Source organism: Onychomys torridus, chromosome 5 (genome assembly GCF_903995425.1).
Source record: "Onychomys torridus chromosome 5, mOncTor1.1, whole genome shotgun sequence".
Taxonomy (NCBI): domain Eukaryota; kingdom Metazoa; phylum Chordata; class Mammalia; order Rodentia; family Cricetidae; genus Onychomys; species Onychomys torridus.
The window spans coordinates 116,801,263-116,945,441 of NC_050447.1; the positions used below are offsets into that span (position 1 = coordinate 116,801,263).

A 144,179-nucleotide genomic window follows, 5' to 3' on the forward strand; every position below is an offset into this window, starting at 1 on the left:
TGGATGGCAAGGTGTAGTGGGAAACACTACCATGTGTCTTTTTCCTCTGACATGTGGCATACTTTGTGCATGAAGAACCTGTCTGGTCACAACACCCTCGGCTTGCTTTTGATGGTCTAGAATGTTCAGATGGTGTATACCATTCAGAAGATCTGGTCACCAAGAAGGCCTTTGAAATGTTTTTACTATTATAATGATGCATATAACACACGGTTCCCCTTTGATACTTGCTCTAGCCTCTTACCCCAATGGTGTTATGACATTAGAGCCTCATGGGATCTCTCTGATCAATGTTTTATGAAAGTGTACTGGCCTCAACACCCTCATTTAATAGACAAGGGAATAAGCCGTTCTAATCGTGCTAAAGACTAATTTGTGACTGTATGAGGGGTCAATAAGGGAATGTCTTCGATAGACAGTATTAGAAGTGGTTCACGTTCTGATGTATTCTTGCCAGAGGATGAGGCAGGCTGTGAAGGTGGGAATGGTGGATGCTGTATCAGTTACTCTTCTCTTGCTGTGACCAGAAACAACTTTAAGAAAGAAGGACTTATTCTGTTCATGGTTTCAGAGATTTTAGCCCATGGTGGCTATGCCCCCCTGAGCTGGAATGGAACATCTGCTATTCAAAGTCTGAGAGGCTCAGAGAGGTCCCGAGAAGAGATGTGGGCTTCACCACTGAAGAGGAGGAAACAAAATATTCTTTAAACAGCATTTCCCAACCAAATCTACTTGAACCAGATTAAAGTCCACCGAAAATTTTGCCTTAATGTGATCTGCTCAATGTCAAATGAATAATTTGGCTAAATAACCATGTTGAGTCTTGCCGTGGGGAACTCTTGCCAGAGAATTACAAATTATTTACTTATTTTTTAACTTTTTGTTTCCATGTGGTTCTCATTGGCAAGTAATATGTCTATATTTTTAAGTGGACTGAATAATAAATACAGGGGGCTAGTGAAGGATGAGTAAGACCATCTTTCTTAGTCTGATTTAATTTTTTTTGTTTGTTTGTTTGGTTTTTTAGATTGGGTTTCTCTGTGTGGCCCTAGCTGTTCTGGAACTTGCCCTGTAGACCAGGCTGGCCTCGAACTCACAGAGATCCGCCTGCCCCTGCCTCCCGAGTGCTGGGATTACAGGTGTGTGCCACCACTGCCGACGCCCGGCTTGTCTGGTTTACTTCTATTTCAAGTCTCCAGAGTTATGAGGGGCAGTGTTCCTCCTGTTAGCAGCAACTTTTCTCACAAGGCTACTGATAGGCCAGACAGCTCAGCGTTTGTGTTTGGCCAGGATTGATTATTGTTCATATTTTTCATCATACCTGCTTTAGCAGAAGAGATATTTCAGAGCCTATCTACATCTTTGTAGTGTGGGTTTTGAGACTGAGCATTGATGAAAAGGCTGGATGTCCTTAAATTTCTCTCTCTCTTTCTCCCCTCCCCCTCCACAAACCCCCCACCCCCCACCCCACACACTCACTCACCCTTGCTTGCTAGCTCTGCATAGGGCACTTGCCTGTGCATATGTATGTAGAGGCCGGGGGTTAACATTGAGTGCTTTCTTTATCATCCTCCACCTTATTTTTCGAGACAGGTTCGTTCTCGCACAGAACCTGGCATTAACCACTCTGATCAGGCTGGTGGGCCAGTGCAGCCCCCGGATCCACCTGTCTCTGACCCCTCCACCCACCCAGCCCTGGAATATGCTGCCATCCCCCGCTTCTACATGGGTGCTGGAGATTTGAACTCAGACCCTCACGCTTACTGAGGACTTTACCCAGGGAGCCACTGTCTAGCCTCTAAATTCTTTATTGCTAAAGCCACAAGGGTATGCCAGAGTCTTTTGGAAGCCAATGTACCGTACATAGAACTCATATCAACTCAGGTTTATTTCTTGGAAGATCAGTGAGATGAAGGCACTGAGAATGTTAATAGGGTACCTCTTTGCAGCATTTGAAACAAATTTGACTTGAACTGCTCTCTGGGGTTTCAAGTTGAGGCCAATAAACCAACAGGCCCCTTTGCATGAGGATGCCCACACCATTGGGGGACAGTGGTGAAAGTGTGGCTCCCCTCCACTTGCCAGGATACGAGAGTTAATATTTGCTCTTTAGAGCATATACCCTCGGTACCTTAGGGCAGCCAGAGAGGAATTTCTGAGTTCTGAATTTCCAGCCTTTTAACCGTTCCAAATGCTGCCCTCCCCTCCCCCACCTCTCAGATGAATTTTAAAAATTCCAGAAGAAAGGAAACTTGAAGCCATAAATGAATATTTTAAGCTAAAATTTAAGACAAAAACAAGTGTGTTTTACAAGTGTTTTGAATGTGTTCACATCACCTCATTAAACAGTGTCAGAACATGGCTGGAAGGCAGGGGTCCAAAGAGCTGCTTCCTAACTGAGGTTGTAATGAGGGAGCGTTGCCGAGTCTGTGTTTTTCTCTGCCTCATCCAAAATTTAGAGCTTAATGAACCACATTTGGACTCAGGCTTTCGAATAATTTAAAGATTTTTTAAAAGGATAGTTGTTTTTCTTTTAGTTTTTAAAAAATTCAGTTACATATAAATTTGTGTACAGTGTGTGTGTACGTGTGTGCGCACGTGTGCATGTGCCCGCCTCTCTGTGTGTACAGGTGTCACAACATGCATGTGAAGGTTAGAAGACAGATTGTGGGAGTCTGTTCTATGTGGGTTCCAGGGATCTGACTCAGGCCGACAGGCTCTGCCATCTGAGCCTTCTTGCAAACCTTTCTTTTAGCGTTTGGTCATGTCAGGAAGTAAAAATGAACACGTGTTCTGTTCCCTTTTGTAAAATCTGTAGTGTGAAGTGTTTTAGAGTCTAGCAAGTTCACTGTGTGGACATTGTGACCTTGGACACTCTGTACAATAAATATGAGTTATCATTTGAAGGACAGAATCGAAATTATAGAACAGGAAAATTCTTATAAAAATGCTTCAGTAGGGAGGTGTCATTTACTTTGCATGATGGAATTTTTTATTAGAATACATTGTTTGCAAACCACTTGAGGGTGTTTGCTGTGTTTTGTAAATCTGGAAAGGTTAATATTTATCAAGATGGAATTACAATGAATGTTTTTCTGGTAACTCAAATACCTGTTTTATTTTTGACAACTTTATACCTGGTTGATGGGGGAAAGAGTTCAACTCTGATAACTTGGTTTAACTCTTTTCTGAGCATCTAGAGCAATGGTTCTCAACCCGTGGGTCACAACTCCCTTGCCAAACCTCTAGCTCTAAAATTGTTTACATTGTGATAGATAACAGTAGTAAAATTACAGTTAAGAAGTAGCAATGATGGAACTGTATGGTTGGGGGTCACCACACACGAGGAACTGTATTCCAGGGTTGGAACATTAGGAAGGTTGAGAAGCACATGAGCTAGAGATGCTAGCCTGAACTGAAGGTAGACGAAATTAGTGAGAGCTGTAACGAAGAATAATAATTAAAACACAGAAACAGAAATTATTCAGCCTCAGAGATTATACTCAGGGCCCCATCTATCTCACTGTGAGTCCCCCTTCACAGGTGACAGATTCAGGGTGAACAGTCTCACATTAGTGTCTTGGCTGAAATGTTTCTAAAATCTACATGCATGAGCAAAATCTTGTTTTTCCCTCAGCATTGTTGAGTTTATTTTATTCTTACTTTTTTCATGCCTCTCTTTTGTATTCATTTTACATACCAACCACAGATCCCCCTCTCTTCCCTCTTCCCACCCCCCAACCAGCCCCACCCCAATCCATTTTCCATTCCCTCCTGCAATAAGGTAAGGCCTCCTATGGGGAGTTAGCTGAACCTGGTACATTCAGTTGGGGCAGGACCAACTCCCTCCCCCTGCACCAAGGTAGTTGGCTTCAAAAAACTAGCTCATGCACCAGGGATAGATCCTGATCCTTCCAGGGGTCCCCTTATGCAGAAGACCTAGTCCAGTCCCAAGGAAGCTACATAGCTGTTGGTCTAAAGTTCATGAGTTCCCACTAGCTTGGTTTGGTTGTCTCTGTAGGTTTTCCCATCATGATCTTGATGCCCACTTGCTCATAGAATCCCTCTTCTCTCTCTTTGACTCGACTCCTGGAGCTCTGCCTGGTGCTTGGCTGTGGATCTCTGCATCTGCTTTAATCATTTAGTGGATGAAGGCTCTACGATGACAGTGCGGGTATTCACCAATCTGATTACTGGAGTAGGCCAGTTCAGGCACCCTCTCCACTATTGCTATTAGTCTAAGCTGGGGTCGTCCTTGCGGATTTCTGGGAACTTCCCTAGCACCCAGTTTCTCCCTATCCCTACAATGTCTCCCTCTATTATGGTATCTCTTTCATTGGTATGAGCAAAATCTTATGATAGCTTTCTATAAAGAGAAAGTATTTGCTAGTAATTACCCTTTACATATTGATGAGCATTAATGAGGTAATTTTATTTTATTTATTTGAATTTTTAAATTTCTTGGTCTCACATCTCACCCTGTGTGCAGCCCATAAACATCAACTTTTAAATGGTGTCCAATATGGCACATAGGTAAATTTTAACAATGTCTAGTTATTGTGTTTGAAAGTGAAAAGACATAGGTGTTATAATTTTAATAATATATTCTATTTAATCCAATATATCTAAAGTATTATTTCAATATGTAATCCATATCAACATTATTAATGATGTAGTACTTACTTACTTAAAAATCTTACTGTTCTAAGTCTCAAAGATTTGGCCCTTTTCACTTTGTTTGCATGTCAGATTGGATTAGCTAATGGCTAACTCACATGCGGCTAGTGGCTGCTGTATTGGACTGTTTTGCTTCAGAGAATCACTTTAGGAAAGTGAATTTCTTAATTAATCTCATTAAAAAAATCATGAGAATATAAAAGACCAGTTGTAATGGTTGTACTAGTCTAAAGGAACAGAACTGATAGAATGAATATGCACATATTAAAATATAATATATATACTAAAAGGAGATTTATTAGAGTGGCTTACAGGATGTGGTCTTCACAGTCTAATGATGACCGGCTCGCACTGGAGAGGATGAGGCTCCTGCAGCTGTCCATCCCATGAGGCTGGATGTCTCAGCAGTTCTAACTGGTGCTGAAGGCCTGGAGGATTCCTGGAGAGCTGCTGCTTTAGTCTGTGTTGGAAGTCGGTTCTGATACCGGCAAAGGGGACAGAGGAACTTGACAGTGAGAACCAGGGCAAGCAGGCAAAAGGCGAGTCTCCCTTCTTCCTTTTGTCTCTGCTGTCACCGGAAGGTACGGCCACATTTAGGGTGGGTCTTCCTGCTTCTGACAATCAAAGCAAGAGACTCCCTCACAGGAGTCACAGCTGCTTGTGTGTCAGTTGCTCCAGATGCAGTCAAGTTGACAACCAGCATTAGCCATCACAACGGTCAGAGACATATCATGTAATTTTAATGATTTATTTTCATGTGTGTATATGCATAAGTGTTAGGAATGCTGTGTGTGTATGCCCATGGAGGTCAGAAGAGTGTCAGGTCTCCTGGAGCTGCAAGTGGTTGTGAGCCACCAGATGTGGGTGGTGGGGACTGAACTCAGGTCCTCTGGAAGAGCAGCAAGTGCTCTTAACTGCTTCGCGGTATCTCCAATCCCACACAATGATTTTAATATCCTATTACAGTCCCTTCATTTTTAGGTTAGATAGCTGGCTTAAAGCTACCTCTTTAATCTGTTCCTGTGATCCACCCGGCAGGAAAGAGGGCACAGTGGGAATGATAATTTGCTCACAACTTTTTAATTCTGCCAAAGAGGTGGTATGGAAGCAGAGCTTAGGCTAAAGCTAAGCCTCCCAGATAAATGTGAATGTCTAGACCAAAGGTCCTTAAACTGTGTGATGTGATTTTGTAACTGAAGGTGAGGGTCACAGTTAAAGGGTTTGGAATGCTAATGACCAAAAATTAATCCAAAATGTAGTGATAAATGAGTGCAAGGAGCTGCTGGCTGTGTGAGCCCACGCTGCATCCCAAGAAGTCCCTGCAGCCTTGGTTCTGAACACACAGCACATGCACTTTGTACTGTGCATGTCTCCATGCACACACCACCAACAAACACTACCCGGTTTTAAAACTATGGCATGCTGTGAATAATGTTCTCTGCCCCACTAGAAATACAATGACTTCATCATTACCGAAGACACAGACTTCAGATATTTTCCTGATGCCATTTCTCAGCATGTAAAGATATTATTAACTTATCTTTAGGTTATATACTGTTAGAATGTTTGATTTTTAAAATTGGTCTTTGAGATTTGAATTGATTAAAAAAAAATCATCCAGTGATTTTGGCTTGGGAGTAGGACAGAATGAATTTCCAACAATTTCTGAAATGGCTTTAAACCTACTTCTGCCATTTAGTATTAATGCATTTAGGTGAAGTGGCCTTCTGAGTACTGATGACTATAAAAACAAAATATCAACCAACTCTCAACAACATTAGAGATGTTCCATGTCCTGCAGTGCTGAGCCAAGATTTAATTCTTTATGAAAAAATAAATAAGCACACCCATTTCATTAGAATACAAATTCATTTCCATCTTCAATAAAAAGTAAAATTACATATACTAAAGAATTATTTTTGAAAATTAGTTGCCATTTATAATTAGTAAATGTTTGATTGATTTGTATACTTATCTTGTATGGCTCATGTTGAGATTTAAGAAGTCACCAGTGGAAAAGGAGGCCCAGGCAAGAAGACTGTCTCATATATTAAGGCAAAACCAGGTTCTTCAGGAATTCTCTAAGTAGGGACCCCATGCAGATTTTTCTAGATGCCTGATGTTCGAAGGTGGGATTGGTCACTTAATGACCCTTCTTTCTTCTGTATTTAGTCTCCAATCAATACAATAATATGTAGGTCCATGAATATTCAGTTTCCATTCAAGGCAATATTATATTGGTCCATGAATGTTTTTGTTATTTATGAATTGATAAAGAATCCCTGGTTTTAATTCTTTGCCAGACTAATAGATGCTCATTTAGGAGAACAACTACCAAGAGTCTAAACAGTGCTGAATTGTCTAGGGTAGCAACAGTCCGTTCCATTCCTACTCAGGTTGTGGGGTACGGATCCTGTCTCCTTCCCCTGCTCTTGTGCCCTCCCCCCTCCCCCCTTTCCTTGTTCATCTCTTTCCCTTTTATTTGTCTTTCTTAGCTCGTTTTGTGTCACCACAACAAAATATTCAAGGCTGGACACTTTATAAAGGAAAGAGGTTTATTTGGGTTCAAAGTTTTGTTTTTGTTCTGTTTTGTTTTTTTGAGACAGGGTTTCTCTGTGTAACTTTGGAGCCTGTCCTGAAACTCACTATGTAGGCCAGGCTGGCCTCGAACTCACAGAGATCCTCCTGCCTCTGCCTCCCGAGTGCTGGGATTAAAGGCATGTGCCACCACTGCCCCTCTGGGCACAATGTTTTGCCAAAGAGCACGTGCAAGAGAGAGATCACGTGCTATGGAGAGAGAGGGAGCTAGAGAGGAGAGGGGCAAATATTTTTTTTAATGATGGAAAGAAACCCGCAATATAATCTCACATAAACTATGATTCTGGGGTGCAGGTGTCCACAGCATTCTTTCAATAGGAAACTTAGTACGTATTTATTGTGCGTTTTATTATTTTTAATGGATGCATAGTATTATACAGTGCAACTGTACCAAATTTATTTAACCAGATCACTGTTGGTTGACATACAATCTATTTTAATTTTTTTTCTTTTTGGCAGAACAATGCTGGATGTGCAACCTGGCATAGCTCTCATTACGTGTTCATGGGTCTCTGTGTAACACTTTTCAGATTCAGATAGCTGGGGAAAACATACATGCAGTTTGAGTTTTGATACATGTCTCCAAATGACTTAATGGCTTGTCAGAAAGATTTCTTTCTCCTGACTTCATCTGGAAGCACCAACCTTCTCATCAAAAAAGAGTAGGCATGCTTCCTCAGGAATGAAATGTTTTCATATTATTACATAAAATGAATCTTCCCTCTTCATCAGTTAATACGTATGGCCTCGGTTGGAAATACGGTTGTTTTGGTGTATCCTAGTCAGATCGCTAGCAAGCCCAGAAAACAACAGCTCTCCAGGGGGTTAGCATGTTATCGACACTTCTTTGGCGATTCACAAATGCCAGGAAGTGAGTGCCCTGCTCTCTGAGGTCCAAAGGAAGGCACTGTAGGATTTGGATTTAATCACTGAACTTTCAAGAAAACAGTATGGAGGGATGACTCACGGGGGGGGGGGGGGGGGGGGGAGCTGCCCTCCTGCTCTGCCCTTTAAAGGAAGCATGACCCCAAGGCCTGCTAGTACTTTTCCCTCCTACTCCAAAAATTTCCTCGTGTGAGGATGCCTAGACTGTGCCAAAGGATCCTAGTTCCTTCCCTAAGGGTCACAGTCTGCAGTACTGGGCCAGTCTGTGGCACAGTCACTGGGTGTTCGTGGTAGGTGCTCAGCAGTCGTAATCAGTCCCTAAGCAGTGTGGCAGCATCTCGAATCCACATTGCAGCCTGTGTGTGAAAGTTGTGGTTTAGCATCCTGTGTTTATAACCAGAAGTAAAGGCCCCCTTTCCCTTTCTACCGGAGCCCCTGGCAAGGCAGGTGCCTGGCTTGGTTGGCGGGAGACCAGAAGTGCAGCAGAATCAAAGCTTGCTGTGGGCCGGTGATGGCACAGGAGGAGGAGGGAGGAGGAGGAGGAGGAGGAAGGGGGGGGGGCGTTGTCCTCTGTTGGCTGCTTAGTACCTGCTGCAGCAGCCCCAAAGGGAGCACCGGGTACCAGTTGCTCAATAGTTTATCACTTTGTATCGCCCTTTCTTCTCCCTTAAGTGAATTTCTGTTTCGAGGGCACAGCTTGATAGAAGAAAGATGGGGTGGCGATGGGGACCTTAGGGCTTTGGAATGTCCAGTGTGAGAAAGCAAAGCAGTGCTGGCACGCCAATAAGATCTGGCTCTGGGCTTAGGGCTCCCTGGATCCTCCCGGTCTTTGGCAAGGGACTCTTGAGACTCGGGAGTGTCTACGGTGGCCGTGGCTCTGGGTGGTGGTGGTGGTGTGTGTGTGGGGTCCTTGTCTCGGCTGCACAGCCCATCTGCTGAGAAGGGCATGGGCCTCGCGGCCCGGCGGGGTCCTGAACCCTGGTGCCTCTGGGGTTCAGGCTCCCGGCCGGCCCCGGCCCTGGCGGTTGCCATGGTGACGTAGGGTCGGCTGTGCGCGGTGGAGACAAAGCGGCCCGCCCGCCCGCAGCTCCCGGGCTCCTCCTCCGCCGCGCCTCCCTTAATCCCCGGCGCCGCCGCGGGAGCGGCTCACGGTCCTCCCATCGATCCTCCGGTCCGTCCTCCAGCCGCCCCCCCACCGCCGCTGGCCAGGTAAGTAAGGCGCGCACCAGTCTGAGGCCCGGGAAGGGTCCCAGGAGCTCCTGAGTGTGGGGTCCACCCGCCCCGGGGATGCACCAGATGCCCTGCCGGGCCACTCTAATGCCACCCACAGGCACGGCCTCCGGGAACCCCGCGCGCCCAGCACCCGCAGCAAACTTCGGGCCGCGCGCCGGGCCGCGGGACAGAGCCCTCGACACTGTCTGATCTGTCCCGACCAAGTTGAGGGGCGGGCCGAGTCATAACCACCTGCCGGGGTATCTTCTCTTTTCTCCCACCTCTCTCCATCGCCTTTGATGATTTTAGAAGGGAACAAAATTGCCCCAGGACTTTCGTGTTGTAAGGTTAATTTCTTACAGAATAGGATAGATGTAAGAGGAACACATGAGAGATTTTTTTTTTAAAAAATTAATTTGAAACAAACCTCCGAAAAGTCAGCTCATTCTGACGCTTGTGGTCCCCGCATTTAGAAGTGGTTTCTAAAGTTCCTTAGGGTTTTGAATCTGAACCTGGAACTGCATGGTGGGAAAGAGTACCCAGGCTCCTCATCTAGCCTTTCCAGGCTATTAGCGGAACCAATACCTCGTCATCGAGATACTTGGCACTGACATCGTTGCTATTGTTTTTTGGAAGACATTGTGTTCACGCTTTAGGCAAGGGGAAAATGCCTTGTGTATTTTTGCGAGGGAGCCATCCAAAGCACCCCCGGAGGCAGGTATCCAGGCGGCGTTTGCATCAGTGTTTACCAGTGTAGTGGCGAGGACTGGGGTGCAGTTGCCAAGGGCACTGGGGTACCGGATGGGGACCTGCTCAAGTTGTGGGTACCACTCCTTTTCAATGGCCCCAAGTCAGCAGATTATTTCATGACAGTTTGTTGCAGACACAAAGAAAAGAATTGAAAATGTCATAGTGAAGACTTAGGGAAGCACTAGAAATGATATGTACGACCGTGAGAGGAAGACGACTCTGTTTTTCAGGATTACAGTTGACCACTTAGGGAAATTGTACGTGTGCTGATGTCACTGGTATTAACCCGGGACAGATGTTATGTTGATAACTGAAAAGAGCCACCTGATTAAGTTGTATAACTCAACTTAGAAAAATCATGTGTAAGTAGGTTAGAGAACGTTGTATGGAACGAATGATCGGAACTGTATTTTTGTTGTTGTTGTTAGCTAATATTATAGTTAATGAACCGGTAACATCTATCATTTTGAGTTGTGGTTAAGTTGATTAGAATTCTAGATAGTATAGCTACAGGAGGTGTCAGCCCAGAGTGATCATCTAATATTCCTCCTCTTTCTTTGGGATTCCAACACCTGTTAGCTTGTTTGATTACTGGGTTCCTAAGCCAGTTCTTGTGTGCCCGCAATTTTGAGTAATGCCACTTCATTCTAAGACTGCATTGGAAACTAAAGGACTCATGTTACAGTAATTTCCAGATTATTCCACAATTGGGCTTGTTTTTAACCTGAGTTTTACCTGCAGAATGGCTCTTGCAGATGCTCTACTAAATACCCTTTGATGAGGTAATGAAACACTAGCCTGATTAAAATGAAGTGGAGCGGGTTTGAGGAGATAAGCAGGGGAGGAAATCAGCATTTTCTCATTTCTGCCTGAAAGGCAATCAGGCTATCACAAATGAAGGCACACTGCACAGTCACAAAATGTAGTTGCCCGGTTTGTCCTAAAAATACAATTTGAGTTCTTTTTAAGGTACCAGGAGTGCGGCTTTATTTAGCTCTTTGTCAGCAGCCCTAACATTCGAGTACAGGGACTCTGTACATGTAACTATATGAAACCCACACTGGGAATTCTAGCCTGGGTGTTTGTGGCTCACAGTTAGTTAGTGTTGAAGCACAGAGCTGCTTGGTGATAATACAGCAAGACAAGGGCTCCTGTTCACCCTTCCATGCCAGCTCACACAGGCATACGATTCAATAGTTTGGCATCTTCAAAACAGCATCATTTTGTGCTCCCTTCCAAAATAAAGCCAGTAAATAGAAATAAACAGCCACGGATTGAATGTACTGCTTAACTGTATTGGTGTATGTTTACATGTATCACTGGCATTCTGCAGTGTGTATCTCACCAGGTGCTAAAAGAAAGCCACACCGGGACAGTCGTGTTATTACAGTAGGAAATGCAGAATGTACCTTAGGGCCTTGACTCAGATCAGCCACCTGGGGGAAACAAGCACGCCCTTAGGTGTGAAGGGCTGATCGTGGCTCTCCAGAGTTCCCAAGGGTGCTAGTCTTTCCCCTGCACACTCTGATTTAACAGTCTGAATTTTTACAAAGTAAAACGGGCCTTAACATTTGGTCCAAGTTGTTAAACTACAGTTTGGTAATTGATGGTATGGTCGGTTGCTAGACCTGATGAATCTTGTCCTTTAAATTTACCAAATGTATCCAGAGATAGACACCAAAGAAAGCCCAGGAATTTTCTTTAACTTCCAATTGACGTTATCTTTGTGCAGTTGAAAGTCAGTTGTCTGTAACCATAAAGGCTGCCTGGCAGCCTAAAGCCACTGAGCCTCTGTTGGCTGTTTCTGGGTCATCATTCTCTTGCAATTTCTGGTTGCACTGTGATAGCACAGTTACTGCTTGGTAATTCAGCATCTAGTGCAATGTGCTGTAGCATTTATAAAATCACATTGCTGAAGGATGATAGGATTTTAATGACTTCATTACCCAAACACTGGCTTAGATATGTGGCTGGAGAAGAGGCGACCCTGAGACCTCGAGGCTAAGTACTACAAATCTATCATTTTCTGACCCACTCTGTACCATGGGTATTGATCGTAACCACTGTGCTGAGGACAGGTGGGGAGATGCTGGCCATGGTGGCAGCAAGGGATGTTTAGCGGCACTGATTATTAGTAATGATTGATAGATGTGGAAAAACAATTGTGGGTATACTCCAGTTTTGTGCTCTAAGGAAGGATACAATAATTTAAAGCTATTTTGTAAACTCTAAGTGCTGGGTGGAAAATGTGTATGTTTATATTTATGAGGTGGAAGTATAGTTCGAAGAAAAAGACTGAGTTTTCTTACCTTCGAGTTACTTGTCACAGTTACATAGTATATAGATCCAGACACAGTTAACAAATGTGGACCAAGTACTTCCTTCTTTTTATTTTATTGTTTTCAAGACAGGGTTTCTCTGTGTAGTTTTGGTGCCTGTCCTGGATCTTGCTCTGTAGACAAGGCTGGCCTCGAACTCACAAAGATCTGCCCTGGCTCTGCCTCCCAAGTGCTGGGATTAAAGGTATGCACCACCACCGCCTGGCCCAAGTATTTCCTTCTTATAGATGAAGCTATTGGAAGTCTTTGGTTGAAGAAGTATTTGTTTATACACGCTCTGATTATTTCTTGGATTTTCCTGTTTTTAACTTACTAGATCGGCCACCCCAGTCCACTCCTGTGGCTTAATTTGATGCCTTCATTTCTTTTAGGGGAAAAGTTACCACTTAATTCCATACTGGTTAAAAGCAACTGTTTATACCCTCAGAACTGCTCCTTAAAATGTGGTCTGGTTAATTTGTAGTTCCACCAGAAAGATATTAGAAACCCTGCCTTGCACGCCGTGTGCTTCAGTCTGGCTGTTTGCTGTGGTTCTGCAGCGGGTAGGAGCATTTGGGTTTCTGTGAGTTCTTTGATCAGTCACATCCTCAAGTGCCTTATGCTAGATTCTCGCTTTTTCCCTTCAAATCGGTCAAAAGTGAAACATGGAACTGGGAGGTGAGGGTTCAGTGTGTGAAAAGGAGGTCTGTTCACATGGGGGCCTCGGGGCCCAGTGTTCAAGACGAGAGAGGAAAGACTGGCGGCTCCAGAAGTCCTTGCAATACTTCAGAGTTTGCACTCCCTGGCAATCAGCTAATGTCATTTACTTAGGGTTTCTGAGACTAGGCACTCTCACACCAGGGGTGCTCGCTCTGGTGGCTGAGACCCACTTTCCTCTCTGACTAAAATGGGTGTCTCTGGAATTTTGGCGTATGTGCACTTTTGAGCATTGCAAACCAGACGTGAAGGGCTGAGAAGACATTTTTCTCCATAAAGGCCATGGAATCCAATTGGCCAGGTATGAGAGTTAGATACTCAAGATTACAGTGGATCTATAGATTATGTGCTTGTCTCAAGTGTTGGGAGTGTTTGAATGGGCTTTGTTCTGAGTATTGATCGCTCGTCAACTGTCTTTCCTCCTTGCTAACTGTAGTCATTCAAGCCAAACAAGGCCCTTTATGCAGTTTGAGCACGATGTGGTGTTAAGTATAGTTCTGTTGAAGAACAGATATTTACTCAAGCTTTTGAATTATAAATTGATGGGAAGGGGCTTCTCTGTGATCCTATCTGGCATTTTCTCTGGTTATATATTGATTTTCTGTTCGAATGCAGTCATTTGGATTTCCATCTGTTTTTTTTTTTTTTTTAGAACCAATTGGTCAGTTAATCAATCAACCTATCAGCCAGTCAATCAGTAACAACCAGTGTGCTTGGCATTATGCTGAGCACATTACAAATATGAACTTGTTATTTTTATACATGAACCTTAGGAGGCAGGTACTGGCCATTGCCCTTATTTTATGGGTGATGACTCTGATAGGTTTTCTCTGTTATGTTAACTTAAAGGTATACAAAAATCTATCAGATTTTGAGCTTTATGTTAAGCAATGTAACAAGCTTTAATTTCTATTCAGCAATATATACTAAGTGTAGAAATAACAGCAGTAATTATTATGCTTGGACATTTTTTGTTATTTTTTCCCTATCTCTTTCATAAGGAGAAACAAAACCTGAAGTCACAGAATAAGATACATTTCTTTATTGTATATCACATGTGCCAGCATTATTTTCTTTTGGGGGATGATGGAATTGAGACAGGATCTTACTCTATAGCCCAAGCTGGTCTACAGCTAAATATGTAGTCCAGTGTGAACTAGAACAAGTGACCAAGTTGGACTGCCTCAGCCTCCTGAGCGTTGAGATTATAGGTGTGAGCTAACACTTTCTTACAGTCCATGATTCAAAATTTATTTTATTTGTTTTTTGTTTGTTTGTTTTGAACAGGGTCTCTATGATGGATGTAACTCTGGCTGTCCTGGAGCTGACTATGTAGACCAAGTTGGTTTCAGACTCAACAAAGATCTGCCTGCCTCTGCCTTCAAGTAGGATTAAAGGTGTGCACCATCACACTTAGACATGTTTGTTTGGTTTTGAAACAAGGTCTCACTCTGTAGCCTAGGCCCAGCTAGTCACAAGTTCTCCATGAAGCGGAAGTTGACCTCAAACTCATGTTTCTCTTGCCTTGGTCTCTTAATGCGGGGACTACAGGCACGTGCCACATGCTTGGCTCTATTCCTGTTCTCCTCAGAGTCTAGAATACATTAGTTAGTTGAAGGGGACTTCGGAAGGGGCTTGATGTTGTATTTATGATGTGAATTTACATGCTACAAGAACATGGCTTTCCCCTGGTGTTGGCTTTACTGGATTCTTGTAAATATATCACAGAAATGTCTCACGAGTCTCATGAAGGGCCTTACTCCAGATTGCTTGTTCTTTCCGGGGCTATCTCTGATGTGTCCTAAGGATTGTGTAGGATATCTTTTCATTCTCTGATTGCCTACCTCCTTTAAGAACTTTACAGGTTGTGGTTTTTTTTTTTTTTTTTTTAAATAGGTCATGCCAGGCATGTTGATGCACACCTTTAATGTCAGCACTTGGGAGACAGAGGCAGATGTGAGTTTGAAGCCAGCCTGGTTTACAAATTGAGCTCCAGGACAGCCAGAGCTACACAGAGAAACCTGTTGTGGAATGTTACTTTAGCTATGTAAAGATGTGTGACATTTGTTTATGCTACATTTGTTTAATTATGTAAAGATGCGTTGCTTTGTCTGACTAAGGCGCCTGATTGGTCTAATAAAAACTGAACAGCCAATAGCTAGGCAGTCGAGGGACAGGAAGGGCTGGCGGGCAGAGAGAATAAGTAGAAGGAGGAATCTAGGCTCGGGAGAGGGAGGAAGGAAAGAGGGAGGAAGAGAGGGACACCTGGGGCCAGCCACCAGGCAGCCTCCAGCCAGCCAGACATAGAGTGGGACATACAGAACGAAAGAAAGGTAGAAAGCCCTGAGGCAAAACGTAGATGAAGAGAAACAGGTTATAAGAGCTAGCGAGAAACGAGCATAAGATAAGGATGAACATTAATAACCAGTCATAAATCTCCATGTCATGATTTGGGAGCTGGCTGGTGACACAAAAAAAAAGAGTGATACAGAAACTCTTGAGCCCCCTCCCCAATGTACACTGTCAACAGAAGTGGGCTTTGTTTACTTCCAGGACCAAGTATGAGGCAGGCAGAAGTCTGCTGTTCTTAATTAGATACTTCAACGACTTTCATGTCATGTAGAACTATGATGTTTGGATCTAGTTCCAAAGTCAGTATGCTTTAAGAGCTGGCTCAGGTTCCTTATAGTATTATTTCAGTTTTCTGAAGTTTGAAATGTATTATGAGGGCAAGGTAATATTTGAAATTGTAGTTATTTGAATTATATTATTAAAAATAAAATATTACAATTCCATTTTCAACTTATGTGGGTTCTGAGGCCAATGACTTACAAGATTGTATGTAAAAGAAAGAAAACAGTAGCTAGCTTAGTTTTATGACATCGGTTATGATTAAGCCCCTTTGATTTTTCTAGTCAAAGAGAACAGAAGATGGATCTTCTACAATTTACACTTGTCTTTTGAATGTTCTTCATGTTTTATCCACTGCCTCCCATCTGCTCCCCGACCCCATAACACATGTTCTCTTGTTCTCAGTAGAACAATGATTAAGAGTTCTAAATTCAGGGGCCTGTTTTCTTTAAGCTGTATGAAAAGTGGGATTAAGTATGAGACAGGTATCTATGAAGCAGCAATTACCCACAGTTTTGTAGAGTCTTTTAATAGTAAATACTACCTTAGCTTTTATTTAGTGAGCACTTACTTGGTGTGAGGAACCCTACTAAGGGTACTATATAAGCTCTCTCTCCTGGTCTCCACAGTAACCTTGTCTTCTTAACTATAAACTGCCCACAGTTTATCCAGCAGTACATGGAGTTGGTAAATGGAAAAACATGATGTGTGTGGCTAACTCTCCATCTGAAGCTAACCACGATGGCTCTGCTAATTATCAGAAACCCAAGAATGTCTTCCTGCTGCAGGGAGGGTGAAATGAAGTTATGCATGCTCTGGAAAGAGCTGGTGCTTAGGGCTGCCTAGTGGGTAGATTGTGAATGGCAGGCATGCTCACCTTGGATTAGGCAGTCTTCAGGAGGTAGGGAAGGGAAGGGTATCATTGTTGAGTCGGCTTGGCTACAGATGACAGGCGGGGGTTGGGAACAGAAAGAGGGGGAGGACTTAAGTTTTTAGAATTAAAGGCAGAATTAAGTAGACTCAAAATCCCCTGAGTTTGCTTTACTTTACACTGGGTCCTAGATTAGAAATTAATTTGGAAAGGGCTGTATGGAATAGCATAGGATGAGGAAAAGAAATGAAGGAAGGAAGGAAGGAAGGAAGGAAGGAAGGAAGGAAGGAAGGAAGGAAGGAAGGAAGAAAACAGGCTGGAGAGATGGGTCAGTGGTTGAGTGCACTGGCTGTTCTTGCAGAGGACTGAGTTTGGTTTCTAGCATCCACATGGTGGCTCAGGACCTTTAACTCCAGCTCCAGGGGATCTGATGCCCTCTTCTGACTTCCACAAGAACCGGGCATGTGACACACAGACACACATGCAGACAGAGCATAAATAAAACAAGTGAATCCTGAAAGTTATAATAGGAAAATAAATGAGAACTACTCCATGACTGTTGTGTATTCCAGGCTGGGATCTTCTGAAGGATGCTTAGAGCATTGTGCTCAGTGGGGCACTGAGGGAATTCCTTGTTTTTTGATGTTGAAGATCAAGGTTGAAGTTAGATGTCTTAAAAACAATTTCTGTCTGGGTCATTCCAAGTACACAATGGAGTTTCCCTGGAATTTCTCATGGAAACTTTACAATTATGGAGAAAAAGAAGAATGAGAAACTTGGGAACACTGCCTATTAAAACTCATTTTTTGTTGCTCAAGAGCAATTGAAGAAGATGGCTTGGATTTGAAACCTGGCTTTGCCATCTCTGTGGCTTCATGACCTTCATACATTGTCCTTCTTTATTGCAGTGGCCCAAATGCTCTCTTCCTCCCTACAACTTCTTATGTTGACATCATGACTCTTGAGGTGATGATGGCATTGGAGGGTGATGCCTTGTTGGAGTGATTAGCATAAATCTCATGAATGGAATTGGTTCTCAGAGAGTTTGTTAATCTTTCCCTTGTCTGAGGATCTAATGGGAAGGTAACGTATGAATCAGCAAGAAGGTTCTCACTAGACATTCCAGCTCCCATGCCATGATCATGGGCTTCTGACTTCCAGGACCATGACAAGAAAATTTCTCTTGCATATATATGTATATATATGCAGTTTTATGGAAATTTGTTATAGCAATCTGAATGTACTCAGTTAACTAACTTGCAAACTGGGGAGACCACTACCATGTGATATTTAGTTGTAAGGTTTAACTGAATTCATATTTGGACAGTACCTAATTATTATTTATTAAAGGTGAGTTTTATGTACAGAAAGGAAACTTACTATGTGACCCATCACAGGTCAACAATAGAAGCCGTTTTCTTTAGAACTGTAAGGTCAGCTTACATATCTTATTTTGCTTATGTATCTGGTAAATATAAACAAATCAGATTTACTTTCTTTGACTTCTCTTTGATTCAAATTGAACAGACTGAATTCTTCAAATTATCAGCTTCATTTCCAACCTTAATTATTTTACATATATGTAAATTTAATATACCTGAATTTTTATTTTAAGAAATCAGATAATTGTTGGGCAAATTTCTGACTTTAGTAAGCAAGGTCTTCCCAAATACTACCTCAAGTTTCTTTGAATATTCTATCACTTACAAAATTAATATTGTCTAGACTTAATCAAATACTCTTAAGCATTTCAATCCAAATAAGTTGAATGTCTAAAATCTATCACACATTTAAAATTAGAATCACAAGATTAAGCTGTCAGTTGTCAGATACTTTTAAACATTAAAAACATGACAGTCATTCATAGCTGTACTAAAAGTATTAATAGAAATCTTTTCTTTCTTAAATAAAAGATTTATTTATTTTTTATTTTATGAGTGTTTTGCCTGCATGCATGTCTGTGCACCATATGTATGGCTGGTGTCTGAGTATATCAGAAGAGGAATTGAATATCCTGAAACTGAAGCTATAGATGGTTGTGAGCTGCTGTGTGGGCACTAGGAATTGAACCCAGGTCCTCTGCAAGAACAACAAGTTCTCTTGACCACTGAGCCATCTCTCCAGCCCTGGGACCTGTTTCCTTTAGTGTCCATCTAATTCTAAACTCTCTCTAGATTGTAAAGCTGCTTGCTCACTTAGAAGAAAGTGAGTAGAAGGTGCCATTCCAGGTAAGCTTTACTTACCTAACCATTCCATGTGAAGTTGCTGCATGACCTCTCTCCCCTAAAATATACCTGTCATGGATCACAGATTCAAAGGTTGAATGCTGCACCTGGATTGCATCCATCATGGATAATTTTTCCTGTGGCATTGATGGATGGCGTGTCATTTATAGTCACCATAGCAACAGGTAACTGAAAGCCATTCTTCTAGGTCATATTGATTTTTTAAATACTTAGAACAGCATTATCCAATATGTAATTTCAAGTTTCAGATAGCCATATTTTAAAAAGTAATTTTCATAATAGATTTTCAAAGCCAGTGTATCCAAAGATTCATCATAATTTCAACATGTAGTCAATAGTAAAGTGATTAATGAGATAATGAATGCTGTTCTTTTTCAGTTTTAAAATCTGGTGCATAGTTTACATTTCTAGAACATCTGGATTTATTTTTTAGGAGTTAAAATTAAATGTACTCCTCCTCAAACAATAAAGTTATATTTGTAGAGTAGACACTTTATGTGTCTCCAGCCCCTAAATGCAAATTGATTGAAATAGAGTAAAACAAAAATTTAGGTTCCTTAATTGTACATACCACCTGCCAGGAGCTCAGTAGCCCAGTTCGCGTCAGCCATGTTGAATGATGTAGCTCCAGATGTGTTCACATTCACTCCTTACAATTCTCTCCCAGCTCCAGGATATGGCACTGCTATTTCAGATGTCTTTCACTCAGTGAGTCTGCACTTCTCTAGTTAACAGTTTCATGATATTTGATCAGCTGCATGGGTATTTTAAAGTCATCTCAGCAGATCCAAATGTTCCATGCTTTTCTTGTTTTCCTAAGAGATTTTCCAATCTTTTTCGCTTGTTTCTAACAGCTGTCAGTTCCAGAAGAAGTACAGTACAGTAAGCTTACATTGTCTATCTCTCATCATATGCAGCTTGGTGGACTTGTGAAGAACTAAATACAGTCTCTGTGTGAGGTCAAATACAGTGGGCCATCCTGCCCCATTTTCCCAGTCTGGTCATAGCTGACTGTCCTAGATAAACATCCTGTGTCTTCTGTTTTTCTCCTCTTCCCCAGGTCACCTCTTCCTGCCTCATCCTCTGTACATGGTCTTAACCAAAGACCACTTCGTAGCCTCTGATCTGCGCATCTGGCACCCCACCTGTCCATACCAATCACTATATCTCTGACTCTGAATCATGCCTATCAGTTTCAAATTCCAACATCATGAACTGTGACACTGTGATCTTAAGTCTTTCCTGACCCCTACATTTTTTTCATCAGCATCTGTACCATTTCTCTGCTCTCACTTATAACAAAACTCGATGAATAGTTGTAGACACGGTTCTCTCTTCTTTTTCTCCCTCTCCTCTTGAACCTGTTCCAGTTAGGCGTTCATATCCCCAACCCTGCTGGTCATGCTACAGAATGCTCTCTTCCTCAACACTTCCAGCACGAGTTCCCAATCTTTGTTTCAGCCCACCTGCCGGTGACGTCTGACAATTGTCAGTTTCTTCAGGAGAGATTTTCTTCCGTTGGTGTTGCTTAGTGTTGCTGTGGTACCGACATCCTTTAAGCTGAGTAATTTTCATCGATCTCTGGCTCACTGGTTTGGCCAACTGTGTTTCAGCCAAGGAAGGTGAGCTTCATTGGTGGCTTTGTTCCGGGGTTGTGATACATCTGCCGTTGACTCTGAGCTATGGATTGTTTTAGATCTGCTCCTTCTGTGTCGGTTCTAGGACTCAAGCTGAAGGGACTGCAGGCATCCTGAGAAAGTCCTTGTAGCAGCTTAGAGCAGTAAAAGAGTAAAAGCCAAACCGTGTATGCACAATGGAGGCTTCTTTCAGCATGCCCAGTAGCATTCCTATCAGCCAAAGAACTTCACACAGCCAGACTGAAGGTGGAGTCTTCTTCCGGCCACCACAGGGCAAGGAAAGAGTGAACAGTGACAGCAACAATCCCGGTGGCCTCTGGTGCTACTGTCTGTCTTGATTCTCTGTCCACATAGTTGCTCCCCTCCTCAGCATCCTGTGTGAACTTCTTCAGATCTTGAAAACACTGAAGTTACCGCAACTCTAACTAAAGGATGCTTGGGTCCTTTCCTTTCTGGTCTTACCTCCAGTTTTGGAGAATCCCTCTTGGCCTCCTGACTTTAAATGCTGAGAAATCTCTACCATGTGTCTCTAACTGGAAACTCTGCCCCTCATTCCACACCCTTGTGTCTACTCTTGATATTTCCAGTGCACCACACAGGACACTGGGTGCTGATTCACGGGAATGATGCACATTCAACCCCCTTTCTCTCCAGTTTAGTTAGCGGTCGCTTTATTTGTTCAATTGTTTAGATTGTAACTTTGCAGCTGACCTGGACCTTCTTTATTCTTGTTATTTCTTCTCAGACAATGGAGACACTACAAGCCACACATTAATAAATGAAAGGTATTTTCAGGGACATTTGACGATCAAAATGGTAACATATTAACTAAAACCATTGGAAGTCACTGAATTGGTTCACATTGTTATGGTCTCTGATTTATGGATAAAGGTTACTCAGCTTATCCTCAGTGAGCACAATGAAAGGAGCCTGGCTTTGCTGACTGCTGTCAAGTGTGATCCTTTTCATCTCACCCACCACTACCACTCTGCTACCATCTACTGCTTTCTCCCTTTTATTTTATTTCAGGGATCTTCTAACTGGTCCCCCAGGTCTACCTGTGACCCCTACAGTCTTGTTTTTTCAGTACAATTTCTTTGAATTTGAAATTTGGTACTATCACTGTCTTGCTTAAAGGACTTCAAGACGAAAAGAAAGCACAGATGGAGAGGGGCCAGTAATTTTCCATGTAGTGAATGGATAGTGAAAGGGCTGGAGGGCAGCGGGGAGACTTGTTCAGCCAATTGCAGTGGTCCAAGTGTGAGGCGCTGCATTTGCTACCATTTGTTTGTATTGATGTGATGTAAAAAAGTTGATAATATCTTCTCTGGACTATGGGCTCCAAGAAGGCAGAGACAGCGTCTGTTTTTGCTTATGATTCTTGGGATGTAACACAGCCTGGCATCAGAAGGTACTTGGTTGCCTGGCACTTGGATGACTCACTAAGTGTCATGAGAAACAATAGTATATGCGGTCTGTGGCAGTGCATGTCACTGTCAATTCAGAGCTGGCCTAATGTCACAAATAGAAGCTAGATGTAGGTAGGATGGCCGAGGAAATGATTATGACTTAGAGGAACCACTTACTTGTCTTTGTGGTACTGGGCATTGAATTGGGGGCCTTACTCATAGTAGAAGAGCATTTTACTTCTGAGCTTTATGGTACTGGGGACTGAATGGGGGGCCTTACACATAGTAGGTGAGCATTTTACTTATGAGCTATGTCTCAGCCAGGAGACATTTCTCTTTATTTTAGTTAACTATTTTTGTCTGTGGTATATCTGTATTTATAGGTGTACACATGTGCACACTTGTGGTTACCAGAGATTGACATCGTGTGTCTTCCTCAATCCCTTTCCACTATATTTTTCAAGACAGCATTTCTATTGAACCTGGAGCACACCAGTTTGGAAAATTTGGCTTGCTAGTGAGCTCAAGACTCCCAGCACTGGGATCACAAACACACACCCACGGGGCCTGGCTTGTTCTTTGGGTGCGAGGGATCCAAACTCAGGTCCACATGCTTGTGTGGGAAGTTCTTGACTGGCTGAGCCATCTCTCAGTCTGCCAAAGCATTTCTCAAAGTCAAATAGCCAAGGCCTTTATTCAGATTTTCAGATGAATATTTTCCCACTCTCTGTGATTCTGACAACAGAGCCAGTGCAAGGCACCTATTAGCAGGAGGAAGATACTTTCAGAGGAATCTACCAGAGCATCAGATTATCAATTAGAGCTGCATGAAGTCACTGACGCTTGACATTGTTATGATCTCTCACTCATGATAATGCATGGGTGGGGAAGTTACTCAGCATATCCTATGAATACAAATAAAAGATGATTTAATGTGTTTAATTAAAAAAAGAGGATATGTTTCTTTGAATCCTTTGAGATAAACCTTACTTATTATAATGGGAGGTTAGAAATGAACCACACTATCAACAGACATCATTTGGGTAAGGAACTGGGAATATGACAAATTCAATATATTCTTTGTCTTTACAGGGTGATGATGGAAGAGCATGAAACCTTCAACTACTTTAAAAAAATTTCCACAGTGGGCCATAATTAGAAGATGCTTAAAACATTTTAGAGCTCAGAATTGGACTGAGATTCCATTATTCTTTGGTCTGCAATAAATTTCACTGGTTTGATTATTAACTCTGGGTCATGGCCAATTTCTCTGCCAGATAAAGTGACTTCAGAAAAGAGAAAATATACTTGGCTCATGTGAAAATCTCACACTGTAGAGCTGAGGAGATCTCTTAAATAGGCATAGTTAGGGATTCTTCTAACTTTATTTACTCAGTTTACCCACGTATGCAGTTGTGACAGGGACTGATGACCCACTTGTGAACAAACAGATACAGCCCCACCATCCTGAGCTAAGGGGTAATAGAAGTCATGGCCAAGTGTCTCTGCATTGCACCGGGGTGTGGCTTTATGGGGTGTATGATGGTTGTGGGAGTCAGGAGAAGAGGCATTTTAGAGTTGAGAATGATGGGTATCCATGCCAAGTAAAGGCTAGCCCAGGGAAGAGGAGGTGTGGGGTGGTTGGAGTGGGAAAGCAGGTAGATGAGGTGGAGAGGGAACTTCCTTGAGTTAGTCCAGAGACTGTGGCTAGAGGGGTAGAATGAGGGGGTGGACAAGGCTGTGGGAAATGCTGCAGCTGGTGAGAGCCAAAGGCCTAGCTGGGAAGATCTCACAATACTTGAAATGGGAAATAAAATCTCAAGAGTTGAGTTTTAGAAAAATCTCTTCAAAGTCATGACATTTTGAGTTTTTTGGGTATCACATCTGTTGTACTGAGACATAGGTAGCAATGCTTTTGTTTTCAAGCTAAATTTCACTATTAAATATTAATGTACATGCAGAGAAGTGTGTTTCCACATGATGCACTCCTATGTTACCATTCTCCACACCCAAAATACCGAAACACCTATACCCCTATACTTCCTTTGCCTTTTCCAATACTTATCTGCCCCTGAAACATTGCCAATAGCCAGGACTGGAGAGATGGCTCATCAGTTTAGAGCATTTGTTACTTTTGTGGAGGATCTGAATTTGTTTCCCTGCACCCACAGGGTGACTCACAACCATCTGTAACTCCAGTTCCAGGGCATTGGCTGTCCTCTTCCGGCCTTCTTGGACATTGGGCACATATGTGGTGTGTATACATATGTACAGACAAAAAGCTCATACACATAAAATAAAAATAAAAATCTTAAAAAAAGATTGCCAATAGCACTAATCCCAGAACTATAGAATAGTCTTACTCATTTTAGAGCTTTATACAAATAGAACCATCTCTATATAGAGTTTCATATTAGCATATCACCATTTTCAGAATCTATGATGCACATTTTGTAGTTACAGTTTTTCATTATAAATAATGCTATTATGAATATATATATCTCATATACACACACACATACATACACACGCATACACATGCACACACATACAAGACAGGGTCCCAGTTTGGAGCCCAGGATGGTCTTGAACTCATGATCCTTTTGTCTCAGCATATGAAGTTCTGGGCTTAAAGGCATGCAACACCACAAGTGGCCTGTGGACATTCCTATACTTAGATATGTGTGTTATAGGATGAGCAACTGCTAGTAGTGGAAGGGTCATAGGTTACAGGGAGGATTTAGCTTTGATGCTGAACTGTTGACCAAAGGGTTGTGCCGCCTGCAGGCTCAGCATTGTGCAAGGAACTCTTTTCATCCATGTTTTGGATTGCAGTTCACAGTGGAGACTGAAGAGGGTAGGCATCTCATTGAGGTTTCCCAATAGGTGATATTGAATACTTTTTCATGTATTTGATTGTTCATTTGGATAACCTCTTCTATGGAAAGTTTGGTTGTTCATGCAAAAGCTTCCCCCCCTTAATAGCTTTTGTTTTGTTTTGAATAAGTTTTATGAAATTCTTCATATTTTCTGGTGGGAAATCCTTTGGAGATATATGTTATACATGTTTCTTCCTATACACTGGCTTTTAAATTTTATACTTATTTTGATATACAGAAGTATTTAATTTTATGAGTTCCAATGAGGGCCAGTGTTTCCTCTATGTTGAGAACTTTTTGATTGTCTCAAGGTTTCAAAGATGCTCTCCTGGGTTATCAAGACATGTTATGATTCGACTTTTTCATACATCTATCACCACTTATAAGTGATTTGTGTGTGTGTGTGTGTGTGTGTGTGTGTGTGTGTGTGTGTGTATAGTGTAAAGTTACAAGCTAGGGTGATGGTAGTATTTACAGATATAAGTATCTATTGATTTAGCATTACTTATTGAAAGCATCCTTTCCCCCACCAAATTGCAAAATCTTTCTTTTCATAGATCCATTGGACGTTTGTGAGTTTGTTTTTGATCTGTATATTTTGTCTTTTGGGGCTATTTTCCTAATAAAACTGCTCATGATTTGTAGTGCTAAGTACTCTTTTGTTTTCTTCTTGGTTTTCTTTTAAGCTATTTCTAATGTCTGGCATTTACACATACATTTCATTGTGTTAGTAAACCACACACACACACACACACACACACACACACACACACACACACTCACTCACAACCCAACTGAAGTTTTCATTGGGATTGATCTGAGCATGTACTTTGGGAGAGCTGATGACTTTGCATTAGTGAGCCTTCTCCCAATGAGGCCGATGTAGCTCTCCTTCTAATTAGATTTCTCTTGCAGCATTCCTGCACATTTTTCACAACATCGATTCTTTTTTCTAAATCACACCTGTAAAAAGTTTGCTTTCTAATTGTTCTGCTTGTAGGTATAAACATAATAGAATTTTGTCAATTTGCCTTGACTCTGGGGATTTTCTTAACTGCTGTTCCATCCTGATAGCTCCAGAATCATTTACATAACACATTGTGTGTGTGTTATTTTGCACAGTGAATCTAGAGTTTTATTTTTTTCTTATCCAGTCTTTACACCTTTTATTTATTTATTTATTTTTTGTCACCTCCTCATACTAGTTAGAGTCTCAGTTACAATTTGAAGTGGAAATGATCATAGCATGTACTTATCTCATACTCAATTTCAGGAGAAAATTGAGTATTTAAGTGTGGCATTTGTTTCTAAGTATTATTTTTATTTGACAAAAGTATTTTTGTTTCTAATTTGATTAATATTCTAATGGTGAGCAGGTGTTGAATGTTAACAAATGCTTTTCCTGCATGTATTGCAATGATCACACAATTGTTTCTCCTTCACTTTGTCCACATGGTACCAGAGTGTAAGCAAAAGCTGGAGAAACAGTTTCCCACTTGGTCATCAGTCCGACCGGTATGCTAGCATTTATGTGTTTGGTTTGATTCAGTTTGCCAGCACAGAGTTTGGGATTTTTGTGTCTGTGTTAGGGGAGGGATTATCCTTCTATGTCCCCTCCCATGATTTGTTTAGGTACTTAGGGTGTGTGACTTTTATATAATTGCCTGGGACATGTGCTTTCTTTTGGTCCAGTCCTCTGGGAGAGATTTTTCTTAGTTCTCGCTGAATTGTGTGAAATCAATCAATATTGAAGTGCTGGGTTCTGTCCGGCCTGTCAAACAGTATTTTGTATATAAGGGAGTGAGGACTGAGAAATAATAGATATGAAAAATAGAGATGTAGACGCAAAAGAAAAAGAAAGAGACACAGAATAGGTTCGGGAGGGTTCTGAGTCAATACCACAGTTGCCCTGAGTATATTACTTACAGCCTTTTTATACCCAAAGTGTGTGTGTGTGGGGGGTGGTGGTGGGGGAAGACATTTCTCTTTATCAAGGCCATCAAGCTTTAAAGTACAAACAAGTGTAAACACCTCCTTAATTCTCAAGACACCTGGTAACCATGCCTTTGGCCAAACATCCTGTTATCCCGACTTAAGGTGTAAGGCAAGCTTGAACTCTCTGACCTTGAGCCAGGATGGGAATCAAGCCACAAAGCCAGAGTCCTTGTGGGCTCCCACATTGAAGACACTTCTAGAATTTTCTTGTCAACTTAAATCACAGACATAATGTATCTAGATGGATATTCTGTGTTCTTAATTGTATGGTTCATTTCTCTTTTTAAGGGATTTTGCCACTTGACTTAAATCTTCAAATTTCTGCATCCAAGTTGATAATGAAACCGTTTCAAGCTTAGCAGAGAATACACGTGGTGCCCCTTTCATTCCTGGTATTGACAGATCGTGCCTTCTTTGCCCTTGTTCAGTCTAGCTTGGGAGCCTATCAAGTTTATTATTTTTGCAGTGAGCCTATTTCTATTCATTCATTCATTCGTTCATTCGTTTGTTTGTTTGTTTGTTTATTTATTTATTGCCTGTCCCCACTTTGCTACCATGTGCTTTTTCTTTTCTAATTTGTTAATTTCTCTGTTTTCTCTAGCACTGTGATCGTGCTGTACATCTGGCCATTGCTCTCGTTTCTTTTCCCATCCATGCATTCAGAGCTCTGTGCTTTCCTCTGGGGCCTGGAGCTGGAAGCATCCTTTGCCTGTTCGTGTGTCTTATTTTCTCTGTTCAGTGTGTTTTAAAATGGTCATTCTGCTTTTCTTTTTGGCCTAGGAGCTATTTGCTCATTTACTGCTTAATTTTCAATGTTTTGAAGGTGTCCTAAGGATCTATTTGTTGGGTTCTGATATAACTAAACGTCTTTTGTCTGATTATTTTGTCAATTTAGAGAAAGTTAAGCTAAATATCTCTCTTGAAATTTGTGACAATGAGTATGTCTTTTTCTCCTTTTCATTCCATCATTTTTCATATATAGTCAAGTCTATCATTAGATATATGCATATTTGTAATAGTTTCTCATGTGTTGGACTCCCGTCATAAAATGCCTGTCTTTATTTCTTCTTCTTTTTTTTTCCTTTTGGTTTTTCAAGACAGGGTTTCTCTGTACAGTTTTTGGTGCCTGTCCTGGATCTTGCTCCATAGACCAGGCTGGCCTTGAACTCACAGAGATCAGTCTGGCTCTGCCTCCCGAGGCCTGGGATTAAAGGCGAGCACCACCACCACCTGGCTGTCTTTACTTTTTGTTTTTCCCCCTGGAGCTGAGGACCAAACCCAGGGCCTTGCGCTTGCTAAGCAAGCGCTCTACCACTGAGCTAAATCCCCAACCTCTATTTTTATCTTTACTTCTTATAATGATTTTTGACCAGGAAGCTTGAATGTCTGATCACTGCACTCCCGCCTTCCCTTGCCCAGTGTCTGTACTTTGACGTCTTTTATAAGCAGCACATAGTTTGTTTGTTTCCCTTTTCTGACAGTCCTCAGAGCACCAATGGTCCATTTATGTTGACAGCAACCAATAGCATGTTTGAGTTTTGGCTTCGATCTCTGATCATCCCGTGTGCCTTTGTCCCCTTTTCTCCTTTGCACTTTCTGATGAATCAGGTGTCATTCAGGTGTTTCTGTGTTTGCTTATTGGCCATCCATCTTGTTAGTGTATTATTTCACCTGTTGTGCAAGGCTGGATGCATCATCCATTCCTCTCTTTGCCTTGCTGTAGGTTAGTGTTTTAGCCCACTCTGAGGTTGCAGCGCTCCTCCAGTACTTCTGTCCTACAGAACTCCTGACTTTCTTCTACCTCGTTTCCGTCACTTATGCCAACTCCACAGATGGCTGAAATCACAGGGTACATTATTGTTGCAGCCAGAATTTATTTCCATTAGTAATGTCTTTTCATTCTTACATGTGAGTGCGTGCATCTCCCTGGGGTGACCTTCCACTAGTGGAAGAACTCATTTGTATAATATCTTTAATTTTATTTTTGAAAATTTCTTCATATTGTCTTAATTTTTGAATCATGTTTTTGCTGCATGGAGAACTCTGGGCTGCCAGTTTCTTTTGTTGTTTTAAAGATGCAACTTCATTGTCCCCTGTCGTTGGCGGTTTCTTCTCCCCCATTCCTCTTCCTCCTCCTTCTCTTCTTTTTGGTGGAGAAGCCAGCTGCTGCCTTATTGTTGGTCCTCTGCAGGTGTGTACTGTTTTCCTCTGTGCACACTTTTTTTCCTTGGTTTCTGGCTTGCAGTGCTCCGTGGGAATGTTCCCAGGCACACTCCGCTCCTATCTCCCGCTTGGGGAATCAGGGAAGGCTTCTTGAGTCAGTTGTGGACTATTCTTGGCAGTTACCTCAGCAAGCAGTACTTTGTCTGGTTCCATCTCTCCCTCGCCTTCTGGATGTGTGAACGCCCATCTGCCAGACCTTTCTACTTTGTCTTCTCTGGCACTAACTCTCCTCTGTGTTTCCATTGTCGTTTTCCCGTTTGCCTTTGGTGTGGAGACTTTCCAATGATCTCTCTCAGGATGCTTTTTATCTTCTCTTCACTTTCTTATTCATTAGAGTTGATAGGGGTGTGGCCTCCATAACATAGGGCGTATGCTTTCTAACAGTGCAATGAATTCAGTAATAGTTCAGTTTATAGAGTTCTGCACCCTTATTACCACCTAGCATGAGGGCATTTCTATAGATTCCCAGAATGCTTTTGCATGATTCCCTACTCTCTGTTTCCACTCCTCACCTCAGACTACCACTGTTTTGTTTGTCCCGTACATGCTAAGAGTTGAACCTAGGTCTTTATTAATGCCAGTCAAGTGTGCTACAATTGCCTTTTCTATTGATATGATGTGTAGTGAATCATGCAATGTATAATCTATTGTCTGTAGCTTCTTTCATTTAGGTTAGTGATTTTCAGACTTGTACACATTGCGATTAGATTATTTTATTCTTCTTTTGCTGTTAAAAAGTATCTGATTGTATGGATTGTGTGTTCAGCCATTCATCAGTTAGTGAAAATTGTTTCTAGTTATTGAACACTTCCATTAGCATTCATGTAAGTCATTGTGTAGATACACACTTTAAATTTTTTTTTTTTTTTTTTTTTTTTTTTTTTTTTTTTTAGTAATCCCTACAAATACAACTGCTGGGTCATATGCTGGAAGTATATTTAACTTTTAAATCATCAAACTGTGCTCCAAGTTTATATTCCTGTTGGCAGAGTATGAAGGTTCTAATTTTCTTACAGCCTTTTCTACAACTGACCACAGGCATTCTAGTGGGTATATAGATTTCTTTGTAAATGTATTTACTCATTTTTATATATGTGTATGGTTTATATTTATGTGTGTTTGCAGGTCAGGGTGTCTGTGTGGGCATGCAGAGTCCAGAGGAACATTCCTACCCTATCCGTCTTCTGACTTAAATGCTGGAGACAGGGTCTCTCTCAAACAGAGTTAGGCTGGTAGCCAGCAAGCTCCATCTCTCCAACAGCCCCACAGCCCTGGGGTTACAGGTGTGTGAGAGCACACATTTTTTTTTTTAAATGTGGGTCCTGAGGATTTGAACTCAGACATTCATGCTTGCATATCAAGTGCTCTTACTCACTAAGCCATCTTTGAGCCCTTGGTATATAGGTTTCAATTTGTGATTTAATTTTTATTTGTGTAAGAGCTAGTGATATTGCTCATGTATTTTTATTATTAATTAAATTTATTCATTTATTTTACATCCTGACCACAGTTTCCTCTTTCCCCTTTTCCTCCCATTCTGTTCTCTCACCTCCCCTCTGCCCTCACCCCCAAATTCTCCCCTCCTCTGTTTCTGTTCAGCAGGCCTCCCATGGGTGCCAACAAGCATGGCATATCAAGTTGAGTTTAGGACTAAGCTCCTCCCCTCGTATTAAGGCCTGATAAGGCAACCCAGTCTGAAGAATAGGTTCCCAAAGCCTGCCAAAGCACCAGGGACGACCCCACTGCCACTGCTAGGAGTCCCACAAGTAGACCAAGCTGTACAACTATCACACATGTATAGAGGGCCTAGATCAGTCCCATGTGGGCTTCTTAGCTGTCGGTCCAGTGTCTGTGAACTCCTATGAGCCCAGGTTAGTTGTCTCTGTGGGTTGACCTTGACCCCCCTGGCTTGTACAATCCTTCCTCCCTCTCTTCAACAGGATTTCCAGAGCTTGGCCTAGTGCTTGACTGTGGATCTCTGCATCTGCTTCTTTCAATTACTGGACGAAGACTCTTTGGTAACAATTAGGGTAGTCACCAATCTGATTATAGGAGATGGCCAGTTCAGGCTAACTATCCAATATTGCTATGAGTCTTAGCTAGTGTCATTGTTGTAGATTTGTGGGAGTTTCCCCTGCACCAGGTTTCTACCTGATCCTGAAATGCCAACCCATTAAGACTTCTCTTTTATTACTCTCCCCCACTCTCCCACTCCCAACCCAATCCCTCATGTTCCCATCCACAATGGGCTCCACAATGGGCTGAGAAAGAAATCAGGAAAAACAACACCCTTCACAACAACCACAAATAATACAAAATATCTTAGGATAACTCCAACCAAGTAAGTGAAAGACTTGTATAACAAGAACTTTAATTCTTTGAAGAAAGAAATTGGAGAAGATATCAGAAGATGGAAAGATCTCCCATGCTCATGGATTAGTAGGGTTAACATAGTAAAAAAAATGACCATCTTACCAAAAGCAATCTACAGATTCAATGCAATCCCCATCAAAATTCCAACACAATTTTTTACAGACCTTGAAAGAACAATACTTAATTTCATATGGAAAAACAAAAATCCCAGGAGAGTTAAAACAATCCTGAACAATAAAGGAACTTCTGGAGATATCACCATTCCTGATTTCAAGCTCTACTACAGAGCTATACTAATAAAAATCATGTGGTACTGGCACAAAAACAGATAGGTGTGGATCAATGGAATCAGATAGAAGATGCTCACTCACATAAATCCACACACCCATGAACACCTAATTTTTTGACAAAGAAGCCAAAATTATACAATGGAAAGAAGAGAGCACCATCAACAAATGGTGCTGGCATAACTGGATGCGAGCATGCAGAATAATGCAAATAGATCCATATAGATCGCCCTGCACAAAACTTAAGTCCAGGTGGATCAAAGACCTCAACATAAATCCAGTTACACTGAACCCGGTAGAAGAGAAAGTGGGAACTAGGCTTGAACGCATTGGCATAGGAGACCACTTCCTGAATAGAACACCAGTAGCACAGACACTGAGATTGACAATTAATAAATGGGATCTCCTGAAAATGAAAAGCTTTTGTTGCTCATGTTTTTAATGCATGTTTTAGCCATATGTAAGTTTGTTTGAAGAAATGCCTATTCAAGTATTTTGCACAATTTTATTTTACCTTTTTATTAAGTGTGTGTGTGTGTGTGTGAGTGAGAGAGAGAGAGAGAGAGAGAGAGAGAGAGAGAGAGAGAGAGAGAGAGAAGGAAGAGGAGGAGAAGGAGGAGGAGGAGGAGGAGGAGGAGGAGGAGGAGGAGGAGGAGGAGGAGGAGGAGGAGGAAGAGGAATTACAAAAGTTGGTTTGGTTCGCTTCTTCCACCATGTAGACTCCAAGGATCAAACTCAGGTTGTCAGGGTTGGAAGCAAGTACCTTTATCCACTGTGCCATCTTGCTGGCCACTGTTGACTGTAAAATTTATATCCTCTGGATACAAGGTCTTTGCTAGATGTGACATGCAGTTATTTTCCTGAATCACTGACAGTCTTTACTATCTACTTAGAAGTTTTAAATTAAGTTCCGATTATTAATGTGTTCTTCTGTGGCATAGCTTTGGTGCTATGCCTAAGAACTTGATGCATCTGAGGTAACATTTTCTATATTCTATTCCACAAGTTTTATAACTGTTATTGTAGCATCTGTATCTATAGTCTATTTGGTGTTTGTTATTACAGGTGGGTTAAGGTAGTCTTCACTTATTGATATTTATTTGAATATAGGCATGGAATAATTTTCCTCTAGTATTTCTCAAAAAGAATATAATTTTGACATTAAATTGTCTTAATACTTTTATCAAAAATTAAGTTAAGTATGGTGGTACATATCTGATATCATTTCTGGGCTCTCAATTTTGCTCTATCTATCTATCTATCTATCTATTATCTATCTATCTATCTATCTATCTATCTATCTATCTATCTATCATCCGTCTATGTATCTATCTACCTATATTCATCATCACCATCATCTATTAATATTTATCTCTATAATCTATCATCTGTCCATTCATTCTCATAACCTTCTTTACCCTCTATCATGCCATTACTTTATATTAAAATCTGAAATTGGTTAGTATAAATTTCCAAATAGTTTTTCCCCAAAATTACTTTGGTTATCCTAAATCCTACCCATTCCCATATAAATATTAAGATTAAACTTACTAATTTATACCAAAAAAAAAATTCCTACTGAGATTTTGGTGGTGGTTGTGTTGACCCCATAGTAGACTGTGAAGAATCTTTGCAAGCATTTATTGAGTTTTCCAGTTCCTGACCATGGAATGCCCTTCCATGATTTAGATCTCAACATTTTCATCAATATTAATTGGCCACTTTTAATTGTAAGTCTGGCATTTCTCTGGGTCTCTTCACTGGGATTTCAGTATTTTCATGCTGTTATGAATGACATTTTTTTTTGTTTTTTTGTTTTTGTTTTTTGTTTTTTTCGAGACAGGGTTTTTCTGTGTAGCTTTGCACCTTTTCTGGAACTCACTTTGGAGACCAGGCTGGCCTGGAACTCACAGAAATCCACTTGCCTCTGCCTCCCAAGTGCTGGGATTAAAGGCATGTGCCACCACCGCCCGGCGACATTGTTCATCTTTATAGGTTCTTTGTTGCTGTATATGGCAATTTGAATAACTGAAGAGTTTATTGGTAATATTCATACATGAACTTGACTCCTGTGTTTGTTCCTATGCCTTGCAACTCTGCTGAATTCACGTACTGTAGTTTCTGGGAGTTCTGAACTCCTTGTTACAGTGTGTAGACGTCCACGTAATCTGAGGATCAAAGAAGCTCCACTCTTTGTTTTCAAATCTGGATACTTCTTCCTTTCTCCCCCATCACTTGCTCTTCTGTGCTGTTCCCTCCTTTCCTTTCTTTCTCTCTCCTTCCTCTCTTCCTGTCACACTGGCCACGCTCCCCCCACAGTGCTGAGTTAGCAGTGACATGAAGCCATGCGTATACCCTTGTTCACTGGCAGAAGCAGCCATCCTTGCTTTGCTCTTGACCTTGGAGCCTGAGGCTGGGGCCATTGTGTACAGTAGTATTAGGGTTCACTTTTTCCTGATGCTCACTGTCAGGATGGGGTGATCATATATATATATATATATATACACATACTTTGAGAGTTTTGAAGTTATGGTGGATGTGGATTTTGCGGCCTGTGCATGTATTGAATGATACCTCCCCTTTTCCTGCTAACAGTTTTCAGTTTGAAACCAACATTGCTTCCCAGAGCTAAATCTCACTTGTCCCATCTGGAAAGGATGTTCTACTTCTCCTGTGATGCTAAATTTTGCTTTTAATCTGTTCTAAAAGAACTTTTGTGTCCATGTTTAGGAAGAGTGTTCTTTATGTCTCCTTTGATATCTCCATGTGGCTTTGGAAGGGCTTTCTCCTTTGTACTCTGAAAGCACTTTGTACGAACTGCTCTCATTCTCTCACTGAATATCTGTAGTTCCCCCACCCCCCACCAAGAGAAGCCATGTGAGCATGGGCATTGTTTTGAAGAAGATTTTTATTTACTGGCTCATCTTTCCATAGGTCTATTCAGATATTCTACCATGATAAAAGGGCTTTTTTTCTTCTTAATTTGTGGGTTTTTAGGAAACTGTCCAGTTTATCCATCTAATTTCTGTAAATACTAGTCATGTTCCATCTTCATGTGTATTAGATAATCTTTCTATTCTCCGTTCTTTTGTTCTTGTGGCCATTTTAAATAAGAGTTTGTTGGTTTTCTTTATAACTTGCAGTTTTGTGACTTTTCTCTATTTTCTATTTTCTATCTATTGACACCCTTCCCTGGCACTTACTGGTCCCTTCCTGTGGCTTTCTGTGGGTCACATTTGTTACTTGTCTCCTAAAAGCTGAAGCCCAGGTTGCTGACTCAGGTTGCCCTCTTCTAATTAGGCATGTAGTTGTTATCTGGGCATCATTTCCTTATCTCTTAATTTATTTCCTTATATCTTAATTTATGATATTTTCATTCAGTTAAAATGTATTTAAAATCCCATTTTAATTTGTCCTTTGATTATCAGGGCTTTAAAAAAGTGTGTTGCTTAATTTCCAAACATTTGATATCTGTCCAGATTTCTTTTGGTATGGGTCTCTCATGTGATTCTACTATGGTAAGAAAATATATTTTGGATATTATTTTTTTTTTGAGACAGAGTCTCTCATGTAGCCCTGGAACTCTCTATGTAGACCAGGCTGGCCTAGAACTCACAGAAATCTATCTGCCCTTGCCTTCTAAGGTCTGGGATTAAAGGCGTGCACCACCAGGCCTGGCTATTTTGTGTTGGTTTAAACTTAAGTTTCTTGAGACTTTTGTGGCCCTGCATGTGTTTTATCTCTAACAACGTTTCATGTGCCTACAGTCACTGAGTAGGGGGTTTCTAATGTCAGGTCAATGTGGCTTACAGTTTAAGCATCTGTTGACTTTTTGGCTCAAGCACCCTGTCAGTAACTGAGAGTGGGGTACTGAAGTCTCTGTCATTGTTGTTGTGTATCTTTTTTTTTTTTTTTTTTTTTTTTATCACATTTGCCATATATTGCTTTCTGAGTTTTAGGGTTCTGTTATTAATTGCATATATGTTTGTGATGATTGTGTCTTCCTTATGTATTTATGGGCTTATTGTTATAAGAAATTCTTTTTGCCTTTAGTAATATTTCTCTACAGCATGAAATTCTGACATTAGTGTAGACATTTCAGTTCCTTATGTTTACTGTTTGGCTGGTATGTCATTTGCCTGTTAGAATTAAGAGGGGCCTCTGGTAGACTGGATCTAGTTAGTGTGCTCCTTTTTCTACTCAGACAACTTCTATCTTTTCTATCATTTGAGTGGAATGTTTAGTTCATCCACATTTAATATGGTCATTGATAGCACTTTATGCCCGTCATTCTGGTATTTCTGTTCTATATATTTCCTGTTTATTTTGTATTTTTTTCCTTTCTACTTTTAGGTTTTCTACAGATTTTAGAGGCTATTTTAACTATTTTGTTTCTTTGTTGTTTTCTTAGTGGTTGCTGTAGGGGTTATAATATGTGTTTTAATTTATAGTAAGTAACATGCTTCCAACCAGTCTGTAGTCATTGTTCCGCTGTAATAACTTTTTCTTGCTCAAGATTTTTCTTTGTTTTTCAGTAGTTTAGCTCTTAGGTGTCTTTGTGTCGATCTCTGTGCCTGTCTTAATTTGAGTCCTGTTAACTTTATGATCCATAAATTAATTTTTTACATCAGTTTTGGAGATTTATTGGGTAATATGTTTTAAAAATTCTTTTCCTAATCTTTTCTCTCCCTTTAGCTCTCAAGATAGCTAGATTTCTTTTAATTTTTTCTCTCTATTCTTCGGTTTATACAGGTTTTTTTTTTTTCTTGAGCTAGGATCCCTCTATGTATTCTTGGCTATCCCAGCACTCTTTCTATGTAGTCCAGCTAGCCTCAAACTTACAGAGATCTCCCGTCTCTTCTCCCTAGTGCTGGGATTACAGGTGTGCACCACTATGCCCACTGTTGTATGGTATTTTTTATCCTGATATCATTAATTAGTTTGCTGCCTCAAATGTCCTCTTGAGTATCTCTGTTGACTTTTTCATTTCAGTTATTATTATTTGTTTCAACTCCTGGGTTTTTCTTTAGCCCTTTGAAAATAGCTGATCTTCACCAAGATTTTCTATTAGTTGAGAGTTTGCTGTCTCGTATTTGTTTAAACCTTAAAAAAGTTCTATAAATGCATGTTCATACCTGTATGAAAACTTTGCTAAATCCAACATTTGGAGAGATTCATAGTTTTGTTGTTTGTTTTTTCAGGGCGACCTTTCTCTGTGCAGCCCTCACTGTCCTGGGACTCACTCTGTAGACCAGGCTAGCCTCTGACTGAGAGATCTGTGTACCTCTGCCTCCCAAGTGCAGGAATTAAAGATGTGCGCCGCCACCACCACCAGCTGACACTCATAGTCTCTACTGACTACTTTGTTTCTGAGTATGAGCCCTACTTCTCTATTTCCTTTCATATTTTATCCTTTTCTTCTTATGAAATGGGCAAGTTTGAGTGACACAGTATTCAGCTGGTAAGAAAAGCAGCATGATGGAATTCACAGGTAAATGTCTGTAGTTGGAAATAATCATTCTGAGTGGGGTTACTCAGATCCAGAAAGAGAAATGTTGCATGTTTTCTTTTGTTTATAGGTGTTAGCTTTGAATCTTCAGACATGTGTTTGAAATACCCACAGAAGTCAGGAAATTAGTAAGGGGTCATAAGGAGACAGATTTAAGGAAAGGAAGTTAAAAAAAGGTATAAAGTTATATGGAAACCTACTGTAGATGCATATATATATATATATATATATATATATATATATATATATATATATATATATATATATATATATATAATGAAGTTACCCTATAACAGGCTAACAAATAAGAAGCCTATTGCTAGAAATGGGTTACCTCTTTTGGAGTTGTTGGCCAGAGAGGTCCCATTAGATTCCCCAAACATCACAGGTTGTTTTTAGTGGTTTTGGTTATTCCCCAGAACATGACAATAAGACTCAATTGAGGCACAGAACATGGAGAAGGCAACCTAGAAGTGACTAGATGCCTCATCCTTATTGGCCGTTTTTCATGATGCCAGAACATAGGTACTAAGTGTGCTATCTGAGTAGAAAAGCAATTCCTAATCTTACCCAGCCATTAGCCCTGAGAACTACAATAAATATTAGCCTAATGAGACACAGCCTTTAGTGCAATAGTAGCATGAATATCATGGGAGTAACCAACTACTTTCTGATTAACTTAAGGTCTACTCCATGAGATAAAACCTATACTCAGTTCCATTATGGTGGCTAAGAACCTGTGGCTTGATAAGTCATAGATCCTGTGGGAGATACTACTGCTATTATTCTGACAAATGGACATGGTATTAAACCAGTTCCTGATGACTTATCATTATACCCCTATATTAGTGAATTTCTCAGTCCTCATCAGAGAAGCTTGTTTTTGCAGTAAATGGTGATGGAGGCACAGAGACCCATAGTTGGTCAAGGTGCAGAGAATAAGAGATTGTGAAGTGTTCAGCCATAAATGAGACATCTATATTTTAACAACTCCATGTTGTGATTTAGTTCCCTATGAGGAAATTTTTTATTACACTTAAATTTATTAATGGTTTGTCAGGGTGGAGTTGAGGTGGGAGTGGGTACACACATTCAGTAATAAGCACTAGAAAGTGTAGATGTAATTGTCTTGTTAAATAAGAAACATAGAGCCAACTGCAGAGTTAAAAGCCAAGAGGTCAGAGCAATAGCTGAGAGCTAAAAACCTTACCCTTCACTGCTGCTGCTGTCTTTCCTCTCTGCAAGAGGCCTACTTCCTGTGTCCTGTCTTTTTTATAGACTTTCTGTTCTGCCTTCTCACTGGTTGTAAACCCAGACACATGACCTCCTCATCACTGCCTGTCTGTACAGACCTCCAGATCTTCTATGGTTGGTATTGAGATTAAAGGCATGTGTCGCCATGCTGGCTGTATCCTTGAACACACAGAGATCTGCCTAGCTCTGCCTCCCAAGTGCTGGGATTAAAGGTGTGCAACCACTGCCCAGCTTCTGCTATAGCTTGCTCTGACCCCAAGGCAACTTTATTAACATACAAATAAAATCACATTTCAGTACAAATAAAATATCACCATAAGAAACAACTTGTAGGAGTTGGTTCTCTTCTTCTACATTGTGGGTCCCAGGGATTGAACTTGGGTCTTCAGGCTTGATAGCAAGCACCTTTATTCACTGAGCCATCTCCCCAGCTCTGTCCTAAAATTTGAAATCTCTTTTCTCATAATGATTCGCTGTTGATGTATCTGCTTAATTACTTTTCTCATTTTAAAAATATTAAAGCCAGGCTGCCTCAGAATCTTCTCTGACTACTTACAGGATATATTCAAACATCTCAAGTCATTGAGTCTCCGTCTCCCTATGAATGTATCAGAATGTGAGCTGGGGAGTTTCTTCCACTCAGCACACTTAGGCATTCTCTATACATATGGTCAGATTGCATTTGCCTTGCATATATGAGTGCCTTGGATCCACTCTGGTCTCTGCTTCACAAATGCCCACCATCTCGTGATCCCTGGCTACCTAAGGAGGTTTTCAAGCCTCCTCTGACAGTCTTAACATCTAGAATACCCTGTTTAATGCCTGGTTAGTCTGTGACTTGCTCAAACAAATTTGCAATATTAGGGCAGAGGAGCTGCCGTCTCTTTCCAGAAGCCTATGGCTAACACCATCATCTCTGTGACCCTTCATATCAAAAGAACTTCTTTGTCAGTGGTATTAAGGCTGCTGGTTCTGATGATGTTACACTGAGGTTGAATGCCACATTGAAGGCAGAAGAACATGGCTTCATGGGTGCAGCCCCAGGCAGAATCACTGACAACTTGTGTTAATCTTACCTAAAGCTCAGTAAGTTTACATGAGTGAGTAATGCTCAGTCTGTTACATGTGAACATTCCAGAGTGCTGAAATAATTATCCTTTTCCATTGTGTTACTGAGGAGTGAACCCAGCACCTCGAACATGCTGTCAGAACATTGCCTTCAGTGAGCCACATCTCCAGCCAACTGTCCTTGACAGGCCTGTCTAGGTTTATCATAGCTTTGTGTGACGAGAGGGTTTACAACTGCCTTACTCTGTTGTGCCAAGGCCAACTTGTTTTTGTTATTATGTTTTTGAGTGCTACAATTTTTTATTCAATTTTCTTTCTTTTAAAAACACCAGTTCTCTGCTGCTATTTTTCACTTGCCATCTCTTTTGAATGTGTCATAGTTCTTTCAGGGTCCATGTCTAACAATGTCAGCATCTTGGCCACATTTTCTCCGTTGTCAGCTTTCTGCTAGGTTTGGTCATTTGCTCATTTGGTTTTGTTCCTTCCCTCCCTGTCTCCTTCCCCCCCTCCTCTTCTTTCTTTCATTGGAGACAGCTTCTTGTGTGTGACCCTGGCTGACATCAGACCTGGCACTCCCCTGTTTGGCTTCCGGCTTCTGGGATTACAGGTGTGCAGCACCATGCCTGGATGATTTGGGATGTTTGTTTGGAGACAGAGTTTCTCTATCATATAGCTTTGGCTGTCCTGGAACTCACTATGCAGACCAGGCTGGCTCTTTGAGAGTTTTTAAGAGGACATGTGGTGGCACCTGAGAACACTGCAGGGCTGTGGATGTCACCTGTCTTTAGAGGATGTTGGATTTTCTTCCAATGATGAGATAGGGGTCAATTTGATTTGGACATGCATTAAAAAGATTCAATTCCGTATTTCATTCTTTTTAAGGAATATTTTATTTTGGCTTTGTTTTATTCATGGGCTATAGCATTTCTGAGATTCCATCTGAAAGTCTTTTAGGGTCTTTGCTGAATTTCACCTTTCTCTGCCCATCTCTATAGACCTTCTGAAAGGTTTCATTTAGGTCTTAACATCATATGTGCTGCATTTTCTGGTTCTCCAGCCTGTTTTGTATTGCTTTTTAGGGCTCTTAGACGGAAACACTATGGTTCAGATTGGTCCTGCTTCTCCACCTAAGCAAAGGCTGGAGCCTTTTTAATGCTGGCATGAGCAAAGGAGAGACCCTGTGGGGTGGTAAGGGAGGCCTTTGTGGTCAGGAGAGTTGGGATCTTAACTTGTGCTCATTTGAAGGAGAAACAAGCTTCTACTTTTGAACAAAGGTAGTTTTGCAAACTAGAGTAAGCTGCCCACTGTAGCTGGACTCTTGCTCACTGAGGAGAGCTGGGAGACTGGAGAGACTTTGCTGTAGGAGTGTGAGCTGCATCGAAGTGGGTTAAGAGGTGTTGCTGTGTGGTAGAAGATCCATAGTTCAGCCATGTTGTTGTGGTTGTTTGTTTATTTTTGGTGTGTGTGTGTGTGTGTGTGTGTGTGTGTGTGTGTGTGTGTGTGAACTCAGTGCCTCACAAATACTACTGCAGTCTAAAAAGGGGGTATGGGAAGACTTTATACTTGCATGTTAAAAAACAAAACCCAATGTTATAGAAAGGCAAAGTTAGGACCTACCAACAGGTGTGAGCTGGAAAGCAGTGAATTGTCTTGATAGCTTTGGCTCTCTCAGGCAGGCATTGTAAGGGCATGAGGTCATGGCCTTGAGCGGATAGAAATCATGCTGGTATTTGCATAAGTCTAAGTGGATGCAGGTGAAATGCTTATGCTGAAACTGTAGTTCATTGAGGTCTAGGGAGAAGACAGACTCAAAGGGGCCTCCTTAGAGTTTGTTCAAGGACAGAACATCTGTTCATAATACAGGGCAATAATGGTTATTTTGTGAATGAAAATCCAGGGTAAGAACAGAAACAGAGTGGTCATCAGGCACACTGCAAAGAATTTAATGTCTAGAACCAGCCATGATGTATCTATTGTCTTGATTTCTTTCTCCCCACAAACCTGTGGGGTTAGTACTGTCTACACGTTCCCAGCAAGAGACACAGGCTCAAATGTTTATGTAATGTGTTCAGAGTCATGTAGCGAGTGCCTGGTGGGAACGGAATACAAACTCAGACCTTCTGAATTTCAAATCACCATCTTCTGGTCTTCAGCATGAATTTTAATGCTGCTACATAGTGATTTGTTTTCCTTAGAAGTAATTTCTATTGATGATAGTTAACACTGAGAAGCTGTTTACTGTGCCAGATTCTAAGAGGGAAATTTATGGGGGCTTAACAAGCACTAAGCAGTGGGACAGTGAAGGAGGTACCAATGCTTTTCTTCCTTAGTCTGGGCATGCTCTCACCCTCACTTGGGCCACCGCTGAGCTCATAGAACCCTGCCATCAGGAGTGTGGAGTCTTGTAGCTATCAAATACAGAGTCTCAATTTCTCAGATGCAAAGCTGTGACCCAGAAACGTGAAGTGATTTACCCAAGAACCCAAGGCCTATTCATTAGAGAGAACTGAGCTGTTTAGACGGAATTACTGTGGCCCGCTTTGGGCCACCCCCCTTAGAGTATCTCGCAGTGTGTTTATCTGGGCTAAACAACCACAGTGTTGACTGGGTGTTCTTTCCAAGAATCCCATCCAGATTGGAATCACCTTTGGTGGTTGGCAGTAACTCACCAGTGCTCCTAACAGCCTGGACAGGTGCTTAGCACAACCTCCTCCTTTAAGCCCTGCTGTCAGACTTCACCAGAACACTGGTTACTAGGTTAGACAAATGTTGTTTGTTTTTGTTCTTTTAACTCCCAAATAAAGCACATAAGGAAGCTTATTCTTAATTTTAAATGCCTGACCTTATTTTGGCTTGTTTCTAGCCAGCTTTCTTTATCTTAAATTATCCCATCTACCTTTTGCCTTCTGGCTTTCCCCATTATCTCACTTGTGTAACTCTTACTCTTACTTTGTGTATTGCTGTGTAGCTGGGTGGCTGGTCCATGGAGTTCCTCCTCCTTCACTGGCTGCTAGATCTATCCTACCAGATTTCTCCCTCTATATATTCTCTCTGCTTGCCAGCCCTGCTTATCCTTTCTCCTGCCTCACTATTGGCCGCTTAGCTCTTTATTAGACCATCAGGCATTTTAGACAAGAACAGTAACACAGCTTCACAGAGTTAAACAAATGCAACATAAAAAGTAACACACCTGAAAATAATATTCTATAACAGACAAAAGCATAACAACCACCATGAAAGAACCATCATAGAAAAAAACATATGAACCCTGTGTGCTCATGTGTGTATACATGTATATATGCAGGTGTATGCATGTAGAGGCCAAAGGCCAGTGTCCTTTGTCTTCTTCAGTAACTCTCCACCTTTTTATTAAGACAAGGTCTTTCACTAAACCTAGAGCTCACCCATTAATCTAGGCCAGGTGGCCATCCAGTCCCTTCTGTCACTGCTCCCCCAGTCCTGGGATTACAGGTTTGTGTATCGCAGTTTTTCATGTGGGTTCTGAGGATTGACCTCAAGTCCTCAATTCTTTGCACAACAAGCATTTAATTAAGTGATTTCCTCAGCCCCAGACAAACGAGTCTTTTCAAGATTTCTGCTTAGAGGTGGCCACTTATATTCTAGGGACCCCAAAGCCTGAAGTCTAGTGCTGCAGTCACTGACGGAAAACCTACTGGTTGGTGCCATTTTTGGTGGTAGACAGAAAGCTGCTGCCTCCCTCTCCCCTTGTTATCCTTTTCCCCTTCTACAGCAACACCCGGGTGTCATTTTAATGTTTGAGGCCCCTCTTTAGTGGCGGATCCTGTGGTATGGAGGTACTGTACTATGTGATTCTTCATCCATGTAGCCCCACAGAGCAAACCCCCAGTTATATGTACAGCAAAGGAAGTTCACAGGCATGTACCTGTGTGCACTCAAACACGTGTGTGTCTGTGTGAGGCTGGAGCTTCACAGCAGCTACAGGCTCAGTGGGGAACTGAGTGAGGCAGAGTCCATACTTCACTGTCAGGGCACAGGCAATAGGAAGCCTCCAGTTTTAAAATGGGTCAATCAAGACCACTCAGAGAAATGGAGATTTCTCCTTAGGAGAAAAAGAAGAATATCAGGAAAGATTAACCACACTGTCACCAGCTGTTAAGGGCTGTGATGAAGGAACACAGAGGTGTCCACTCTCAGCCCCTAAGATCATCTGGCTCCAGGTCCTGTGGCATTGCCTTCAAGAGCCTATAATAATGAGTCACACCCCTTTCCTTCCCCCTCTCCCCTCCCACACCTTCCTTTTCTCCCATTCTCATTTCTTGAAGGTCGAGTCCTTTGCTAGCACCTAGCCTAGGGCTCACGTTGTAGAGAGTACAAATATTTCGCTTATGAACCAATACAAATATATGAAGTGAATGGGCAGGGGAAGGAGCGGCGATAAAGACAGCATCCATGAACATAAGTGTTGGAGAGTAGGAAGAAAGCCTTGCTAATGGCTTTTATTTTTATCGTTTTTACGATGAATAATTTTGAACATATTCAACAGTAGAGAAAATGGTATAATGAATCCCTTTATCCTAATCACAGAGCTTCAACAATGATCGGCATATGGCCGATCTTGCTTCATTTCTCTGCCCCCTCCCCATTGGATTATTTGAAACAAAGACCAGATGTCATATTATTTCATCTGAGAATACTGTTGTATGTTTCCTTAAAACAAAGAGAAGACATGGTTTAAAAATATATACAACACTATCACCACTGCAGAAAACAACAGAATTCTTCACCTCACCAAATGTGTGGCCACTAGTCACATTTCCTTTATTGTCAGGTAAACTTTCCCCACTCGGTATTTAGCGACAGGACCCAAACAAGGGCTCCATATTTTGTGGGCTATCTCTCCAGGGTCTCAGTCCGTCTGTTCTCCATTTCCTGTTTCCTCCTTGTGTTCTGTTTGAATTGAGAAAACAGGTGCTTTGTCCTGTGGAATTCACTCCATTCTGAATTTTAACCCTCTGTCCTCCCATGGCATAATTTAATTTGTTCTCCTCTTCCCCATCTCCCCTTTCCCCTGGTAATTAGGAATGGAGGTTTGATATGTTTTCAGTGTCTTGGCCAGGCGACTTCAGAGGTGGCATTGGATACTTCCATCGCCTGGACCAGGAGGCAGGTGGCACTTTCTTCTTTGTGCTGGAGGACCCACCATTTAGCATAGGTGTCATCAGCCAGATTTGTATATGGCCCACTTCTCCTTCTGCTGTGTGCCTAGGGTTTTAGCAACCAGATAATTGTTATGAGATCAGGTACTGGGACACTTCTAGAAAGCATCAAATAGTCAGAGTTTTGGTTTTGAGAGTCCACAGTGTTTGGCACTGGGAGATGAAACAGCCTCAGACACTCACTGGGTGGAAGAAGGGGCTGGATGGGATTACAAACCAGAATTCAGATGCAGGCCCTGGTGCTGATGTACCGACTCATCTAATCAAACATTGTAGTAAAGTTTGCATGATATTATAATCCTGCCACTTTTGCTTATTTTCTATGTATTTGTGTGTGTGAGTGTGCGCATGTGCATGTGTGCACACACATGATTGTTTATGTGTGTATGTGATTGTGTGTGCGAGGGGTGTACATGCCTGTGCAGAAGTCAGAGTTGTGGAACTCTCAGGTGTCTTCTATTGTCCCCTACCTTATATTTTGAGACAGGGTCTCTTCACTGAACCTGGAGCTCACTGATTTGGCTAGACTGGCTGGCCAGTGAACCCCCAGAATACCCCTGCCCCATCATCCCAGAGCTGGCCTGACAAGTGTGTGCTGCCATGCCTGTTTTTTCTGTGGGTTCTAGAGAGTTAACTCGGGCTTTCATACTCCCATGGTGAGTACTCTGCCAGGGGAGCCACTGCTTAGCCCTCTTTGTTTATTGATTGAAGCTCGTCCTCTGTGAGGAAGAATCATTAGAAATCCGGTTACCTTAAGGACACATGGGGAGTAAACTCTGCAAAGGAGAGGACAATGGATTCTTGAGTCTTTTACTTTGCTTCTCCATTCTCAGAATGAGCTGCATTCTGAGAGCTCTTCCACGGCTGAGCCCATCAGCTGGTTTTAAGTTTCATCTTAACACTGCGGCTTTAGCACATGGCTGATGTTTCAGTCTTCTCTACTGTGCTCTCTGGCAGGATGATTTCCACATTGCAGTTGTACTGTTTTTATACAATAAATCAGCAGCCTCTCTCTGTGGCCCTAAAATCGATGCTGCTACAGTTTGGGCTTCATTAGGTAATAAAAATGTGTTTTCCAAATGAAGGAAATTGATTATTTTCTTGCAGTTTTATCCAGTTTTAAAACCCTGTTAATGTGCATGCCACTATTACCCAACATTGACACTGAAAACATTTCACCATGCCGTGTTGTTTAGTGGGCGTGCTGTCTGCCATTTGCCTTAATGATGTTTAGTTTTACATTGGTGCCAAGTGGAGAAGATGGCTGTTTCCAAGAGCCCGGGCCTAACCTGATCATTCCTATGAAAATGCTCTCTCCTGATTTATCATCCACAGTTCACTTAACTAACTCACAAGCTGTTCTAGTACCCTCCCAGTTTCTCTTCTTGGTTATTGTGCCTACGCAGATTTATCAGGGACTTTTCCTCTCTGCCCTGGCCTAAGTTGTCTGCAGACTGTCTTCTCAGATGTCTGTCTCTCTGTGGCCACTGATGGTAGTGACCACCTGCCTCTCTCTGTGGCCACTGATGGTAGTGACCACCTGCCTCTCTCTGTGGCCATTGGTGGTAGTGACCACCTGCCTCTCTCTGTGGCCACTGATGGTAGTGACCACCTGCCTCTCTCTGTGGCCACTGATGGTAGTGACCACCTGCCTCTCTCTGTGGCCACTGATGGTAGTGACCACCTGCCTCTCTCAGGCCTCCCGGTTCCCTGTCTTTCCTGGGGTTGAGACATGACTTTCCTTCCCCATCTAGCTTGCTTTTATTTTTCTCTTTCCCTAGCTCATCCTGCCAACTCCCTGCCCTGTGTCCCCAGCACAGCTCAGCTCACTTCAGACTTCCCTAACTCAAACTAGCCTCACATTTCTGATTTCCGTTATTCCCCGCAGTGCTGGTGACTCCTGAATTCCAGCTCTGATGTTTTCATTTCTGTTTATTGCCAAGTACAAAATGTGTATAATTTTACACATCTGCGAATAAAAACCAAGAGAAGAAAATGTGTTTCAAGCTTCCACTTAAGAATATTCATGTTACTCATGTAGTCCTGGTTGCTAGTTGATCAATAACAATAATTTTGAATATGGGTTTAAAGGTTTCAAAAATGACATCTCCCCTCCATTTAAAAAGAAAACCATCTTCTGTGCTGTCTCTAATTTGTCCTAATGATTGCAGGCCATCTTTTTCATTACACTATAGTCATTCACTGTGGAAAATGACCTCTTGAGGCCCGAGGCAAGGCTCAATAGGTGAAGGCATTTGCTGCCAATCCTGACGAACTGGGTTTGATCCTGGAACTCACATGGTAGAGTAAGAGAACCGACTCCTGCAAGTTGTCCTCTGACTTCCACACTTGCTCTGTGGTAGGTGCACACCTCCTTCCCATCCCATAAAATAAATAACATGATGTCTTGGTCGACAGTGACCATATCCTATAAGATGCTAATGGAGCTGAGAAGTTCCTATTTCCTGGTGACATCCTAGTCATCCTGATACCTTAATGATGCATCACTCATGTTTGTGGTGATGCTGGTGTCCACAAACTCACCCTGCTGGCAAATGTGTGATAGTACAACACAGTTTGGGGTGGTGGCATACAGTAGTTGACAGTAGGAGGGTGGAGAGTTTGAGGTCAGCCTGGACTATGTGGTAAGACTCTGTCTCAAAATAACAAAGCAAAGCAAGTACTGTACTGGACAGCAACAGCTCACCATCCCTGCTAACAATAAATGACTTCATTACTGTTCATAAACTTACTATATTAAACTCTTAATCATTTTAGGGTGTGTCCCTGCCAGGTATAAACTTTTACTTTCTCATGTGGACAGTGTTCTTTGATGGCTTGAAGAGGGCACAGGAGTGACTTAATGAAAGTGTGCTCTAGGATGTTCACACAATGACAAAACCGGGTAAAGACACAGTTTGCAGAAAGCACCTGTTGTTAGGTGGCGGGTGGTCCTGTTCCCCGACATTCACTCTCCACCTGCTGCACCTCAGTTCGTCTTGGGTTGTGAGCCTGGGCTCTAAGCCTGAGCCCTCGCTCCAGCTGCCTCAGCTCACTACAAAGCTGAGCAATTTTCTCTTGTTTCAGTGAATATATTTCCTGACTAATCCTGGTTGTCAGAGGATGCCAACAGCAGAGCTGTTTACTCTCAACTATAAAAATAGGAAGACTTTTTTCTTTTAACTTAAAAGCTTAGCTTAAGCAGTTATTTATTTCCAGGGCTAGTGAGAGAAAAGTGTTTTTTTTTTTTTTTTTTTTTTTTTTTTTTTTTTTCTGTCTTTGCCTTTTGGGAAGACATCATCAATATGTCAGTCACACAGTAAAATTACTTAACCTTAATAAAGCATCTTTTCTGCAGTCTTTTTTATACAAGTATCATTTTTGTTCCATTAAAAAATTACAATATTTGCCTTATCCCCATCTTCACAGTTGAATGAATGTGTGTCAATCAATACTTCCACATTATGTGGCTCTACTGAAAAGTGACACATTCATTGGGATTGACTCTAAAAGGCCAATTGAGAAAAGCCACTTGGGGCAAATGAATTTAATACAATTTAATGTTGTGGATTTCATTTTCTTCCTGTCCTCTTAGGGTAGGCATATATTAGATGTGCTGGAATTTAGAAAGTGTTTTGTTTTTCTCAGAGTGTTTTGCCCAGTGTTAATGGAAGCACTGTTAATTAGATTGGCACATTTTGCTGAGTCAGAGTATAGTTGGCCTCAATAGTATACATCTGCTGTTTCATGGGGTAGTGGACCCATTTTTATTGGTCTTGGAAAGAGAGCAAATGTTCTCTTGAATTATGGGAACTGAGAAAAACAGTCTATGGAGTTCTGTATTTACAAATTTCTACCTCATACTTCCCCTCTCCAACTCCTCCTGAGTTCCTCCACTCCCTTTCAACTTTGTAACCTCTTAATTATTATTGTTATATACATGTATGTATATACACATACACACATAGAAATACAATCTGCTGAGTCCATTTAGTGTGGCATATATATATATATATATATATATATATATATATATATACACACACACACATACACACACACACACATGTGTATGTGTGTGTCATGTTCACACAATGACAAAACCGGGTAAAGACACAATTTGCAGAAAGCACCTGTTGTTAGGTGACGGGTGGTCCTGTTCCCCGACATTCACTCTCCACCTGCTGCACCTCAGTTCGTCTTGGGTTGTGAGCCTGGGCTCTAAGCCTGAGCCCTCGCTCCAGCTGCCTCAGCTCACTACAAAGCTGTGCAATTTTCTCTTGTCTAGGTATGACAGTTGGGGATTGGTTAGCCTACCAGGGCTGCTTCCCGGAGAAGCCTAATTCTTTGTCCCTCAGCAGCCATTAACTGCCTGTTAGCCCATCTTCCAGGGGTCAGTCAGGGCCTTGTGAGCTTTTTCTTGTCCACATTGTTCTTTTAGCTACTGTCTGTAACAGCTGGAGATGCCGTTCCTGTCACTCACTAAAGCACTTTGAGGGACAATCTGTGGTTTTCAGCCATAGCTTTAGGAGTTGAGTTGTAAGCTTCATTTGACTAACAAGCCAGTGACCTCTGTGTTCCAAAAGAAGGGCGATTCTACTGTCTTGGAGAGGAGCTAAGCTGTGTGGTGCATTGCTTTTATTTAGTGACTAGGCACACAATAATTAAGCCGTCTGTGCTGGAAATTGTAGAAATACTGCAGAGGGCCATCGCTGTACCTCAGCTTTCCACCCCTGTAGTGAAACTCCTTGGGTCATTGGCATAAAAAGAGGAGACTCAGTTCAGCTCACAGGGCTTAAAGTTCTTAGATTTCTTAGTCTTAGATTTCTGGTCTACCATCTGGGCCTCGGTGGGGCAAATATCTCGGTGGGAACTTGTGTAGTGTTGACCCTCTTAGATCACAAGCTGGGAAGCAAAGAGAAAGGAACAGGCTAGGGCCACAGTCTTCCTCAAGGCCTTCGCCCGAGTGACCTAATGGCCTCTTACTGAAGGCTCCACTACCTTTTTAATAGTGCTACCATGAATATCAAGTGAGTAGCAGATGAGCCTTTGGGGGAGGCACTCAGTGTTACACAATAGCAGCTTCTTTCTTCCTTCCTTCCTTCCTTCCTTCCTTCCTTTCTTCCTTTCTTTCTTTCTTTCTTTCTTTCTTTCTTTCCTTCTTTCCCCTTCTTCCTTCTTTCCTTCCTTCCCCCTTCCTTCTTTCCTTCCTTCCTTCCTTCCTTCCTTTCTTCCTTTCTCCCTCCCTCTCTCTCTTTATGTCTCTGTCTCTCTATCTCTCTGTCTCTCCTCCTCCTCCTGCTTCTCCTTCTCTTTTTTCCCTGATAAGGTTGGAGATATTTTCAAATCTTGGCCAGGGAGAATAGTAGAGGAAGGATTTAATACAAAAGATAATAATGAGACAGGAATCAGTTTTAATAGTGTAATTGTTTTCAGGCTGTGTTCCTATTCACGTGGTGTGTGTGTGTGTGTGTGTGTGTGTGTGTGTGTGTGTAGGCACTAAGGGTTGACAGTGTGCTGTCCTCCTCGATTTTCCTCTTCTTTATATGTTGAGACTAGGTTTCTCACTTGAACTCAGTGCTTGCCGATTTGACTCGCTAGCCAGCTTGCCCCGCAGAGTCTCTCCAACCCAGCAGCACAGATTTCTGATTACTTGGCACTTCCTGATGAGTAGATGATATCTCTCCATCATATTAAATTGTCTTGGTCTTGGGTGACTGTTGAAGTTAAAGTTTTAATCTTTGAGAGTGGCTTTCTGGAACTCTTCATATGTTGCTAGGCGACCATTGGGGTGTTATGGCTTTGCAGGTTAAATTCTTCTAGAGGCAGCAGCTGTTGATCCTTCAGGAATGAGCGCTTAGCATCTGTTGAGTCTATTCATTTAGGATTTTCAAGTCAGATCCTGTTGCTATTGAGAGGGCTTGTTTCCGATATGGAAACACATAGCAAACATCTTAACTGAGGTAATCGCCTGCACCATTAGATGCTACAAAAGTTCCTTAAGGGAGACCTCTGGTAGTTAGGACTGATATCAGAGGCTGGTAAGTGGGTATTGCTAAGTCACAGAGGGCCCTTTCAAGCCCCAACCAGAAGTCAACATCTGACTGCACTTTCTTGGGGGTAGGTCACAAGTCTATGACTTAAATTTAATTTGAGGCTCAACTGCCATACACAGTAAGATTAGGAGCATAGGATGTTTATGAAGGAGAGAAATGACATTAAGGAAAAGTCACCTCTGTATGATATATTAATAGCTTAGATTAAGAACCAAGACTCTGCCATGCTAAGTGCAAAGGGATAGAGTTATTAGTCAAAGAACTTAGGACGTCATGAAAGTGATGATCAAGAAATGACACTGTTTGAGGAGTGATGCTACATTTGGTGGGAAAAGAAATTGGAGAGGAGCAAGCCTTTAGCACTGTCCCCAGCAGCCGCCGCTGCCGCAGATAATGATCACAGCTCTTGTATCCTTTTGAAATATATCGTCTCATCATCTGCCAGCAGTGCTGATATTTATTCTCCAGTTCAGGAGGAATAGCCAGGAAATGAGGGTGAAACTTGGTAGTTGTTTCACACAGGGAAACATGTAATCTACCCCACTAATGCCAAATTCAAATGGTTGATGGCCTTTGGGAGCAGGACTCAGGCTACCTGAAACCTGTACCTGAGATGTTCTGAAGAAACACAACTCACCCCATTACCTAACACTTAATTCACTTGGACAACGGATAATACAAATAACACAGACTCGCCCTGGAATTGCAAGCAATGTGATCATATTGATCTCTATCTCATGTGTGCTCTTGTATTTGAACTCCTGCCATCTGGGGAAGAGTCTTCCCTTCCATGCCTATTCATATCAGGACCTTGGGATTTACACTTGCCCTTAGTATCATGGAGCTCATTGGATGTCTCTAAAATGTTTGAGTTCCTTAGAGAGATTCTCTTTATCAATGGGCATTGTGATAATAAGAATGATACAGGCATAAATCCAGAAGAATACATAGAAGCTGTATTTTGATGAATCATTTCTGACAAGAATCACAGTGGCTGCAACTCAGGGTACTTCAGAGCTTAGAGGCAGGAATGGTACCCATTCTTAAGTGCCCAGAAACACCCTGATTGGATAGAAACCGACTTTTGATTAGTTCGGAATAGTGTTGCACATTGTGGTTATCTGTTGTCAGAAAACACACAACTTTGAAAGTAGACTGTCTTAGAGCGACCAGAATGTCCTTTGCCCTTGAGTCTGTGATTCAGCATGCTTTCCTGAGGCAGTGGGAGGAGGTTTATGCAGGTCTTTCCCGGGACCAGATATTCAAATGAGGCAGTTGGCTCAGGGGCGTAAGTCAGTGCTGCATGGTGTTGTTTTCTTGAGTGGTCTTGCTGCTCGATTTTGTTGGGGCTTCCGTGGCTTCTGACCTTCCAGAGTCTGACCAGGGCCTCTTCCATGGGGCTTCAAGGCTTCAAGAGAGCAAGAACAGAAGCGCAGAGCACCTTGAAGTCGGGCTTCTGAACGCCACAGGGCTGCATCACTTTCAGGCTGCTGGTAGGAGGAAGCCCCATGCCTGTTGATTAAAGGGTGAGGAAACAGGTTCTTCCACCCATTGATAGCTTAAAAAGAAAATCATACTGTATAGAGTGTTTGTAAAGCACCTGGAGAATTGCTGTGTAAGAATATTCAGGTTAAGGGTCAGGGTAAATAACAATTAGGTAAAATGATTTATCTACTATGAATTCTTTCACAAGGTGGCATAGAAGAATTATGCCATGGAAATCCAGGAAAGTAGCTCCAAGTAGGAGAGATTCTGAGCAGTCTAAAGCTGTGTGTGTGTGTGTGAGAGAGAGAGGGGGGGGGGCTATGCTATGTGTGTGTGTGTGTGTATGTAGGGAGGATAGAAGCCTGAGGTCAATTCAGGTAGTGTATTTGAGTCAGTGTCTCACTGAGTCTGAATCTGGAGTCCAGCTGTTCAGCTTGGATGAGTTTGCCAGCAAGGCCCCAGGTTCCTCCCGCTCTACTCCTCTAGCCTGAGGTCATAGGCACTGTTACTGCATTTGACTCTTTATGTAGATGCTGAGGACCTGACTCCAGTCCTCGTCCAGTGTGCTGCCTCCCAGCCCATGGACAATCCAAGTTCTAAAAACTATATCATGCTTTATTTACTTTTTATTTTTTATTATTTATTTATTTTTATTTTTGAGATAGGGTTTCTCTGTATAGCTTTGCACCTTTCCTGGAACTCGCTTTGGAGACCAGGCTGGCCTTGAACTCACAAAGATCCGCCTGCCTCTGCCTCCTGAGTGCTGGGATTAAAGGCGAGCGCCACCACCTCCTGGTTTATATCATGTTTTAAAAAGAAAACCATAGAGAATTCTTATTCAATTGCTTTTTAATCTAACTGCATATAATAACTATTTGAAGTACAATATAAGATTTGAAAAAGTATTTAAGAAAGATAGCCAAGTGAAATGTTAAAAGCTTCTTATTATTGGGCATCAAATAGTTTGTTATTAAAGAAGAAAAATAAAAGAAAGTATAGAACACTTAGCAAATGTGAATTTTAAAGATAGTTTATAAATGAGGGGGGAAAATCAATTTATTACATACCTTTATGTCACGGGAAGCATGGTTGGTGTCACCAATGTTCTCTGCAAATTCAGCTTTCATTATGACTTTCCACATGCACCAATAGTTGTGAAAACACTTCCTGGAAACTTTAGTTGGCACAGAGTCTGGGGGCCAGCAATCGAAAGCAGCTGTCCAGCTGTCCAGCCTGCCCCCACCCATGTCGGCCTCTCCTCATCCCAGCCTGTCTTGGAGTTAGAGCCCCAAATTCAGGTGCCCAAGCCCTGAGAAAGCTGAGGAGCTGGGCACAGATAACAGCTTTCTCTCTGGCCAGGCTGGCGTTAAAGATGGAGCCTGATGGTGCCGTTGGGGAATATGAATACAATGGATACAAGACTGGATGATGGAGGACTTCTAGAATTGAAAATCACCCTTCTCAAGTGTGTGTGTGTGTGTGTGTGTGTGTGTGTGTGTGTGTGTGCACTCTGCAGAAGATCCAGGTGTCGCAACAGCTTGGCTGCATTCACACTGTCTCCAAGGCTTTGGAGAAGGAAGGCTCTCTCCTATCACGTGGCTGTATCCCACAGCTTGAACCCGTGTCCCTGTGGTCCCATGAGTGGAGACCATTTCCCACGACTCCCCGCTGTGGCTGACAGCAGATCAGCAGCCCAGTCATGTGACAAGTGCGATGGTGTCACTGTGGCCAAAAAGGAGGCAGCCTACAAGAACAGCTGGAATCGTGCATTGCACCCCAGCATGGCAGCTGGAGGCAGATGAGAATGGGGAGCGTACAGAAGGAGATTTAAATGCAGCACAGGAAGACCTGCAGGAGAGGAGACACGTGACTCTCCCCTCAGACAGACGTGATGATTGTTCTGGAGAGAACTGACGGTCAAGTAAAGGGGTTTGAAGCACTGAGCTGAAACATAAAGGGGTGGGATTCATGAGAGAATGTCAGCCTAGGGGCTAGAACATGTGTAACAGGAGAGACGCAGGAAGTGAGCAGATGAATACAAGACACACGTTCTCAGAGGTGACTCAAGGCACCTCTGCATATTTTAGAGCTCTTGAGTGCCCAAAGAGAAGACTCTTAGCAGCTTCTTGTAACAGAGCAGATGACCTTCTGTGAGGAAGTGTTGGCTAGCTGCAGGTGTCTCCCCATTGGCACCAGAGACTGGCTGGAGGAGTAACAGTAGAGCTGGAGAGAAAGCAGCAGCGAATGGACCGCACCCAGGCAGCCAGCCACTCCCCCTCTGGGGTTAAAGCTTCTTGCTTAAGAATTAAGGATCTCATTACTTGTTTTATGCCAAAAATGCTCAAGAGGAGAGCACAAAGAAATGGTCTGCTCCCTAAAACCATAGCCCTCACAGTGAGGGAAGATAACGCAGGGGAAATTCCAGGTCCCACTGGAATTTGAACTCAGATTGGCGGATTCAGAGTCCAGAGTGCTGGCCATTACACCAGGGACCATATCTAGGCCCATTTGTTTTTAATTTATTTCTTTTGAAATTTTATACATGTGTCACTTTCATCCTTCCCTCTCCTTTCAACGTCTTTCATGCCCTTGCCTCCCAAACTCATGATCTTGTCTTTTAAAAACTATTATTGCATGTATACATACATATGTATATATACAAATAAGTAAATACAAGTAACAATTTTTTTTTTTTTTTTTGGTTTTTTCAAGACAGGTTTCTCTGTGTAGCTTTGGTACCTGTCCTGGAATTCACTCTATAGGCAAGGCTGGTCTCGAACTCACAGAGATCTGCCTGCCTCTGCCTCCCGAGTGCTGGGATTAAAGGCGTGCGCCACCACTGCCTGGCTACACAAGTAACACTTTTTATTTATTTATTTTTTATTATGTGATTGTTTGCCTGAGTTAAAATGCAAATCCCAAGATGGGCCTGGTAGTGCTGGCTGTAATAACAGCTACTTGAGCTGGGACAGAAAGACTGTGAATGTAATACTTGTCTGGTTACAAGGTGAGTTAAAAGCCAGTTTGAGTAACTTAGTGAAATCCTGTGTCAAAATTAAACATTTTAAAAGGTGGGGACAGGGCAGTGGCTTAGTAGTAGAGCATTTGTGCAGCATGTACAGGCCTTGAGTGCAACACACACACACAAACTCACACACTCACACAGGCTCATAAGTATACACACATTCACACACACAGGTACACACACAGGTACACACACAGGTACACACTCTAAACCACACAACGCACACTCATTCACACTCATATACACTTAAACACACTCATATACATACACATATACACTCACATAGGCACACACACATGCACATACACACACAATGTGTACTGATTTAGGAAATAAAATAATCAAAGTTGAAAGCGTCAGGCTAGATAGTGATCCTAGGTAACTGCAGTCAGTGGAATGAGCAATGTCAGTATTAGACAAGGTGGTGCTTGAGGTAATTCATCAGCGGGTTAAGAAATGATATTCTTAAGGCTAAAGAAGAGTTTATGAAGGTGAGCAAAACTTTTACATAATGTACCATGAAATCTGTAAAGCAAAACTCTTTGAAATACAAATGTAATTCTGCCAGTCACTTTAATAAACCCTGTTCACTTGTCTCCTCCACAATCACATATTACCCACCTTGAAGATAGTAATCAATAGATAGAAAGTTGTGTTTAATAGCTCTGCTGGATCCGATGTCTTTCGAATACAGGACATTAGTTTCTAGAAGTGTTAGGGAAGTTGAGCACACGCTGGGCTACAAAGAACAATACATTCAGAGGGAAAGAGATCTTCTGAGTTCTCTGATCATAATTCATTAGTAGAAATCAATAAAAGAATGTGATACAATGCTTTTTCAAATAATTTATGAACTTATAAATGAAATGATTGAAATAACCTTTGTATCAAAGGATAAGTCAAAAGTCAAATGAGCTGGGCATGGTGGTGCACACCTTTAATTCCAGTACTGGGGAGAGCGTGCTGGGTGGACTGTGTGAGCTGGATGTTAGCCTGGTCCTCGTAGAGAGTTCCAGGCCAGCCAAGGGCTACATAGTGAGACCCTGACTACAAACAACAATAGGAAGGTCAAATGTAAAGCTGTCTAAAAGTCCACAGGAACTTCTAGAGTAAAAGCTATAGGCAGTGGGAAGTCACCACCTTGACACACCATCCTCATTTAAATAAAGATAGAGCATGTTTATTAATCATGAAATGAGGAAGAAGAAGAATAAAACCCACTAAGGTAAATCAGAGGAAACAATCAAGGAAAAGACTGGAATGAAGGAAACAAACTCAATAAGGTAAATACATTATCTAGCTGGTTCTCTGATAAGCACAATAAAGCTGGTATAATAATGTGTGTGACTGGAAATGTAACAAAGAATAAACAAGTGTAAATGAGAAAAGGGACATATTTGAGGTACAGGGATAATCCAGAGAAGACAAAGGAGGAAATTTGTTCAACTCTTTGACAAGGAATCTGAGAACCCAGATGAAGTAGACTTCCCTTTGTCAGATGTAAGAGGGATTCAAGAAGAGGTGAAACATTTGAATTGGATAGGAACCATAAGACAAGCGGTGGTGGCACACGCCTTTAATCCCAGCTCTCAGGAGGCAGAGGCAGGCAGATCTCTGTGAGTTCAAGGCCAGCCTGGTCTATAGAGCAAGTTCCAGGACAAGCTCCAAAGCTACACAGAGAAACCCTGTCTCAAATTTTTTTTTTTTTTTTAAAAAAAAAGACAGGTAGGAAGGCTGTGAAGGAGCCAGCTTTGAAAACAGCAATGGCCAGCTATGCAGCTGAGTTTTATGTAACCTTTAAAGAACACATTTTACTGTTGTTCACACTAGTTCAGAAGCCTCAAAGCTCCTGGTTCATTTACACATTTAATACCCAAAGGGTTAATGTCCACACAGGACATAAAAAACCTGAGAGCAGTTTTGAATATAGATGAAAAGGCCTATCTATATGCTTTGGCTCATAACCAGAGAATCCATTGATTGGTGTGGCCACAGCACACTTCTTGCCACTGATGCCCATTATGCAGTCACATAGAATAAGAAGTCATTTGAAAATTTGCAGAACTCATAAATAAGAAGGAAGACATCATATACTCTTGATTTTAAAACTGCCCAAGCTTAATTTAGCTCTTCACTGCCCCTTTCCTTAAGGGCTGTGTGAGCCATAGCAAATTCTGAATTGTAACACGGTTGCTGTCTCCTCATAAATGCTGTGACAGCCTCCTGCTATTATTGCTCGGAGGGATGTGCTCAGAAATTCAAATCCATTTCCATACTTTCCAAGCACAGCATAATTCAAGACAGATCGACTACCCCGAATATCACACATATTAAAGCTGATGAGATGAGCTGGAGGTCGCCCACACTGCTGCTCTCTTGCACTGATACTCACTATAGATGACACGCTGTACGCATGAATAGACCTCTGCCCCTTGCCCAAAGCTCGTGCTAGTAATGTCACTGTCACTAGTATCGGGCCTGCAGGTTGCACTGTGCCCTCTGCCTACCACAGACAGAGTTTCCATGACACACAGTAGGTGAGATGGCAAATAGTATTTCCTGATAGTCACCTAGGAATGACTTTCCTACGTTTATGGGGTGTGGGTGTAATTGTATGTGTTCCCCATGTTTGCTTTGCTTTCTTAGGAGTTGGATGTGTTTATATGGCTATGTCAGGGGCTTTGTGTTTCATTTTATTTTGTGTAGATGTATATGCACAAGATTGGCATTGAAACAGAAATTTGAATCAAACAGTCAAACACTGAGGGCATTTGCAAAGCAGATGAAGAAGTGAAAACCATCTGCTTCACTTACAAACATTCTTATCTACAGCAAAATGCTTCTTGAGAATGTCCTTAGTACTTCTCTTTAATATTCTCTTCTGGGGTAAGCTGGGCATGAGAGGGCAGAGCCCTCAATCCCAAGATTTGTATGCCTGAGTCACGGGGTTACTGAGTTCAATGTCAGCATGGGCTATGTGGTGAGTTTGGGGCCAGCCTGGGCTATAGAGTAAGACTGTCTCAAGCAAGCAAGCAAGCAAGCAAGCAAGCAAGCAAGCAAGCAAGTTAGAAATAGCAACAAGATTCTCAGTGTGTTTGTGAGCCCCGCAGAAGGCACTTAGCTGTTTTCTGTAGTGGTACTGTGAATAAGCCCAATGTTTCAAAGAGGCCAAAATGTGGTATTTATTTCAAAGGAATCATCTGTCCTAGCTACAGTAGATACCGTTGTAAAGCACGTGGCACTGAAGTGTATGTCTGTGCACTTCACACACATAAGGACTCAATTCTTTCTTACGATGTTTGTGGATTGTAGCATGGGCATGACACCTTCCTGTCCCAGGACTGGAAAGGTGACCTAGCAAGGGACTTAATCTGTAAGGTCTGCTGCTCCTGATCCTTGGAGCTCAGAAAATGCCACGAAGCAGCTCTCAGAACAGCTTTTCAGTGAACTGTTTGCTCTATTACAACCTCTGTTTTTTTTTTTTTTTTCTTTGCAGATCTTCAGGTGGCCTTTTAAAATATGCATCAGAGAGAGGGAGTGCCAAGCAGGAACTGAAAATGTTTGAAAAACTTCTGAGTTCTCTCCCTACTTTTCCAGCCCTTCTAGCCCCCTCGCCTGACTCGGATGATGTGATGATGTTCAGGGGGATTCCTTAATCCAAGTCCCTCTGCAGCCAGGCACATCTACAAGAGACTGCATCCATAATTCAAGATGGCCAGCCAGCCACCGGAAGAGGCTGTGGAGTCTCAGGTCTCGGATGAGCTGGAGTGCAAGATCTGTTACAATCGGTACAACCTGAAACAGAGGAAGCCCAAGGTTCTGGAGTGTTGTCACAGGGTTTGTGCCAAATGCCTCTACAAGATCATAGACTTTGGGGACTCCCCACAAGGTGTCATAGTCTGTCCGTTCTGCAGGTTCGAGACGTGCCTGCCAGATGATGAAGTTAGTAGCCTGCCCGATGACAATAACATCCTTGTAAACTTGACTTGTGGAAGCAAAGGCAAGAAATGCCTGCCCGAGAACCCCACGGAGCTGCTGCTCACACCTAAGAGGCTGGCTTCCCTTGTCAGCCCTTCCCACACGTCCTCCAACTGCCTGGTGATCACCATCATGGAGGTGCAGAGGGAGAGCTCCCCTTCTCTCAGTTCTACTCCCGTGGTCGAATTCTACAGGCCGGCCAGCTTCGACTCTGTCACCACAGTGTCACACAACTGGACGGTGTGGAACTGCACCTCGCTGCTCTTTCAGACTTCCATCCGGGTGTTAGTGTGGCTACTAGGCTTGCTGTACTTCAGTTCCTTGCCCTTAGGGATCTATTTACTGGTGTCTAAGAAAGTCACCCTTGGGGTGGTCTTTGTTAGCCTCGTCCCCTCTAGCCTGGTCATCCTTATGGTGTATGGTTTTTGCCAATGTGTTTGTCATGAATTTCTGGACTGTATGGCACTTCCTTCTTAATCAATATGCAAAACCGGAAATTTGGCACATATGGCTACATTCAAATGATGTACGTATGATTTGCTTTTTGTATTCTCCATGATTAGTGTCTACAGCCTCAACAAAGCCCTTGGCCATGCGTCTGTGGCCCATTTCCTGTCCAGATGTTGGCTTGATGGGTTTTCTTGGATCAGAAAATTAAAAACGAAAAGTTCATTTCTACAGAAGGGTTAGCCAAGAGGCAAAGCTGTGTGTGCATAGCTTTTATGGAGCTCTGATAGTTGTGAGATGTCCGAGAGCAAGGGTGTGGGCTCAGTGAGTGCTTTCAGTCAGGTACCAGGCAAGGTGTGTTCTATCATGGCGGGGTCTCTGTGAAAAGGTCCGGATGACTGGAGTTCTCCTTTAATTTAGGGGTATCCCATGATGGTGGGTAGATGTCAGAAGCAGGTTGCTCCGAATCACATGGGTGTGTGCCCCATTCTCTTAGTGCTGGAGCTCTAATCGTCTTCAGGTGCTTTCTCTCTTAAGGTAATGTTTCCCTGAGGTCTGCTACCCTCCCTCAGATCCATTTCTCTACTCTGCAGTTCCCCTGCCCCAGGGTCCTGCAACCTCATCTCCTTGGGTGCTTCCTGCAGAATTCCTGTTTGGGCATGTTGCTAGAGAAGATGGACAGATCTGAGAAGTTTGCATGGAAGTAGATCTCATGGCCATTTGTGGTCAACATAGGCCTTTTCCTCCATGTGTGTTTTTCTCCCAGGCTCCCTGGAGAAGGTATGAGCAGTTTTTGCATGGAGACATTCACTGGAGTAATTCCTTATAGCATTTTAATTTTGCTTGATTTCTAACCACATTCTTCAATCAGCCCCATCCCTTACCCTGAAGGAAGTTCCATTTAAATTAGTTGTTATCAGTTTCTGAAGGTTCCATTTTGTTCCCCTTGTTTCAGAAATTCGCTTAGGGCTGACTTCATTGACTCCTGCAACACTCTGGGGGAAGCTGTGATGGTGAAAACCCGGTGACAGGCTGCCAGCGGCTCCTGTTCTAGGCACTGAGAACCTAAGTGTTCTCTTGAATGGTACCAGGTTGCAGTGGTTCAGGTTTATGTCCTATGGAAGTCCAGGCAGAGGAAAGGGTGAAGCCATGCCAAGCTGATGCCCTGTTCGGAGAGACAGGTCGAGGGGATGAAGTGGAGGTGGCTGAGGGCAGCTCACTTCCGGCTACCTGCTGTTCAGTGAGCTTGGGGATAATAGATTCAAGTCCTTACATTTATAGTCAGTAAAAGCATAGGCTATGTGGCTTGAGTATCAACCCCCTTTGATGAAACAGAGTGCTGGGGGGGCACTGAATGTATATATTTATGGGAATAAGTTGTCTAGCAGGTTTTAGATGGGAAATAGAATGCTCACAGAAACTAGGCAAAAAGAGGGAAGAAAGCTTCTTAGTCTCTGAGACTCATTACTGATAACTTAACAGTAAAATATCCATAATGCTTAGCGAAGGGCTTTACCAAGACTTTGTTAACTTGTTTGTTGTGAAATATTTGTTGTGTGAAGTAGTTACAGGGGGGCAACTCCAAACTCAATATTAAGGAAAAATGGATACTTATCTAGAATAGGAGTTTTATTTAGTTGCATAACTACTGACTTTAAGAACATGTATACCCAAGGTATATATAAGGAGAAAGTATGTGTGGGATGTGGTCCAATGAAATTTAAACCCCAACTTAGAGCTAAATACATTTATGATTCCAGAAACCCTAGTTTTAGGTAGTACTGTGGATGCAGTTTCCAGAATTCCATTTGTACTTTGAGTAAATACAATATTTAAGAGGTTTTGTGGTTTGGATCGGTGTATTTATAAGGTTTCTTTTTGAAAGACGCTCATTTTGTGTGAGCAGAGGCATGGAGTCGGTGAGTTACCGCAGGAAGAGGTTTCCAGAAGGCTCTGGACCAGCTCTGTGTTTTGCTGCTTTGTGTGATGTCTGCAGTGCTGTGGCAATATTTTCCTTAACACCAATGTGTCGATTTGGTTTTTAAAGAGTTTTCAATGTATGACAATAACAACACAAAACAACACAGGTCTCCATGCTGCTGAGTAGAAAGGGCAATCCTACACTGTTGTATTCTCTATGATAATGTTTTCTTGTCCATTAAATTTTATTATTTCTAAACGAGGTTTGGTTTCTCTGATTTGTGGTTGAGATGCCATTCTCACTTCAGATAACCACAAATGTGAACTTTCATTAAGCCGATGCCTTTATCATAGACATGAAGATTTTAGAATCTCCCTGCAAGGCTAATGTCATCCATCACACTTCTACAAAGGCCCTCATATTTTATTTCAAGTGGAGAAGAAACATTGGGGAAGATGAAATAAGAATATTATTTTCATAAATGAAATGTTTTATTTTGTTTGATTTGGTTTACTTTTTCCTATCCGCTCAACAAGATAGAATCCAATGAAATAAAGGAATTCCTTACCTTGCACAGTCTGGTCAAACTAGAAAAAATACTATGTCAACTAACCATGACCATTGTTGAGTCATTTGAAGGTATGCAGCAATTCTGTGTTCATAATAATCAGTGAGCTAGCACCGCATGTCAGTCAAGAACAGTGGTTTAATTCACTTTGGGAATCTTTACAGAAGAATAAGCAAAGAAGCAGGTAGAGGAAGACAGTTCCCCGGGGTCCTTGTGAGTATCCTGTGAACTCAGGCTTAGCTGCTGAGGACAGGAAGCAATGGACACTTGCAGGGTTTTGAGCATTGTGGAAACCAGGATGAAATTTCTCAGTGTGTCAGCCTGACAGATGCAAAGCCAGAGGAATCCTGATGTTGTTAGACACACAGCTGGAGACAAGAGGGGAGCTCAGAGGAGGGGGCCACAAGGCAGCCTGGGAAAGTGCAATGGGGGGGCATGTCCTTCTTTTATACTCTTCTTGCTGACACAGTCTCAAAGCTTGCCTTAATTTGTTGAAATACTTCAGCCAGACTACAGATTATTTTAGAATTTTCCTCAAAACCGGCAGTGACAGCCTTGGTTTCAGGTAAAATCCCTGAGTTTAACTATTTGTTCTCACAACTTGTGTTTTATATGATTTCCAGATCTTTGCCCTCTTCTTTATTTTAATACCCATCATGAATATTTATTCCTATAGGCTTACTATTGTGTTTTTCCTTGTAAAGTTTACTTTTGTCTAAAACATGCTTCCTTTTTAAAAATTTTTGGGGATCTGTGGTTGGTATGTAAAATGAATAAAAAAATTATTAGTGATTTTAGTGTATGAGTGTTTGGCTTACAAGTATGTCTGGGCACTATGTGCATGTCTGGTGCCTGAGGCCTGAAGAGGGTGTCTGATTCCCTGGGACTGGAGTTATACATGGTTGTTGCAGCACCTAAAAGAAGCTGATTTTCAATGTGATAACTAAAGTTGAAATCTGAGTAAATTCTAAATGAGTCTCAGACACAATAAGGAGTGACCCCAGTTTCTCATATTATTTAAATCCACAGTAAAATCCAAACCTAAGTAAACTCAGTGTGGATATGTATGGTCAGAAATTAAACTACAGCATCAATACTGTAATATAAGTTGGTTTAATTCAGTTGGTTTAATTCATATGTGATAAATTGCTCTTCAAAGTGGTTGGGCCTTGATTTAATTAAAATATTCAAGTAAGCAAAACAATTACTTTTTAATTAATCAGATGTTTATTGACTCTACCATTTATATTGGGATGGTTAGAGTTTCAGGAGAAAGAATGTCCTGGACAAGAAGGCTGCCTGTGACTTCGTTTTTCCCACCAGGTATAAAGAATGTTGTGTTGTACATTTCTACCCACACCCCTCCAGGAAGAGATCTGGCCCGGAGACCTGGCTCTTCAAAGCAGCTGAGGGTGAGGCACTGGAGAGATGCTGGGGTGCTGGAGAGATGCTGGGGCGCTGGAGAGATGCTGGGGCGCTGGAGAGATGCTGGGGTGCTGGAGAGATGCTGGGGCAGAGCAAGAAGAGCACCAGAGCTGATCTCCGAGGCTGGATCTCTGAATGCTTAGGGGAAGGTGCCAGAGGGAAGGTTCTGGAACACTGAGGGGAGCCTGAGAACATGTGGTCATTAGACCCAAGAGGGAGAAGGTGGAATTAGAATTGTCAGGTCACAGGAAGAGAGCAATTATTGCGGGTCCATTTAGCACTCGGCGATAGCATCCAGACCACCTGTGTTTGTTTTCTTTGTTGGGTGAATGTATGATATATAATTCTCAACACTTCCACTAATTCATTCCAATACAATCACACTGTGGTTGAACCAATCAAAAATGACCTTATTGTCATTAGATATGGACCAAGGTAAGGTAATTCTGACAGCGGGCTTCATATTAATTCCATCTGGGGAGTTTGAAATATGGCAAACGTTTTATTGTTCATCTCCAGATTAAAAAGCTTGTCTTCTCACAGCATTTTAAATGAATTTTAATTATTTTGGCAACACTTTAGCCTGAGATGTTGTTTTGAATGCTAAGGAACACTATTAGTCAATAAATGAACATCTATTTTTGGTATGTGTTAAACTCAAACTTCCTGCACTCTTCCTTTTAATCCACCCCCATTTTCCGAGTCCTTTTACTGTCATTTATGGAAGAACTTCACACACCCAGTGTCATCCTCCTGCACACACATGCACACACACAGCATACATGTGTATCTATACACATGATGAATATGTGCACACACACACACACACTCATACACACACACACACACTTTGTAGGTTGTAGGCAACAGCTGTGAAAGAGAACCATGTTAGTCTCCCGAAAACTTTTAATTATCCAGGTAAGTAATACTGAAAAATCATTTTTTTTAACCATTAACTACCGTTCTCACTGCTCATGGAATAATGGACTCAGCTGCTTACCTCAGAGACAATCCCTACCTATTTTACTGTGTTCAACATTATTGAGCACCGAAAAGGTCCTAGCCAAATAACTGATGTGTTGACACTGCTCCTGACTGATGTGCTTTTCCTCAGTATTCCAGCTAGAATTAACCATATAGCTAATGATTCAAGTTATGGTCATAACTTTTTTGTGGGATAGATCTTCAAATTATACAATGATTTTCAGCCTCCTGTGAGTTGACAGGCTGAAAGCCACCAGTTAAAATGGACAAATAACTTGATTTTGTGGCCTTTCTGCTGCCGGAGGAGGGTGGGGTGCAGTGGTCCCTGGACACCAAAGAACGCTAAATTTTGGCTTGGGAATGAGGAGGAAAACGGCACTAGTTGCCTCCCTGGCCCCTACCCACAGCTTCATATTCCAGATGAGAACCTCACCAGATTTTTTTGATATAGAACTTAAAGACCCATTATTTTGACTCATAGTCGCTATTACTGTACATAATATACACATTTCCCCTGACTTTTTTGACACGATATCCATGCCTTTTATGGCTCATTGAGAAAATATAAAGACAGTTATGGTTTATGGTTTTGAAAAGCAAGATCTTATGACAATTGTCTCAAATATGTGTTGTGGAAGGTGTCCAAGTGGCTGGTTCCTGAAGGAAAGGCGTCCTGTCCGTGTGAGTGGACAGAGAAGAAAGACCAGTGTCGTCTTCTCAGACTTACTGAGTGAGCATCTGGACTGTGCAGTGTCTGAAAGACAGACCCTTGGGTGAATCTGTTCAGTGTTTTTCAAACTTAGCTATCTCAGAATCCTTTCCTAAGACCTCTGCTAGTACTTAGTGGGGCTAGTGTGATGGAAGACATTTTGTGAAACCCACCTTAGAGAACGGGTAGACAAACAAACAAACAAACAAACAAACAAAAAACCCAGCTACAATATGGAGTCTGACTGTGGATTTACATCAGTAACCTAGAGCATGAATTTAACAGACAGCCAAAATCAAGGTGATGGTTCTGCGGTGGGTCCAAGTATAATGGCAACATGTGAAGTGTAAAGGAAGGAGGAACAGGCTGCTGAGAGCAGGTACAGCACCGGGTGACTGGGATTTCTGCTCGTTTTTTACTTCATTGGCAGACCCTGTCCAGATTTTACAGCTTTGTCCCTAACAATCACACCAGCATCAGCCTTCTGAGTCACTCTGCACAGCAAAATTCCTAAATATATGCCGAAGGAAGTCTCAGCAGAGTAATTACATGCTAGTTATTTGCTTTGCCTCTGAAACTCCCACTGTGGATTTTCAGAGTGGAACCCAGTATCCCAGCTTCTGGAAGGCCTGCGCCAGATGTTAAATTTTGATCATAATGTTAGTGCTAGAAATACTTATCAGTTCCAGTGTTTAACAAATGAGAAACCCAGCCATGGAAATGATCAAAGGAGTCACAGGACAAGGGCTAGAAACAGGTTCTGTGGAGTGGGGGACACCGAGGTCCAATCCTCTTTGAGTCTGCTTCCCATATACTCCCTTACCTCTTAGCCAATGTTCGTCACCTTTTGGTAATGGACGATCACATCATAGATAACAAAATATCAAACTGGATAAATGTTATTTAACTCCCCACAAAGTGTGTGTCTAGCTATATGAGTATACAATTACCTGGAATAATTATCTAAATAGTTTGTTTTGAAGAAGTCAAGGCAAGGCATTTGAGCCCCGAAAACTTTAAATTTTGATTACTTACCCCTCCTTTCCTTAGTTTGGGAAACTGAACTTTCATTACATTTTCTCAAACGCCTCCACAAGTTTACTCATTATTGACATTCTGTTGTGGGAGATTAGGAGTTAATTTTTTATTGTCTTCTAAAAACACACACACACACACACACACACACACACACACACTCCCACTTATTACAAAGCCTCACTATATCAAAGTTGGTAGAATCGTTTGGTGTGGAGCTTCTCATGACTGTGCATTGTTCCTGGCTATGGTTAGGGTTGTTTTCAGTATCTTTGATACTATGTAACTGTTTGCTTCCTTTGTAATTAGCTGTCCCATTCTAAAATTTCCATATATTTGTTTCTATAACTTAACCCTAGTATCTCACAATTAAAATTTCACCCTTTCTAGTCAAATGTGACATCTCCCTGCTTCAGTTGGACTGGCCAATGAACTATCATGATCAGCTTGTCTCTGTCCTCCGGTGCTGGGGCTACAGACATGTGGTACCAGGCCTGTCTTTTTATGTGCATATTGAGGATTTGATCTCAGCTCCTCTAGCTTGCAGAGTAAGCAGTTTACAAGTCATCTCCACAGGTTCCATTATTTCATTTGTTTTGAGATTTTATTTATTTTATGTGTTTCGTTGTTTTATCTGCTTGTATATACACATGTTACATGCATACATTGCTTGAGGAGACCAGAAGAAGGTATAAGATGCCCTGGGACCAGAATTAGATTGTTGTAAGCTGCCATGACAATACTGGGAATCGAACCGAGGTCCTTGAGAGGAGGAATCAGTGTTCTTAACTGCTGAGCCATTTTCCAGACCTCTGTTTCCCCTCCCTCCCTCCCTCCCTCCCTCCCTCCCTTCTCTTCTCTTCTCTTCTCTTCTCTTCTCTTCTCTTCTCTTCTCTTCTCTTCTCTTCTCTTCTCTTCTCTTCTCTCTCTCTCTCTCTCTCTCTCTCTCTCTCTCTCTCTCTCTCCCCCTTCCTTCCTTTTTTTGACAAAGCACATTCTCCAACAGCTTGATGGGTGTTTTCAAAAAGTACAAATGGTAAGTCTTTTCAATTTGAAAATACCTTTCTTCTTTACCAGGCCTGAGTGGTGTTTTCTGTTATTTTTAACCTTAAGAGTGTCTTACTGTCCTCTGAATTCTTGTCTCCTCTCCCTGCTTCCCTCACTCCCTTCCTCTCTTCTCCTCTCCCCGTTTCTTCTCTCCTCCTCCTCCTCTTTCTCTTCTTTTCCTGAATGCTTGTCATTTGGGGTCTTGGTGAGAACACTGATTTCAGAGCTTTCTTGTGTTCATTCCCTCCCTGCTTCATCTATCTCCAAGTTCGTTGGTCTGTTTCGGTCTCTGTCTTTCACAGGGAACTATCTCCTGAGCCCCTGGTTTCAACAGTCTTATCAATCTAGTGGGAGCTAAGCAAACGCATGGAATCACTGCATGTCTGTGGGCTTGTCTCCACTGGGCCCCTGTTGGTGCCTGTGTGGGATTCCTGTTTGAGTGGCAGAGGCTCAATTCTCATTCTGAACATCCTTACATTGGTGAGTTCCTCCTTAGATGCTAAACCCAGGTACCAGTGTTCTGCAGTCCCAGAAGAGGAGAAGGAGGCTGTCTGATGCTCTTTCCACCATACAGACTACCATTTAACACCTGTTTACAGCAGGGCTCCTCGTCTCCCCATCAGGTGCACGGAGCATCTCTGAAGACAGACCTTCTTCCAGCTTTAATAAGGAAGGGCTGGAGAGGAGCAGTTGTCTGCCTGCATGAAGCAGAAAAGAATGTCTTAGAGGCTTGTGTCCTCTGTGACACTGTCCATCCCAGATTCATAGGTGGCTGGTACATCTGACTGTCTAGCTTTCCAAGAGTCAGCATGAAACATCTTGCTAGTTTTTGACAACTCTTCCCCTCTGTGGTGGTTTGAATAAGAATGATCCCCATAGGTTCACACATTTGAATGCTTAGTCACCAGGGAGTGGAACTCTTTAAAAGGATTAGAAGGATTGGTGGGAGAGGCCTTGTTGGAGGAATGTTGCCACTAGGGGTGGACTTTGATGTCTTAAAAGCCCATGCCAGGCCCAGTGTCTCTGTCTGCCTGCTGCATGCAGATCAGGATGTAGCTCTCAGCCACTGCTCTAGTGCCATGAGTACTGTCATGCTCCTCACCATGATGATATGGACTGTAAGCCTCTGGAACTGTAAGCCAGCCCCCAGTTAAATGCTTTCTTGTATAAGAGTTGCCATGGTCATGATGTCTCTTCTTATCACCAGGACAGTGACTAAAACACCCTCCTTCCTTTCACTCCTACCACTGGCCTGGGAGGAACTTTGGATGAAGCATATGCTCATTGTATTTGTCAGCTGGAGGAATTCCCCATGAGCTTCTGTGGGTTCAAGAAATGTTAGAATCTTGCAAAGAATGTAGTTCATGTGTGAGCATAAGTGCAGTAGGAACGAGGCACTTTAATGCATGCAGGGGCACTATCAGTTTCACCTGAAGCATGCTTGTGTTCAGCTGGAGTTCAGAATTGGAAGAAACCCATCTTCAGTATCAAGTTCACTAAAGAGGAAGAATCTTTAAAAATGATTGTTAATATCAACTCACTTATTCTAAGGTGTAAAAAATGTTCAGGGGAGCCCAGTATTTTTTTTTTTTGTTTGTTTTACATTCATTTTAAGACTTTCTACATTTAATAGAGAAATGGTTTCTGAATTAGAAGTTATCTAAAGTAAAATTTGAATAGCAAGGAGCAGAAAGTGTTTTTCACTTCAAGTGTAATAAAGTGCCATGGCCTCTAGGGTATAAGGTAACTCTTTAGCCAATGTGAGACATAATACTTAAAATGATTAATGATATCATAATCTGAAAAATCTCAGATCATCAAAGTCAGTACTTTTCTTTTAAAGGTTTATTGTAGTCATTCATCAAAATCTATTTTGCAGGATGCTAGCATTGTTCTTATAGAAAATCCGAAAATAATTAAGCGTCTGTCAAGCCCCATTTGTTCTTCATTATGCAGGTAAATGTGAGGCTGCTGTCTGTTAAGTGTCTGGTACTGCTACAGCAGATAATTAGCACAGCATCGGGTTGCAGAATGATGATACACTAGCTACGCTGAGCAGTGAGGAGCCTGAAGTGATGCACCCTGCTGAGCAATGGTTACTTCCTGTGCTTCAGAGTTGCACTGTGCTTATGAATTGCAAGGCTCTGGGGAATCCTAGGCCCTGTTCCCCCTCCTGCCACATCCGTTTCTGGAGGCCCTGAAATAATACTGAGATTTAGCGAACACTTACTGTGGTCCAGATTCTGCATTAACTACCTTAAGCACGTTGTCTCAGCCAGCTGCTCCAGCAATCCTAATTTCTTCATCTGGTAGTTAACTTCAGGTTGCTACCATATGAGAAAGATGTGATTTCTTTTCCCATGCTAGCTCTATCTATCCCCTTAACTGTGTGTGTGTGTGTATACTCACGTGCATACGTGTGCCCATATGTGTGTGTGCATATGTGTGTACCTGTCTACTTTACCCAATATCATTTACTTTTCTCTGAACAAGGAGGTATTTGGCATCCATCTCTTCCCACTCTCACATTTGTTGGTTCTGTTATTTCTGAATTTTATATGGATTTTATTAATATAAACTTTAGAAAGTTCAGCACACAATCTCATTTCTTTACAGCTCACTGATTCTGTGTTCTTTAAACTCTGATTTTGAGTTCCTGGTGGAGACTCTGAGATAAGCTTATTAATGCTATCCTACAAAAAACCATTAAGTAAATATTTTAAAAATGTTTATTTTTTAAAAGCTTTTGATTTTTAGAAAAATCCAGGAGATGTTAGACAGCTGTTGTATACCTCACACGCCATTTCTCCTCCTATAGTATCTAACATATTACTAACATGGTACACTTATTATAATTACTGAACAAATATTGATTTATTGTTCTTAAAACCTATATTTTGACTTTCTTTGGTTTGATTATGACTTCCTTTTTTGTCCAAGATCAGCCCAGAGTATCACATGACAGTGATAGTTTTCCCGTCTCACTAAGAGCCTGTTGACTGTGACAGTTTCTTGAACTTCTCATGTATCTGATGACCTTGATGGTTTTGAGGAAACAGCTCAGGCATCTCATGAAACATTTCCCCGTTGGGATTTGTTTGGCGGTTTCTATGTGTATGACCATTTCTATGACGTCACGTCACAATGCATGGTCTCCTAACTGGCATTGGCTTTGAACTCTTGGCTGTGGTAGTGACTGTCGAACCTCTCCTTTCTGAAGTGACTTGTTTTCCCCTTTGCATCCTCTGCTCTTCAGAAGGAAGTCCCCATGAGGAAATGGGGACTTTCATTTCCTTTCCTCGACAGTAGAGTATTTGCCAATTGTTTAGAATATTTTTGTATAGAAGATTTGTCTCTTTTCCTTTGCTTACCTACAGATTCAATATTTATTTCAGTATGGACTCATGGATATATATCTTATACCTTTGGATATCAACCAATAGTACTTACCTTTGGCCACTGAGAATTTGTTTAGTTGGCTTATGTTTTCTTTTGATACATCCAAACTGCTATACATTATTTTTTTCTTTATTTTGAGGCACCTTTTCCTTTAACTGTGTTTTCCAGAGCAGAAGTTTTAAAAGTCTAACATCAATTAAAATTTTATTTATTATTATTGTGTGTGTATATGTTCCTACAAATTTTCTCCCTTAGTCTTTCAGTGCCATAAATTGCATCGATGGACTTTCAAACGCTGATCCTTCTTCTATACCTAGAATGTGTCCCACATGATAGGGTATATAATGTCTTCTACACTGTTGGGTTGCCAGAGCATGATATGCTACTGTGGCTCTTTATAGCTGTGCTCATGAGCAGTAGTCACATGCAGATTTCTTTCTTTTGATGTTTCTGGTTTGGGTGTAGGGTAATGCTGACCTCTGAGGATGATTTAGGAAATGGCCTCTGCTTCTGCTTTTGGGAAGAGATAGAATGTTGGTGTAATTTCTTCTTTAAATGTTTGATTGATTGATTTCTTTGAATGTTTGATTGATAGGAAATATATTCCATTCAAAATACCTCCCCCAATAAGTATTTGAGAATATGTCTAACCAAATAAGTGAAAGACTTTACCTTAGCCACTGTTTTATTGCTGTGAAGAGACATCATGACCAAGGCAACCCCTATACGAGAATGCATTTAATTGGAGGATTGCTTATAGTTTTGGAGGTTTAGTTTGTTTTCATCATGGTGGGGAGCATGTGGTACACAGGTGGACATGGTGCTGGAGAAGTAGCTGAGAGTTACTTCCTGATCCACAGCCAGTGGGGGTGGGGCAGACCCTGGGCCTGGTATAGACTTTCTAAACCTCAAAGCCCACCTCCAGAGACACACTTCTTCCAATAAGGAAACACCTACTCCAAGGTCACACTTCTTAACCCTTCCTAAATGTGCATCAACTGGGGACTAAACATACAAATATCTGAGCCTATGGCGGATGAGGGGGGCGTTCTCCTTCAATCTACCATAGACTCTACAATGAAGATTTCAAGATATCAAAAAAGGAAATCACAGAAGAAACTAGACAATGGTGAAGTATTTCATGCTTCTGGATAGGCAGAATTAATATTGAGAAAATGTCTATACTACCAAAATTAATATACAGCATCAATGAAACACCTACCAAAATTCCCATGTCATGTCTCATATGTTTAGAAAAAAATAATACAAGAATTATCTGGACCCACAAAAGGCCTTTAAAGCCAAAGCAATCCATTTTAAGGAACAAAACCCCTGCTGGGGGTATTGCAACATCTGAACTCAAACTCTCCTTTAAACCTACAAGCAAAGACAGCTGGTACTTGTGTGAAACTAGATGGGTAGACCAGTGGACTACCCCAGAAGTTAAATGGCAAAGCTATACTCATTTAATTTTTGACAAAAGAGGCAAAAATACACTTTGGAAAAAAGATAGCCTATTGAAGGGTGCTGGCCAAACTGAATTTCTACCTGCAGAAGGTGAAATTAGATTTCTGTCTTTTACCTTATACAAAAATCAATTCAAAATGGATCAAATACCTTAATTTAAAACCTGAAACATGGAAACTTTCAGAATAAAGTACAGGGGTTACCCTTCAAGATCCTGGGGTTGGCAAGAACTCTTTAAACGGAACAGCAGCAGACACAGGAAGTAATCTCAAGTATCAACAGATGGGACTATGTGAAAACCGAGTTTCTGTTCAGCAAGGGAAATAATCCGCAGAGTTAACAGGCAGCCCTCAGCATGGGAGGAAATCTTTACCAGCTATACTTCGGGCAAGGGGCTCATCTCCAGCATTTACAAAGAACTGCAGACTTTAAATTAGCAAAAAATAAAATAAATAAATAAAACTGCCAGTCAACAAATGGACAAATGAAGCCAACAGACAATTTTCAACAAAAGAAATACAAATGGTCAATAACTGTTTTAAAAAGTGTTCAATAGGGGCCGAGTACATAAAATATGTTTATACTGAAAGTATAAAATTTAATGTGAGGCTCCTCAGCTTCCATTCTGAATGCTAACTGAAACTGTATAAAAGTCCATTGAGTTGTATGGACTTTGGGTCTGGCTAATTTGGTATGTGATGCTTTCATTTATTTGCAAAATTTTTAAAAATAATTTTTAAAAAGAATGTTTCATTGAATTAACAAGAAAAGCACCAGATCCTGGTGCTTTGTTTTGTTAGAAGGCTATTCATTACTGATTCAATTTTTCTAAAAACCATCAGCTTATCCAGGTTATCTGAGTCTCCGCCTGTAAATTTTGTTGTTGAAATCTGGACATTATGTGCTTCATAATGGTCTTAGATAAACAGGTCTTTAGTGTGAGGATATAATTTGGCTAATGCATTAATAACTGAAAATTTGTTTACATTTATTTGTGTGTGCGGGGCTTGCATATGTGACATGCACAGTACATGTGTGGAGGTCGAAGGACAGCCTGCAGGAGCCATTTCTCACCTTCTCCCATGAGCTTTCAGGGTATCAAATTCAGGTCCTCAGGCTTGGTGGCAAGCACCTCCACCTGCTGAGCCTTCTTCTCTCCATCCCCACAGGAACACTTTTTAAAACACATGGTATTAAGAGCTATAAAATACAAACCTTCAAGGACTTCCTTTGAGGAATAAGATTAAATTTGAGCTTTTTGGCCCCATAATCAGAGGCGTCATCTAACCTCTCCACTTTCTCACCGGTTAATGAAGACACTATTGTTTACCAAGCACCTCCCATTTAGGGATATGACCGCAACAGCACAGAGCAGATTTGAGTTTTTTACTTAATAGATGTGAGGTATGACACAGAGGAGTGGAATAATCCACTGATAATCACAAAGATAGCGGACGGCCAAGGTTGGAGGTTGGATCCCCTGCTTTCATTTACCAAAGCTCAGTGTGGATTCCCATCTGTAAGCCCTCTACTCTATCACACTTATATTTCCCTGTTCCTCTCCCCCCCACCAAGCATGTGAAAATCTCCTGCATTCCTCATTGGGATGAAGGGCTCACTGCAGCAGTGACAGAATAGACATCCAAGTCATCTAACTAGTAAGTGCATGGTTCCTTCACATAACAAACACTCTGGGGTGGGCAATCATGTGGTTGACAGAAGGGCTCTGTGGTGTCCCCAGTGGCAGTTCACCTTTGTTCTCTGCTAGATTCTTCCATGTGTTCACTAGGAAGTGGATTCAGTTTTAAGAATTGTGACCTCTTCGGACAGGAACCTATGCAAAGGAAAGGAGTGGGGGCAGAGGCAAGGAAGTATTTCCTGGAATTTGCTCTCCAGATCCATCAGTTGTGAAGACCGCAGGATGGCTGTGGATGTGGCTTATTTTCTGAAGTGGGCACTTCACTTTCCAAACAGAAGCAGTCAAGGGGTGGAGGAATGAGATGAGGCTGAATCTCAAGGACAGCCAGACCATTCGTCTTTCAGTGTTTAGGTGAAGTAGTGCTCCCTGCCCAACTGCCTCCTTACTGTACCCACTGCCAAGGTCTTGCTACATTCGGAATTCATGCACATGTTGCCTTAGGCCCTCAACTATCTTGTATTAGGAGTGTTTTTTTTTTTTTTCCAAGCTTGTGCTATTTCTTCAAAACTCTATTAGAAGTGTCTTGTGAAAAGAGGCTGTGTCTGCTGCTTTTCTCTCACATCCAGTGCGTAGTTGGAGATCTTCTCTCCAGGTGCCACCAAGCCCCCACAGTCCCACAACCCACGTATGAAATAATCACTCAGACGCTTATATTACTTATAAACTGTATGGCCGTGGCAGGCTTCTTGTTATCTACTTCTTCTATCTTAAATTAACCCATTTCTATTAATCTATAACTTGCCACGTGGCTAGTGGATTACCTGTACCTTACATCTCGCTTGTCATGGTGGTGGCTGTCTCCTCTTTCTGCCTCTGCCTTCCACTTCCCAGACTTCTCTTCTCTGTTTGTCCCACTTATACTTCCTGCCTGGCTACTGGCCAATCAGTGTTTTATTTAACCAATCAGAGCAACATATTTGACATGAACATCCCACAGCACCAGTGTGTTATGGGCTCATTTGCTTTCAGTGTACATGTCACCCAGTAGGCTCCATTATTCCATTATGTTCTCTCTTGGATGTCTAGACTTCTAATCTCCTTCCTTTCCTCTACCACTTGAAGGTTAGAAGAATTAGTGGGCATGAATGATACATAAAACAAGTTACAGAAGACCTTAAAAATGAAGAGCAAAAGGATTCTAACCCATCAGCAAGGTAGCTTAGGAGACCATGGCCTTGTAATATATTATCTTCCCTTCTATGGTAAACTCTATCAAATACTTTCTACTCATCATTTCAATGATAATATTTCGCACACTGAGATAATACCAGTTAAACAGAAATGGTCAGAATCCAACAGACCAAGTCATTGGCAGCAGGGTCATGGTTTGGGTGTGATCTTGGTATTGGAACTTCCCAGAATTGCAAGCAGGCACGTCACCTGGATGAGCTAAGAGGGCTGGAGGACTGTGGGCTGTTTCAGATCACAGTCAGAGACATGGAGAGAAAAGAGAAGGAGAGCCCGAATTGGGGTTGAAGGGATGGAATAAGATAGCTCATTCCAGAGGAGGCGAACTTCAGGCTCTGCCAGATCATCCATCTTTAGCGCTCCGACTCTGTTAGTGTTTTCTACTGTCACACAAATAATTAACTTTGATGTCTAGAAAACATAGTTTTCTTCCTTAGTCTTTAGGAGAAAAATAATTTACCACTATAAGTCAGATATCACAGTGGGTAATGCCTACCTATCAGATTTCTGTGATTCTATAGGCTATGCAACAAAACAGATGTTGTTATTCATGCTTCTGAAGAGAAAATAGTTAAAGCAATTGCTCACAGCAGTGAAACAGCTGATTTGAGATTCTTCCCACAGCTGGCAGAGTCTAAAATCTGAATTCTTTTCCCCAATTCTCCTAAGTCAGTGGTTTTTACCCTGATTGTACTAAAATCTGAATTCTTTCCCCCAGTTCTCCTAAGTTAGTGGCTTTTACCCTGATTGTACATTGGATTATCTGGGAACTATAAACACTGGGTCTGATCAAGCCACATCCATAACTGAGTTAATCAGAATTTCCAGGATTGGGAGCCAGGGGAACCAATGACCTTAATACACAGCTTTATTAGTCAGGGTTCTCTGGAGGAACAAACCCTGACAGAATAATACAGTGTATGTATACAAAATACATTTGTATATAGGGTGTAGGCTGTCTGTATGCTGGAGATTCAGTGAATTGGAAAGCTGACCAGTCTGAGAGGTAGATGCATGATCAATCCCAGTTCAGTGCTGAAGGCCTGGAACTTCCTTGGAGAGTCTCTGAAGCCCCTGTTCAAAGCCCCTGAAGCTGGAATTTCACATTCACAGACAATGGCAGCAGCAATAGATATGTTCACCAATGAAGAAAAGGGCTTGTGTGTCCAGAACCTCTGGCCCTCACCATCTCTAATTTCCAACCATCTGGGCCCTAGTTCATTGGCTGTTGCTACTCACATTCAGGTCTGGCTTTCTTCACCGGTCATTCACACACCAGTCTTCTCTGACAATGGCCCCTGGACATCCTCAGAAGTGTCTTTCACCAGACTTAGATATCTTTTGACCTCATCAAATCCACAGCTGAGACCAACCATCACAACAGCCCCAGCCTGAGAACCGGTATCCCCATGAAACTGCCTTCTAATGGGGCATGGAAGTGTTTGGGGGTGGAGATCTCTTTATTGAGCTTATCAATGGAGGTGGAGCAGTGTGGTCAGCAACACACTGATCTAGGTTCATCTTGCTATGGCCTTGGGAAATCATAAGTAGAAAAAAAGTCTCAATGAAAAAGTAGAAAAAATAGCATGGTGAACCCACCTCCCAGCCATATATAGCCTCGGCTCAACCTGAAGTTGTACTGTGTGAGCTTTCCTTTGTGAAGAACTTTGTACTCCTGAGATGTCTTCTCTCTCTCTCTCTCTTTAGAGACAACATATCTAATCATATATCCCATTCTCATTAATGTGCATATGCCTACTGAAGTGCCACATTTCTAACTTTGGATAAATGGTACATAGTACACTTGCTGTGACTTTTTGTTGTTGTTTGAGATGTATCTATGTTGACACCAGAGGCTGTACTATTCCATAGTACATGTTGTTGATGGGCATTTTCATTACTCCTGATGGTTTGTCATTAAAGACAAGAAGAATGTCCCGAGTGCAGGCTGCTTATTGCACTCTAGGTGTTTCTTCAGGAAATACACTGTAATGAAAAATTATTTTGGAGTTGAGAGGTTCACATGTTGTGAACTTCAATCAGTTTGACCAAATGGCTCTTCAGACGTCTGTAATAAATCATATTTGTTCTAGTCTGCATTTTCACAGCTGAGATAGAACTTAAGTAGTTCTATAGATGTGCTGTAACATCCTGTCTATGTATGTATGTGATGTAACCCTCTCTATATGTATGTGCTGTAACACCCTCTCTATGTATGTATGTGCTGTAACACCCTCTCTATGTGTCTATGTATGTGATGTAACCCTCTCTATATGTATGTGCTGTAACACCCTCTCTATGTATGTGATGTAACCCTCTCTATATGTATGTGCTGTAACATTCTCTAGTTTGTGCTTTCTCTGCATGTTTTTCCAAGTATGCTATGTGAACTCTGTACTTGGGTCTTGTTAGTTAGACACGTGTGGAATCTTCCAGTTTGTGGCTTATTGCTTAGGCTTGTGGTGTTTATTGGGAAGCATTTTTATTCTGCTACAATCAAGTACATTGATCTTTCCCTTTATGTTTTACAGTCTTAAAAACTAAAAAAAAAAAAAAAAATCCTGCTGTACTCTGAGGTTATAATACCTGGATCCTTCAGGGGTTGGAGAGATGGGTCAGTGAGTAAGGACACTTGCTATACTAAGCCTGATGACTTGAGTTTGATTCCTGAGACCTCCATGGCTGAAAGAGAGAATCAATTCCTGTAAATTGTCCTCAGGTTCCCACATGGAGGTCTTTAGTCCTGTGGCTTATATGGGGACTTATTCTTTTAATAGAGATGATAGCTTATACTGGTGAAACATACTACCCCCAAATCTCAGAGACTTAACCCCAAGCCCTTCTGGTTTGCTCTGTACAACCACCATGAGTTTTTAGGGATTTCTGTCTTCCAAAGGGCCCTGGGTGAATGAAGGATTTTAGACAGAGGCATCAATTACAACCACACCATCCTGGATGAGCCCCATGTTGTCTGATCCTGGAAGCTAGGCAGGGTTGACTTGGATAGCACTTGCATGAGAGACAGGTATGTTGACATGCCTGTGTGAAAGGAGTTGTGTGGTCTGCTCACAGGTGAGGCGTATTTCTTCTGATCTCATTCCTTTAGTGTCCAAAGAAAGGCACTTCCAAGTTCAGATAGGACAGAGAGATACAATTGGAGCATTGGATGGACAGTGGATGACATGTGGGACCACCTGTGAATGATGCTAATGAGAGAGAACTGATCATTTTGAAGCACGAAACTCACTGGACTCATCAACCTGTCAGCACCATTTTGATCATTTGGGCTGTTTGTAATGCCCCTCCCCCTATGAAGTCTTAACATTAGTGTGAGTTTCTTTAATTTAATTTGAATTAAGAAAACATCAAGGTGTATCAAGAAGAAGGACTGGAAACGTTCCTTAATAGTGGTGGTGGGAAATAGCAGAATGTAAGCCTGGTGTCGTCCCTGGAGAATGGATGTTGGCCATGCTACAGGGTAGGGACAGAACTTTTCATTCGCCCCCAGAGTCAGGCATTCTGGAAATGAGGTCTGTTTGCCATCTCTTTGGAAAGTGCTGATCTCTGGTCATGAGTCAGTTAGCGCCCTGGCAGCTGGCTCTTTCAGATCAGCTAGCTCCACCACACTAGTCCTTCCTCCCTGGGCCAATGGTCATTGTCTACACAATTGCTTATTGAGTCAGCCTATGTGTGTGTAGTGGGGGAGCCTTCCAGCTCTTAGTCCCTTCTGAGGTGTGGCTGCTTGGAGGGGGAAAAGGAACCCAATAGAACATAACAAAGATGTCTCTAGATCCCCTGCTGACTCTGATGGGATTTTGCCATTTCCAGCATTACTATGTGACTCACGGCTCCATCTCCTTTCCTGCCTTTTTGTCACAGGAAAGGAAGCAGCTGGGCTTCTGGCTCAGGCACTGAGATTCCTATGACTCAGGGGCCGGCCTGCTAGCATTGCTTTGTTCCTGGTGGGCCCTGTGCCGGACAGAAGTCTCTGTTCTATCCAGGAGGGTGTGAAGCCTGTGCTTGCTTCTGAGTTGCAGTGGCAGAGGAAGAATCCACAGGCCATTTATTTCCACTTGAATAGCTGGTGCTTTCTATTGCTTCTGCATAAATGATGTGATGTTGGATAATGGCTAAACTACAGAGGAACACTGACTTTCATATATATCATTTTCTTATCAACTGTAAAATAGAACATTACAGGGAAAATGATGACCTGTAACATTAGCCTGTCTTGTTAACATTTATATCACCAAAGCGTGACAAAATAATTGAAATAAGAACCATGAGCCCCTATCACTTAGAAATGCCCCATGGAGGCTGGCTGTTATGGTTCTGATGTAGTTTGTTCCCACCAAAACACACGTTAAAATTCAATTGTCAGTGTAGCATGTGAGTAGATGAGGTCTGTGGGAGGGAGTAGTACATTTTGGATGAGACCGGGCTGGTTTTGCTGGAAGTGAATTAGTTCTCTTAAGAGTGAGATGGTATGAAGCAGGTGAGCTTCCCTGTCCCTCACATTCTCTGTGCGCCTGCTGGCCACTCTTGTGGGTGCTCCCACTGTGAGATGCTCACCCACACACCCCAGTGCAGTATGAAATCTTCTACTCATGTGGTTGCCTCACTGTGAACTTCCCCGTCTTCAGACCCACAGGCTAAACTCAGACCTCTTTTCTTTAGAAACTACCCAGTGTTGGGCATTCTAACAAAAGAAAACAATTAGAAACTTGGTGATAGTGACCTTCTTGTTCATCATGGAGGAGATCTATGTGACATAGGAAGCCGGATGAAAAACCTGTGATTGCTATCATAAAGTGGCACATTTGTTTTCTCCCTTGAGTAGAGACTTGAGAACCTCAGCTGAGGTGTGGGGAGGGTGCACCTCCCTCTGCAGGCTCTGGAGGCACGCTGCTGGGGAAGTGTTGCTCTAGTTGTTACATAGCCTTATTCTGGTGCCTCAGACTGACCAAATCTTCCGTTTTGTAGCAAGGAACTGTGGGATTAGAGCTCGCTCACAGCATCCCAGCACTGCTGCATCCCAACCGATTACACCTGGAGCCACCCCTTTTCACAGTAAGGTGTGCTCTAAGCCCCCAAGAGTTAGACCTTTACCATACGAATTTTTAGGGGACACAAATCAACCCACAGTGCCTTCCAATACTGTCATTTAGTTGGTCAAGGAGATAGCAAAGTTTCACTAAAGTTAACAACTATCCACACTGTTTCTTAGCCATTTTCACTTATTGTTCATGTAACCCTGGTATCTCACACTCTCTGAGCTTAAAAAGAACAAACACGTCTTTTATCTGACTGCGAATCCCTTCCAGAAAGTCTTCTGCTCCCTTCCATTTGCTCCCTCTTTTAAAACACTTATTATTTGTTTGTTTGTTTGTTTGTTTATATATTTATTCATCCATCCATCCATTCATTCATTTATTTATTTTCTACGTGTATGTGTGCCAGCCCACAGAGGCCTGGCACGGTCACTGGCACATCCTCTAGAACTGGAGGTACAAATGGTTTGAGCCACCATGGGGTGCTGGGAACCAAACAGGGTTGTTGGCAAGAGCGGTAAGCCGTTCTGCAGCTTTCACGATGTCAGGTCAGTTTTATTTTGCGCTTTAAGATTTATTTTCATGTATCTTGTGTGTGTGTGTGTGTGTGTGTGTGTGTGTGTGTGTGTGTGTGTGTGTGTGTGTGTGTGTTACTATGCAAAAGTATGTGCAGTTGCCTTCAGAAGACAGAATGAGGGTATGGAGCTCCTGGAACTGGACTTACAGGTGATTGTGAACCTGTATGTGGGTCCTGGGTTCTCTGCGAGCACTATTAACCATCAGCCATCTCTTCCACCCTTTCCTACCCATCTGTTTCCTTAGTACCACAAAGACCTAACTGTCTCTAGCCTTTGCTTACCTCTATCTAGTAAGAGATTCTTTGCCCTGATTTGTATATAATAAAAGTGTAATCTGGCCTTTAGATCTGTAGTTAATTTGATTGTCTCAATAATCTCTCTCTCTTTCTCTCTCTCTCTCTCTCTCTCTCTCTCTCTCTCTCTCTGCATTTGCCTGCTGCCAGCACCACCCCAACCCCCCCCCCCCCACACACACTCTGAAGGGTGAATGCTTTCCCATCCCTCCTAGTGTTTTTGCCCTCTGAACCATCACTGTGCCCCTGGATGGTCCCTTGAGATTTAAAACAAATGCAGGGGAAGCTCAGCAAACTAGAACATTGTTCTCCAGTCCCTACCTCATCAGAGTGCAATGAGACTTGGAAACAAAAGCATCTATCTCAGGCGACAAAGACAAAACAACTAATTAGGAACAGATCTTCTCTGTGGGATGTCTCTGGTAATCATGGGGATTTTAAAAAATAATATTACAAGGAAAACAATCAGGAAATGAATTTATATGCTTGGCACTGTTCGATGGTAGGAAACATACCCACACACACAAAAAGAGATGGGGTGACATAGAGCCACTGGTTACAGCCATTGGTTGTTACTGAATAATTGGAAGTGATTTTGATTATTTTTCCTTTGTATTAGCCACTGTTTTCCATGTGGCTTTCAAGTGGCCTGCCTTTCTTTGTATGAAGGCACAGATGTGAGTCCCTCTTTCTCAGCATCTGTGACCAGCCTTCAGTTCTGCAGCTGAAGATACTGTTACTGAGTATCAGCTGACCAGTTGTGGAAGGAAGATTTGGACTGTGGAGTTTGGCGTGAGAAATGACGTACAAAGGCCATTTCCCTCATTCTCTCCTCTGATCGCACTTCTACCTCATAGCACAATGCTGTTATGTAGGTCATCATGAAGTTACACGCAGAAGCCTAAGTTTAGGAAATAATGGGAGGTTAGACTGATGGCCAGAAGCTGGTGGTGTAGGCCAATCATATGGGCTGCTATATTCCAAATTCCCTTGATGGAAAAAGTGTATGAAATGTGCTGCAGGCCACCATGGGCGGAGGAAATGAGAGATGGGAGCCAGCATGGCCATTTACACAGATCTATGTGGTACTGACCCTAGGGTCAGAAAACCTTTTCTTATGTCGTCGTATTCCAGCATGAAAGCATCTCTTTCACCTCTCCCAAATTGTCATGGCAACAGGCAGGATGATGGCGACCCACTGACAGCTTTAAGAAAGCCACCATCCGCTATAGATTTGGGCCTAATGAGGCATCTTTTCCCAGTGTCCACTGTTTTGCTTCTCTGGAGATACACACAATAAGCAAACAAATAAACAGACGGGTGTATGTAGAAACCAAGAGAATGGCCGTAACAAAGAACTCAGCTTGTAGTGGTGAATTCTCACCACACCTGGCTTCTGTGGTGCTGGGGTTTGAGCCCAGGGTTTCCTGCATGCCAGTCAAGTACTCCACACACCAAGTGCAGCCTTGGCCTTGTCTGTTGCTGCGAACCGACGTGCTGATTTGTCGTTGTCCAGGTTTCTGTATCTAAGTCTTACCTGGAAGACGAAACAGGTGTGACAGGGGCCCTGGGATGGTGCTTCCTTCTGGACAGTGGTGAGACTTTATAGATTAGGCCACTTCCCCCTCCTCCCTTGTTGTTTCCTCTCACTCCTCTCTCTGCAGCTTCCTTTCTTCCCAGCAGAAAAGGCTCCTGAGACTCTGCAGCTCTCGCAACTCAGAGGGAATGAATTTCTGTGGCTAGAGTCATGCTTATGCACTCCGAAGTTTCCTTTCACGCCAGCACCCGGGCATGAGGACCTACCCTTTGCCTAGTCTGTCCCATTGCTGACTCACACTGTGGCCAAGGCAGCGGTGGCTGGAAAGCCAGCAGGGGGCCTTTTCAGGGTGGCAGCTTTCATCTTGTCATCGAAAACAGTAAGTCATGGCCTCTGCTTCCTACTGTTAGACAAGAGAGACTATGTGGTTTGACTTTTCAATTTCCTTTTGTGAAAATTTGACAATTTCCTCCAGTCCCTCGGAGATCCAGTCGTAACTCTATGATCCTTTACATGTTTTGACACATTAGGAATCAAAACATCTTCCGGTGAGGCAATCTCCCAGAAGAGCTCTGTGAGTCTTGCCTGACTGTTTTCTGTCACTGGGGACTTCAATGATGAGTTAAACTGGTTCTCTCTATGTAGGGACAGGGAGTAAAGGAGTTAGAGGTCTAAGCGCTTCTCTGTCTCTGCCCTTTACTAGTTCTATGTCTGGCAGAAGCCATTGTCTTCTGACTCTGTTTCCCTTTCTGCAAATTCATCATAAAAGTCTCTTTCTACACAGATGTTTGCTCTACGCTCTTGGTTTTAACTTAATGGCAAGCCTTTACGATTTTTTCTTCCTAGACATTAACACAATTTACCTGTCCCAAAGTCTCTTAAAATCTAAAATTTTTATTTTAGGTCACTGAGATTTTTAGGGGCTATTTGTTTTAGCAGCTAGAGGTTACCTTGTGTAATATGATAACCTTTAAGGTTCTATTCAATAGTGAGGCACTTTGATCATAATAAATCTTGAGGGAGAGGACTCAGTGTTGATCATATGTGACTTTCTCAATATCTACAATAGATTCCTTTAAGGTTTCTTTCCTCTTTATTTTTTAGTAGGATATCCAAAGTTCATTTTCTGTTCTTTTATGTTGTGTGTATATGTGTATTGATGCCCATGCATGTCAATACATCCTGTCTCTGTGTGTTGGAGGGTGTGCTGGTTAGTTTGTTGTCAACTTGACACAATCTGTCTTGGAAGGGGGAACCTCAGCTGAGAAAATGCCTCCATCAGATTGGCCTATAGGGCAAGTCTGTAGTGCGTTTTCTTGATTAATGACTGACGGGGGAGAGCCCAGCTCTCTGTGAGCAGTGCCAGCCCAGGGCAGGTGGTCCTAGGTTCTATAAAAAAGTAGACTGAGGAAGCCATGGGGAGCAAGCCAGTAAACAGGATTCCCCCTTAGCCTCTGCATCAGCTCCTGCCTCAAGTTCCTGCCTTGAGTTCCTGCCCTGACTTCCCTTCCTGATGGATGATTATCAGCTGTAAGGTAAAATAAACCCTTTCCTCCTCAGCTTGCTTTTGGTCATAGTGTCTATCACAGTAGTAGAATGTAAACTGGAACAGGGCTCAGTTAGAGGACACTTTTGGACGTAGTTTGTTAGGCACAGTTCATCATTTTTGTTGTTTCCTTGATGTTTTGAGACAGGATCTCTAACTTGCCTGACACTAGCCAAGTACTAGCCAGAAAGTCCTCGGGCTCTGCCCGATTCTACTTCCCAGGGCTGGGATCAGAAGCACACGCCACGATGCCTGAATTCTGCAGATCAAATCTATTCTTTCACAAGCACTTTACTAGCCGAGCAGTTTCCCCTCAAGAGGAATCCACCAGGAGAACTGGCTCACTTGAATATAGAGGATGAGAAGTTCCATGATGTGGCATTAGCAAGACAGAGAACCAGAAGAGCTGGTGGTATAATTCAGGCCTGGTCCACAGGACTGAGAATTAAGGGGGGTAATGATGTTAATCAGTCTTGGTTGCAATCCAAGAGCTGAGAGATGGCAGGGTGAAGAGCGTTGTGGTGTGCTTCCCACATGGAGTCTGAAGGTCTCAGAACCAAGAGCTGAAGACTGAGGTAGTGGCATAAAAAGAGGGTGAATCTTTCACACCCCCTTTTTGTTCTATCTAGAGTCTCAAAGAACTGGCCAACCCCCCAGAGGGAGGTGATCTTCTGTTCATCCACCAGAGATAATGTTCGACAGGTATCTGGTATCTTAGCACAGCCAAGGTGACATATAAAACTAACTACTGTGCAGGGTGCAAATAAGCATGCATTTGGGAATATTGCCTTAGACATGGGCCTAAGGGTTAGCTGGGTACATGAAGCAAAGCCTGATCGAGAAACAAGAATGATCTGGCCTCAGCAAATGTTGGTTACAGGAGGAGTTGAATGGAACCGAATGTGGAGCTTTGTCAGGGGTGGTAGCATTGGTCACTAAGAGAGTTCCCCACTAGCTCCCTTTCTTCCATAGCATCACTGTGTTAATCTGCTTTTCACTGTGGTGACAGAACACCCAAGAGAAAGGAACTTCAGAAGAGTCAAGGTCTCTCTTGACTCACAGTTTTTAGATTTTCCAGTCCACGGAACCATGGGAAGAGGGAGCAGTTGCTCTTTTGCTGTTGGGACATATGGTACAAGCCCTGGGTAGAAGGAATGCTTACCTCTTGGTGGCTGGAAAATGAAGCTAGACCAAAATCACATGATCCCCTCCAAGTCGGCACATTAATGATGGGAAATCTCCCATTAGACCCTTCTTCTGGAATGCTCTACCACCTCCCAGTAGCATATGCTAGAGCCCAGGTCTAAGCTAAAACACACAGGTCTTTGTGGGGTACTCAAGGTCCCACACTATAGCAATTCTGAAGCAGAATTCTCTTCCCCTTTAGATCTACTCAAGGACAGAAGCCAAGTCATCAAGTACTAAAGACACTCCCATTCTTCTGGCCTCTCCAAGCTGGTCCCAAATACACAGCACAATCATTCAGTGCTTAATGCAAGCAGAGAGCTCTGAACTTTGAAGTAGGACTTAATGAAATTTGTTTTTAATGGTAACTCATTACTGATAAACCAAGGGAATTAACTTTAATTAGCATAAACCTCTTTCTGAAGAATTGGGTGTTAGCTTCAGAATACATTTGAATTGGATATCTCTCAAAGGGGGAAAACATTTTAAAATGCATCTTTACAAAAATTCCTGGCTTTGTGCATAAGCTCTTGATAAATAACTATCATTGCTGCCATCATTGTTCTTTCTGTCCTTGTCATCTTCATTAGAACTGAATAAAGACCAGATTTGGCTGAAGAGGTTGACTGGTGTGTGTGTGTGTGTGTGTGTGTGTGTGTGTGTGTGTGTGTGTGTGTGTGTGTGTGTTGCTGGTGATCAAACCAAAGGCATCTTGCATGCTAGGCAAACACTTTATCACTGAGTTACAACTCTGATTCTTCCTTTTTGCTGTGTATAATAGGCTGTATGTAGCCAATGAGTCTGCTCAGTCTCCCCTCTGTTGGTAATGCATGAGAGCGAGAGCAAGCGAGGGAGGGAGGGAGAAGGCAGAGGAGAAAGAGAAACAAAGAAGCCTTTATAATATAACTATTTTTATCCAATTTATCAATTACTCTTGACCCAACCTGTATGTGATTATATTCTAAGAAATTCTAATGAATGCACATCAATATTGGTATGCTTTAAATTAAAAATTTGCATCACTTGAATAGATTTATTTCCTGTTCACCTTTCCATGAGCTACTTTATAGAATTAGACCCATTTAGTGAGCACTGAGAGCGACACAAGTTCTCATCTGTGGTGTACAGTATGTGAGCTTTTCTTTCTTTTACTCAACTCTTTGGTGTTGCGTAAGCTGTTCACAAATACCAGTTGCTGTCGACATCCAAACCAACAAATATATTTAGCACAATTCACCAGAGGCTGGAAAGTCAAGCTTTTAATTAGCCTTCAGGGGATTTTCTAAGATCATAGGTTTAAAAAGAAGTTAGAGGTGGGAAGTTCCCTGGCAAGAGTAACTGTGCCTTTTCTCCTGACTTTTGCCTGTGACCACAGAGCAAGGTTGACTTCTGACCCACAGACATTGTATAATAGGTTAGTTAAAAGGAAAATGTCAGTGCATGTTGAATAGTCTGATATGCACCTATTCTACTGAAACAACTGTGGGTCATCAATACATTTGTGACAAGGGTAAGTCAGCCACACTGCAGTGGATGGCCCTACATCTTGGAGTAGATAGCTATTACAAATTGGACTTGATGGGTTACTTAAAAAAAAAAAAAGTTGTGGGCCTGCAGAATTGGTTCAGTGATTAAGGACAATTGTTGCTCTTGAGAGGAACCAGGTTCAATTCCCAGCACCCACATGGCACCTCCCAACCATCTGTAATTCCAGTCTCAGGGGACTCTTTTTCTGACCTCTACAGGTGCCAGGTAATCATGTGGTACACAGACACACATGTAGGCAAAACACACACATAAAATAGCAAATCAAATGAGTCTTTTTTGAAGCCACAAAGTTGAAGGGATGGAGAGGTGAAGGTGGGTCTGGGGGAAGTTAGGGGGATGAGTAGGGGTGAATATGATTAAAAAACATTGCATGAAATTCTCAAAGATTCAATAGAAATATATATTAAAAAATTGAAAGCTCCTCACCAAAGATGTAGGACTGTACATCCTTCCCTTTGGTCTCTTCTCTCCTGCTGGGCCCATTTCCCAGCATGCAAGAAGCCTTGTTCTTGCAGAGCCCCTTCCACCCCCTGGCTTCTCACCCCAGGGCCAAGCTTACCTCCTGGGACTCTTGGCTACTGCTCTTAACCTGACACCACAAGGTGTAGGGAACCTCAAACTTAGCTCAAGACACCCCAAGACCAAGTTCTTGGCACAAAGATTGATTTGCCCCAGAGGGACAGGGGGCAGGTATAAGGGACAAAGACAGGAGACAGAGGAAGAGGCAGAAGGGAGAGGGGACAAGGGAGGGGGGGGAAAGGGGACAAGGGAGAGGGGTAAGGGGTATTTGTCAAGGGTGGGGGCAGGGGGAGGACAAAGGACTGCCCTGGATAGAGAGGAGACAGACATGGCACACAGGAAGATGGCAGTTTATAAAGGTACAAGGGGAAACCCCACATTAGAATGAGGTGTTTAATTTTAATTGGGCATGTTAATTAGGTGAGCCAAAGGGGGCTTTTGATTGCTGGACTTCAATACTTTGAAAGCTGGACCTTGGTAGTCAGTCTCAGAAGGAAGTAGCCTTGGAGGCTAGCTTTAGGAATGTAAACTAAGGGGTTTTTAGCAAGGCAGAGGAAATGGAGGAGACATGTAGTTGGCTGTTTTTGCTCTTTTGACGAGCCCACCACCCAGCTCCCAAATAAATCACACACAGAGACTTATTCTTATTTATAAATGCCTGGCCTTAGCTTGACTTGTTTCTAGCCAGCTTTCTTAACTTTAAATTATCCCATTTATCTTTGGCCTTGGGGCTTTTATATTTTTCTATTTCTGTATACCTTTTCTTTCCTTCTTACTCTGTGTCTGGCTGTGTAGCTGGGTGGCTGGCCCATAAAGTCCTCCTTCCTCTCTCATTCCTTCCTTCCTTTTCTTCCACATTTCTCCTTCTATTTATTCTCTCTGCCTGCCAGCTCTGCCTATCATTTCTTCTATCTTGCTATTGGCCATTCAGCTCTTTATTAGACCATCAGATGTTATAGACAGGCACAGTAACACAGCTTTGACACTCTTTGACACAGAGTTAAACAAATGCAACATAAACAAAAGTAACACATCTTAAAATAATATTCTACAACAGAGAAGGGCAGGGCCTGCCAGAGCTACATGCTTGAGTGGGCTGCTGTCCCATCACAGGGGGCATTTCTGAATTCTAGACATTGTACTAGATAGAGTCCACTGAATCCCTACAGCCATCGCCTACAGGAGGTGCTGGGAATAATAGACTCCACCAAGCAGGGATTCGTGGGGAGACTGATCCTTTTCTTCCTTTATGCTCTTCCTCTCCTCTCCTCTTCTCTTCTCCCTCAACCCCATCATTTTTTGAGACAAAGTCTCAGGTGGCCCAGACTGGCCTCAAACTCCTTATGTAGCCAGGAAAGCTCCTGGGAATAACTCCTGCCTGTGCTTGGGTTCAGATTCTTTCATTGCTTATGTCTAGACAGACAGTAACTAGCATCTAAGTTTCCTTTGGACTACAACAGTGGTTCTCAGCCTTCCTAATGCTGTGGCCCTTTAATACAGTTCTTCATGTTGTAGTGACCCCCAGCCATATAATTATTTTCACTGCTACTTCTTAACTGCAATTTTGCTACTGTTATGAATCATAATGTAAATATCTGTGTTTTCTGATGGTCTTGGGCAACCCCTGTGCAAAGGTTGTTCGTCCCCAAAGGGGTTGTGACCCACAGGATGAGAACCGCTGGATGATAAGATTCCACACCCAGTCAACTCAGTGTCTGTGTTTCTCCTCTAGCCCTCTGCTTCTGTCTTAGTTCATCTCTGCTGCTTTAACAAAACACTGCTGACTGGGGCATTTTCTGAAATCTGTTTTCTCACAGTTCTAGACTGACATGCTTGAGATGACGTGTCAACATCTGGCAAAGGCCTTCCTGATGTGTTCTCACATGGTGGAAGGTGAGGTAAGAGGAAAGGAATGTATGTCTTCACAAGACAGAAATGTGAATGTGAGCAAGCTGTTCTCACTTTCCACTTTTGGGGATTAATCCATCCATGAAGTCTTTACCCTTGTGACCTAAACATCCCTGCTTAGGCTCCATCTACAAACACTCGCACTGAGAACTGTTTGAAATATAAAGTTTTGAGGGGAATTTAATATGTTCAAATATGTAGTCACTTATTGTATTCCCTCAAATGCTTCTTCCCAGGCTCATTCTTATGCATAGTAGCATCATGTGGGCTGGTCTTCCCAGGCTGGAGATCTGCAGGGCCAGAGGCACCTACCTGGAGCCTTGATAGGAGGGGTGGGAAGCCAGGAAGGCAGGTAGATGAAATAGAACTGTACTTCTGTAAGTTCTTACTCTGTTTTCTCCTGCCTTCCTCCCCTTCCTCCCCCTCCTCCTCTTCCTCCCCTCCTCTCCTCCCTCCCCCTCTCCCCTCCTTCCTCCCCTCCTTTCCTCCCTCCCCTTCCCCTCCTCCTCCTCCCCTTCCTCCCCCTCCTCCTCCCCTTCCTCCCCCTCCTCCTCTCCTTCCTCCCCACTCCCCTTCCTCCCCCTCCCCCTCCCCTTCCCTCCTCCTCTTCCTCCCCTTCCTCCCCTCCTCCTCTCCCCCTCCTCCTCTCCCCCTCCTCCTCTCCCCCTCCTCCTCTCCTTCCTCCCCCCTCCCCTTCCTCCCCCTCCCCCTCCCTTCCTCCTCCTCTTCCTCCCCTTCCTCCCCTCCTCCTCTCCCCCTCCTCCTCTCCCCCTTCTCCTCTCCCCCTCCTCCTCTCCCCCTCCTCCTCTCCCCCTCCTCCTCTCCTTCCTCCCCACTCCCCTGGCTCTTCTTACTCACCTTTCTACTCTTTCTTTGTTTGATCTTTCCCTTCCTCCTTTCATCTTTCCATCACTCCTCATTTTTGTTAGATTATTAGATACAGGAATGGAACAGCTCTTGCCTGAGCTCTCGTCTAGCTTGATGGCCTCTCTGCAGTCTTCAGCACACACATCCCTATCCCTCTCTCCCCAGCCCTGTACCACATCACGGTTCCTCTGTGTGGCTGTGTGTCCATGTCTAGACCAGGGAGAGCAATCTGAACACGGGCGAGTAAAGGTAAACATTTGTTATCTGTTGCAAGAGGCTAAGGATAAAGATGTCAGGAAAGGTTGAAGACTGCCCAAAGGCTTATGGGAGGACTCAGGGGAGCTCAGAAGTGGGGCCCTCTTCCAAGTCTGGGTTCAGGCCTTGTTGGAGGTATGGGAGAAGCTCACTGGGTAGCAGAGAAGTCTTCTGGATTATTCATTAAATACTCATGTTGAAACAATCACAGGGGTCTTTAAAGACTTACCCTGAGGTTGCCACTCTCGAGGGCAGGTATAGAGTCTGTCTGAAAGGGCGAAAGTTCACTCCTGTATTTTTCCTACGTGAAGATGCGTCTACCCCCTGTGGAGGAAGCAGGAGGGTAATAGTTAACATCTGAAGCTCAAGCTCTTACCCAGGACAGAGAAATACACTTGGATTATTCATTAATCCCCAGTCTCAGGTATTTCATCAAAGCAGCCTGAGTTGACTAAGACACTCATGGTTGCTAGGCAAGGAGGAGACACTTGTCCAGGATAGAAACCAAGTCTTGTAGGAGAGTGCACAAAAGGAGAGGGGGGGGTCTCAGGGGTCTACTCTCCAGCAAGGCAGTGCAAAATGTAGGGTGGCACATAGAACAACAGGGTGGCTGCAAGCCAGGCCTGGGCATGAACATAAGGCCTGTGTTTTCCAGGTGCACAGATGGGGGAAGCCACCGGGAGCCCTAGAGCTTAAGGTGAGAGAGGACAGCAACCAAGCAGAGCCAGGAAGAACAGTCTTTTCCTCCCACACACAGACACAGCTCTCTGATGACAGGCTTCATATGCTATGATAGAGAAGGCCTGAGGCTCCTCTGTCACAGCATGAGTGAGGAAGCTCTGGAGCTGAGATGATACACAGCTAACAGGACATTAGCCCTTTCTTGCCCTTCCTTCTGGCCCCCAAGTGTCTCCTATACTGTGTCCCAGTGCACACACTCTGGTTGGTCTCTCTGGGCTTCTTAGCTCATAGTGGCTCAGAGGAAAGTGTCTCTTCCTTCTTGAGCAAATGATGTTAATCTATGGGCCTGGGCAAGGCCCTGGCACACAACCATGAACCACTTCCTAATTAATGTTCTGTCCCAACTCAGTCACAATAGGACATCAAATCTTTGCGGCTTCATGGTGGTCTTCCTGATTCAACCCTTCCAGGATGAGGGCTCCTTCTCTAGGTTTTCCAGTGGCCCCTGAATAATACCTTGTCTCCATAAGCCTGTCCCAATTGATGATGAGCTGTGATCGATTGACGGCCTGGGAGTCTTAGGTGAGGGAGAGAGTTGGTGTGAGTGAGACCCAGTGTAAGTGAGAGCTCACTAGAGACCAAGAGTCCCCTTAACATAGTGTACTCCCTGGTCCCTTCCTGGTCCCTTGAACTAGTGTCACCACAGTGGCATCATTAGAGCACGGAACTCTCTCCTGTAATTCTGGGTAAGAGATAGAAAAACCCCGAGGATAAGTGGAAATGATGTGGCCCGCTCTGACTTGAGCCTGGTTGGGAAAGAATATCTTCTTTCCTTGATCCTTTGTAAAAAGCAGAGTTGCTTCCCTAATAGAGCCATTTCTCAGGACGAAATACTGGAGATCATAGAAAAGTGGAGAAAGAAAACGACCTGAGTGCTTTGTAAAGGACAGCTTATTGGACCTGTGCCTCCTTGTCTTAATCACTCCACATTTCCCCAAATGGCCTGTAAGCGATTCTTTAGTCATGGTGATCTCAGGCTCCATAGCCAGAACTAGGTCATATTAAAAGCTTTGGCCAGGCCATGAGTTGCTGCTGTTTATCAGACAAGGCTCCTGGTCCCTGTGTGCTGATGTTGCTATCCGTTTCCTTTTATAAGGTATCCATTTCCCCTTTTATCAAGCAAGATGTTTCCTGACCTTTCCCCCGGCACCACTGACTGTACTGCTGCTTAGCTCTTCTGGGTCCTTAGCAGCTAACTCATTGAATCCATAGACCCATTTTCTAGTTCATCAACAGACAGTCCTTGACATAATCTTGTATGATAGAAGAGGCATGGGAAACCTCGGGGGGCCTCTGGTATAAATTCCATTCATGAGGTTGCACCCCTATGACCTCATTGCCTCCCCAAAGCCTTACCCTCTAACATCACTTTCCTGGGGGTTAGGATTGCAGTACATGAAGTCTGGTAGGACATAAACATTCAGTTTAAAACAACAAAACAAAACCAAAACAATTTAACTTGTTTGAAGCTAAAATATATTGGTTCACATGACCAGGAAGTTCTAGTTTGCAGTGTTCCTCTCAGGCATGGCTGATTCAGGGCTCGAACTTTAGCACCAGGGCTCAATTTATTTCTTTTCATGCATCTGGGTTCTGCTGTTTCATTCTCTGGGCATTATTTGGGGGTAGTAGAGTTACAGAAGGTTCTAGGCTAATGTTTCTCAGCAGATACTACTGACATTTTGGGGTGGATAATTCTTTTGTGTGGCGATGTTCCATGTATTGTGGCATTTAGTATCCCTGGCTTCCAGGAATCAAATATCCACATGCCGAAAACGCTGTTGTGTATTGAGATTACTGGATACATCCTCCAACATGACTCCTGGTTGAGGCCACAGTTTAGGCTGACTTTGTACTCACAGTTGGGATCCAGATAAAAAGCCTGGCTTTCTCTATGTCATTTATTGGTTCTGGAAAAAGATTCTGATGGACTCTGCTTGGATTGTCCTTCCCTGGACCAATCATAGTGTTCATGTGGCTAAAGGCTTTGCATCACCTTAATGGTCAATGTATGCATAGCTAATGATCCCCAAACCTGCAACTTAAAGCATTTATTAAAAGCAGTGGTTCTCATTCTTCCTAATGCTGTGACCCTTTAATACAGTTCCTCATGTTGTGGTGATCCCCAACCAGAAAATTATTTTTGTTGCTACTTCATCACTATTTTTGCTACTGTTATTAATCATAATATGATATGTAGATGGTCTTAGGCAACCCCTGTGAAAGGATCATTTTACCCCCAAAGGGGTCATGACCCATAAATTGAGAACTGCTGACCTAAAGCTTCTGTGGGTCAGGAACATGCAGCAACATGTGGTTCTGGCTCATGACTTCTCCTAAGGTTGTAGGGAAGTTGTAGATCAGGGCAGCCATCTTTCTGAGTGGAGGATCTGTTTCAGCACTAACATGGTGGCTGATTTCAGTTCTTGATTGGCTGTTGGAAACTTGTCATGTCTTTATAGGCTACCAAGTTTCCCCAGAATGACACATTCAAAATCAAAGAGAGAAGGGAAGAGGAGAGAAGCAATGAGGGGAACTCAATGAACTATTAAGTCTCAAAGTGACATGCCATTCTTTCTTCCATATTCTCCCGGTGGCTCAGGCCCACTCTGCATGTCATTCTTCCATATTCTCCCGGTGGCTCAGGCCCACTCTGCATGCCATTCTTTCTTCCATATTCTCCCGGTGGCTCAGGCCCACTCTGGCACACTGTAGGCAGGATCTGCATGAGTAGTCAGGGTCATTAGGGGCAACTCCAGCTGCTTCTCAAAGACAATAAAGACTAGACCTTGTTCTGTGTAACACAGAGACAGTAGGACCTTCAGCTTGCGAAGTCACAGAGAGTGGGAGGCATAGTTCCTGAAAGGAAAGCAGATGTCTACCGAAAGTAAGTATTAAAGTGAAATACAATACATAACTCACTCTAGGGGGGCTGGGCGAGTTCCAGTAAAGAAACACCGTGGTTAACATCTGTCTGTGGGATCATGATGTGTCCCTTAAGTGTCCTCTCTACTGTGAAGTGACATCCCTGCTCAGCATTCTTATCTGAGCAAAGCAATTCAACTGTGGATTTATAGTTAGGTGTTGGAGATCTTGGGAGGGGACCAACATTTGAGTGTTTGTCTCCCACAAGTCGTGTCTGACTGCCACTTATAGTCAGTCCAACCTCCTTTCTCCTTTGATATTCTTTGAAGTTTTTGAATTTACAGGAGGGGAGAAGATGAGCTATGTCCTGATGTTATTCTTCTGGGAAGGAACACAAGGGCAGAATTACTGAAGGTCTAGAAATAAGAGAGAGAGCCCAACCACAGATCCTATCCCAAGATTACAGTGACTACTCCAAAGCAGCTGCCTTTTGTTTTCTGAGACACAGTCTCATTCTGCAGTCCAGCCCACTGTGTACTACAGGCTGGCCTTGAACTTGTTGCAATCCTCCTGTCTCAGCCTCTTGAGTGTCAAGATTATATGCCCTGCTTGAAAGTAGGTATTTTGGAGCTGGAAAGATGGCTAACAGTTAGGAGCCCTAGCTGCCCTTCTGGAGGACCTGGTTTCAGTGCCTGGCATCCATCCACCTGGTGGCTCACAGCAGTGCCCAGGAATTCAGTGTCCTATTCTGGCCTCTGTGGGCACCAGGAATGAACATTGTGCACAGGCATATATGCAGGCAAAACATTAAATAAATAGCTAAGTTTTTTTAAGTAGGTATGTTGACTGTACACATTTGAAAGGATTTTTTAGTGGGGTCTCCAGCATCTATGTGAAGAAGTAAATGTTTTTCTCATTAGGAATTACTAGCACATAGAGGAAAGGTGGCTTTTTTTCTTTTTCAATCTTTGGTTGAAATACTGCCAGCTGCTGAGCCATCCTGACACCCCACTGCTCCCAGTAATGAGAAGCCACTCTTTGTCTTCCCATCTCTGCTGAATGAAGTCTTCCAGATACCACATCCCAACTCCCAAGACACTTGCTTGAAGACTGAGCCTCTGTGACGCTTTCCCCCCGAGCCTTTGGAAGCCTTGGTAACTGCCCAGGAGCCGAGAAACACAGGAGCTGGCCTCAGCAGCAGTCTTGCTGAGGTTTAATCACACAAACAGGAATTCCTGCAACAGACATAAACAAAAATAACAAAGATGCTGGATGTGAGGCCTTGTGCACTTTACCTCTGAAGGCACATCTGATCTGGGGCCACTCGGTAAAGGCGAGGCCAAGATTTATCAGTCTTTGGGTAGAGGGTCCCAGATGTAGTGGAACCCAGGCCTGTAGAACTATGCCCTTGACTTTGCAATTGACTTTAAAGGACAATTAGGTATTAGGATGTACCATTCTTCCACATGGATTTTGACCCTGACATTTCTCACCTGTCCCAGTCAATTTTCTGTGACTTTAACAGAATACCTGAGACTGGTCTAGAACTCCCAATCCTCCTGTTTCTACCTCCCAAATGCTGGGATTACAGGTGTGTGCCGCCATACTCAGCTTCCTTAAAAATTTAGTGTGTGTGTGTGTGTGTGTGTGTGTGTGTGTGTGTGTGGTGTGTGTGTGTTGAGAGTTGGGAGATCAGTCCAGCCCCTGGTGTTACCCACCACCTGCAGTTTTACCTAAGGAAGTAGAATATCCAGAAGTTCCTTGTGATCTCTCCCTGGAACATTTTGCTTCAGCAGAGCTTCATAATGCTGCAGGCAGTCAATTGATCCCCCATTTGACCGGGTTTTGTTGTTGTTTTCTAAAGGAAGGAAGGAAGGAAGGAAGGAAGGAAGGAAGGAAGGAAGGAAGGAAGGAAGGAAGGTAGGTACTAACTGTGGAATGAAGTCTGGAGGGAGGGAGTCGGCAGAATCTGTCTCTGCTTAATAAGATTTTTGTTCTTTTTCTTTTTATCAGCTAGGTTTTCTTTCCTTCATCTTTTTTTTTAATTGAAAAATCGTTTTGTTCTTTTTTTTGTTTTTTGTTTTTCCTTCTATACAGATTTCAATGGAATAAAATTTCCAGGACACTTGGTCCTCCGCCCTTCTCCCTCCTCCTAAAACTCTCTTTCAATCATATCAAACCTGCCGCAGCTGGGCCTTTACAAACCAGCAAGGATCAGGATGGATGGGGTCCAATGCCCATCTGCTGTTTCATGGCTTGAGTGTGCACACAGTGCATGCTTTGTTCAATACCCCCAAACACTGGTGTTGGGTGTTTTATAGACAGAATTTTATGCCAAGAGCCAATGTGTTTCTTATCTCTCTTTGGCAAACAAAACTAGAGTGTCATTGCTGGAGGGCCTGGGATCATGGGGAGGGTCATACTGACAGAAACGGGCAATCCAGAAAACAGTGAGCCCAGCCCCAAGCTCCAGGGAAGGCTCAGTCTGCAGGAGTAGGAGACACTGACTTCCAGCAGGATGCCACACAGAAAGTATCAGAATGAGGCTTAGGGTGTACAGTAAACTATAGAGTATCTTGATGGAGATCCTTGTCTAGCCTGGATACTACAAACCAATGCTAGGCCCTTGTAAATGGTGGACTTTGGAGCTCTGGGTCTATACTGCTATTTGAGACTCACTAAAGTGGGGGGGGGGAGGTTGGGGATTTAGCTCAGTGATAGAGCGCTTGCCTAGCAAGCACAAGGCCCTGGGTTCGATCCTCAGCTCCACATACAAAAAAAAAAAGAGACTCACTAAAGGAAAGAAAACTGTGAGCATTGGGTGTGTGTTTGAGAGAGAGAGAGAGAGAGTGAGAGAAAGAGAGAGAGAGAGAGAGAGAGAGAGAGAGAACTCCAGAGTAGCCTGTGGCTACTTTGTGTGGCTTCTTTTTGCAGCTGATTTCTAGAGGGTCCAGGTTTGTCTTGCTGTGAAGGCTACTGAAGATGACACAGGGGTGGTGCAGAGGCCAAAGCTGCTGGAAGAATCACACACCATCCTGAGTCTCCAGAAAAGGGATCGATTATAGCCTAGCTCTGGGAACCCTGCTCAGTATGGACTGGAACCTGACCCTAAAGTCTTTCCACACTGGGGACCAATTGGATGGTGTTCCCCCACCTGCCCTGGAAGTCAGGACTAGAGCAGAGCCACTGTTTAGGACCTTGAGCACCTTAGACATTTTCCCTTTGCTTCCTTTGGATGTTTTCTAAGTGAGAGCAGTAAGTGGTTTTCAAGCTATCAGGTCTTTGGCCCCAACCATGATTTGCCAAAGAATGATGCAGAAGTGTCTTTCCTTACCCACTCAGGGCTCTTAATTCATTGTCACATCAGTGAGCTCATCCCTCATGACTGGCACATTAGCAACCTTACTCTAATAACTTTTATGGCAAAGGCAGAAATTGACAGCCTGGCTTGAATCACCACGTCATTTGTAATTTGCCTAGTGTGGACAGCCACCCACTATTGACCACTGCATTGCCTGTTGCTCTTTCAGACCTAACCTCAGCCCAATTTGTCCTCACATAGTTTATAGCCTAGGACATCTGGTTGCTCTTTCCACAACACTCTCTGCAGCTTTCTGTTTGTTCTCTAATTAAAAAATTGCATTTATGGGTATTTGTGCATTTGTGTGTAAACCACTGCACATGTGTGGATACCAGTGGTTGACTTGTAGGGATCGGTCCTCTCCTTCCACCATGTAGGGCTTGGGGATTGAACTCAGGACATCGGACTTGGCCACAAGTGCCTTACCTGTTGAGCAATCTTTATTTGGGTGGGTTCTATACTTAGTAAAGTCTCTATTGCCTTGAGAACTTTCTAACCCTGGCCCAATGACAAGTATTAATGTTTTCAGGATAACAAATATTTCATTTTTTACAGAGAGTTTCATACATGCATAAAATGTGCTTTGATCAAATCAGTCTCCATTCCCTTCCACCCAATTTCTTCCCCATGCCTTTCCCTCTCAACTTTATGTACTTACAACAACAAAAAGCACCCCCCAAAAAAAACCAAACCTGAGTCCCCTTCATACTGTCTGTATGTGCACAGATGTGGTGCCATCCATACCCAGAAACCTCAGGTTCTCGTCTCTTACCTAGCTTTGGTGGAGTTCTGCTACACCAGCCACCTGCAGAAGCTCCCATCCATCACCCTTGCACATGTTCTTGAAGCTGAGTGTGTGGACAGGTGTGCTTCGATACAGAGGTGGGCTGTACTTATTACATTAGTTATCTTTCTCACGCCGTGACAGAATGTCTGTCTGCCACAAATGACTGAAGGGGGACGACTGATTTTACTCAGTATTTCAGAGGGTTCAACTCATCACGGCAGGGAGGGGTGGTCAAGTACTTCATGTGGTAGACAGAAAACTGACAGGGACTACAGAAAGGGGCTAAGGCAAGATATGACATGCCCAAGTGACTACCTCTTCAACTAGGCCCCATCTCCTTTCTTTCTTTCTCTCTCTCTTTCTCTTTCTTTCTTTCTTTCTTTCTTTCTTTCTTTCTTTCTTTCTTTCTTTCTTTTTTGGCTTTTTGAGACAGAATTTCTCTGTGTAGTTTTGGAGCCTGTCCTAGAACTCACTCTGTAGGCCAGGCTGGCCTCAAACTCAGAGATCTGCCTGGCTCTGCCTCCCGAGTACTGGTACTAAAGGTGTGTGGCACTGCTGCCCATAGGACCCATCTTTCAATGGTGCCATCTATTATATGCCAGTCATTATATTATAAATTCATCAAGTGATCAATCCATTAATGAGATCAGAGCCCTCAGGGTCCAACCGAATCATCTCTGGAACAATGATACACCAGAGTGTGCTTCTATCAGGATTAGCCATCACCTCGGCTCTGGAAATTGATGCACAGCGGATCTGCTAAATCTTGTCTACTTAAGGATAGGCACTGAGAAATGAGTCATTTCTCCACAGGGTGAGGTGGCAGAGCTGGGATTGCCCCGTTTGGGTGAAGGGCTGGCACACTAGGGAAACGAGACAAGCCAAGTAGTAGCCTACATCCATGGAGTGGATCGAACCTGGAAGGGCAGGACATGCACACAGCTCTCGGCTGCATTACCACCCACAGCTATTGCTGGCAGCCCAGAGAATGCTCAGGACTATTGAAGTTTGCAGGAACTAAGAAGTGTATACAGGTCCAGGATCCCCCCCTGGGAGGTATGGCTTCCTTCCACACCACACTGGTTACTTTGGCTAAGGGTCCTTTAGTCAGATCAGACCAGGCGCTGATTCTGGAGGGTACTCAGAGGAGATGGGGCTGTGGGTGGCTGGAGAAGTAAAGGTAAGAGAAGTGAGGCAGGGCTAACAGTTGTCCTGGTACCATGTAGATGTTCTTAAATTAGCTATGAGGAGAGGAAATGGGAAAGGGGAGCCAAAAAGTCAGCAGCCAGACTTTTCCATACCATCTGTGATGGGAAACAGAGAGCTGCCAAGAAAAACCATGTGCTAGAGTTAATTGGTAGAGCTTGTAAGTGGAAGCAATAAAGCATCCTGCTAAACCAAGGGGCTCTCCTCTCCTCCCCTCCCTTCCCCTCCCCTCCCCTCCCCTCTCTTGCCCTCCCCTTCCCTCTCCTGTCCTCCCCTCCCTCCTCTGCCCTCCCCTCCCCTTCTTTTTCCTCCCCTCCCCTCCTCCCCTCTCCCCTCTCCCCTCCTGTTCTCTTCTCATCTATCCTCCCTCCCTTTCCCTCTCCCCTCCTCTTCCCTTTCTTCCCTCCCTCCCCCATCTCCTTCCACACCTACATTGCTCTGTGTGACCTCAGAGCAATGATGCTACCCAGAAAGTGCTTGTGAGCTAGTGAGCCATGACTAAGCTGAAACATTAGTAACACAATGGAAGGAGACACTGGCCTTGGAGAAATTTGATTTCTTAAAGTCTGGCTACACATTGCATTCCTAATCTGTTTATTTTGTTTTGTTTTAATATTTTCATACATTTTGGTGGTTCGTTTCCAGTAGGAATTGTTTCTTATGTGTTACAGCAAAACACGAGAGTCTCATTTTAATTATAATTTCACATAATTTTTGCTATGGCTCGAATATTTCTTACAGTACTGTAATACATTGAAAAATTTTTTTCTTTCATGTAGTTCATTTTATGTATATATTTTATTTTATTTTTAGATTATAATACATTTACATAATTTCTCCCCTCGTTTTCCTCCCTCCAAACCCTTCCACATACCCCCGCCTCACCCTCTTTCAAATATCCTCCTTTTGCATTGTTATTACATGCACATACGTATCTACACATAGATTCTTAAATTCAACCTGCTCAGTCTGTGTAGTGTTTCTCGAGTGTATACTTTTGGTGCTGGCCATTTGGATAACCAATTGGTGTGTTCTTCCCTAGGGGAGTCTGTTTAGCCTTCTCTTTGCATTCCTCAGCTGTCCGTAGTTCCTTGTGCAGGGCTGAGACCTCGTGTATTTTCCCTGTCCACTTTGGCATGCCTTTGGTGTCACCCATGTTCAGCTCTTGTCCAGGCCATCATGTTGGTAAGACTTCATGGGCATAGCTTCTGATGTTGCTAGGAGCCTTCCTAATTAGTAACCCTATATAAGGGACACCATTTTAAGGAGACAGTAGCATGTTTTAATTTCTTATTTCCTTGTGTGGAGCAGGGCTTCGTTATGGGGCTTATGCTATGTGTCAAGCACAAACTGTCAGTGGATGGAGTGACCCTACACCCCACAGAAGAACTGAATACGATTTAGGTGAGGCCTGGTTTTCAACATGTTGAAAAGGCCTCAGAGATCCCAGAAGTTGTTCTTCTCTGGGGTGAAATGTTTCTGTCATATTCTAAGCTGCTGAGAGATCTGGGTCCCTGAGGAGTTAACTGATGAGCAAGGCTAGTGACCAGTGTTTGCAAAGTCATCATCTGGCTGGCTTCCTCCTCACTTCTTTGTCCCCTGCTTCCTCCCCACTTCCTTCTCCCCTGCTTCCTCTCTACTTCCTTCTCCCCTGATTCCTGTTTCCTTCTCCCCTGCCTTCCCCTGCTTCCTCCCCACTTCCTTCTCCCCTGCTTCCTCCCCACTTCCTTCTCCCCTGCCTTCCCCTGCTTCCTCCCCACTTCTTTCTTTCCTGCTTCCTCCCTACTTCTTTCTCCCCTGCTTCCTCCCCACTTCCTTCTCCCCTGCTTCCTGTTTCCTTCTCCCCTGCCTTCCCCTGCTTCCTCCCCACTCCCTTCTCCTCTCCTTCTTCTCCTCTCTATTTTTCTTTGTCCCCACCTGTTATATAGCAGCTGCTCTAGGAGGCTGGGAACCTCCTCCACCCCTTCACCCTCTTTTCTTTCTCCTAATCCTTCTTCCCCTAAGGCCCATGAACACAAGAAGAGATCGTTTTTCTTAAAAAAGTGTCTCTATGGTGTGTCTGCTTCTCTGGGGATGGGAGAAGGCTTTCCACTCACTGCAGAAAAACTCTCTAATAGGGTTTTGGTTATGAGATTCATAAATCCCAAACTACCTTCTGGAATAGAATGGTTTATGACTAAATATTTTACATAATTAAAATGTTTGTAATGTTCTCACTGAGGGTAGATTTGTAAATCTCAGATGGTTATCTCTTAGAGAGGCTTCCTGTCTGTCTGTCTGTCTGTCTGTTTGTTTTTCTTTTTGTGGGGGCCTCAGAACATTCCTGCCTAGACCCGAGGTTGGAGAGACATAGTTCTTTGGGCAGCTGTGTTCTCCTCATCTTTGTGACCCAAGGCAGATCTAAGGAGCCATGCAGCCAGAAGCAATGTGCAGAAGAAATCTTACCCACGGGCCCTGGAGCAGCCTAGCCCCCTGCTTCCTTCAGCTCTTCACTGGAGCTTTCTTAGACATTGAATGTGGACTGGGAATTAATGAGTGGGCCAGAAGTCCCACTGCGATAACCAGCCAGATGGCAGACAAGGTTTCACAGTGACAACAGCACTGGGGAGACCCAGGATACAGGACAAGCTTGGACCACTGACACTGCACTGTGGGGCACATGACCACTGACAGCAGGGTAGATGAGTAGGAGGAGGTGCCTGTGTGCCCTGTGGATTCACACACCGTTTTCTCAGCTATCTAAGGGTTTCCGGAACATATTATTGCATGTGTGATGCTCATGCATGCATGTACATGTGCGTGGAGGCTAGGGTTGTCCTCAGGGGTCACTCTTCCTCAGGTGCAATTCTACTTTTTGTGGGGGACACTGGGTCTCTTATTAGCTTTGAACTTTTTAGGCTGGAGTGCCAATGAAACCCAGAGATCTGCCTGTTTCTACCTCCTCAGCGCTGAGATTACAGGATTCTCTCTCTCTCTCTCTCTCTCTCTCTCTCTCTCTCTCTCTCTGTGTGTGTGTGTGTGTGTGTTTTCTAGGTCTTTCTCAAAGCTTATAAGGCAAGTGCTTTACAAACTATGTCTCAAGCCCCTGGCTCAGATTCTTGGCTAAATAGGATGTCAACTCAACCTTAGCCTTCAGCAAGATGGTTATCTCCTTTGACCTGTGTTCTGTGGCTTCTGGCCCACTCATTAATCCCCAGTCCACATTCAATGTCTAAGAAAGCTCCGGTGAAGAGCTGAAGGAAGCAGGGGGCTAGGCTGCTCTGGGGCCTGTGGGTAAGATTTCTGCATATGCTTCTGGCTGCATGTCTCCTTAGACCTGCCTTGGGTCACAAAGATGAGGAGAACACAGACCCTGACTTCTGGGGTGGTCTTGAGTCAGGATTTGAACAGGTATGTCTCTTGCCTTCCTACTTGCCAGGATACTTTATTGCTAATAGTTTGTACTTCGGTACACTCAGTTTTAGAGCCCTTTGTTTATGTTTATACTTTAAACACCCTTGGGGTGCCCCTTTCCTAGCAGGATTGCCGTAAATACCCTTGGACCACCAGCCTGATGCCTACCATCCTACTTTCACTTATCAAAGGCTGATGTGAGGCACCACATAACCTTGGCTTTGAAACTTGGGGTCCTGAAAGCAGAACACCAGATTCATCAGCTGATATTGGCCACACCTCCTTAAGTCCAAACCCTGAGCATTCATTTGCATCTTATTTTTCTAAAATGTCTGGTAGGTACTCACAGGTGAAGACTCTGAAGAACACAGAGCTCGTGCCCCAGAGCAAAGTTCCCGTTGGTAGAAACTGTCCCTTGCTATTCAAAGTCTCACCAGTGGGAAAAGGCATACTGCAGTTAAGCTCACTGGTTTTAGAATCCTAAGAATCGGATTAGAGCCTATGAGTATATCTGGCCATGTGACACCGAGAAAGCTGTTGTACTCACAGTTTTCTGGACAAGTGCAGGGAAGGGTGGGACACTTTCCATTTAAAATGAAGAAAAGCAAGGGCTGAGGCTGTGGGTCCACAAAAGAGCAAGAGGCCCTGAGCTTGATTCTCAGAACTGCAAAAAAAATTAAACTGTGTTCAATATAAACAAAATGGAGGGGGGACTGGCAGGATTGCTCAGTGGGTAAAGACACCTGCTGACTGAAGACCTGAATTTGATCCTGGGGACTCACATGAAGGAAGTTGAAAACCAACTCCCTCAGGTTTCCCTCTGACCTCCACATGCATGCTGTAGCATACATACCCTCACACACAAAATAAGTAAATAAAATATAATTTACAAATAAATAGATAAAGGAAAATGAGACTTATAGAAGTTGTAGGAGTGAAATGCTTAGCATAGTCGCACCTCCAAGTTTGGGAGGTCGTTTACCTTTGGTATACAGCAGAGACCCCTTAATAATATTGCCGCTATGGCCATCTGCAGGGCTTTGATAGAAAATGGCCCCCCAAAGGGAGTGGCACTATTAGGAGGTGTGGCCTTATTGGAGTAGGCGTGGTCTTGTTTAGAGGTGGGCTTTGAGGTCAGTGAGACAGTTCACTTCCTTGTGTCTGCAAGAACTCTCAGCTCCTTTCCCGTCACCATGTCTGCCTGCATACCTCAGTGTCCTGTCATAATGATAAAGGACTAAACCTCTGAAACTGTGAGCCACCCCAATTAAATGTTTTCCTTTATAAGAGTTGCTGTGGTCATGGTGTCTCTTCACAGCAGTAGAATCCTGACTAAGACACCATCCGTGCAAGGGATCCAAGCACCATAGGAGTTCACCGATTCTCAGAGGCAGAATTGATGATAAGAAGGCTTAGCATATATGTAGCCTTTCCCAATGTCTGCAGCACTTCCCCTTACTCTCTGGAGAGCGGTACCCACGCAAGGAGCTGCTCCAGGAGAAACAGGTCTCAGGTTCCTCACAATTGATTTTCCTATTTTAAGGAGAAGGGCTGGCTGGCTCGTTGCAAATATTGACGCTTCTGTTGCATACTATCAAACAGGAGCACAGAGTTGCTACAAAGCCTTGGGAGAACATCAGCTCTGTCCTCTTCATCTACAGTCTGCTGCTGACCCTGGACAAAAGCACCAGGAGGGCCTGTGTGTGATACAACCAGGTCATCTTGTATGGAGCAGGCGGGGCTGCCCCAGACTGTTAAGAAAGAACTTCCCCAGGAAGCTCGGTTTGATTCTCCTGACTCTGGATGATTCATCATGCCATCACTTATTCTTTGCTTTCAAAGTGAACTGAATGGTACCCTCCCTGCAAAGATGTACCCACAGTGAATCCGTGAGTGTAATTGTACTTGGGTAAAGAGTTCTTTAGAGCTAAGCAAAGAATCTCGTGATGACATAATTCTGGATTATTTCAGTTATACCTAAACCCAATGGTAAGTGTTCTTAATAAGAGGCAGAAAGCAGGTGTAGACATACAGAGGAGAAGGCTGTGTGGACAGAGAGGCAGAGACAAGAGTGATACAGCCAAGTCTAAGGATGCCCAGAGCCACCAGTGCTGGAAGATCAACAGAAGAGCCTGTCCTGGAGCCTTTGCGGGTATGATGCTGCTGACAACCGTGACTTGGGAATTCTGCTCTCCAGAGCTCACAAATACAGACACACATACAAACAGACATACAGACACACACCACACACAAATTCACACTACACACGTACACACACACACACACACACACAGAAGAATCTATTAATAAAAATGGCAACACAGGAAGAAATTGTAGGAAAGGGAGTTATTGCAGTGCTCATGAGCACTGAGAAGCCACTTGTCCCCTCCTTGAGAGGGAAACCACTGGAACTAATGTGTCCCCACAGCTCTTTCTCTGTCTCTCTAAAGGGCTAGAGAGTGGCTGGTGGCTTCATTCAGCTGCTTGGAGCATTCTCCCCATTTGTATTCCCTCCACATGCATCTCCCCATCACAGAGGGACTTGCAGAGCAAAGCCTGACATTTTCCAGTTCTTGAGTCTGTGCCCAGAATCAACAACCCTCACCAGGAAGAGTGAATAAATCCTCAAGATCCCAGAGCAGAATTCCCCTGGCTGCCTGGCCGTGGCTTCCCCTTTCTGCCCCTGAAGCTAGTGCTGGCATCTCACAACTCCAGTGTTGACAAAAGAGTGGTCCCAGAGCAGAATGGTAAATACAGCCATCCTTTCACACCTCCAGCTTCTGCATCCTTAGACACAACCGGCCACAGATAAAAAATAGTTAAAAACGATTCATCTGAGCTGAGTGTATACCAGCCTTTCCCTTATTACCAGTCCTAAACCAGACAGTATAACAACTGTTCATGTGTATGCACAGGTGTTATGTGTCAAAAATTTATGTTGTGTTAGACACCGTAGTAATCTAGAAATGAACTAAAGTGTATAAGAAGCTAGGTGTGGCAGAGAATGCCTACAATTCCAACAACTGAGTGGCCGAGGAGGAGGGATGCTGTGAGGTAGTGATCAACCTCTACTGTATGGAAAGATCCTGTTTCAAAAGCAATAAATGAAAACACTCTCCTGCAAATGCAAACAGATCATCAACAACAACAAACAAAAACAAAGTCTCCAGGAGGATGTATACAGATCCCCAGTGAATCCTGTGGCTTTTTATATAAGGGACTTAGACATTTTATATCCTTGGGGTTCTAGAATCAATCAGTCCTTCATTTCTGTACTGGTTCAGCTTTAGTGACTTCAGGAGAGTCCAGCTCAGCCTGTCCTTTTCGTTCAGGACTACAAACCTTAATAATGGCAGGATGTGGGTTAGGGGACAGTGTGGGGTTTGCTTGCGGGCCATTTTTTATGACTTGCTTGAGACCCACAGGACTTCACAGAGACCCCCTTATCTATGGATAGGCTCACATTTTGCACATCTGGGAAGGCTGCCCCAGTATCGCTGAGGTAACGTGTGTTGCATGAACTGGGCATGGTGCAGTGGTTCGGGGAAGGTCAGAAACAGCTGCTCCCCATCACTGCATTCTTTCCCCATCTTTCCACCTCTGCCCAGTCCCATGGACTTTCTAGTCTGTTTGAGGTCTTTATAAGCAGTCCCATTTAGGTTTATAAAGTCCAGACCAAGCTAATATCAAAGCCCTGTGACTTTTCTGAGGAGAAAGCCTTAGGCAAGGTCAGGGACTTGTCTCTGAGTAGGTCTTCCTGACCCCAGCAGTGACCTCATTCTTGAAGGAGCTCCTGGAAGGTCCTCGTGCCTAGTTTAGGCATGTCCTCCTTTTCCTGATAGAAGAGAGAACACACAACCCTCCGAACTACAAGAAATTCCCACTTGGACTTTTACCTCTAATTATTTTTACTCTGCACATCCCCTGCAGGCAGTTCCAGCCATGAGTCACACACTTGCTTTGGGGCTCCTCTGAAGATGGGGAGGCTCTTTCCAGGGAGTGTGCTGCATTGGTTGAAGAGGACTCACCCCTGAGCATGCCTTGGGAGTGCTCAAGCTCTCCATCCCTCCTCCTTCTCCTCCTCCTCCTCCTCTTCCTCCTCCTCCTCCTCCTCCTCCTCCTTCTCCTCCAGCTTCTTTAAGCCCTGGTTCCCTGGTACCCATGTGGTCTTCAGCATGGAATGACAACTTTGTCTGAGGGAGTAACTGAGCTCCAGGCCTAGGGCTTTCCTGACCCTTGTAAAATCTACCAGGTCACTCTCAATATGGTCTTTATGCACTCTGGTTGCTGCTGACTCCTTTTGAGAGAGGGCTTAAAAAGGATCAGATCTGTAGCAAGAGGAATAAAGTGAGGTCTCTTTCTACCAGTGATTGGGGACCAGTGTGCTCCACCACCAGCGAAGATGTTGGGAGCACTCTGAAGAGCTGCATTCTAGCAGCAGCAGTACTACCCCTCCCATCCCCACTGCCATCAGGTCCATAAGGTAAGGGTTACTCCTTCTACTAACACTATTTTGGTTCCAGTCCTTAATGCCCTGGGGCTGGGTTCACCTTTCCTTTCAGTGACAAAGAAAAAAAAATGGGGGGGGGAGGGGCGCTGGAGAGATGGCTCAGCAGTTAAGAACTCTGACTGCTCTTCCAGAGGTCCTGAGTTCAATCCCAGCAACCACATGGTGGCTCACAACCATCTGTAATAAGATCTGGCGCCCTCTTCTGGCCTGCAGATATACATGCAGACAGAATACTGTACACATAATAAATAAATAAATCTTTAAAAAAAAATCTGGAAAAGTCTACTTAAAGGAAGAATGACTTAGTCTGTGGCTGCTTGGCCTCGATGCTGTGAGCTTGTGATGGGCCAGAGCATCATGACAGAGATAGTACATCCGAGGTGCTCACCCCAGACTGACTCTGAAGAGCAGCAAACGCTGAGATCAAGGTATAACCATCAGCGACATGCTTACCTCTGGAGAACTAACTACTCCCTCCAACCAAGCCTCACCTCCTAATAGTCCATTTGCTTGTGAATTCATCAATCAATGAGTTAATACATTGGTGAAGCTAGAGCTTGCTTGGTCCAATCATCTCCCAGAAGCCCATCAGCTAGGCATCAATTCTTTAATGCATGAACCTTTGGAAGACATTTTGATGCACATCATAACGGGTCAAGATATTTTATTTGGTCAGATTCTCACTTCAAGATGGATGGCACCGTGTTTGGGCAATTCCTTTCTAATTTCCAGCAGTGGAGCATGGCTTTATCCCACTTCAGAGGGAAGTCTCGTGGGAAGAAGAATGAGAAGAGGCAAGCATTTGAAGTGGAGAAGGAGTTTGAGTCCCTCTCGGCTGGGCAAGGGAACGAATGTCCCCCTGGGAACAATAGGTTGCATTTGAGCAGTGTGTAGTGTGCAGATGGGACACTTTGGGGAGAAATGGTAGCAAGAGGGAAGTTAAAGGACAAGCCAATCACCAACCGTATCCGGATCTGTTGGTCCTGCCAGAGTCTGAGGTTTATTCTTAAGGCAATGGGAATGATGACAAGATTTAAGGCAGGCAATTAACAGCAGTGGCTCAATGTTTTAGAACAAGGGCTCTGATTGCCTCTCAGGGCAAAAATGTAATGGGTCCAGACAAGCTCAAAGCGGGGAGATCAGGTAGGAGGCTATGGCTGAAGTCCAGGGAGGGATGATGAGTTTGGGCCGAGGCAATAACAAGAGTGGGAGGCCTTGGGGAGGCAGGAGATGAGTCAGCCAGGGACCTCTGTGGAGGCGGAAAGTAGAAGAGAGAGAATCTGGCTTGAACTATGGGTTGCTTGGCTTGGGGAGCACACAAGGGGAACAGCCCTCACTCTGTCCTGAAAGGCTCTGGATTCCCCTGCCCCTGGATAGGCACAACAACCTGGCCCTGGTTCCTCAAGGGAACAGCATTTTGTCATGTTCCATGGGTAAAACAGCTCCTATCAGCTGTGGCTTCCATGCCTTTGGGAACAGAAATAAATAACTAGATGTTTTCACCTTGATTTTGCCCATATTTGATCTGCCATTTGAGGACATTCAGCCTAACAAATGTCTAATTGTATTGGACCAACATAGGCCTTGCATACTTTTTTTTTTCTTCTTCTTTGTTCTCTTTGCCCGTTTAGAACATTCAAAGTTTACCAATCTAACAGACCAAAGAAAATACCACCCATGACAAAGCTGGCTAAACAGCAATCCTATTATCCCTTTCTGGCACGATGGGAAAGTGCATTTCCCAAATACCACTGTAATTAGGCTGAGGCCATGTGACTGGGTTTGGCCAATGCTGCCCGGCTAGAAAAGACGTCAAGTGGCTTCTGGGCCTGGCATAAAGCCCTGCACTCAATGGCTCATGCTCTCTCCTCCCGTGGTAACATCAAAGGCCACGTGTGAAAGATGGTGGTGATCCAAGATGGAAGCTGTTTAGATTCCTGAGTCACCTCTTGGAAGAGAGCCACTAATCTGCTTTGGCTGTGACTTGAGCAAGTAGTAAACTTAAAGTGTGTCAGGCCTGTGAAGCCAAGGGTTCTTTATGTAGGGCTTGTGGTCCCAGCTAAGGCACTTGGTCAGCAGTAAAGCATGGCTTTTCTCTAGGATCAGTCAAACCTCTGTGCACTTGCCTGTCTACACTGGTGCTCACTGGCTGGAGCCTGGTATTCATGAGAAGACAGACAGTCTATGATAAAGCATATTGGCCTCTTGTCACAGTATCTGAAAACAGACTACAGATATTTGAAAGGGTATATGTACATATATGCACACTTTTATGAACAAGCCTTGTCGCATTTGCTGATAAACACATAATTTTGGGGAAAATCATATTTTCTAAATCATAGTCAAGAAAAATGAAGTCGATCTGGGTATGGTGGCTCATGCACTTGGGAGACTGAGATGGGAGTACTGCCATATATTTGAGGCTGGTGTGGGCTTCACAATGAGATGCTGTCTCAAAAGGAAATAAATAGAAGAGAGGAAAAGAGGAAGGATGAGAGAGAGACAGAAAATAAGCAGAAAGAAAAAGGTCAAATGAAGACAGAGTTCTTCATGCTTCCAGACAGGGTTGTTTTACTGAATTGGAATATAATGATGCTGCCCCAGGGAGTGTGTCCTCAGGCTCCCCCAACTCCCATCTCAATGCTTGTCTTTGAAGAGAGTACCTTTTGTTATACCTCAAGCGTTCATTGCCATCTCCAAGGGGACAGCTGGCTACTTTCCCTCTCCAGATCAAAGGCCACTACGTAGGCAGTGGGCACTCGAACCTCAGCATGCCTTTGAGCTGAGAATGAACTCTGGAGAAAGCCAAAGCACTGTGCTTGAAAACAAGAGCTGAGGGCTGGGAGGCTCATGGTGTCCTCTCTGGAGGCTTTCACCTCATTGAGGAGCAGAATGAAGGGAGGGGAACCAATGTCTACGACGAACTACCACAGCAGCAGAGAGAAAAAATCACCAGGGAGAACAGGACTCTTAAAAATGTCACTCAAATATCCAAACACACTGTGACAGTTTCTGACCTACAGTTCACCAGTGGCTGAGAGAAATAGAGATGGATCTGAGTGACATGAAGAGGGGGATGCGGCTGGGCAGATTGGGACAGAAGCAGGAAGAGGAAAAGGCAATAAGACATGGTGACAGATGTGCCCTCTCCACCACCACACCACATAAGCCCATAAAGCTATGCTACTTATGTTTTTAAGCTGTGTGTGTGGTGGGTCCACTCACCCATATGGGCATGTGTGGAGGCCCGAAGTTCATGTTGGATCGTCTTCCTCAAATGCTTCTCTACCTTCTTTTTTGAGACAAGGTCCCTTGCTGAACCTGCAGCTGTCTGGTGAGCCCCCAGGCTCTCTGTCCCCTGAACCCTGAGCTGGTATCATAGGTAAGTGCTACTACTGTGCCCAGCTTTACATGGGTTCTAGAGATCCAGATCCAGGACCCCACGCTCACTCACTGAGTCATTTCTCCAGCCCTGTAACTCCTGGTTCTACCCGAGAACATGTTATTGGGAACTCCTCAAAAACCTTTTGCTTTCAACCTCAGATGTAGAAGCCAGGGCTTCTAGGAGAGGTCTCTTTCTTGTTCTCTTGTGGAAATTGCAGGCTAACCACACTCAGCCATTAGTTTCTGCCTCCTCCTGCCATCTGTAGTGAGCTGTGGCATGCCTTTCTTCTAACTGTGAGGCCATGTTTTCTTTGTGTGGCTTTCAACCTTTCATGCTGCCAGGATGCATTTGTTTATTATTCCTGACACCTCTCCACACACCTGGGTTTATGCTTCCACACCAGACAGAATTTAGTTAGGGCCAGAGCTGCCTAGCCTTAGCTGGGACCGTTACGTTTTCCTTTTCTTCTTCTTTCTTAATGTAGCATCTTTTCAGCAGATCATGGCAGAGGAATTAGTAGCACTGGGTTCTAGTCCATAACCATTTGGATGATCTTGACCCTTGACCTTTGCCACTTTGGACGGAACGGCCAAGTGATGACCTGGTTCATGTCTGTAGATTCTCTGTCCCTAACTGACTCTTGGGTAACCCTTGTAGGTAACCTTTGCCTGTTTGCTCTCTTCACTTTTTCTTTTCAGCAATGTCCCCTCTGCTGTTCAGTCTGGCCTCCCTCAGCAGAGGATGGCTAGGAACCAAGATAGCTGAGCATTGTGCTGAATCGGATGAGTTTGGGTAAAATGTGTGTGGAAGGAAGTCAGATGTGTCTAAATTTAGATTTGCATCACTGTAACAAAATACCCAAGGCTGGTAACTATATATATGTATATGACATGGTTTGTTTACATTACTTATACTTGTGAATGTCCAAGGACCCACATCTTGTAATGGGTGGCCTTTTTGGTGACAAAGTCCCAAGGTTGCTCAGATATCACAGAGTGAGAGGCAGGGAACATACACACATGTACCTTCCAGTCTCTCTTCCCTCTAAGAAAGCCACCAGAATTCAATCAGGGAGCCGCCACCTGATGAGTTTAATCCTAATCACTCCCAAACTCATCTCTATACATTACATTAAGATCACACCTTAATTCCTCAAAATGGGGATTAAATTTGAACTCATAACCCTGGGAGACACACTCTAACCCTTTGCAAGTCATAGCATATGGTTGATAGATCCAAGCTCCACTGTTCCTAGGTTATTGGGAGACTTAAATTCTAAAATCAGTTCTAGTAAAAGTATTTGAAAAAGCAGGTACATCTGACTGTATGTTATATGTAGTCATGCTTTCAACACAGATGTGGGAAGCTGGCACCATCCCACACAGCCAGAGAAACCTAAGCAGAGTCTCTACCAGCCCCAGGTATAATGCACTCTGTATACTGTGCATTGCGTGGAAATAACATACACTTGATGTATTCGTGCATCTGAAAAATTTGAATAAACAAGGGTCCATACACACACATGTAAAACATATTACATGTTATATAAAGAGTTGAATTCTTGAGTTGATTCTTCATTAAAATACATCTTGCAGATGCATTTTCCTCTGTTATCTCTTAAAAAATAGTATCCATAAATTTTCACCTTGATGCCCTACTATTTCTATAACCTGCATTAAGGCAAAAGGGAGGCAAAAGATTAAAAAAAAAAAAAAAGTTCCCACCACAGCTGGACCTGTGTCTTTTGGGAGACTCATTCGCTTCAAAGGATGTCCCTCTGGTGCTTGGTGTGTGAACCCATGGATCATAAATTCCACTGTGTTCACCATCACCAACAACTCTGTCTTCAGCTGCTGACCTCTGCCTGCAACGTGTGATCATTAATCTTGTACATTTTCTCACTCTAAGGGTTTTCTCTCTTTGCTGAGAATCTAAGACAGGTTGTGTCTGTTTCCACTGACCTTTGAGAGGTTTGTCATGTGTCCCCCTTTAAACAGGTTGTGTAGAAACCAAATACTGGAGCATGGCTGGGTTCCCAGGCAGGAGTGCTCAACGTGGGAACCTTAATTCTGTCGTCTTCCCCTTTGTTAAAATCAGCGAGGGCTCTGCCAACAGAAGCAGTTGGCACTCCGCATCTGAAGAGAGGCATAGGGACTTTTCTGATCAACAGTTCTCCAGGGCTGGTGAGGAGTTTAGCTGCCTCCTGAGGTACAAAGATAAGGGGCTGGAGACCTCAGGCCAGCTGCCAGGAGTGGCTGAGAATCACATTCCGGAAGGCCCAGTGACTGCAGTAGACCTCACAGGAGTCGACCCTTATAAAGGGCAGGTCTCTTTTCTATGGAGAGAGAAATAATCGTATCCACACAGCAGAATAGAGAAGAGCAGTAGAATTATCTAGTGAAGGCAGGTGTTTGGGAGACACCCACTCTTGATAAATGAAAGATGGGCTTTGCAGAATCCAACAGCACACCTCAGGCATGATAAACTCTGTCTCAGTGGCTGGTGAGTTGTTTGTTTCTTGTCTTCTATAAAGTTTCCATTGTGTCTGGTAAAAACAATTCTGGCTTGGTGTAATTATGGAACAGTAGCAGACACACACCTTCCAGTGAAGGTTTACAGTGCTGTCTATCATATCTTAGAGTTCTTTGTAGGATTAAGAGCTAATGGCGACAGGAAGATTAAAAGCTAATGGTGATAGGCTTGGCAGAGAAAAAGGTCACACACTCCCTGGGGCTTAATCTTTATCAGACCGTCCCTCTTCCATATTTTATCTACCACCAGGCACTCCCCCCACCCCACCCATGAACTTCTGTGAGCCTCTATTCAAATTCGGTCAGTCACTAACCCTGATGCCTTACTGCATTTAAAATTCATGCTTGCCTCTAGCCCTGCACCCATGATAGCTCGCTGCAACTCATTCTCTGATTTCCATCCTTTTTTAAAAAAAGTTATATTTATTTTTATTTTTGTATGTGTGCATGTATAGAGGGGTGGTGATGTGCGCATGCTCAGGTGCATGTGTGACGTCAGAGGACAACTGGTGGGAGTCTGTTCTCTCCTTCCACCATGTGGTCCCCTGGAATTGAACTCAGCTCATCAGGCTTAGCAGCAAGTGCCTTTACCCACTGGGCCATTTTGCCATCTTCCCATCCTTTCTTCTTTTGGGTTTGCATGGGAAGTACTGTGTAGTCTCCCTGAACACAGTCTCCATGAACTTGGAATGATAATTTTGGCTGTGTCCTGACTGTAACTCTAGGTCACCATTCTGGTTGTATCTGCTTCCAGACTGCTTTTTTCCCTTCAGAGTTGATGTTTGCCAGAGTTGATCCTTCTCCTTGAAATGGACAAGAGGCCTAACTAGCGAGGTGATTGTTATTAACAGAACATTTGTGACTGAAAGAGTTCAATCGTTTTCTGGAAGAATCCATTAATGTTCATGAAAGCACATGTTTATGGTTGATCCCTGCAATCAACTGCTCTATCCCTGAACTCTACCTTTGCTGTATGGTTAGTCCCTACACATATTTAAAAATTACTGTTGAGGCAGGCGTTGGTGGCACACACCTTTAATCCCAGCACTCGGGAGGCAGAGCCAGATGGATCTCTATGAGTTCAAGGCCAGCCTGGTCTACAGAGTGAGTTCCAGGAAAGGCGCAAAGCTACACAGAGAAATCCTGTTTTGAAATACAAACAAACAAACAAACAAACAAACAAACAATTACTGTTGAGTCCCATAAAGGCAATAGGACACATAAGTAGCTTCTATTCTTAAAACTTATTTATGCACATAAATTAATTTTAGGCACATGATTAATAAATTAAGGTAATTTATTGAATATGATGGGATTTCCATTCAAGTTAGTGCACTGAGGCAAGGAAAGTGTTTCCTCCTGACTCTTGAGCTATGGGAAGGTGCAGAGAGAAGGGTTTACTCACCAGGATCTGAGTCACATCAGTGGCCGTGACATGGAGGCAGGTTCAGTTCCCAATGATGGTTTTCTGTGAGGCTTGCCTTCTCCTTAGGGAAACACAAAGACCCCCAAAGGGCTGGTATCAGAGAAGGTGGAGATGATGTTAATGACAGAGGTGTGACCAAACAGTGCAGTGTCGTCTTCATGAAGAGAAAGGATGGCTCCTTCCCATCCCTCCCTGAGAGGAGAATCATTTCTGCTCTTGTTTGTCCATTTGCAACAAATGAAGACAATAATGTGTGTGAAAATGTTAAAGTGAGGAGCCCGTCCAAACCTGGAGGTTCCATGCTACTGTCGTAAGAGGAATGGCTACTTTCCTTTGAACAACAGCGCATTAAGGTGTTTGTTGGCTAGGAAAGTGGAAAGGGTTTTGTGTGCACCCTGGAGAATAGATTCTACACCATTTAGTCAATGAATCTTTTTGAAGGAGTGAGGGCTGGCCAGGCAGCGAGGGTGGCTCTTACCACCCAGAGGGGTGCCAACTGAGATTCCCACTGAGATCTTCCTGGCATCTTCCCAAGGGACCCTATTTTAAGAACTGGAGAATCTGTTGGGGACAGAAGAGGCTCCTATCTACCATAGGCTTCTAAAGTGTGTATAGGTCAAAGAGTACAGCGGGGCACTGTGGAAGCGGGGCCAGCCTTCTGTCTCATGAATCCATGCTTCTAACTGACAGCATGCCCATGTAACATAGGAGCCTTTGATGTTTTCCTGACCAGTTGGAGAAATAGCAAGTCTAACATAGATCATAAACAGATGGTTTATGTTCAGACAGAAAAAGAATAAAGAAATGCCCTGCTATTATGCAGAGCACCAGGGTCTTTTGTGATGTTTGGTTTAGTAACAGGTGTGCAATGTGAGCAAACAGACATGTCTAAGAAAAATAAAAGGGAGCCAAGTAGCAGGGCTCACACCTGCAATGTCAACACTCAGAGAGGTGGAGGCAGGAGGAGCGACACAAGCTTGAAGCCAGGCTAGACCACATTGTGAGTTTGAGGCTAGCCTGTGTGTGTGTGTGTGTGTGTGTGTGTGTGTGTGTGTGTGTGTGTAAGTATACATCATGGCCCTTCATAGGACCCATGTCTAAAAACTTGATGACTAGTCTTCTCTGATGTTAGAATTTTGTCACCCATTTGATACTGGCACAGGCCCAAGTAACTAGTTGGTCATTTCAACTGGTTTGAGTTACTTCCATGCTCCTAAAAACCAACTTAGTCAACTGTTGCCTTTGTAGTCAATAAGTCATTGATGTGTATAGCAAAGCTAGTGGGAGTGTCTTGTTATGAAAGCCAATGAAGCTAGAGGGCTTGCTCAGGTTCTCCCCCCCCCCCTCCTCTCTCTCTCTCTCTCTCTCTCTCTCTCTCTCTCTCTCTCTGGGGGGGGGATGTGTGGACACCAGAAATTCCTCAGGAACCATTCACCTTGTTTGTTTTTTGAGACAGAGTCTCCACTAGCCTGGAGTTCACCATGTAGGCTAGCCTGGCCAGCAAGTTCCAGGGGTCTTCCTGTCTCTACCTCCTAAAGCTGGGATTACAAGAACATATTGCCACACCCAGCTTTTTTTTTTTCCAAGACAGGTTTCACTGTATAGCTTTGGCTGTCCTGGAACTTACTTATGTAGACCAGGCTGGCCTTGAACCCACAGAGATCTACCTGCCTCTGCCTCCCAAACAGACCCAGCTTTTTAATGACAGTTCTGAAGGTCCAATTCAGGTCATCAAGCTTGCATGGCAAGTGTTTTGCTGATTGATCTATCTTTCCAGGCCCAAGTTTTTTCTTGATTTCACTTTCTGAGTCTTTATCATATTAAAATGGGTCTGAATGCCTACATTATAGAGTGTGGAGAGGGGAGATTAAATAATATAATGTGCAGATACTAGAATATACCACCGAATGCTAAGTAGAAATTACAGGAGGCCATTGTTCTAAGCTAAATTCCTTCCCTAGGCCCTCTGCATACCAGATTATAAATTAAAATGGAGTCACTGGTGCCCAAGGCCCTCATCATTAAGCTGAAACTAAGGTGTTTATCTGAATTCTTAAGAAACCAGGAAAATGAGAGCTAAGAGCCAAATGCCCCAAACAGGTCAGTTTCAACCTGAATGCTGATGAACTTCCCTTGGTTTTCATTTTAATCCACATACAAAGAAGTGGCCTGAAGTAACCCTATTCTCCATCTCTTCGCTGTTGGTGCTCCGTCCCCACCTTACAAAAGAGAGTGACTTTGAAATGATCGGCTTTTTCTCTTGTTCTTTGTTTCTGTCCAGTTCACTTCACTTCCTGGCAGAAAGAAAATCGGTTCTAAGATTTTACCATGTGAGCTTGACATGCAGGGTGGACACATGTGTGAGCAGTACTGAAGTGCCTTCTGTTCTCCCAGGTGGACCAAAGCCTTGTCAATGTCTATCAAAGCAGATGCAACAAGGCATCTACTCTGAATGTCATGTATTCTAATCCTAGACTTGGCCTTAGTTCAGCCCCAGGTGTTAGAAGTTTGGTCCTTTTAGCAGACGTATTGCTGTGGAGATATGGTGGAACCCTGAAGAGACAGGGAGTTCTGTCTGCCTTGGGGGCAGATACTGGGGCTCCCACCCTCTGCTCCCTCTCTCTTGCTCCCTAGCATGTGCTCCCTTTGCATCTCATTTCACTGCTAGCCCAAAGGACAACAGGATCGACCTTCACCATAGACTCTGAGCATACCACCCCCCCAAATCCAAAACAAACTTTCCCTCTTTTTAAGCTGCTGTCTTAGGGCGTGTGTGATAATAATGCAAAATGACTAACATGGGGTCAGTGCTGGATGGAGAGTGAAGGTGCCAATCAATCAATCAATCAATCAATCAATTTGGCCCACCCTTGAAAAATCAGCTCTTTCAACTACTACTATGTCAAAACCTATATCGCATCAAAAACAACTGAAGACTTCATGTGTCCAATCACCAGTTGGTTCAGCAAGATGGCTCAGCCAGGCAAACACTCAACATGAACTCTCTGCAGGCTGTGAGAAGCAACAGAATTCTGATTTCTATAGAGAAATGATTTTATTTAACCCCACAGATAAGTCCTGATAATTTTTTTTTGGGGGGGTGTTGACTGATAATTTTTTTTTTAAATTTTATGTGCTCTGGTATTTTTGCCTGCATGTATGTCTGTACGAGGGTTATGGATCTCCTGGAACTGGAGTTACAGACAGTTGTGAGCTGCCATGTGGGTGCTAGGGAATTGAACCTGGGTCCTCTGGAAGAGCAGTCAGTGCTCTTAACCTCTGAGTCTCTCTAGCCCTGACTGATAATTTTTTTAAAGTTTTGTTTCAATACTGATCTTTGTCTTCTAGTAGGCTTAACTACTAAGTCTCAACACTGAATTCTATTCTCACATAGTATTCCTCCGGGTTCTATGGCACAGTGTCAATTAAGTAATAAAAAGCTACATAGAAGTGTTTGGTTGGGGACATGAGTAGCTCACTCACCTGACAATAGCTGTCCTCTTTCCCTGCAGCTTGCCAGAGGTGATTCTGCCTAAACTCCTATCTCAGAACCGTGTCTTCTCTCAGCTGCCCTCTAGTGGTCAGAACACAGACACTTCCCTGAACAATGGAGAACAAAATAATGACCCACATTCATAAATAACCTGTGAGTGCGTGATCCTCTCCAGGGTCAATTAGCTTACGTAGACTTCACAGTAGAAAATTTTATTACATACATGCTCTGTTCTGAATGAACGTTTGATGTATCAGCCCTCCTTTGTATTGTAGTTATTTATTGTCTATGTGCATGCATTTGGCCTGCTCATGCCTCCGCGAAGGTACGGAGGTCAGAGAACACATTTGTTACTCAGTTCTCTTCTTCCAGTCTGTGAGTTCGGGGGATCGAGCTCAGAGCAGCCGGCGTTGTGGCAAGCACTTTCATCTGCTGAGCCATCTGAATAGCCCACAGACTTAAAACAAACTCAGGGGCTCACTTATATAGTCCTGGATAGCCTGGAATACACTCTACAGACCAAGATTACCTGGAACAAATGGCTGTCCTCCTGCCTCTGCCTCCTGAGTGCTGAGATTACAGGCGTGCACCCACACTCCTTACCCCCATAGCCTCCACGTTCCTTTTTTTTTTAACACTTACCCACTCAGACTGTGGTTGCCTGTTTGTAATCCTGACTAGAAGGCACTTAGTTTGAATCATGAATGTCCCCCAGAGGCATGTGTGTCCGAGGCTTGCTCACCAGCCTATGGTGCTGCTGGTGATGGTGGGGTTCTTCGGAGGCGGGGCCTAGAAGTTAGGAAGGGAGGGTATCAGGCTATCAAAGTTGTGCCTTTGAAAACATAACATGGGCACTCTGGCCCCTCCCCCTGCTCTTTGATCCCAGCCACCATGAGGTGAGCAGCTCACACTCCACCACATACTCCACACCATGATGTTCTGCTTTGCCACAGGTCCCAAAGCAATGGAGCCAACTAAACATGGACTTTTGAAATGTCTCAATTACAAGTCAACAGAAACCTTCCTTCCTTGAAGTTGATGGTCTCAGATGCTTTGTCCCAGTGCTGGGACTCTAGCTAATGCAGAAGGTCAGCTTCATTAGATCCTGGACATCTGCTCCCTGCAGTATTGGGGGCATGGGAGAATGACTAACACATATTAGGTGATGGATAAATACTATTTGAATAATGCTTGCAAACCAAACCTAACTAAAAATTGGCGGACTGTCACACAAGAATAGGAAACATGGTCTAGCCTTTTAGAGATTCATGTTGTAGAATAATTGGACTCCATGACTCTCATCACTGTGGAAGGATTGAGACACTTGTGCTTTATAATTGGGGCGAGCCTGCACCAGGCATTCATACTTATCTTCAGTAGTTGAGGAGGTGTCTATGGAAGAAAGACTATTCAGTTTGTTTCTAAAGCCTATACTGATTGGGATGGACGATACAGGTCAAGATTTGGGCTTGACAAGAATTTCAGACTTATCTGAAGTGGTTTGGAGTACCACCAGAAGTGTGTGTGTGTGTGTGTGTGTGTGTGTGTGTGTGTGTGTGTGTGTGTTCATTCATAGCTTGCTGTCAGGAAGCTTGCAACTGTGGTGACTCCCATGAAGGCTATCTTCATTGCCAACTTTGACTGAATTTAGAGTCGCCCAGGAAACAAACCATTGGTTGTGTCTGTTAGGATGTTTCCAGAGAGGTTTAGCTGAGGGGGAAGACGCACCTCGAATGTGAGCGGTGTCAGCCCTTGGGCTGAGGTTCCAGGTTAAGCAAAAGTCAGAAAGCAAGCTGAGCATCAGCAGTGCTCCCTGGGCTTCCTGACCATAGATGCCACTTCATGATCCTGTCACTATGTCGTTCTGTCACGATTGGACTGTATCCATTCACACCACAAGTCAAAGTAAAGCCTTTCCTAACTTAAGTCACTTTCTGTTAGAGGTTTGCTCATGCAAATGAGAAAGAAAGGAAGGAAGACATCACAAACTGGGCGGCTTAAGGATCTCATTCTCCTGAGACTCTTCCCAGACATAGTGAGTCTGAATCCCAGGAGGAAGGCCCAGGAACCCCTACTTTATAACAAGCTCCTGATGGTCCAGAGGCAGTCCATCTGTGAACAGTTTGCTGCTTGGGGTTCAGAGCAGCATTTTGACTGATTGATTGATTGGACCCTTCCGGACATATGGCTCCATGATTCCAGATAGAAGGTACTCTCCTCTAATAATGACAATAGCAGTTGGCATAGACTTTGCTGGGTCTTTTACCAAAAGGGAAAACCAAACCGAGGCCAGGATGGGAGTATGGCAGGTGTAAGCAAATATAGAGGAAAATGCCACAGTTTCTCACTTTCCTGAGGGAATGTTAGCCTAAATTGCCATGTGCAAATAGCTCACCTTAGAAGGTGATGTGCTGTGTTAGCTTAGCATGATGCTTTCTGTATCTCTCATCCCCAGTGTTCAGGGTCTTGAGAGGAAGCCCACGTAACAGCTCGCTTCTATTAGGAGAACTGTCCATCAAAAACTATGTATATTGAGCCCCGTTGGGCAAAGTTGTATTATCATTCTATTCCATCTCACACCCCTAAGGTTTTATGTTCTAGGCTTTTCTGTACACTGTTGTATAATATTTTCATGAATTTATTTCATTTGATCTACGCAGTTGTGGCTGGCCTAGAACTTGTGTTGTTCTGGCCTGCCCCGCCTTGGCCTTTGTAGTGATGGCACCAAAGGCATGCACCACTGCATCCAACTCCTGAACACTGTTTTAGTCTCATGTGTGGATTGGTAGCAATATGGGGAAAAGAAAAGAGTTGAAAGGTATTTCCTCACCTCCTCTAAGGCAAAAAATATATTCGGGAGCTTGGACAAGAGAGAGTAGAGAAATCTTCCTTGATCTGTCCCTAGAAAGGCAAATTAAATTGCAATGAGCTTATTTACTAAGTGTGGAATCAAGGTGTGAACACACAGGTGGGTCCTTTGTGGTCCCCACTCTTAGTAGCGTAGAGATGTGCTGAGATAGATAATCACATCAACTATAACAAGTGTCACATCAGGGATTCTCTCACAATGCCCATGGCAGAGGAACACACATGGGGGTACGTCTCTGTTGCCCCCCACTCACCCTTAGGTTCCAGGGGCTGAAGTGCCTACAACTGTCATTCATTTGCATGGGCCAACAGGCAAGGTTGGTTGGGGGTTTTTTGTTGTTGTTGTTTGTTTGTTTTTGTTTTTTGTTTTTTTAACTGGGCAAGGGAGGAAAGGCTTAAGGGTAAGTCCCAGGGTACTGAAGAGAAAGAAACATGGATAGGACCCATGGCACCTTCTGCCCCGGCCTGATAGCCTGAATGTACAGAGAGATTAGGGCAGGAGGTGGCATAGACTCTGGACAGCCTATGGAGTGACTTGTGTGAAAGTAGAGTCCCTCTCCCTCCCCGCTGCTCCAGATACCCCGGGAACCGGCAGAAGGAGGGGGGAGGGCCCTCTGCCTTGGTTGTGCTTATGTTAATTAGAGTGTTTCCTGTTAAATACCAACACATGTTGATGGGAGAGAGAGGCCTCTGCTCTCTCTGTTCTACTTGCAATCATTGTGGCTAGAAGGGGGTGTGGAGAATGGAAGCAGAGGATGCTGGGTTTCCTCACAGTGCAGGACAAGCAGCAGAACCCAGATATGGACCAAGAAACTTGTGGGATAGAGAAACTGGTTAAAAACTCAGAGGCAGGGCTTGAGTTAATTCTCCCAGGAGCCTTCAAATGCAGAGGTGTGACAGTGACATGCCATACTAATCTGTGTGCTGGTGTTAGGAAGGGGACCATTCTCTGAACTAAAGGTGAAAGAAACACATCTGTCTAATATGCTTCTCGGTCCAAAGTATTGGAAAGCAATGCCTTGGGAACCCAGCTCTATCTGCGACTCAGTCCACCTGTGCACCTGTTCTGGATAAGGTTTCAGGCCTCTTTCATTCTCTGAGGGATCTCGGCTCAATTTTTCTACTGTGCAGTACATTGTGTGCATGTAGGCCTAGGAGAGGATGATCATCTGTAAAGAATAGATGTCCTGTCTCCTGTCAGCTCTGTTTCCTAGGTTTGGGAGGGGGAACAGAGTTAAAGAAGTGGATGTGAATGCTGATCACTGGCTGCCTTCCCCCACAAGACCACACAAAAAATGAATGACAGAAGGAAAGGAACTTCATTATGCTAAAGCCAAATGCAGTTCTTTCTCTACACAGTTAGCTGGGAGACAGCTCTGCCATTCGATTCAAGAGACATCCCCAGGTCTGCTCAGGTCCTATCTTTCCTGCAGTTCAGCACCTGCTCTGGGGAACCTGGGGCCTTGGTAGCCCTGTGCTCAGGATACTGCAGATCCAAGCTGTAGACCATGCTAATTGCTCTCACCTTGGGGTCATCTACCTTTTCTCCAGTGTGTGGAGAATCATGTCAACATGCAAGCTGAATGCCAGCTCATGAAGCTTGCCAAGAATCTGAAGCTCTGGGAAGGTTAATTACTGGCTCTGTCTCTGTGGTCGCACCACTGGGCAGACATCTCTGTTGCTCTGGAAAGTTAATATAGATATTTCACAAAGGCCACCGTTCCTCTGGTTGGAGTCCCTGCCAAATATGTCTTCAACACATAGAGGACACTTCAGTGGGAGAGAGCATGGGAAGCTGCCAGCAAAGGATTGGAAGAAACAGGGGGAGGCACTGTGCCTGGAGAAAACAGCACATGGCCTCTGGGCTGGGCCACTTGGAACACTCCTGTGGCCCTCCTGCCTGGAGACACAGAGTGAGCTGAGGAGCGTGTTTGTTAACAGGTGTGTGGTTGGTGGCAGGGAGCTTATTCCACTGGACTCAAGTTGGTATTTTTTATGCTGTGCTATTCTTTCATCAACTCAACCCAGACTCCAGCACAGTAGGAAGAAAAAGTAGACAAGCAGAGTAGGTTTGAGTCAACGAAGGCTGACCAGTATTCACAATGGCATCTTGGCCCCTGCCTTCAGCTGCCGCCAGCCAAGGTCGCCAGCAGGCCCTGCTTTGGAGCTATACCAAGGCCTCCTGCTGGCTGAAAAGTGCTACTGCACCCCCCAAAACCACGGAAAGGTAAGCTTATTTCAAGTAAAAGTACTTGATAATTTCACACCTTAAAACTGACTAACAAATTTGGAGTAATTCTTGTAATATGGCTGACAACATTACCTCACAAGAATTTAAAAACCTTTTGGCCTGTATGATGAATGACATTTTCCTGGAAATATATGACCTCCCTAAGACATATCTGGCCTGTACCATTTTGGCATTCGTCATAATAATTCACACAGTGTTCAAACACTGGTTTAATAATAAGAACAAAGATGAGTCATTATTGGGACTGATACAGGCTTTAAAAGATAGCAATGAAGGCTTACAGAAAAAGATTCTCTCTCTGGAATCTGCTAACCAGGATTTATAGGCTTTAAAAGATAGCAATGAAGGCTTACAGAAAAATATTCTCTCTCTGGAATCTGCTAACCAGAATTTACAAAACAGGCTTGTACCCAAAATTGATTTTATTGATAATAAATATGAATATTTAATGGATAGAACACTAACTCTCCAGAGTGAAGTTGTGGCTACTCAGACAATATATAAGGAAGAAAAATTATCATTAGTTGATAAGATAAGGTCCATGGAATCATGTGTTTCTAAAGAACATAAAAACTTCCATGATTCCATGAGAAATTTGGCATCCCTTACAAGAGAGGAGGTTTACTCCCTGGAACAGACCCTAGGTGCTTGTTTATAAGCCCTGGAGGAAACTCAATAAACATAACAAGGGACCTAATAAGCAGAAGGGCAAGACCATACAGGTTGTAACATCTCCAAATGGCTCTCATACAATGGCTTATCCTGTTGTCATCCATGAGAAGCCAGCAGATGACACACACCCCGAGCCATATATGACATATACATTACAACCAGTTTCAACAAGGGACTTTAAAAATATAAAGGAAGCAGTAGTTACATATGGGATACACTCCACATATGTAAAACAGATGTTAAATTCGTGGTCTACCTCACATAGAATCATTCCAGATGACTGGCATCAGTTAATTTCAGCTGTTCTAGAATATAGCCAGCAGTTAAAGTGGAAAATTTGGTTGAGAGAAGAGGCAATAAATTTAGAATAACAAGGTAAACTCAGAGGGTTTTGTGATCTCTCAAGATCAAATACTTGGTGAGGGATGTTTCGCTGACAGGAATGTACAAGCCACTTATGATGAGCATACAATATCCCTATGCCGTACAGCAGCAGCTCTAAATGCTTGGGAAAAAATTCCAGAACCTGGAAAAGCAACTGAGGTATACACAAAGATATTTCAGGGACCGCATGAACCCTTCACTGATTTTTTACAAAGGCAGAACACAGCTATAACAAAAGCTGTGTCAGATAAAGAATTAAGAAAAGTATGAACTGAGTCCTTGGCATTCAACAATGCTAATGCAGAATGCAAAAGAATACTTATACCATTAAAGGTCAGATCAGCTCCTTTGGAAGAATGGATTCAGTATACTAGTGGTATTGAGTCTCTTAACTACAGTAATGAGGCTTGGATAGGAGAGACAAATCCCAGAGGTAAAAGAAGGCCCCGTGGTACCAAATGTTTTATACAAAGAAATGAAATTTGGCAGATGGATGTGTTTCATTTTGTAGAATTTGGAAGATTAAAGTATACCACACCATACCATTGACACATATTCAGGATTTCAGTGGGCAACTCCTATGAGTTCTGAAAAGGCTGATTCTGTGATTACACACCTATTAGAAGTTATGGCCATCATGGGAATACCTGTACAAATTAAGACAGACAATGCCCCAGTCTATGTCTCCAATAAAATGAGACAGTTCTTTGCTTATTACAATATAAAACATGTTACAGGTATACCACACAATCCCACAGGCCAAGCAGTCATAGAAAGATCCGATCGAACTTTAAAGAATATGCTAAATAAACAGCAACAGGTAACAATGACTCCTGGAAATAGATTGCATAGTGCTTTATTAACCTTGAATTTTCTCAATGCTGATGAGAAAGGAACAACAGCTGCAGAGAGACATTGGACGACAGACAAAACTTCTGAGCTAAATCAACCAGTTTATTTCAAAGATGTGTTGACCTCAGAATGAAAACCTGGATACGTTGGGGAAGGGGTTTTGCTTTTGTTTCTGCAGGAGAAGAAAAGCTATGGATACCAACAAAATTAATAAAAATTTGATTTGAACAGGAGAAACCCCTTGATGAGAAGTAAAAGATCATCCACCAATGTGACATCTCTTCAAGTTGTAAGAAAAATTTAACAATCAAAGGTTGGGGTAGGGTTCTGTTTTTGTCTTTCCAGGATAATGGAAATACCTATCTTCCAGAAATCATAAGGCCTTGGATATCCAGATGTTTACAGCATAAAGAAAGAATCTATTGGTACCAATCTACACAGGGTAAAATATTACTGTCTAACTTCTATATCTTTATCAATCTAGAATAGTTGTGGTTCTAATTCAATTATAAACCAAGCTGGCTTTGGAGATGGAATTGGCTCATTCCTTCTCTAAACCCAAGCATATTAATAAAAGAAAAGGTTGAGAGATTCTTCAGTCCCTTATCAGAAGAGCCCTCTGATGTGAGACAGAAGGAAACCAATAATAAGGGACCATTGTCTCCATGCTTACTCTTGATTTCTCGGAATCCTTTCTTACATGTCATGTCATCTTTAAATCCAAACCTTCCATTCTGATAAAAAATAAGTGTTTCCAGTAGCAATCTCTGAAGTATCCAGAAGGAAGATGGGGCCCCAACAACAACAACTCTACCCAATCCAGAATGATGCCATGGTAATCATCATCATACTACACTTCTTGCCTGAATTTCAGACAATCTTACCCATTACTCTGAGAGTTGCTGCAGAATCTACAGTTAGTCTAACTGAGATTTAACTATCTAAGCTTTCTCACAAAACCCAACAGAGATACCACCACCCCCTAAACAGCAGGAAGCAATTCTAAGAAAACGACGCCCCTTCTCCCTAAGGTTTCATATTTCTCAGGGTTATGGATGATGGTTCTAGGGTTGGGGGTGGAAGAAACTATTAAACTCAGTACTCTCCTTAAGGAAAGAAAATATGTCTCAAAAAAAAAAAAAGGGAAAAGAAAAAATGGAATGGATAGGTATAGATATTATGGTAGACTATCGTATACATTAGTAAACAAATTTAGTAAAATAGCAGCCTTAGATAATTTTCACTGTAATTTGCACTGTTATGAATTCTTATATGTTGATGCAAATATAAACTTTTTATATTCCTGTTTAAGATAATTTGTATATTGATACAAATACAGAACTATGTTTGTTATAATGTACACATATTTTTACTCTTATTTGAAATATTTGTATATTGATACAAATGTAAATTTATATCTGTCATACTGTATGTATGTTCTACTTCTGTTTAAGATATTCTGTATACTGATATATATTTAGGATTATTATCATTGCATATTACACTATACATTCCTACCTCTGTTAAAGATATTTTGTGTATTATCACAATTTTAAAGTCATTGTCCTTTTACTGTACATTTGCTTACAGACTGTTTGCCTTGTTTACATGAAGCCTTAGTCCTTAGGTTGTTTAGGCACATAAGACTTATAGATTTATTGTCACCTATGCTTGTCATCACTATAATTATGTTAGTTAGGTTGTCCAGATTTATAGATACAAAGGTCAGATGGACAGGTAATCTTCAAACACTTCATGGACCTAGAGAATATGGCATTTAAATATATTAGAATTCTGTTGATGTGAGACACAATTGCTCCTGGCAGCACCAATTTGATCCCGAGAGAATGTTGGGCTTCTAAGACATTTCCATTTGGAAGTTTGTCTTCTTGGCACAAAATGGCCTACTGGGCAAAGAACTGCCCTTGCCTCAACTGCTGACAGTATGAATGCTGTCCTTTCTGGACAAGTGGGACACAAGGAAAGCGACCACCATACTTTGCCAAGACAAGGTAAGATGGTCTTTCAGAATTCCTGCTTCTGAAAATGGTCTGTCAGATACTCTAGGCCTGTACCCAATTTGAATGCACCAACGATGCTGAGAAACATTAGGTGCCTGTCCAGGCTGCCAGCTGTCTCTGTCTACTCTTGCAAGACTCCCAAAAGTTGCTTGCATCCTTCTCCCATTTCTCAGGTATTATTATATTCCTTCTCAGGTCTTTGATGAGGTTGAAGACTAGCAGAGTTACAACTTAGTGTGTGTGTGTGTATGTGTGTGTGTGTATGTGTATTCTATATATTAATATATTCTTAATATATAGAATATATTAAGTATTAGACTCAGGTTCTTTAGGATAGGACACCTTTTGGGATGGTCTTTGTAACATGCCACCTACCCACGCTCTAGACTTCCCTGGATTTTAGTATGTGTTTTTTGCTTGATATTGTTTTCATTGATTGTAGTTCCAACTTATCTAGGTCATTATCCCTCATTACTCCTGGACAACATTTGATAACCATTTCTTTGTATATAGTCTTGTATTAGGTTAGAGCTTTCTTATTTAGACAAAAGGGGGAGATGTAGTGGGTAGCCATTCCAGCCTTGGCCTGGAAGTTCCAACCCCCATTGAGGCTTCGGTAATGGTCACGCCTACAAGGTGGGGCTGAGAGAGGATGGGCTGAGAGAGGACACTGAAGACCCAGGATCAAGAGAGGCCTCTCTTGGTTCCAGGACCCTGGACGCTGGAGGTAGACAGAGCAGAGTTCTCCAGAGAACACCACTGGACTGTGCCATCCCTTTCCCAGACCCTGCAACCTATCCCTATAAGTTACCCCACAAATAAACCTCCCTTTTAACTATGTGGAGCGGCCTTAATAATTTCACTAGTAGTTTGGTACAACTCATAACTTGGAAGCCACAGATACACTTTTAAGTTTTATTAGTCTTTAAATTTTCCTGGCATACTGTGAAGTTTAATATGTCCCATTAATATTTTCTCCATTGTGTTAAGTCTAGACAAGAACAATAGCAAAAATTGGGTCCATATTTGTAATTTTGCCAACCTCTGTGTGTAGATTTTCCTGCCAGGACTGACCTCACACTACCCCTAAGGCATCAGGGAAGATGAGACAGAAGTGGACGTGTGGTAGCATGCTGCTATGTGCTGTTTCCATGATACAAGTACAGCAGGTGGGATGGGCCTTAAGGCCATGGAGAGGACTGAAATGCCAGGAAGTAACTAAGAAGAGAGATTTTGATGACATTTTCATTTTTAGTATAACTTAGTAATAATTATAATTAAATTAGTAACAATTATAATTGATAGTTTTCAATACTTTCATCATTTAATATTTTTAATATAACCTAATTTTATAATTTAATAATGGCTCTATGTAACACCACATTCTGAAAATCTAATAGTCAGCCTTCACTACAGACAGCTCCAACACACCCTCTCTATCTATCACTCTCCCTCAGTGGGAAGAACAACACTTCTTCTGTGTGTGCAAGTCTGTGCTGATAAAGCATCAACAGGTACTCAATGCATGCATGCTGAATGAATGAGGACATGTAGAGGCTGGATGCTCAGTACATATGTCTCAAATGAATGAGGACATGTGTCTGTCCATCGCTCGCTCACTCTCACAAATGCGTGTTCTTGTGTTCTTACATGCACATGCATGCTATCATTACTCTATCTTTTCTACTGTGTGATCTCCCTTCTTCCAATGGCAGGGCTTGAGTTATCATAATATAGCTTCACAATTGGATCATGCCTCTTCTAAGTTAGAAGAACAACCCACAACAAGGCTAATTAAAAATTTTACTTGGGTGGGTGAGGCGGTAGGAAGGATGGGGGGAGCTGGGAGAAGGGAAACTATGATCAGACTATATTGTATGAAAAAATCTATTTATTGTAAAAATTAAAATTATTTAAAAATATATAATTTGAGAATTTCATGTAATATGCTTTGATCATATTAACCCCTCCTCCAACTCCTCCCAGATCCTGCCCCCCTCGCTTCCCTAACTCAGTCACTTTGTGTCCTCATCCAAGAATATATAGGCAGCACAAATTGGACTTAATGGATGTAACATGCTAATTGTGCACTTTGGGAAGCAGAAGCAGGTGGATTGCTTCAGTTTCAGGCTAGGCTGGTCTACAGAGCGAGTTCCAGGACAGCCAGGGCTACACAGAGAAATCCTGTCTCAAAAACCAAAAAGCCCCACACTGATAGGTTCCTGAATGTGGTGTCCTTTGAGGCGGCCATCTGATAACTAGCTAGCAGTGAGCTGGACTTTGGGGGATTTATCTCACCAGCTGTTTGTTTACATCATGAGACATTCACCTTTATTCTTGTGATTAGCAGTGGGGAAGCCACGTTCTTATTTTTGAGTCACAGATACCAAGCCCTTCTCCCCCTTGCCCGCTTCTTTCCAGGACCTTATCTTCATGATGTGATCTGTCTGTGGGCTCAGGGAGGCGACAACAGGGTTGAGGCTCCAGCTTAATTGATGTCACTGCTTTGCAAGCACCGATGAAGGGAGCTATGGAGCAGCTGAGCAGAGATCCACCCAGGAGACTGTTCCTGTCAATCATCCATTTTCACCATTTTTCACTCACACCAAGAAGTCAGTCCTCAGTCCCTGGAAATCTGAGCAGTGAAACTTTTTAAACACTTCAAAAGCATCACTGACTTTTTCTTACAGAAGGAAGGCATGATTATTGTGGAAAACAATGAAATATAGAGTGGGAAAAAGTGAAAATGTCCATAATTCACTCTCTCAGAGATGTTTACCAAGTTCTCTAGACTGTTTAGTGCATAGATTGGCTTAATGGAATGCTTTTATTTCTTTTTTCTTAAAGTTATATATAGGGAAAAACTTTCCTTTTAGCGGGCTTTGTTATCTTGAAGAGAATTAGAACTATGCCCTTTGTCTTCTTGCCGGCCATGAAAATGCAGCACTGTACCAATGGTGACCAGTCACTGATGCAAGCATCCCGTGAAGACCTGAGCTGTTCTCAGAAGAAGAGAAACTGAGCCTGGGAATCTTGTGGCTGAATTTTTAGGGGTTTTTTCCTATGTGTGTATGTATGCACATGTGTGGTTTCCTTTGTATTGGAATCTTTAATTAGAAGTTAAAGTATTGCTAATCAGTGCATATTTCTGTAATCATTTCTTTGGCCTACTTGATGCTAAGTAGTAATATCTTTTCAGTACAAATTGGCATCACCTGTGCTAAAGTCTGGACCAGAGTGTGAGCACTGAGGCCCCCCTACATCCACCAGTCAGGCACCTTGCTGGGATCCAGCCAGCTGGGGCAGCCATAGTGGGGTTCTTCTACCTAGACAACTCTTCACTCCGATGTTACAGTCACTTCCTTTGGTCCCTGAACAATTCCAAGAGATGCTAAGCCATGGCTCTGAGCCCAGCTGCTCTCAAACATAAAAAAAGGAGGTCTGAGGTGCTGGTGAGTGGGGCTCCTCACTGACACTGGAGAGCAGATGGACAGGGCCATCAGCACTTGGAAGAAGATGTCTACATCCCTCTAACCACTCCAGTTCCAGGATAACCTCAGTCCACATCCACCATAGACTCTAGCTCAAGCCTGACTCCCTGAGTTACACACACACACACACACACACACCAGCGCCAACATCCTCCTGGAAAATTCTCTGGTCCTACCAGCCCTGCTATAATGAATTTCTAGATGGAAAATGCTGCCTCCTCTTCACATCCCCTGGGAACTGTGTTCTCTTCCCTCAAGGCCACTGGGCCCCTCTCCTTCTTGGTCCCATACTGTTTCCTGTGTCCAGCCCACAGCTTGGCTTAGACTCTCATTGCTTCTCGCCTGCATTCTGACAGTGGTCTCTGTGCACACAAGGTTCTGCTTCCAGCTGCTCCTTCCAGTCACATCCTCCTATGCATCCATCTGTATAGCCTTGTACCTCCAACTGTGGTCCCCAGACCAGTTGCATTAGGACTAGCAGGGAGCGTGTCAGAAATGGGAATTCATAGGCTCCATGTTCACTAGCAGTCAGGATCTAGCCCAAAGATGGAAAGGCTCATTAGTTTGAATAAAGAAAATTGAATGTGACAAATGGGTGACTGGAGAAATAAATTCTATCCAGTCATGTGATGGAAAGCTATTCAGGAAACATGAATGGCTCACAAAGCCATTACACCGAGAAATATAGGCAGGTCTCACACAACCAGCTACATGGCAGTACAGCTGCGTGGCTATGATGTCTGGGAGGGGACAGAGCTCATTGGCTGTTGGGTGCTGAGGAGTTTGCTGACAAAGGGACTCCACCAGAGAATTCTGAGAGAGCAGAAGGTGCCCTGTGTCTTCCTCATTAGGGCTGATAACACTTGTTTATACATATGCTAAGAACTGCACACTCAGAAGGCCAAGTGGGACACACACACACACACACACACACACACACACACACACACACACACCCCAAGCCATAAACCATCGGCTAGAAACCAGAACTGTAAGTTCATGTTGATACAAGTGTGCCCAGGGAGATGAGCAGACAACCCTGAAGGACCAGTGCTGTGACTGAGTTGTTAATGTCCCCCACAGGCTCAAGCTGTCTGAATACTTGGTTCCCAGCTGGTGGCACGGTTGTGGGATGTTGTAGAATCTTCCAGAGGCAGAGCCTTGCTGGAAGAAGTGGGTCACTGGGGACAACCGGCTTTGCAGTTTCACACTTCAGCCCCATTTCCCGTTCTTTTTCAGCTTACTGACTGCATGCAGTGTGAGCAGCTGCCTCTTGCTCCCAGTGCCAGGCCTTCCCTGCCATGATGGATGCAGCATGCCCTTGAACTGTAAGCTGCAATGAACCCTTCCACCCTTGAGCTGTTTCTTCTCAGGTACTTGGTCATGGGAACGGAAATGTGACTAATACTGTTGCGGTAATGCCCGTGTTACCACCACCTGTTCACAATGTCTGAGCGAGGTGCTGTGGATCGAAAAACAGACAAAAGACAGCGGGTCACTTGTGTCAGCAGAATACTAAATGCCATTTATTGAAAGAGGGAGGAAACCTTAAATACAGGCTTATAGCACAATGGAAGAACCCCGGAGGGCAGAAGTTCGCTACTGATGTTTATAATCTTGCATCTAATCTGTTTACACCAAACGCAGGACACACAAACAAGGAACTTCCCTTAAGCATTCAGGAGGGTGGAGACCGGCAGGGAGGCAACAGTTACCCAAACTGAGGGTTCCAGGACCCTACTAATACATCCACATTAATGGAGTGGTCACTTCTAACATCATCAGTAGTGTCCCAAGTGGAATCACTTTTCATCTGCTGAGATACAGCAAGATCATAGAAAGGCCAATTTCACAGGCCAGCAAAAGTTACATACCCTAAGGGTCCCAGGCTTGCAAGCCCTAGGCCTGGTTTCTTGCTCTGTGCCACATTTCTGAAATTTTGTCCTTTTTAAAACACATTATCTACATGAAAATGTACATTTTCTTTTGCATCAATTCTCTCCTGTGACTTGGGTGATCCTGAATACCACACAACTTCTTTGGCAGTCATCTAAGTTTTACATGCTGAATTTGATCATGATGAAACAACAGATCAATCTTTTTTTAAATGTATTATTTTCTTTTTCTTTTTTTTCATTTTTCTTTATTAAGAAATTTTCTACTCACTCCATATACTATCCACAGACCCTCCTTCCTCCCTCCTCCCACTCCCAGCCCTCTTTCCCGAGCCACCCAACATCCCCACATCCCCTAAATTGAGGGTCTCCCATGGGGAGTCAGCAGAGCCCAGCACACTGAGCCTAGGCAGGTCCAAGCCCCTTCCCACTGCACCAAGGCTGTGCAAGTGTCACACCACAGGCACCAGATTCCAGAAGCCTGCCCATAGACCAGGGACAGATCCCGATTCCCCTGCCTGGGTGCCCCCCAAACAGTTCAAGCCAAACAACCATCTTCCATATCCAGAGGGCCTAGTCCAGTCCCCTGGGGGCTCCACAGCTCATGGGTTTCCACTAGTGTGGCCAGTCATCTCTGCATGTCTTCCCATCATGATCTTAATGTCTCTCGCCTGCAGTATCTCTCCTCTCTCTCATCAATTGGATTCCCGGAGCTCAGCTTGGTGCCTGGCCATGGATCTCTGTATCTGCCTCCATCAGTCACTGGACAAAGGCTGTATGATAACAGCTAGGCTATTTGCTAGGCTGGTCACCAGAGTAGACTGGTTCAGGCACCCTCTGGACCACTGCCAGCAGACCAAGGTGGAGTCATCCTCGTGGATTCCTGAGAGCCTCCCCAGCACCCTGCCTCTTCCTCACTCATAAGTGAGGGAAGGGATGGCCAGACTGCAACCCTCAACTCCAGAGAGGCTAGCTAACAGGGAAAGACCCCAGGAGGGACACTTGGATGACCCTGTGAAGGAGACGTGGATGAGATCTACATGAGTGGACTGGGTGTGGGGGGATAGCAGAGGGTGAGGAGATGAGAACATAGGGAAATGGGAGGGTAGAGCTGGAACAGGGACAGAGTGGGAGGGCAGGGAGGAAGATACCATGATAGATGACAACAGACCAGTCTAATGGCTGGGCATTCTACAATATTAGCTGGCTGTAGTGTTTTCTTTCTTAGATTTTATGTGTATGGATATTTTGCATGTGTATGAATGTTTTGCTTGCGTATATCTGTGCATCACCTGATGCAGAGCCCATGGAGGCACAAATTGAACATGCAATCTCCTGGATTGCGAGCCACCATGTGGGTGCTGGGACTTGAACTCAGGGCCTCTGGAAGGGTAGCCAATGCTCTTAAGCACTGAACCATTTCTCAGACAGCATTTTTAACAGTCAAGGCCAGGAGAGTCATCAGGAGCTCCAGCAGATATTTTGTGTTGAAGGAGACTGAGGAGACAGGACAGGTAGCAAGGTAAATAGTCTTGGCTACAAAGGGCATCAATACACCAGGGAACCTTGAATGGGTTCCAAAGATGGGATGCCAATAATAAATCAAGGTTAATTGTTAACTTTCCCATCCTGATGGGTACATACTGGTTGTATAGGAGGATGTTCTTATTTGTACATCTTCCAGTCTTAAATATTTAGGAGTGATGGGCCATTATCTTGTCAGATTCCTACCAAACAGTTCAGTAAAAAAGGCTATTGTGCATGAAAAAAAAAAAAAAAAAAAACAACCTTTTCATTAACTTTGAGATTGTTTCAAACAAGAAAGAGAAGTGATGGGGAGAGAGTGATGGGGAGGAGAGAGTGATGGGGAGGAGAGAGTGATGGGGAGGAGAGAGTGATGGGGAGGAGAGAGTGATGGGGAGGAGAGAGGGAGGGGGAGGAGAGAGTGATGGGGAGGAGAGAGTGATGGGGAGGAGAGAGTGATGGGGAGGAGAGAGTGATGGGGAGGAGAGAGTGATGGGGAGGAGAGAGTGATGGGGAGGAGAGAGTGATGGGGAGGAGAGAGTGATGGGGAGGAGAGAGTGATGGGGAGGGAGGAGAGAGTGATGGGGAGGGAGGAGAGAGTGATGGGGAGGAGAGAGTGATGGGGAGGGAGATTGATGGGGAGGGAGGAGAGAGATGGGGAGGGGATAATGACAGGAAGGGAGTGTGGTGAGATAGTGTCAGCTTCACTAATTAGATGTCATGTGACCGGAGACTTGACTCAAGTGAAGGAGGGTGTTATTGGAAGAAGAACATTCCAGACAGGTGGAACAGAATGCAAGAAGACCAAGAGGAAACCACAAGCTTAGGAAATTTGAGAACCTCAGAAGCACAGTAAGGGATGCTGCAGAGGATGGTCACAGCTCATCCCGAGGTTTACAAATGCAGAGCCAGCTTGAGTGGGGAACAGACTACAGGGAGGGAGCCAGGAGGCTGGCTGAGGGGCCACGGGAGGTTTCTCTCCCTGTTGGATCACTGGGCTGCAGAAACCTCTTGGAAGGTCAGTCAGCCCAAGAGTCCAGAGTGCTGGCAGAGCTCAGCCCAGGCAGCAGGAATACCATCTGACTGTACCGGGATTCCATGCTGGTTGCCTTTGGAGACCTGCCAAGGCGTGGCCAGCACTGAGGATGCTTGCCAAAGGGCATTTCACTTCTGATCATGATGTGCTAGGAAGGTTGAAAAGCCAGATGCTTGCATTTTAAATCTAATCTTTCCGTTATTTGGCCCAAGTGTTAAAGTGTCATTTTAAATTAACTGTCATAGAACCAAAGACAAGTTTAGAGAGAAATATTGTAACTATCAGACCATGCCTTGTCACCCGGGGCTTCCTGGCAACTATAAACACTTGCCCTGTGCAGACTGCATCTTCCAGACCCCTCCCCCCTAGAGAAGGGATTCCAAGCTTCCATTCCCCCCCCCCCCCCCAGCTGCCATGTGCTAAGCTTTTGTGTGTTAGTCAAGCAGGATATTATTAGCTGGGAAACTTATAGACAGAAGGTATTTCTTTGCTCTAGGCATGCGGGGAAGTCTTAAGGTCCTGGGGCTCACATTTGAAGACTCTCACTGTCTCATTCCATCGTGGAAGGTGGAAGGGAGAAGGGTGGGAAGATGGGGTGAGAGTAAACCCTCATTCTCAAGCCCTTTGATTGTGTGCACAGGCCAGAGGTTGACATAAGGTTTGTGGTGTTCTGAATGAGTGGCCCCCAAAGGCTCATATATTTGAATGCTTGATCATTAGGGAGTAGCACCGCTTGGGAGGAATTGGGAGGTATGGCCTTGTTGGAGTAGCTTCCTTGTTGGAGGAAATGTGCCACTGGAGGTGGCCCAAGCCAGTCCCACTGTCTCTCTCTTCCTACTGCCTGTGGATCTGGATGTAGAACTCAGAAACTTCTCCAGCATCATATCTGCCTGTGCACTGCATACTCCCTGCCATGACAGCAATAGACTAAACCTGAGCTGTAAACCAGCTCTAATTCAATGCTTTCCTTTTCAGGAGTTGCCATGGTCATGGCGTCTCTTCCCAGCAATAGAACCCTGAGTAAGACAGACTGTGCCTTCCTCAGTTGCTTCTCTACTATATTTCTTTGGAGACAAGGAAGGTTCATCAGACAACCTAGAGTTACTGGTTGGTTAGATGGGCTGGGCCAGAAAGCCTCAGGGAGCCTCCTGCCTCCACGTCTGCCTCCATGTCTGACAAATGGGCTCAGCTTCCTTACAACGCTCTGGAGATCTGAACTCAGGTCCTCATGTGTACACACCAAGCACATCACCAGCTGAGCCATCATCCCAACTTTGAAGCCTTTTGACATCAGGCACTTGTGTATTCATGAATCAAGGGGCCTTGTTAGGGAAACATCGCCCCTTAGCCTTCACCACCATTGTTGCACTGCAGATTCTATTTTTTTTAATTTAAAAACATTTTTTTATTCATTTCACGAACCACCACAGATCCCCTTCTTATCCCTCTTCCCACCCCCACCTCAGCCTCCCCCACCCCGAACTACCCCCCATCCGCTCCTCCAAAAGGGCAAGGCATTAACACAGTCCCTGTATTTTTAGACTAACCAGGTGAGTAACTAGTCTCTAAGACCCCAAATTATCCTTATCAGTCAAAAAATTCTACTGGATGGCTGGGCAGTGATGGTGCATGCCTTTAATCCCAGCACTTGGGAGACAGAAACAGGCAGATCCCTGTGAGTTCAAGGCCAGCCTGGTCTATAGAGTGAGTTCAGGACAGCCAGGGCTACACAGAGAAACCCTATTTTGAAAAACTGGGGGGAAAAGTCCCAGTGGATGTAGGATCACTGTGTTCACTGCCTGTTCTCCTTCCTCTTTGATTCACCCACAGATCTTAAGGGCAAAACTAAAGCCCAAGTGAATGTCCTATGGCCAATGAGGCTGTATTATTCTGCGTGGCACTTTTCAAGCATAAACATACACGTAGTACTGTATATGTAAAACACACAATTTTAGACTCCAAGAGCAGGCTTACATTTGAAGAGCAACACTTAAAAATGATCTTTCCTTTAATTTTGATAAATGCACAATTATTTTAAGTGCATTTTTTTTTCTTGCAGTATCAGGAACTGAACCTAAGGCCTCACATGTGCTAGGCAAGTGCTCTACCACAGAGCTATATACATCCCTAGGCCTAAAGCATGTTTCAAATGTGAGCCTATAAATTAATTATAAAATAAAAATACTTAAAAAAAAAAATACGAGCCTAAGCCACTGAGATGGTTAACCAAGGTTTACAATGCAGGAGACTGGTGTCGTGACCGGGGGTTATTTGCTGTAGTAGAAGACAAAGCCAGTGACCTGGAAGTGAAGCTCTCATTAGAATGATTTCCAGGTCAGCATGCTGATGACACATGGCCAAACAGAGCTAGTGCTAATTCTGTTGGCTTGGTGGTCTCTGAACTGTCCCTTTTTCTAGATCACAGTGCTGGGTTTTGTCAGAAAAGGGCGGCATAGTTTCAAACTTTTTTTGAAGATATTTCTACCATTTAAAGGTCAAGATGAAAATACTACTGATTTTCCTTTACTTTCTCAATTTTGGGAATGATGGTGCAGTGTTTGACCCAATAAACACTCCAAACGATACGTCAAAGTATAGTCTTGTATTGTGTGACTTAAGAATGGAACAAAAACATTTGAGCCTGAAACTGGTGATGTTGACATGAATTTGACCTATCAAACAGTTTACAAGCAACATTGGGCATTGCTCTGGCCTAAATATAGCCTCCAAAATTCTTTCTTATATTGAGACAGTCATCAATGTGATGGTATTAAGGGGTGGGGCCATTAGGAGGCAATTGTTTTGAGGACTTCCCACAACAATAGATTACTGTTCATATGAAAAATACTTGAAGGCTGGGGATGGCGGCATATGCCTGCAGCCCCAGAATGGCAAGACTGAGGTGGGGTGATGGGGTGGATAGCAAGACCTTGTTTCAAAAACAAAAAGTGGCCTAAGGAACGGCCTGGAGCTCTTTCCCCTTCCACTCTTCACCTCCCCCTGCTTTTCTTTTCACTCCTGCCCTTTGAGAATGCAGCGAGAAAGCCCTCAATAGATGCCAAGCACCTTGAACTTGGATTCCCAAGCTGCCAGAGACAAATTATGTAACAGACTAATGTGAAGCAAGACAGAGTTGGCCCAAATTCAATGTGACTGGCATCCGTATGATGAGAGAAAACCTGGAGACAGGTGTGTAAGTTCATGGAAGAGAACCATGCAAGGGCAACAGAAAAGGATGCTGTGCACAGGCCACAGAGAGAACCTTAGAATGAAGCAGCCCTGTCAATGCCCTAATCTTGGACATTCAGCTCCAGAACTGAAAAGAGATGTATTTCTGTTGTTCTGGCGACCCAATGTGCAGTACTTTGCTATGGAAGCTATGCTGGCTCATCTCCAATGTCAGTTTGAGTGAGTTTGGAGTCACCTGGGAGGCACACCTCTGGGAGTATCTCTGAGGATGTTTCCAGAAAGATTTAACTGAAGAGGAAAGATACACCCAGAACTCTAGTAGCACCACCCACTTGGCTGGGGTCCTAGGCTGGGTAAAAAGAGATAAAGGTCAGCAGGCCTTGCTCTCTCCTCAAATGTGGAAGAGTCACAGATACACTCTCTTGCTGCCTTGGACTCCACCCATGCCATCTTTGGGTTGATGGACTTACTTTTTTTTTTTTTTTTTTTTTTTTTTGTGGAGCTGAGGATGGAACCCAGGGCCTTGTGCTTGCTAGGCAAGCACTCTACCACTGAGCTAAATCCCCAAGCCCTGGACTTACTTTTTTAACTGAGCCCAAATAAATCTTTTCCCCCTTCAGTTGCTTTGAAGAAGTCTTGTAGATAGAAACATGGCCATTGCAGGTGCCTCAGGTGAAGCCTTGGATAGATATGAGAAACATGGTATCAGCCAGTAGAGTCAAGACAAGTCTTGTTATAAGGTAGGTGGTCAAGAGCTTGGCTGAACTGTATCTTAGGGGCTTGTGGGAGACAAAAATTCTGAGTTGTAAGCCTGGAAATTTAGCCAAGGGAATTTCTATGCAAAGGGCTGAAGGTTTAACCTGGTTTCATTTTAACTCACGTCTTACTTTCTATTGATTTGATGAAACACCAGGACCAAAAGCAACTTGGGGAGGAAAGGTCCATCAGTGAAGGAAGTCAGAGCAAGATCTCAAGGCAGGAACTTGGAGGCAGGAGCTGAAGCAGAGGCTATGGAAGAATGCTGCTTTTTTGTTTGCTCCTCACAGCTTGCTCAGCCTGCTCTCTTACACATCCCAGGACTACTTGCCCATTCTTGGCCCTGCCCGCAGTGGGCTGGTCCCTTTCACATCAATGATCAATCAAGGAAATGGTCCACAGATTGCCCACAAGCTAATGTGATGGAAGCTTTTTCTCCACTGAGGTTCCTCTTCCCAGACAACTTTAGCTTGTGTCAAGCTGGCAAAACAAAATGAAACAAAACAAAACACAACAACAACAACAGCAACAAAAACCCTATCCATCACACCACATATAATGAATGCAAGAACATAAAGCTAAGTTGAAGAAGGAATTATTAAAAGAGAAGCCAGAATGTGGAGATTTAGAAAATGTTAAGCAATTCGCACTGCACTATGGGAATGTACAGCCTTTACCTTATAGGGTGGTTCTCAGGATTCGTGTGTTGGTCATGTACACTATACAAAGCTGTATGTTGTAAGCTGTTTACCAAGAGAAAATGCTCTAGGTTCATTGTGTGGATAGTTTTGTGCCTTCTTCATGAAATCAGGGAAGACATATATTTCAGCATTATTATTATTATTATTATTATTATTATTATTATTATTATTTTGCCATCAGGACATTTGAGATTTAGAGAGATAAAGTGACTCATATATTCTTTTCACAGAAGATGTCCCTGTATAGTCTAGGCAGTCCTCAGACTCATATCTGTCTCCCAGAGATTGAGATTGCAGCCATGTACCTCCACACCTGGGTGGACATGAGGTTGTTCATACAGCAATATTATAAGGCTGCAGGACTTAAAAGAGGCTTAGATTTTTAGACTTAGTCTGGTGCTCTCTCCAGCATAATATTATCCCATCTCAAAGGCTTCTCTAGACTCTCGGCAAGTCTAACTAACAAACATTTAATAGCACAGTTAGAACCAGTAAAGAATACAAAACACACAGAAGACAATTTGTCCTTATATTATCTAGATAGCAAAAAATAAACACAAGTCTCAGCCAACAAACTACATGGCAGTCATGGTATAATAGCATTCCTGCTCTCCACTGGAATTTTCTCTTTAAAAATGTTTGTTTGTATGTTTGTATGTATGCATGCATTTATTGTGTGAGTGTGTGTGTGTGTGTGTGTGTGTGTGTGTGTGTGTGTGTGTGTGCGCGCGTGCAGATGCCCATGGAGGCCAAGAGAGGACGTCAGATCTCCAGGAACTGGGATTATTAGCAACAATAATAAATGGGAATGGAAAGGGAGAATTGAAGAAACTTTGCTGGGCAGCGACATAATCACTCGCTTCTAAGCATCTACATGCATCATAGCAACTGTCATCTTCCTGGAGGGAATGCTTCTGTAAACCTCTTTGCTTTCTGATGAACTACTAAAGAAAAGATGCAGACACATGGTCCTCATCCCGCAGTCCCCAAACACCCATTAATGCAATCACTCTCGTCTGTGACTAAGGGAGTCTAATGGTGAGGTGCTTTGTAAAGTGTAGACTTTTTTTTTTTCTCAAGTGAAGGTTCTGCCATTTTCTTCTGATATTCAAATTTGAATTTCCATGCTGCTGATTGTCTCTGGAGTCTAAGGTGTAAGATCAACTCGCAGTCACAGAAGTAAAATGAGAATATGGAGCAGGGTTTCCAAGAGAGTAAATCTGTTGTCTCGCAGCGTGTCCCGTCTCTACTCATGATACAGCTTTCCTAATAAGGCTGTCGTGACTGTTTCACTATGCCATCACACAGCATGTCGCATGTACACCTCACGTGGCCTCTAGTTCTGGTGAAAGAGAAATTACTTCCCTCAAACAAAACCCAGTCATTCTTTTTGAAAAAGTCAATTGTATTTTGCTACTAGTTGATTCCTAAGTTAAATAGGCTAAGAATTTACCTCACTGTCTTCCATTGTTCTTTCCTATTTTTTTTCTCCCTTTGAATTACTTTGGATGTTCTTATCAATTTTTACTTATTCATTTTTATTCATGATACATGTCTTCTGGGAAGTGTGGTGTGTGTGTGTGTGTGTGTGTGTGTGTGTGTGTGTGAGAGTGAGAGAGAGAGAGAGAGAGAGAGAGACAGAGAGACAGAGAGACAGAGAGAGAGACAGAGAGAGAGACAGAGAGACAGAGAGACAGAGAGAGGGGGGAAGAACATAATAAAAGAAGTTACAAAGGTTCCCCAACATACAGCTCACTCCATGCACCCTTCCTACAACGTACCCCTAATGTGTGGCCTTTCTTCCTTTCTCCAATGGTTAGTTGATCACTGGATAAAATGATGAGCCCCTCCCCCAGCCTCAGTACCCAGTAACCACAGGGAACTGTTCTCAAGGTTCTGTGAGCCTCAAGATTTACCAGTTAGTTCAAGTGTGTGGTGCATCCCTGCCACCTAGAGGTGGTGTATTGAAATACAGATGGCAGATCAAACCAAATACCAAGCAACAACTAAGCCCAACCTGTCCTAAGACCAGCTGTGTTGAGCTGAGCAGTTTAGATGAGTATTAGATGATGTATTTCAAATGTGTATTTCTTTCTTCTAGATACGCATGTCCCCATTATAAGAGTGGGTTGTCTTCTAGTGTTATTGCAATGAAAAAGTTCAAATTTGGCAGCTCTCAAAGTGAGAAGGGGAAGGAGAAAGAGCCACAGTGATAACGCTTAATCATGCTTAACATGCGGCGGTTGAGTGAGCAGAAGACCCAGGCGGTGACAGATGTTCAAGTTCAATCACTAGTGAGCACTGTTGGCAAGGTTGGAACACAGGACTCATTTCTTATCTCCCTGAGAAGAGCAACTCGAGGGGAAGGGGTTCATTTGAGCTCAAAGTCCATCACGGCAGGGAAGGCATGGCAGCTGGTCACGCTGCATCAGCAATCAGGAATGGGAGAGTGGCGAATGCTGACGCCCAGCTCACTTTCGCCTTATTCTGTCTGAGACCCTGGTTCATGGGACGGTCCAGTCCATACTTACAGGGAGTCTTCCCACCTCAATTAACAGAATGCAGACTTTCCCTCACAAATAGGCCCAGGGGTTTGTGGACAATCAATATTAGCCTTCACTTCTTTCAGCTGTCAACCTGGAGGAGGGTCCTGAGAGGGGTAAATCACTGTGATAGTCCATGCAAAGGTCGCTGCTGATAAGACTTGGGACATTTAAAAGAAAAATCTGTTTGATACACACACACACACACACACACACACACACACACACACACACACACATCTTTGACTGGCCTACAAACCACCCTGTAACCTAGACTAGTCTCAAACCTGAAGTGGATCCTCCTTTCTCTCTCTCTCTCTCTGTCTCTCTCTCCCTCTCTTAAAATTTATTTATTTATTTATTTATTTATTTATTTATTTATTTATTTATTTATATTTTGTCTCTCTAGGTTTAAGCCATCAATCACCTCAGGGTTCAATCTGGAGGATTTGGAGCTAAGCTCCCAGGAACGGTGTTGACTATGGTATTCATGCATACTCTCTTCTCCAAACAGCACATGCTTGTCAGATGGTGGCTGAAACCAGAGGGGGTGCTCCATGACAGGGCCAAACAGACAGTCCAACTGCAGCCTCACTAACAACTGTTTCTCACCCTATGGGATGGGAGGGAGCTAATCTCATGAAGTAGAAATGAACCCAGGACATAGGGAAGGAAGGAGCCATCCCTGTGGTCTTCTTTGCATCTCAGACCTTAGGGGCAAATCTATAGATTTGTTCCTAGAACAATGCTTTCAAATGCATAAAAGGATACAGGATTATAAAGGAAGGCGATTACATGCAAATAAAGTTAGCAACTTGTTTAACAATACATCGTATATTGTCTTAGGGTTTCTATTGCTATGAAGAGGCACCATGACCACAGCAATTTTTATAAAGGAAAACATTTAATTGAGATAGCTTACAGTTTAGAGGTTTTGTCCATTCTCATCATGGCAGGGAGCATGGTGGTATGCAGGCAGACACGGGGCAGTGTCTCGATAAGAGGGCAACAGGACATGGTCTTGACACTGAACCATATCTTGAGCATAGGAAACCTCAAAGCCCACCCCCACAATGACACACTTCCTCCAACAAGGCCACAGCTCCTAATAGTGCTATTCCCTATGAACTTCTGGGGGCCAATTACATTTCAACTACCACATGTATTGTATGTGTATTTAGTCCTGGCTGAAAAACAAAATTGAGTATGAAACAATAATTTCTCACAGTTCTGGAGGCTGAGGTCTAAGGTCAAGTGCTAGCAAATTCCTTTCTTATGGAGAGGCCCTTCCTGCCACAGAGGGTTGCCTCCACCCAACCCCACCCCTCCCTGACAAATAGAGGGCAGCTGGGAATTTCTTCCTCCTTGCCCAGCACTCTAATCTCACTTCAGAGGTGCATCCTCTTGATTTTATCTAAGTCAAATCACCTCTCAAAGGCACAGGGTTGAGGGGAGAGACGGGGGTTGCATTTCAACAGAGAAGTCTGGCATGGTGGCAGGGTGGTGACACAAATTTCAGCCAATAACAATGTGTTCTAGTTTCTGAATGTTCTGTCTGCAGACCTCAATTTAGTGAATCTCTGTCTTAGGGACTCTCAGAAAATTCCCTAGTTTATAGTCACCAAACTAAATCCTTTAGGTAAGTGACTTAAAGAAGCCCTTAGAATGTGCTCAGAGAAACAGACCTGATTGTATAAGCAGGAATTCTGCAAGCCACTCAGAATTTCAGTTTTTCCAGCCTCCTCTCGAGTTTGGAGTGGGGGACATGGGTTAGCAGTGGATCTCCTCTGAGCTCTGTGACCCTTTCTCACCCTGTGACCTTGGGGGAAAGAGTGAAGACA

General features: G+C 43.3%; 1 protein-coding gene across 1 annotated transcript; it reads left to right on the forward strand.

The window, feature by feature from the left end:
- Positions 1-8,987: 8,987 nt before the first annotated feature.
- Rnf182 (ring finger protein 182) lies at positions 8,988-61,910 on the forward strand. The gene is made up of 2 exons (XM_036188738.1): positions 8,988-9,369; positions 58,800-61,910. The coding sequence occupies exon 2, from the start codon at positions 59,015-59,017 to the stop codon at positions 59,756-59,758; it is 744 nt and encodes a 247-aa protein (XP_036044631.1). The 5' UTR covers positions 8,988-9,369; positions 58,800-59,014; the 3' UTR covers positions 59,759-61,910.
- The last annotated feature ends 82,269 nt before the right edge of the window (positions 61,911-144,179 follow it).

What these genes read in the sequence shown, in the direction of transcription:
- Rnf182 (XM_036188738.1), top strand. Translation starts at nt 59,015, where the DNA reads ATGGCCAGCCAGCCACCGGAAGAGGCTGTGGAGTCTCAGGTCTCGGAT.